Source organism: Schistocerca piceifrons, chromosome 2 (genome assembly GCF_021461385.2).
Source record: "Schistocerca piceifrons isolate TAMUIC-IGC-003096 chromosome 2, iqSchPice1.1, whole genome shotgun sequence".
In the NCBI taxonomy this organism is placed as follows: Eukaryota; Metazoa; Arthropoda; class Insecta; order Orthoptera; family Acrididae; genus Schistocerca; species Schistocerca piceifrons.
In genome coordinates, this window is record NC_060139.1 from 965,404,357 (window position 1) to 965,548,535 (window position 144,179).

The window sequence follows — 144,179 nt, forward strand, 5'->3', positions numbered from 1 at the left end:
ATTACCTATTTGGGTCAACTTATTTTTTTATGTAAATCATGCTAAAATTTTTTCATAATTCATGAGATGTGTAATGGAATAGCAAACCATGATGAAAGTAATGAAAAACCGAGTTTCTGAACAATAATTTAAGATCGTGTGAACTCGATGAAAAGTGGTATCAGGCTATCCATCTACTAAGAACACGGCGTCAAAAGATTTCGTTTATAAGAATAAGACAGCTCTAGGTTTTTTTACCTTGTACCTGCTTCTGAGTGGTTTCGTTGTTGTTGTTTCTCATGTTATGTGTTCTAGCTCTGTAGGTTTTGAGTTCGTCGTTATCAGCCAGATTTTAAAAGCAGTAGCTCCCACCTCCAGATTCCTTAAAAAGTCTAATTACTATGTTACAACAACAAAGTAATGAAATGCAATGTCGTACCTGATGCTGAAGTGAACAGAGGCAGTGTAGTAAGTGATATACTATTTTCCACTCATTATTTTGCAGGGGATGCATGCGAGAAAAAATGTTCAACATGTTTCATATCACATATAAAGTTTGCTGGAAGTCGCTAAGTGTTCTCATTGTGAACTAATGGGTGAGTGTAGTCTCGGTAATTCACACTGCGAGTTGTGCGGCAAGGAGATGTATATCTAACTTGAATAAGTGCCTTATTGACTCAAAATTTTAATGTTGGATTATACATTTTATTGAGTAGATTATGACAGCATTGTATATATTTATTCTCGGTCAATATTAAAAGTGAAACACTATGTAATTTTTGCTTCCCCTGCAAGCTGTTAGACAGGCAACCTGCGTAGGGAACAGGGTGAGCATTTAGCCATTTTGTGATACAGGTCTTCCTCTATCATCTTTTATGATAGTGGAGACGCTAAAGCGCAGTGCATTTTATTATCTACGATAATGATATAGGGTGAAGAAAAGAATTAAAATTCGTTCCAGTGCCAGGATTAGAACCGAGGTAGCACCTTAGCAGTGAGCTATATGGGTTTAATTAACCTCATTTTACTCGTTGGTGAAATAATATTCCAATAATGGAGAGCCTCCACAATACTAATACTAGTTTATTAGGTGAATAGCAATAGGCTGAGGCATGATTTAGAATTTTTACCAGGGAGGTTAGATGTACTACGGTAGTCCGTGCAACTGTGGAGGCAGCAGTGCAAGTATGGTTTCGACAACTCTATATGATTACTACTTTATTAGGCGAAAGGCTACAGACTCCTTCAAGCTACACTTTACTCATGCTGATTATTCACCAAAAATATATCATCATTTTGGAAGACGTACCACATTATGACATGTATCTGCGAAACCAATCACAAGTACATCGATTCGATGGAATACATGTATTTATAGATAGCCTATGACCACAAATGTCCTGTCATACCACTTTACCACGTAAGAAAATTTCACAGATTTACGTGTTTTTATTTTGTGATTTGTGCTACAATGAGATTCCATTGATAATTGGCTATCCATGTATGAATGTATTCCAGTGAATCGCTATAGAAGTGATTGATTTTCTAGACACATCTGATAATGGAGTGTGTATTCCAAAATCGATCATGCATGTTGTATGAGTAATTAATATCAATAAAGTTCAGCCTGAAGAAATATTTCACCTAATAAAGAAAAGCTATCTATTTCTATTTGCCTATGAGACCTGTTTGGTTTCACTTTTTTTACCTCGTTTACACTTAGTCTTGGTATGTTTAATTTCCCATATATCTCGTATTCTCCTTGTTTTTCTTGTAAAGTCACATCGAACTGATTGGCAGGGTCATAACTTTCTCACCGTGGAAAGATTTTCAACCTTTTTCTTTCCCATGCGTCGTACTGCTATCGATAATCAAAAGTTGTACAATGCACTGGTACAGAATAAATCCCAACAAATACCTAATCCAGCATGAGATCCCTGAGGATGCTCCTATTTACCTTAGGTAGCTACGGCGAAGAAAAAGTTTTCAGTATAACGCAACTGCCTACAGCCGTACAGAATCAATTGTGATAAGGTATCTTAGAAGAAAACGCAAAGACATAGTAGACAAAACTGCCCATGGTGATGAATGTTTCGTTAAGGAAGTGTTAAATCGTCTAGATTTTCCACTTGTGAAGTGAGGAGAAGGCGTGAAACAAGAACAAGGCAATTGCTGGAATTACGCTACTCCGGTAGCAGGATTTGGAACACACTACACTAGGCGGTAGCCGTGTGGGAGACAAGTAGCTGCCCGGTTTGCTACAAAGCACTCGGTGTCTCGTAACACACGAAGCACTCTGGCGTTCTCTTTGAAGCGCGAGAGGACAGGACGGCTTTAATTGCACGTAAGTGAAACGTCAGGCACCCAGGCATCACCATCTCAGAACTTTATGGGAACACTGCCACGAAACAGTCCAATGCTTCTTCCGCAAGAAAATATCCTCGTTTCCCGAGTACACGTTTAGAGGCTCATGAACTAATTTGTTTCTTTGTCATTGTTCTGGAACAGTCGCACAGGTCTTCAGAGAAAAAATATTAATTACGGCTTCTAATGAACACTCTACAGCTTCGTTAAGCCACAACCGTGGTTTTGAAGAGCAGAAGTGGAAGTTACGTTTATCCTGTAGGTATCACGGTACGGTTTATTAAATCTGGTTATAAATGTAGGGCACAAGGTTGTATATGTCCTAACGTATTTATAATTATGAAGTTTTTGTACCAAGCAGTGACAAAACAATCAGTTAACGTGTTTAGTACATGATTTGCCGATGGAGCACGCAAGAAATCACACAACCAGCCATTAAAATGGCAATGCCATCAAAACACAGTGTGGTCGGAAATTCCCGTTACAGCCTTCTATGACTGGTAGAGGGGAGAGAGTACATCGTATTTTGAATAGGAACCCACGTCCGGAAACGTTATCCAACGAGACTACAGAGCGTCAGAGTTATAGGCGAGGGTGTCTGTAAATGAACGTATACACGGTGTGATTCCGTGATGATGTTACAGACTTTCTAGGATGATGGAGAACGATAAATGTATTAATTTTAAGTAAGGATCCCTGTACCGGAAACGAACAAGTCGAAAGCTATAAACGAAAACCGTTCTGATACGACTGACAGTGTGTATCTTAACAGCTATGAACACTTGCTCAGTAGAGCCGATGTGTTTCACATTAGCGAAGATGAACGAATGGTCATAGCTCCTCAGGTATGCAATTTAGAGCCCACGTTCATCGGACATTTTTTCTCGTTTTTGTCCACACTAACATCACAGAAAGTTACCAGCCCTGCACTCTTCGCAACACAAGAACCGGTACGTGTATTCAACTGTCAGAGGTATCAGAACGGTTTTCGTTTATAACTTTCAACTCATTCGTTTCCGGTAGAGGGATCCTTACTTCAAATAAATACATTTGTTGTTCTCCATCACCCTAGAAAGTCTGTAACATCATCACGGAATAACCCAGTGTATACGTACAGTTACAGACGCCCACGGCTATAACTCTGACGCTCTGTAGTCTCGTTGGATGACGTTTCCGGACATGGGTTCCTATTCAAAATACGATGTACTCACTCCCCTCTACAAGTCCTGGAAGTCTGTAACGAGATTTTCCGACCCCCCTGTATATCTTACGTCAAACCTCATGCTCTGTCGACTTTCTCTCTCCGCTGTCTGGGTTGGTAAGAGCAACGCAATAAACGAAGGCGTACCGAGAGTATTGACTACGGATTTTTTTAATTCTCTTCTCAATATCGGTTTAGGTACTACATGCATATTAAACGATCGACATTCTTGCTTCGCTGACGCAAGTTGCTAATCTCTGCTCATAAAGGTCCCGAACTGTGGCGTATAAGATGACTCTGTGTAAAGTAACTACGTCGATGCGTGAGAAACAGCACGCTGTAATCGAGTTTGTAACCGCATGAAACGTGCTGCCTTCAGTTGATATCCATAGAAAAAAGAAAGCTGTGTACTGTGATGATTGTATCGACATCAGTACAGTGCGACATTGGGTTATTCGCACTCGTAATGAATGAAACGGTGGTGCTAACCTCAACATGTGTGACAGAGCTCGAAGTGGACGACGACATATGGCAATCTACGAGACTCGACGGAATCGGGCTGATGAACTCATCAGAGAAAATCGTCAGGTAACACAAACACGTGTCTCAGGTAAATGTGGCATATCAGGACGGCGCGTACAGGTCATCATTGCAGAAAAGCGGTACAGAAAACAGTGTGCGCTATGGGTTCCTAGAAACCGGGCCTGAAACGGAAGAGATTGGACTTCAACAACATCTTTGGCTTTTTGGGTGTGAGGGGAAAGCATTCCCAAACAGAATTGTGACAGGTGATGAAAGCTAGGTTCACCGTTGTTTTGACCCAGAGAGCAAGAGAGTATCAATCGAGTTCCACTACCACACAAGTTCAATACCGTGCCATCAGCAGCAAAGTCACGCTCATAACGTTCTGGGATTTTAAAGGTGTGGTGCATTTGGAATTCAGGCATAAACGCACCATCATAAATTCTTAAAGGCACTGCGACATTATTAGAAAACTGAAAGCTCGAATTCTAATTCGTCCACACATGGAGCACCCTCTACTTCAGCATGACGCTGCAGTCCTGGACTGTGCGGCTGATCCCGGCGGAGGTTCGAGTCCTCCCTCGGGCATGGGTGTGTGTGTTTGTCCTTAGGATAATTTAAGTTAAATAGTGTGTAAGCTTAGGGACTGATGACCTTAGCAGTTAAGTCCCATAAGAGTTCACACACATTTGAACATTTACTTCAGCATGGCAATGCCATACGAGCGCTGCGTCATCTACAGGTCTCCGACGCCTTAGGTTTACACTCGTCGATCATCCCGACTTGGCCCCATCGGAGTTTCAGCTGTTTCCAAAAGTAAAGAATACCTTAGAGGGCTTCACTTTGACAGTGATGAAGCAGTACAAACAGAGCTGAGGTTGTGGCTCCGTTAACAAAGTCAAACATTCTACAGTGCTAGTATCGACAAACTAGTCTCTCAGTGGGACAGATGTGTTAGTCGGCAGGGTAACTATATGGGGAAGTAAATACGATGGTTGGAACTTTAATAGTGGCAAATATGTATTTATTTACAGCTCGTACAAAATAGATACGTATTTCAATGTTTTACTGACCTTCAAAGTAGTCACCAACATTGTGTATAACCCGTTCCCAGCGATGTGGAAGTCGTAGGATACTCTTAGCAGTGTCAGTTGTGTTGACAGTTCGAGCGGCGTGGTATATTTCCGGACGAATTTATAGCAGTTCTAAAGCGAATGCGGTGAAGTGTTTCCTTCAGTTTAGAAATCGAGTTGAACTCACGAGGGCTTAATCCAGGGGAGTGCAGTAGGTGGTATCAGTCAAACAAATTAGTAACAGCTTGCCCTGCACCGCGCCGCTCGGACTGTCAATACAACTAGCACTGCTAAGAGTATCCTACGACTTCCACATCGTTGGCAACGGATTATACACAATACTGGTGACTACTTTGAAGATCAGTGAAACATTGAAACACGTATCTATTTTGTACGAGCTGTAAATAAATAGTTGCCACTATTAAAATTCCAACTCTCGTACACAGACATGAAGAATAATAATGTAGATTATTAATAATACTTATTTTATTTACAGAGCTTTGAGAGTATACTGATAAAAATTTGGAGGCCTCACTTCTCAGTGCGCCCTTGCACATTCTGTATACAATGAAATAGTCAGAGGTCATGGTTGACTATTGGTTGTTTGTGAGAAGATAGTGTTATGTCTGGTGTACACGGAGATACATCTACCACAACATGTTGGAATTCCCGACATCTGCCGGCCCATGGTGTACCGAGACTGCTGATTACCATTCCGTGATACTGCAGCCTATCTTGGTCAGTATCTAATGTCAGGTGAATATGGAATCTATGGGTTCAAGAGGTCAAACTATGCAGGACCTCAACTCCCCCCCCCCTCCTCCTCCGCATACAAACAGCACTTGTGAAAACAGGCGTATCTTTCACTCGGCCATGCAGGCTCGTCCAGTGTACTGTAAGTCAGAGAATGAGCTTGTTTGCAAACTAAGATCCAATGACTGTTAGCAGAATATGGAATCGGTGGGCTCCGTGCTGGATCCCAACGGCCTCGTATCACTAGCAGTCGAGATGACAGGCAACTTATCTGCATAGCTGTAACGTCTAGAGCAGGAAGGGCCAGAAACTCGGCATGCGTGCGGTGCTTCGGCACACTTTCCGCTCTCTCTCATCTCACTGCATTCTTCCCTCACCATTCCTCTGTGATGGGGGATATGTAAACGCGCCGCAGAGCACTGACCTGCTTGCATGCGGTTTGTTTGCATATTGTGCAGTATTAAGAAATCCGAAAAACTTAAGCTATGTGCCGTGGAGAGAGGTATTATACTGACTATTGGTATAAGGACATACAGCTACGAAAAAAGAAAGACTGAAATAACGTCGCGTTTGCTACTGCAATAATATTGTGCAAGCCACATTGTTTCACGTAAAATCCTTACAAATAGCTGAGATACAGATAAAGAGACAAAAACAAATAGTCGCTATAGCAAACCGTTAGGAATGGCAACATGTAAAAGGAAAAGGTATTTTTACCGAGCACTTCTCCAGCGACTGTGTCCTGGCTACAGTTCTCAACAAAATATATCAGTAATAAAACAGGCTTTTCATCGTTATTTATTTACTACTAGCTCGTGTGAGGCGTAATAAAGTTATCTGGTACAAAGTGTGGGCACACTGCAATGCGCAGGCAGTTTACCACATTCTCGTCACTCAGTCTGCCATGCAGTCATGACGTATTTAGTTTCATCATCGAAAAAAAGTCTTTCACACACACGTAAGTTGATCTAAGTATCACTTTTGCAGCCTTATTATAAGAACGTGGAAACTCTTCCCGAAGGAAACCTTCGTAGAACTCCTGGACAGTTTTAAGTATCAGGATTAATCTTTTAATAGGGGATTGTACTACAGATCGATCTCTTTTGTCTGCAAATGAATGTGGGGCGCTTTGAACAGATACAGCAAATTGTCTTGATAACATCTCAAAGACAGACGCGAGGTTTGCAGCGCCCTGAAAACAATTTTAAAACTGTTCCTGCATTTCTTCAACAGCGAAATGAATTGTTCAAAATGCGTATTTTCTTAATACCAGAGAGCATTGGTAAATAGATGGTGTTCTCTTTCAAGGGTTGGCCTTCACAGAAAGTGATTTTCAGTTTAAATGCATCCACCTTTGCCATTAAATCAGATATTAACTGCTTCTCACCTAGCATCGTTTTACTGAGGGTGTTCAGCTGTCCACTCAAGTCAACTAAAAATCTGGGGTCTGTAATCCACTCCGGATCTTCTATAGTTGATTCCTGTTTTTCCTTTTCTTTCATATGTTGAGGAATAATAGATCTTCGTTCCAGGCATGCCAATTAACTTAATCAACGTATTCCGCGGTAGTAAACCACATCTCCGTACTGTTGGTGCAGTTCCGAAGTAATAACCTAAGTGACTTTTTTTAGACAGTTTACCATTCGGACCACCAGTTTCATGACGTGCTCCATATCTGCAATTTTAGCACAAAGCGCTTGTTTATGTGCTAAACAATGAATTTCGCACAAAATGTCTGTTGATCGTTGCAAATTTTTGTACAACAATGCTACTAGCTCAGTTTGTGCCCTTCGCATCGCTGGGGGTTCGTCGGTGTTAACTAAGACCAGTACGTTGCGCTTCAGGCCAGCGGCTTTAATTGCCTCACCAACAGTGTTCAGCAAGCAGATACCTCTCTGTGTGTTCCTTCATTGTCACTTCGTCTTCACGTGCAAATTGCTGTCCATTCCAAGAAATTGAATCCCAAGTTGCGCTGTGTTCGAAGTGCCGATCGATTCTTCACAAGAATGCAGTGAACTCGCTGTCATTGTTAATTATGACAGCTACGCGACGAGTTACTGTTTGTCGCGAAAGACTAATTTCAGAAAACTCTTGTACCTCCTATGGCGTCACTGGTTTCGCTGAAGGAACAAAGCACTCTTTAATGAACTCGGCATTGCTCAAAGGTTGATTCTGAAGGATACTTTGTAACTTGTTTTCAGTGGCAGGCAGGTATAGTTGGTTGTCTGCTAAAAAGAAGAAACAAAAGAAAATGGAAAACCAATTATATTTCATCAAGTAAATACTATACGGAGAAGTAAATACGAGGGTTGGAACTTTAATAGTGGCAACTATTTATTTACAGCTCGTACAAAACAGATACGTGTTTCAAGGTTTTACTGACCATCAAAGTAGTCACCAGCATTGTGTATAACCCGTTGCCAACGATGTGGAAGTCGTAGGATACTCTTAGCAGTGTCAGTTGTGTTGACAGTTCGAGCGGCGCGTTCTATTGCTCGACGAATTTGAAGCACTTCTGAAGCGAATGCAGTGAAGTGTTTCCTTCAGTTTAAAAATCGAGTTGAACTCAAGAGGGCTTAAGTCAGGGGAGTGCAGTAGGTGGTATAGCACTTAGCAGCCCCATCAGTCAAACCAATCAGTCACAGTTTGCTCTGTACGCGCTTGAGCATTGTCCTGCAGGAAGTGTCATCACATCCGTCTCTATGCAGTTCATTTTTGGAACACAACCCACGACCAGCTTAGAAGACACTTTCTGCAGGACCTGACGATCATTTTGCAGAGCAATGCTCAAGCACGTAAAGGGAAGCTGTTACTGATTTGTTTGACTGTTGGGGTTGCTAAGTGCTATACCACCTACTGCACTCGCGAGTTCAACTCGATTTCTAAACTGAAGGAAACACTTCACGGCACTTGCTTCAGAAGTTCTACAAATTCGTCGGACAATGGACCGCGCCGCTCGAACTGTCAACACAAATGGCGCTGCTAAGTGTATCCTACGACTTCCACATCGCTGGCAACGGGTTATGCACAATGCTGGTGACTACTTTGAAGATCAGTGAAATATTGGAACACGTATCTATTTTGTACGAGCTCTAAATAAATAGTTGCCACTATTAAAGTTTCAACCCTCGCACATACAACACAAACACCACGATTCTCATGGGTTACTCTCATGGAAATCGGCTCGCGTAATTCCGCCAGCTTGTTTTGTCTTTCATCAACAACGAAATCTTTAAATTTCTTGGGCATTGTGGTGTCATGCCTTTCTATAATAAACATCCGATACCCGGTGATTATGTGGCTGCATAATAGACACTGAGAATTTACGTCCTTCTCTTCGAAAGTGTGCAGTAATTCCCACTCATATTTAAAGGACGGTGACAATACGTCGCTAGCTGTCCATAGAGTGTATGTGCCACTGCAACAACCACTGTTCTTTCACATTTCCTTTAAACCACAAGCAAATTGGGAGTAATACACAGCGCTGGCACTTAGAAAAATACCGTACCATATGCCGGAAGATACAGTGACGCATTGGCTAGCGCACCACTGCATGAAACGTCACGTCCTGTACCAAGTACTTCCGAGAATGACCTAGCAAAGCCGGTACAGTCTCCGCACATCGCACATGCATGCAGTTTATCACGCCGTGGCCGGCCGCGTTCTGGAGCAGGGGTTCCCAGACTTGTTTTGCCACTGTTTATCAGTTGACATTTCCAAAAATATGGGCGTAGCACTATAGATTATTCACTTGTTAACGAACCCTGTGATGTGGTAGGGAGAAGAGGGGTTTCGGAGCGTTAGGTAAAGGGTGATGAGGAGGGGGAAAGGCGTATGGAAGGCAAGCAACGGCTACTGCAGGGATGAGTAATGGTATGAGTGGAATACTCTGCACTCTCGTCTATTTGCAGACCAAAATAAGTGCACTCTTGCAGTTGTAATTAGAATGTGTTTTCGATGTTGCGAGACATGTCCTCACTTCTCCTTTTTACTGTATTGTTGGATAACAGAACTTGTATTTCTTTTGCCGTTTTCTGCCGCAAGACTGCTTGGACCATGGTTCTATCCGCAGGCAGCAAGAGAGGCTCACCAGTTATATGTGGTTTTCCCTCGTGCCGAGGTATGAGGCTTTTCTGAAGTTAGTATCAGTGTTGATAAAATTTACCATACATTTGGGTTCTTTTTTTACAAAATGCAGATTTTCTTTGAGAAAATATGTTTACCTTCTAATTCAGAGTGCTTGTAAATTTGATGATTTTTTAGTAAAGCAGGTGCCCGGCTTTGATTAGGAAGTGTTTCTAAGCATATAACGCATTAGCGTACTGGATTGTCACTGGTTTTTGTTCCGGCGTTTACAGTAAAGCCAATCTGTAAGTAGCTTTCATCATACTGGAGGTTAGACTTTGGTTTACATTTATTTAACTGCATCCTTGGAAGTAGAAGAAGCTCCATGATTAAAAATCGCTTCATAGATAACTTCAAAAACAATCACTCGTAAGACACACAATCACATGAAACTTCAGGTCACAGTTACGACGTCACGAAACAGCTCGTTGTAATGCGCACACTCCGGTTCCAAACGCAGGCTTTCTTCGTATCACGGTGCCATTTCACGTAACGCCCAACAATGGGACAATAACAATAAATCGTTCGGCGTTCACTGGGTAAGTCATGACTATTGCAGTGCCACTATTGGTACACCGCATAAGTTGGCAGCAGTTGCAAAGCGGCTCGAAACTTTCGTGTTACCACCGACAAGACACGATCAAAATACCGCCAACGTCAAAACAAAGTAAATCATTTCCGGTCAAATAATGGGAGAGGTGGGGATGGTGGATGCAGCTCTCCATGCTACTCTATCCTGTGCAAGATTCTTCATCTCCCTGTACCTATGCAAACTACAACCTTCTGAATCTGCTTAGTGTATTCATCTCTTGGTCTCCCTCTCCGATTTTTACCCTCCATGCTGCCCTCCAACAAGAAATTGGTGATCCCTTGATGCGTCAGAACATGTCCTGTCAACCGATCCCTTCTTCTAGTCAAGTTGTCCCACAGATTTCTCTCCAATTCTATTCAATACCTCCTCATTAGTTATGTGGTCTACCCATCTAATCTTCAGCATTCTTCTGTAGCACCACATTTCGAAAGCTTTTATTCTCTTCTTGTCTTAACTAATTATCGTCCATGTTTCACTTCCGTACATGGCTACGCTCCACAAAAATACTTTCAGAAACGACTTCCTGACATTTAAATCTGTACTCGATGGTAACAAATTTCTCTTCTTCAGAAACGCTTTGCTTTACATTGCCGGTCTACGTTTTATATCCTGTCTACTTCGACCATCATGAGTTATTTTGGGCCCCAAATAGCTGAACTCATTTACTAATTTAAGTGTCTCATTTGCTAATCTAATTTCCTCAGCATCACCCGACTTAATTCGACTACATTCCATTATCCTCGTTTTGCTTTTGTTGATGTTCATCCTATATCCTCCTTTCAAGAAACTGTCCATTCCGTTCAACTGCTCTTCCAAGTCATTTGCTGTCTCTGACAGAATTACAATGTCATCGGCGAACCTCAAAGTTTTTATTTCTTCTCCATGGATTTTAAGTTTAGCGTTAGTAAATGATAATTAATTGAAACCCTCAACTGCCGACAGGTGTTGTTGACATACCTTGAAGGGGACAGCTGAAAATTCGTGCCCCGATCGGGACTCGAACCCGGGATCTCTTGCTTACGTGGCAGACGCTCTATTCATCTTAGCCACCGAGACACAGATGAATAGCGCAACTGCAGGGACTTATCCCTTGCACGCTTCTCGTGAGACCCTTATTCCCAACTGTCCACAACCTAGATACGTAATTTTCCTAATCGATACTTTGCCCATCCACTCGTTACTCGCGCCCACTTAAGTTGACGATTCCCGTAATGCGGGTCTCACGGAAAGAGCGCAAGGGATGAGTCCCTGCAGTCGTGCTATTCATCTGTGTCTCGGTGGCTCAGAGCCGGCACGGAAAGTCAGCGTGTTCGGTCAGAGGGGGGTTAGCCGCCCTCTGTAATAAAAAACTGAGTTAATGGATCAACGACGAAGTGAAACGGGTGTCTTACGACTTCCACCCCGAGCAGATACAAGGAACAAAAACGAACAAAATGAGACTTAAAAAAAAAAAAAGTAGAAGATGGATAGAGCGTCTGCCATGTAAGCAGGATATGCCGGGTTCGAGTCCCCGTCGGGGCACACATTTTCAGCTGTCCCCATCAAGGTATGTCAACAACGCCTGACGCCAGCTGAGGGTTTCAATTAATTATCATTTATTCTAGAGAAGCTGCACGATGGTATCTATTCTTTAGAGAACAGTTACTATCCTAACATTTTGCGTTCGTTATAGCTTTATATGCAAGTTCATGATGATGTGCCCATCATTTCGTTAATGGTCATAGTTATTGTGATATTTACGTGGAAGTACGACACTGCGCAAAAGTCTAAAATGTTTCCATTGAAAAAAAGGGGTCGCTATGATTTCGCGTTCGGTGTTCATCACATAACATGTCGTAGCATATGAAATTTAGCTAATATATTCAATTTTTCTTTAGATTTTGGTGGAGGTCTCGATCTGTCACCAGTCTCTAGAAAACTGATCCGACGCAGCGCACTCATATACAATCGCGCCGCGCCAGCGATACAGCCACAGTGAAATGTTCACAACATTCCTCATATTCCACAAAGGGTTTGAGATATCGAAGAAAGGTGATAGCACACAAAGACGAGAGTATATTGTCATATGGTTGTTATGCAAATCTTCATTATCTACAGTGTTACTCCACCAACTTTTTCGCTGAAAAGATGTAAATTTTTAAGAGGCATCGATATCAATGAAATGGCAAATGCTCTGGATCTTGAAACAAATTAGATGAAGACTTACATGTTTAATTTTTACTGAGGATGTACTTTTCCTTAAGCTACTGACTATATTTTGCCTCGTTGCCTCACTTAATAAATTTAATAAACCACTGTTTCAGAATTCTCTCGCAGTTGTGTCTGCGAAGCATGTTAGTGACGTGAGACTGTGTAAACTCTGCTGTGTTTTGGCAAAAGAAGCAAATTTTAATATGACAAGAAGAGAAATGTGTAAGTTTTACTCAAAATCGCCACTCATGAAGCTCCTCTGAAACTTGCAACTGGTTAATAAGCCAGGCGAAAATAAATCGCTGCATTTTCAGTGGAATTCTTTTCAGATGCTAACCAAAGCAGAGATGAGAGGTCTTTTTGAATGCTCACGATGCAAGTGTGTGAGTGGAGGGAATCCACTTAATATTTACAAAAAATGTGAGCGCAGGTTTTAGTTTAAAATGGCATTTCCCCTCCAGTGCTCGGCATTTCCCCTACAGCGCCTGCCTATAACTTGCACTTGTCTCCCCACACGTGCCCTGCCGACTGTACATCTTCCAGCCATGGTATTTTCCGCGGACTTAGCTCTATTAAAATGCACATTTGACCCTTGCCCATACGCTAATCACGTTGTTCTATCTGAAGTACACAATAGTAAAAAGTTCAGTACCCATGAATATTTTATTAGGCTAAAAGGAAAGTATCATGTCCAGTCAATAAGAACAAAACAACAAATGGCTCTGAGCACTATGCGACTCAACTGCTGAGGTCATCAGTCGCCTAGAACTTAGAACTAATTAAGCCTAACTAACCTAAGGACAGCACACAGCACCCAGCCATCACGAGGCAGAGAAAATCCCTGACCCCGCCGGGAATCGAACCCGGGAACCCGGGCGTGGGAAGCGAGAACGCTACCGCACGACCACGAGATGCGGGCCAATAAGAACATTGGTGTATTAAAGTTGCATTAAAAACAATGTGACACAAATTTACATTAGTTCTACACTTAGAGAAAGCTTTTGACAATGTTGACTGGAATACTCTCTTTCAAATTCTGCAGGTGGCAGGGATAAAATACAGGGAGCGAAAGGCTATTTACAATTTGTACAGAAACCAGATGGCAGTTATAAAAGTCGAGGGGCATCAAAGGGAGGCAGTGGTTGCGAACGGAGTGAGACAGGGTTGTAGCCTCTCCCTGATGTTATTCAATCTGTATATTGAGCAAGCAGTAAAGGAAACAAAAGAAAAATTCGGATAAGGAACTAAAATCCATGGAGAAGAAATAAAAACTTTTAGGTTCGCCGATGACATTGTAATTCTGTCAGGGACAGCAAAAGACCTGGAAATAAATAGTTTGGACAAGAAGAGAATAGAAGCTTTCGAAGTGTGGTGCTACAGAAGAATGCTGAAGATTAGATGGGTAGATCACATAACTAATGAGGAGGTATTGAATAGAATTGGGGAGAAGAGGATTTTGCGGCACAACTTGACAAGAAGAAGGACCGGTTGGTAGGACATGTTCTGAGGCACCAAGGGATCACAAATTTAGCATTGGAGGGCAGCGTGGAGGGTAAAAACCGTAGAGGGAGACCAAAAGATGAATACACTAAGCAGATTCAGAAGGATGTAGGTTGCAGTAAGTACTGGGAGATTAAGAAGCTTGCACAGGATAGGGTAGCATGGAGAGCTGCATCAAACCAGTGTCAGGACTGAAGACCACAACAACAACAACGCGAAAATTATTCTTTTTAGCTAATAGTTTCTGTAAAATCGTTTGAGAAAGATTGCAGGTCATAGCCGACCGACCGAAAAACACTGACGGCCTCCCCTTCCGGACAAACGAATGGACTCGCCCAGTGTTTTGGACGAAAACTGGTCACTGCGCATCGCCTACCGTATCCTGCACAAGTTTCTGGGCGTTCCGCAGCACGTTGAGCTCGGCTCGCTCGACGTTGATTTCCGAAGGCACCGTCCGTGTGCCGACGGCTTAACCTCAGCCCGGGCCGGTTTCTCCGCCGGGTGCGAGGCGAGCAGCGGGGGCGTTGGCGGATCTCGGGGATGAGCCGGTGCTGTACAATGGCGGCGGTGCTGCGGGGTGTCGGCGCGCCGCTCACAATGGTGGCCGGGGAGCGGAGAGGGCATTCAATTTTGCAGAACAATGGCCGGCCTCTCGACCTGCAACTGCGGACGCGCCGTCACGGTCCGGGCTGACCTTGCCGCCGGCCGGCGCGCTGCAAGTGGCCCGTGGGCCGCGCGCGGGCACCCTGCGCCAGGTGCCTTCGAGAGGCCTCCGCCCGCGCTGCACCCACGAGTGGCCGCACCGCCGAGCGACGTGGAGGTGGTGCACAAGCTAAAGCCGTCGGCACACGGACCGTGCATCCGAGCGTTGAGCGTGCCGAGTTTCTGACGTCATAGCGTGGAATAGCACGTTCGGGAGTCTTTCCGAACGTGCAGAGCAATATCTGACATGTCAGATATTCTGACAAGGGAACCTCCCCATTGCACCCCTCTCAGATTTAGTTATAAGTTGGCACAGTGGATAGGCCTTAAAAAACTGAACACAGATCAATCGAGAGAACAGGAAGAAGTTGTGTGGAACTATGAAAAAAATAAGCAAAATATACAAACTGAGTAGTCCATGCGCAAGATAGGCAACATCAAGGATACACAGAGCTCAGCAGCGCCGTGGTCCCGTGGTTAGCGTGAGCACCTGCGGAACGAGGGTTCCTTGGTGATAGTGATAAGTGCAACACAAAAGATAAAGTGCTTTCTCCCCTCGCATCAAATAGTGAAGTATAGTAGTATAAAGTGTTTCTTCTTAGTGAAATCAGTGATACAAAGAGCTTCTCACCAAACATCTGTCATGCTCGCAGTCAAAACAGTGTCAAAAGTATGCACAGTAGTACTACCAGTTTTTTTTAATTAACTTTTTTTCCATTATTTGTGCTATACTGACTAGGAAACAAGCATTACTTAGTGGAAAGTGCCAACTACTCATTATTATTATTATTATTATTTCTAATGATTTCCTTTACTTTGTCCCTATAAAATTCTATTGTTTACTCACACTCTCCTTTCTGCTTCTCTTATGTAATATGACAAAATTTTCTCTCTTCTTCAATTTAGGTATATTCTGTAGTATATGTAAAAAAGTTTCTTCCAGTTCTGCTCCATCTATCATGGTGACGTTTCCCTCATACTGTCCCACTTAACAGTGTAAACTAGAGGAAGAGATCAAACCAGAATACACAATGTGCCTGTGGCATCACAAGTGCATCACATACAGAAACATGAACTCAAAATCAATGCATCGATGCCACATATAAACTGTTATGCCTGTCCTGCAATGTCTACCCCCCCCCCCCCCCCCCCCAACAAAGAAAAAGACGACAAATGGCCATTTAAAAGGGTTTAAGGAACAACAATAAGGGAAAACCGAAAAAGGAAAATATAAAAACGAAAACATATAAAATGACAGTAATATTAACCAATACTAGGAATATAACAGGTTAATAGAATAAAATGTCTTTTTTTAAATGTATCGTTGTTAATATATTTAAATAAATATGTATGGTTACAAAAAAAAAAAGCTTCAAGTCTTCCCTCGAGCGAAAAGTTCAATTTTTTATTTTCAGACAATTATCAAAGTTCAGGCACTCACACATAATCAACTTCGCTCTCCAAAATTCCAGTACATGTTCAGATTTGCTTGGACATATGCAAGATTTGACGGTCGACACCCGGAAAAATTTGAAAACGTTAAAAACATATGTTTTGACAGAGCACAGGGAAAACTGTGCGACTGTGAAACTGTTGCATTCATTTGTTGCAGTTTATGTGACAAACTCTTATGTTTTCATCACTTTTTTTGGGTGTGATTATCATATCCACAAGAAAACCTAAATCGGGCAAGGTAGAAGAATCTTTTTACCCATTCGCCAAGTGTACAAGTTATGTGGGTCGACAACGTATTCCGATCATGTGACGCACATGCCGTCACCAGTGTCTTATAGAATATATCAGACGTGTTTTCCTGTGGAGGAATCGGTTGACCTATGACCTTGCGATCAAATGTTTTCGATTCACATTGGAGAGGCACGGCCTTTCGTCTATTAATCGCACACTTTTGCGTTGCGGTCGCAAAACACAGACACTAAACTTATTACAGTGAACAGAGATGTCAATGAACGAACGGATAGTTCATAACTTTGCGAAAATAAAGAAAGTAAACTTTTCACTCGAGGGAAAACTTGAACCAAGGACCTCTCGTTTCGCAGCTGCTCACGGTAACCACGGGACCACGACGCTCTTGAGCTTACACTATCCTTGATGTAGTCTATCTTGTTCATGGAATACTCAGTTGGTATATTTTGCTTATTTTTTTCACAGTTCCACACAACTTCTTCCTGTTTTCTCGATTGATCTGTGTTCAGTTTTTCAAGGCCTATCCATTGTGCCAACTTATAAGTAAATCAGATGGGGTGGGGGAGGGTGGGGGGGGGTGCGATGGGGAGGTTCCCTTGTGAGCGTGCGTCTGAGCGTTGACCAATGAGATGGCACAACGCCACCTACGTTACACGCACACCATCCACCTTCAGTAAAAAGTTGTGAGACGCCATATTGGCATTCATTTCAAACCTATATGTATATACGCCGTTTCTGAGCACCAGTAAATTGAGAATCACTAGAAAACCCGTTGTTAGTTGTGTGATTCGTACCAATAAAATAATGAGAAACATCATGTTCGTGGCAAAAGAATTATAGCAACTTGCGTATTATGAGAGTAGGCTATTTGAAGGCAGCGACACACTGAAGATTCACCCTAAACGCATTGTTCTTGGCACAATTTGCTAGAATTAAATTTCAATTAGTAACATAATTATCTACAATTAACGTTTTTAGCAACTCGTAATGCAATTTTATCACGTATAAGATACGTGCTGGTTTAGCGTAGCCGGCACGGTAGTTCAGCGTGTTCGGTCAGAGGTTGTCGGCAGCTCGTGGTCGTGCGGTAGCGTTCTCGCTTCCCGCGCCCGGGTTCCATTGTTCGATTCCCGGCGGGGTCAGGGATTTTCTCTGTCTCATGATGACTGGGTGTTGTGTGATGTCCTTAGGTTAGTTAGGTTTAAGTAGTTCCAAGTTCTAGGGGACTGATGATCATAGAAGTCCCATAGAGCCATTTGAACCATTTGAACCAACGAGTTTGGTTACGTAGAAAGCTACTTACGAAAGTTTATATTTGCCGGCACGGTAGCTCAGCCTGTTCGGTCAGAGAGCCGGTTGGCCTCTGTAATAAAAAACTGAGTGGAAGGATCAACCACCGAGCTCGAACAGGATGTCTTGCGACGTCCGCAACGACCAAACACAACGATCGAAAAAAAAAAGAGGGTTAGCTACCCTCTGTAATAAAAAAATTGAGTTAATCGATCAACAACGAACTTAAACGGATGTCTTACGACGTCCGCCCTGAGCAGATACAACGAACACGAGCGAACAAAATGAGATTAAAAATAAGAAAAGCGTAATGAGCAGCGTCTCTGTCTACTCATGAGTTTTCGTTGGGGTGATGGTTCGCGTCTAAACACTTCCATTTTTTTCCCTAACATTCGCGTTTTTTTAGGTTCTGATACTTTATTATTAGTTTCATATAAGTATATGCTATAATATTTGATGTTATGGAAATATAAGTTCACTTTTTATTGAGGGTTGACTTTGTTCGATTGGCTTAATCAACAGGATAGCTTCCGCTACTTGTATAAAGATATTTTGCCCCTTTTTCTTTTACGCTTCGTAATTCACATGCTGCAAAGATTCTGCTACTGGGTAGGAACAGTGATCAAATAAGACTAATCTTGGGGTTTTACTAAAATGTGGGAATGATTAATGTTTATCTTATGAGGAGAAATATTCCAAATTTGTACCTCACTGTTTGTAATGGAACTTCTATAAGTCTGTGTCCTTATTGATTGGACATGGTACTTTCTTTTTCGTAGACGATGGAGGAAATGGGCGTTTTAATAGAGCTAACGTGGGAGTTTTACGCACGCCCATTGAGTAAACGGTGTGATTTACGAAGTAGGAACATCCCTCAACTGCCGTTGGAGTGCGTTGCGATCGCGTATACCACGTTGGGGCCCATGTACCGTACGCACAAGTCGCATCGTTCCTGAGCGTTCAGCAGCACGTTGAACTTGGCACGCTCAGCGTTAACGTTCGACAGCTCGGTCCGTGTGCCGATGGCTTAAGTCTGCGCCTCTACGAGGGTCGCTCAATAAGTAATGCAACACCTTCTTTTCTAAAAGCAGGTTCGTTTTATTCGGGATTTTAATACACCATATTATTCCCCACTCTTCTGGTTAAAAAAAAACCCTATTTTCCAACTTAATCTGCGTTCAGTACGACGGCCTTACGTTACCTTGCAGTGGCCTGCTGCCCCCATAGTACCACTCTACCGGCTGACGTCAGAGCCAATATCTTACTGCGTCAATAACCTCCCTATCATTCACGTACTGCTGCCTGTCGTGTGCATACTTCTTGGGCCAAGCAGATAGAAGGAGGAAGGTGCGAGATCCGGACTGTACGGTGGATGAGAACGAATGGTCCAAAGAAGTTTCGTGAGCTGCTCTCGAGGGTGCTGACTTGTGTGAGGCCTTGCGTTCTGATAGAGAAGGGGAAATTGGTTTGCATTTTGTGGCGACGAAAGCGCTGAAGTCACACACTTCAGAATTGGTCGTCGCACGAGGGAGGACAGCAAAGAGAATAACGGCTTCAGAGTTTCAGAACACCGTCGCCATGATTTTACCAGCTGAGGGTGTGGCTTTCAGCTTTTTCTTCGGAGGACTGGTGGTATGGCACTACCATATGGGTGCCCGCCCGGTTGGCCGTGCGGTCTAACGCACGGCCTTCCAGGCGGGAAGGAGCTCCTGGTCCCCGGCACGAATCCACCCCGGCGGATTTGTGTCGAGGTCCGGTGAAATGGCCGCTCTGTCGATGGTTTTTAGGCGATCTGCCTCGGCGAATGCGGACTGGTTCCCCTTATTTCGCCTCAGTTACACTATGTCGGCGGTTGCTGCTCAAACAAGTTCTCCACGTACTCGTACACCACCATTGCTCTCCCACGCAAACATAGAGGTTACACTCGTCTGGTGTGAGACGTTACCTAGGGGGGGGGGGGGGGGTCCACCGGGGGCCGCGAACCGCACAGAAACCCTGGGTTCGGTGTGGGGCGGCGGATGGGTGAAGTGGACTGCGGTAGTCGTCGTGGGGTTGTGGACCACTGCGGCTATGGCGGGAACGGAGCCACTCCATCGTTTCTAGATCCCCGGTTAACATACATTACAATAGAATACAATACTATATGGATTGCCATTTTATTTCCAGTTCGAAGCAAAAAACCCATGTTTCATCACCTGTGGCGATGTTCGACAGCCGGCCGCTGTGGCCGAGCTGTTCTAGGCGCTTCAGTCTGGAACCGCGCGACCGCTACGGTCGCAGGTTCGAATCCTGGCTCGGGCTTGGTATGTGTGTGATGTCCTTAGGTTAGTTAGGTTTAAGTAGTACTAAGTTCTAGGGGACTGATGACCTCAGATGTTTAGTCCCATATTGCTCAGAGCCATTTGAACCATGTTTTGATGTTCGACAGAAAATTTTCGCGATTAGTCTCATAACCCGGAAGCAGTTTCAAATAGACAGTCCGTCGTTGCTCTTTACGGAATTCTGCACACACACCTTTGTGTACCCTAGCTGGTGGACGAGTTTGTCAAAGCTACCAACAGAGACGTCCATTTGTGCAGCGAGGTGGTTGATTGAGATCCGTCGATCACCTCAAATGAGCGTGTCCACACCTTTCAGGAGTCAGCTGTGTGCGGTGGGCAGCACGCAGGCGATCAGTCAGGTTTGAGCGGCCTTGTTGCGATGTTGACAAACGCCTTGCCGAACGACTCACCGTGCTTTTGTTCATTGCCAGGTTTCTGTACCCATTCTGCAAACCCCTACTAATACCTGTGATGCTCTGGTTTTCCGCCGAAAGATAATCGATGACATCTCTCTGCTTGGAACATACATCTGTTACAGAAACCATCTTGAATGCAACGCAGGGATCCACCCCCACCTATCGGACCTTCATGAAATTATAGGGGCTAAAATGGGAATATTCCACGATGTAACACAACAAATAACGATCTTTTCAATCGAAATTGGCCAAGTAAAAAAATTAACCACTTACTGAACGCGCCCCGTACATCTCTCTACTCTGCAAATCTGTGTGAAGCGCATGGCAGAGGGTAGTTTTCATTGTATCATTTATTAGGCCGTCTGCCCACCTATTCACGTATGAGTCGCTGGAAGAATGAGTGCCTAAGTGCCCATGAAAGCGTTGGAATTGGTCTACTCTTGTCTTCTCTGTCCCTGCAGGAACGGTATCTATGGGACTGTAAGTATACGAGATGTGTCCTAACGATCAGGTACAGAGCGAGCACGAGCCGATTTTAGAGGTTGCCATACAAGGAAATCAAGGCCCCGCTGTTACGTTAGTGCTATACTGGCCAGGGCCTGCGAGAAATACGCGCCCCGCAACGAAATTGTGACGTCACACTAGTTACCTTGCCTAACATACGACGGTTGTTCGGAAAGTAAGGAACGATCAGTAGCGAAATGTAAAGCACACCGAAAATCAAAACTGTTTTCTTTCCACATTTAGCTACAACTTCCTCAGGTACTTCTCTACATAGCCGCTGCTCCGACATAGACATTTGTCGGAACGTTATACCAAATTTCCAAAACCATCGTCACAGAAGGCGGCCGCCTGTGCTTTCCGATAATTCTCTACGCTGGTCTACAGCGCGTAGCCTGCGCCCAAGTGTTGTCTTCGTATCCAGCGTTTCATGTGAACAGAGACGATACGCAGGACGAGCCAATTAGGGCTGTGTTGTGGGTGATCGAACACTTTCCATCGAAAAGGCTGCAGGAGCGTCTTCTCTGCCCTGCACAGTGCGGCTGAGAATTGCCATGAAGAAGGAAGTGCGTGGCAGTTGTGTCAGGTGGGCTGCATTCATTAAGGCTAAGCCTCTCAGCGGTCCCTTCTACTTGGCGGGAGACATCGTTGTCCTCGGCATCTTTACTCGCTCACAGTGCGCTCACAACTGAAAAGAGCGTCTTGATGGGATCGACGGGCATACTAGAGACACTACCCAACACATCTGGTTTCCATTTCGCGACCGATCGTTCCTCACTTTCCGAATAGCTCTCGTATATATTGCGACGGCTCGGATACGTCCGAGGCCAGGAGGGAGATCGGTACGTGGATGAAAATGTACCCATTACAGTCCTTGACTTCGTCAAGTGTTATAGAGTGCTAGACTGAATTTAAACGCGCAGCTATGAAGCATTAAATTGGTGTGAGATAGTAACTCGCCCCTCGCCAGAGACAGCCGCTGGCACTCATAGGATCTGTAGTGCCACGGGTTGTGAGACACGCCGCAGGGCCCATTTATGTCGTATACTGGCTGCGATTCCACGTAAATGACGTATGCAGGTATAATAAATGTTTTTGCCATGACGGCACGAACTCGAAGCCTACGTCTGCCGTGTCAGTTGCCCCAAGTATTAGCTTCTGGCGTAAGTGTTTTGATCAAAACCACCAGCATGCATCGTTTACACGTCTATTAACCGTTCTGACTATAGCGTTAAGGGACAATATTTCATTCCTAGGTAGACTTGTTCAAGCGATTTTTATATACACGAATTTTGGTTGCGCCGTTTACTTTTACTGAAGCGATTTTATTAGATCAACAAGTTTCCTTCGCCGTTTTGTAGTAGATGGCAGTACTCGCAAATCGTGATGCAGGTGATAGGTTGTAAGTGTCATACAATGAGCGGAGCTACTTGTACACATAACGCCATCAAAAATTAGTAGATTTGTGATTACATCGTGAAGTTATTCTCGACTGAATATGGTTCAAATGGCTCTAAGCACTGTGGGACTAAACATCTGAGGTCATCAGTCCCCTAGACTTAGAACTACTTAAACTAACTAACCTAAGGACATCACACACATCAATGCCCGAGGCAGGATTCGAACCTTGCGACCGTAGCAGAAGCGCGATTCCGGACTGAAGCGCCTAGAACCGTCGATTGAATATGTCCACTTACGAACCCAGCTACCGTCATATGGTTTAGCATGGAGTAATCTGCGGCTGAGGCTCATAAATTGCTGGATAAAAACTATGGTGAGACATCTATTAGTGGAATAACATGCAGAGGATCGATTCAGTGCTTCAAGGGCGGTAATTTTGACGTCGAAGAGCAGCATGTGGTCGAAGAGAGAAGCTTTCGAAGTCTAAACCGACTGAAAAAATCACAGGAGATCGCTATCGAAAACAACTAGTGCGTTTGAGCCGAACAATGAAAGAGAACCTAAATCGCAAGTTCACTTCCTACTCCTACCTTAGAAGTAGCCTCAACAAGACGATATTTGTACGATCAAATAATGAATACCATTCTCTTGACATATAGTACCACAAAAAATTTAACTAATTTCGTGAGGAAGATAAAGTATCACTTGACAGTAATATAAAGCGAAAATAACAACAATATATCAAGGAGAAAAATTAGAAAACAGCCAGTGAGCAGAGAAAGAGTATTTAGGCAGATCTACATGACCGCCAGTCCTATTAATGAGAAAAATTATCTATTTATTGATGGAAGAGACTGCAGATGCCATTCCCTGCAGCTACAAAACTTTTGTAGGCGCCTAGGAAACCCAGAGTCCATGCACGGTGGGTTATGAAATGTTTGGCGTTTGTATGTGCGAGAGAACGACAGAGAGAGAGAGAGAGAGAGAGAGAGAGAGAGAGAGAGAGAGAGAGACACTGAAAGGAATCGTAATTATTCTCTGCTGTTCATATGTCACATACTAGTGACCATGCTGACAGCCACAAAATGCTGATGGACTGCTAAAAAAATAGTTTGCGTAAGAATAACGGCTACAGGGTATCTAAAGTAATTAATTTCATTAGTAAATATTTTTCTTCCAATCTAACATAACAATTTTCCCTTAGAGGTCACATAAAGGAATATTACGGCGTGTTTTCCGAGTGTACCGTTTGCTTTCATTATTCAGGGAACGGCAATCGGATCATATCGCTACAGCATAGAAGGCACGTGAGATTGCCGCTGATGGCAATGCAGTGCCAGTATACAACAAAGCAATGTAATTAGCACCTCCAGCTACTGTTAACACGCCTGTAAGCGGACTCATGCGACTGATTAATTTCTGCTAGGTAACATGATTATCTTCTCTTTACACTGACGTGGCAGTTTCAACCGCCTTTATTTTTGAGGTGAACACCATCAGTTTGCTTTGCCGGAAACCATTAGTGTGAAGCTGAAAACTAACAGAGTCAATATGTGAGCGGAGACGTATCATTCAGGCGAAATCACGTAGTTACAGAATGTAGAATTCAAATAGTTCTATCGCTTATCAAAATACTCCCCTATAAAATTTATACACTTTTGTGCGCATTCTAATCAACTGAGGAAACATTTTTTCCGCACTGATGGTGATACTAAAAAAAAAAGAAGCTTTTAGCAGCTTCATGAGGTGGCAAAAATCGCAGTCCACATATTTATCGTTAGGTGACATTTCTTATCGTCGTCTGTGGAAAAAATTTGTGGTAAGATCTTATGGGACCAAACTGCTCAAGTCATAGGTCCCTAAGCTTACACACTATTTAATCTAACCTAAACTAACTTACGCTAAGGACGACACACACACCCATGTCCGAGGGAGGACTCGAACCTCCGACGGGGGGAGCCGCGCGGACCGTGACAAGACGCCCTAGACCTCGCGGCTACCCCGCGCGGCTCGTCGTCTGTGGCAGATGGCATTGTCATGATGAAAAATGGTGTGAGTTTTTTGGTTGCGTTTCCTCATTTTATCGAAGACTTACGTCGGTCTGCAAATGGGAAAAACTGAAAGTGTGAAATGTTAAAATGCAAGAAAACAGAAAAAGCCCATGACTCATTAAAATTACAAGTAATATTATTCGAAGGAATGCTACTTATGACAGTTTCACATCATCTGCAACATCTCACAAAAAGAAGTGTTCCACAAGTGTAATGAATTACTTATACATCCAGGGTGAATCACCAAAAACTTCCATTGAAAATACTGTGGAAATGGAAGGTGCTATTGGTGTGCGGTTTTTACAGTAAGGACTGATAGTCAGGGGCTCATATCCTTAACCAATAAAAAATTGTAATAATACTTAGTAAGTATAGTGTTTGTGCAAACGTACACCTTTTAAATGGTACATAACTATTGGCATTAAAAAACTTAAACTAGGGTAAATTAAAATGTAAGTGGCGTCTGTTGCAGGATTCTAGCGCCAGTCCTTTGTGAGATACCGTATTTTGAAAAGTTTTCTCACCGACACGTGTTTGTGCCATTGAACCTGCGTAGTTGCCAGGTACGATATTGTTATGTTTGCTTACTGCGTGCTTGTGTCTTCCTTGAGTGCACTGCTACTTCCTAGTCAGTTAGTGTGTGATAGTCCAAGCAGTAGGTCGTGAGTGAACGATGGGAAAAAAGCCGACATCCTCATGGTGTATGGGGAGTGTAAGAAGACTGCAGTTCATTCTCGTGCGGAGTCTACGGCACGACATCCCAATAGACGTCAACCATTTCTACAAATATTTTCAACCTCTTCAGCCAGTTATGTGAAAGTGGTGGTGTAAGACCTAGACAGAGTAACACAAGGAAACAAGTGACGACGGAAGGGGGGGGGGGGGGAAATAAATGTTCTTGCAGCTGCTACAGTTGATCCACACGTTAGCTCCCACCTAATCGCACGAGGAAGTGGCATGAGTCAGGCAAGTGTCCTATGCATTCTCCATCGACATCGGTTCCATCGCTACCACACTTCTCTCCATCAAGAGCTGCAAGGAAATGATCACAAGATTAGTGTTAACTTCTGCACATGAGCATTAAGACAGGATACTTCAGATGTACTGTGTATCTTTTTCAGTGATGAAGCCACATTTACCAATCATGGCCAGATGATCCAGTGAAACATGCACAATTGGTCTCGTTGCGGCCACATGTAGTAAGCATTGCTTCACGTAGTGGAGAATGGCAAAACAGAGGCACGCCGGCGACCGAGGCGTTGCGAAGTAGGCAGACACAGATAGCCTTGCTGACAGCAACTAGCTACCAGCAGGCTGACGCAAGGACGCACACAGAACGAGGGCCGAGCGAAGCCTGGAGAGTGCTGACTAAGGGGAAGTGAGGCCAGCATGCTAAGTTACACTGCAATATGCTGCGGGAGTAATAACAAAAAGCTACCACCAAGGGTAAAAAACGTCCTCCTGTCGGATATAAATAGTGGAGCGCAGCCAGCAACAGACAGAAGCCATTGCGAAGCAGATCAGATCTGAGGACGGACGTGGTCCGTGTCCGAATGTTCAATCTTCGTAGGTGACGATTCCGAAGTCTGTTCCAGCTCGCAGGAGTCATCCGTTCGCCGCCAGATGTCAACTTCAGCTCTGGGGGTCGGCCCGAGTTCGGTCGGCACCATGGCTGACTAACTACAGCGAGAATTTCCAGCAGGACCGGCCGCAGCGCAGTCTTGGCCACAGGCGCCGCCGGGGACTGACGCCCGGACTTAACGGCAACCCGGCCCCACGGCGCGTGGTCCGTCCATGACGGGACCTCTCGGACATCGCGACTGACGGCTTCCCAGCCGCCGGTGCAGCAGGCGTCGGCAGCTGACCTCTCGGCGACGAGGCTTCGTGGGCGCGCCATACTGGGGCGCCGAGTGGCGACGAGTTCATCTCAACCACAGGGCATCCTGGCTTCAGCAGAGCACTGGTGGCCTGAGGCTCCCGAGTGCGATCAACGGCGCGCGTTGCGCGCATTGTAGGAGAATCTACATAGTAGCAGCCAGGCGGAGGGATCCGCAGGGCTGGGGAGCGACGACGAGGGAGAAATTGTAAAGAAAGTTCAATAAATAATTGTAAAATTCCACGTTTTCTCCGTCTTTGGCACAGCCACTGTGTATACTGCTAACAAGTGGTGCAGAAGTCGTAACAATTCGTTGACAATCCCCGTTGGCGTCGTCACTTGGAGCGTCAGCGTCCATGGAACGTAAACGTGTGGTGTGGGATAGTAAACCCTCAGTTCATAGGCCTGTGTTTCATAGACAGAACACTGAATGCATGCAAGTATCTCAGCCTCCTAACAGACCATCATCCACAGATGCTAGAAGACGTTCCTCTGCGGACTAGTAGGAACCTGTGGTACCAACATGATTGTTTTTCAGTCCATAGGGCACGAAGTACTACAGCATGTCTTCACGAAGTGCTTGGATTGGACACAGAGGACGTGTACCTTGTCTGGCCCGTTCCCCAGATTTAACGCCAGTAGACTTTTTACTGTGAGGAAAGCTGAAAGACGCCGTCTGCACTCGATGATATGCAAAAGCGTTTTAATGCAGTCTGCTCAGACAACTGAAATGTTAGCAGGTGTGGAGCATTCGTTCCATACCAGATTAGGATATATGGCCGCTGCCCGTGGTCATTTTGAACAGAACCTGTGATAGTCAATTGTCTCGTTAATGGTCAGAATCCAAGTAACTAGTGTATGCTGCCACAGTTATTGTGCAAGAGTCGGTGTAGAAACTTTTCAGAATACGATATCTCGTCTACGACTCGCACCACTGACTTTATAATTTACCCTGTACCCTACTTTTTGTTTGTAAATGTCAATAGGCGTTGTTCCACTTAAAGAATCTATGTTTGCCCAAAGAATACACCTTCGAAGTATTATTACAATCGGTTTACAGGGTAACAATACGATCCCCTGACTACCAACTGTGTACCAATTCATTACGTGAAAACCGCACATGTCCGCGATATTTGCGATGCAAGTTTCAGGTGATTCAACCTATATATTGGGTGAGGATGTAAATGCTGTGCTTTATTTCCAAGGGATCAATGAATCTGCGCAGCGTCACTCAACTTATTTCTGAGCAGGAACGCAGTTTATAGTATTCACTGACATAAGAATAAATAAACTTCCCTGTATCTGCCTTCCAGAAAACCAACCATGTCTAATGAGCTCTTCCTTTTTTTTTTTTTTTTTTTTTTTTTTTTTTTTTTTTTTTTTTTTTTTTTTTGAGAACTCAAATTTTTAGCCAATGGAAGCCGACGATTATTTCATAGGATGGGAAGGTCACGATATTTCGTTTTATTTCATTATGCCTCACAATTTACAATTGTTTGCTCCACACAGCTTTCTTGAATTAGTTCAAATGGTTCAGTTGGCTCTGAGCACTATGGGACTTAACTTCCGAGGTCATCAGTCACCTAGAACTTAGAACTACTTGAGCCTAACTAACCTGAGGACATCACACACATCCATGCACGAGGCAGGATTCGAATCTGCGACCGTAGCGGTCGCCCGGTTCCAGACTGAAGCGCCTAGAACAGCTCGGCCACCCCGGCCGGCTCTTTAATTGTTAACTCAGTATTTTTCATTATGTTTCTAATCCCACCTTTCCTCTCCATCAGAAAGCAATACACACAAAAAATTCGCATCGAAAATAACTAAAGTGAGTGCAGTGAAATGAAATGTACTACAGTTTGTTGCTAATAGGGAAGCAAACTAAAAACAGTTTATTACATGTCTGCCACTCTAGGCACATTCAGCGTTCCTCAGGTCTTGAAAAAAGGAAGTTACACACTGTTAAATTCTGTGGAGGTGTTTTTAAGTACAAGAAAGCTTTTATGGTACTTCTCTGGTACTACCTGTCTCAATTTATCAGCCATGGCACACTCAGCGGGTTACAGGAAAAAATTCGAAAATATTGAATCTCGCCGCTTTCAGCATTTCCAAATTCCACTCTTCAACTGTTACATACCGTATGTATTCCTAAATGGCAGAAACGGTCACATGGGCTGCCAGGGCAGTTGCAGATTGCCTATCTAACGGATTCTAGGGGCAACAACAAGATCATTCCTTTTTAGTATTTCGTATAAGTATTAACCGAATTTTAAAAAATAAAATAAAAATAGGACTTCATAAAACATTGCGATGTGTGAAAAATTATATTTTCTTACAACGGAGCTTTTTTATACAAGGTTCCCCATAAATGTGGCGACAAACTTATAAGGATTGTAGAGAGTGTCTAGAGGAACAAATCCAATGTTATCCAACGACAGCAACTTTATACAGTAACGGACCGTAGGCGGAACGTCTCTCTATACTGTTTGTTATTCAGTGGTTGCGAGTGACTGCCACGATCGCGAGTGGAGAAGATGGAGCTAAATTCTACGTAGACGGGCCTTGTTTCCTATGAATGCGGTGTTCTGTTGCCTTAGTGGATGACGGCGTCTGCCACTAGCTTCCATCTACAAATTTTTTCCGCTGTATACCGAAAAACGTTAGGGATCTTAGAGGGTTCCAGGAGAAGAATAAATTGTAGATGGAAATCCGTTTCAGAAACCGTCATCCAACGAGGCAATAGAGCTGCGCATTTATAGGAGAGACAGTTTTATCCTATAGTTCACTTACGATTGTAACAGAACATTTTAAAATCGACAAAGATGCCACTTTTACATTATGAATGGGTAAGTGCATCGGAGTGAAAAAGATAGATATGCAATTTTAAGTAGCAATATACCTTAGGCATTTTTACTTTTATTGGTTTTTAGTCACATTCATCCCAGACTTCTTAAAATGGCCGCTAAAACTAAGCTGTTGAGTGCTCTGTATCACGAACATACGCACACACACACACACACACACACACACACACACACACAGAATCATGCACGTGCGTGGTACCAACGTCAAGGACAGCTGTTTTAGAGTTCGCCTGTTACCATTGGTAAATTTCTCGGTTAATTCACCGCACAGATAGTATTTAGCACCTCTCTAGCATTTGCACGTCACAGCAATATCGCTGAAAATGGATCTGTCCACCATAGCTCCTCCGGACAGACTCAGCATAAGTATCTATGTTGAAAACATATTGTGTTTTTCGCCTTCCATGATTGTTATTATTTTCGTTCTATGAACATTTTGATATACTTTTAAATACTTGGTCTCTGTTACATATGGTACCTAACGGTCATTTACGGTTGATACGAGTCTCACAAGAGATGAATACACTAAGCAGATTCAGAAGGATGTAGGTTATAGTAGGTACTGGGAGATGAAGTAGCTTGCACGGGATAGAGCAACATGGAGAGCTGCATTGAATCAGTCTCTGGACTAAATACCACAATGAAACGAGTATCACATGTGGTGTAATTTTTTCGTCTTCGTTTACAAATAATTGTTTATTATTTTATACAAAACTGGCTATGTCTTTAGAGCAATAAGTTTTAATAATCAAGGTGCTGAAAGCAAAAATAAACAAGAAGTAAACAAATATCGTGATGTGTGTACGTAAAATTTTTAGCACCTTGTCCGGCGACGTTTGGCAGCAAAATCTTCCTACTTTTATCTTTGTCGTAGGTACATTTAAATGGTTAACAAATTACACTTAGGTCTGAAATTACGAAACACCGAGCAGAGAAATAACGGATTCAGAGAGCACGCAAAACAGCTGTCGTAATCAACATTTCGCGAACATTTCTCCGCTACTCCTAAGTACGGGGACGACACTACGTTGCAAGGCTTATGTTTCAAGCGGCCACGACTGAAATGGTTAAGAATAAGTTAACAATCGTCAATATGAAATGGGTTTTACATCTGTTGAGTAGGATCTTTCTTCCTGCTGAGACAATGACTGGAAAACTTTTTTTTAAATCTCATTTGTACTCATCGCAGAGGTAGGAAATTTGCTATTGATTGAAAACATTGGCAGCGACATTGTTTCGTTACAGTTCAAATCATGGAGTCTGGATTGACTAGCAAGAGTTTTATTCCAGACGTCTGCCGGTGGCAGAACAGCGCGCGAAATGGAGTATCTACGCTGTGCTGATACGGCACTGTGGTTTCGCGCCTTTCCTGAATCCCTCCCATTAAAATGCGAGTGAACGCAGCCCTTCGCTTCGGTTGCAGTCGGCATTGTTAAGGAACGCGCCTTGGCTACAAATGCAGGACATCGAACGCTCACTTCCACGTTTCTGTTACTGTTGCGATGCCATTCCGCCGAGTGCCGCTAGAAAGAAGTTCGAATTGTCAATGATGCCACACAACAAACCATAACGAACATAACAAATCTCGTCGTTAGATACTGTGAAATTGATAGTTTACTTCATCACATCTCACGACGTTTTATTCATTTCCAGAATAAATGAAGAGTAAATACTAAATTAAAAACTGGATAATGGTTCGGTGAATTTCTTCAGATGCTTAGATATAATCCTTACATAAGCAAATAAGTAACTCTGTAACTAATATATAAGTAGATAATGGTTCATATTTCACGCTAGAACCGTCCTCTGTAGTGGAGAGTAGTACATACAGGGCTATTCAAAAATAAGGAATAGATTTCAAACATTTATTGCTTCCAAACTACAAAAGATAGAAACACAGTTCCAACGTTCCTGGGAAAAGTTCAAATTTTTACGCATTCGATGTGAGCACTCTGTATTACACGACGTATATCAAAACGGTGGCTCATTTCCTGCCACACTCGAAGCAGCTGGTCTCTCGTTATTGAATTTACAGCTTCAACAATGCGATGTCGCAGACTTTCAAGAGTGTCAGGCATAGCGGGGATAAAAGCGCGGTCTTTTACGTAACCCCACAGATAAGTCACAGGGTGTGAGGTCTGGATACCTGGGAGAAAGTGGACGAGCAGAAGATGAACTGCATTGCCTGTGGCCTCCCAGATCTTCAGACCTCACACTGTCTATCTTTGACCCCCGAAAAGTAAACACTTTGCTTGGGAGCTTATACCTACGAGGGTTGGCTGATAAGTAATGCCTCCGCCTTCGTAACTCTTCAACAGTTGGCAGCATTGGCAAGCGATAGGTACTGGCTTGTTCCGTAGCCTCTTCTCTACTGGTCCAGTTGGCGGGAAGCCTTAGTATTGAACGGTTGTGTTGTTGCAGTGTAAGTATGGAACCCTGCGTAGACGGTCGGTCAATGCGATTTAAGCAACGTGGAATCATTGAATTCTTGACAGCAGAAGGTGTCACCCCAAAGGAGATTCATCAGAGAACGAAAGGTGTTTATGGTGATTTTGTTGATGTGAGTACTATGCGTCGTTGTCCGAGTATGTTTAAAGATGTTGAGGCGAGAACATCTGATCTGCGTGACAAACAAAGAGTTGGACGTCCTGTGACAGCAACCACAGATGTTTGGACAACATGGTTATGGAGTAACAGCGATTAGTATAAATTAACTTAGTATTAAGAAAACAGTCTTAATCGCGTTTTGTATTTAATTGGTGCTGACCGGTTTCAGCCCATCGCAGGGGCCATCTGCAGGGCGAACATATGGCCGACTGCTGGTGGCGTCACGTCTACCAAGGTGTGGCAGGAGACACAAAGACCCGCACCAGAAAAAGAAACTCAAGACGCAGCTCTCAGCTGGAAAAATCATGGCCACAGTATTCTGAGATGCAGATAGTGTAATCCATATTGATTTTCTTGATCGTGGAACAACAATAAATTCATAGCGTTACATCACAACGCTGTGAACCCTGAAACGACGGCTAACAAGGGTCCGAAAGAAAAAGGGAAATGTTTTCCTGCAACATGACAATGCCAAACCACACACTTCACGTGCCACCACAGAAGAACTTCAGAGACTGAATCTCACCACCATACGACATCCTCCATACAGTCCAGATTTAGAACCGTCTGACTTCCACCTGTTACCGATAATGAAAGACGATCTGCGGGGACATCTTTACACTTCTGATGAAGACGTTGAGAGAACTGTGAGACTGTGGTTGCTGAAACAGAGTGTTGATTTCTTCCGTGACGGCTTCAGAAAACTTGTTCATCGTTGGCAGAAATGTATCCGATTGGCTGGTCATTATGTGGAAAAGTATTGGTAATTAAATATCGCGTTATAAGGATTATTTATGCTTTTGATTTATTAAAATATTCCCATCCAAACCCTATTAACGAAGGTGGAGGCATTACTTTTCATTCAACCCTCATATAATATCTATAATATATACCTATAATATACACCTATAATATCGTATGAATGGGTCAAATGGCTCTGAGCACTATGGGACTTAACTTCTGAGGTCATCAGTCCCCTAGAACTTAGAACTACTTAAACCTAACTAATCTAAGGACATCACACACATCCGTGCCCGAGGCAGGATTCGAACCTGCGACCGTAGCGGTCGCGCGGTTCCGACTGAAGTGCCACCCTAGCCGGCATAATATCGTATGAAATATGTTAATATTAGATATATTTTTAAAGCCATAAGTAGAGAAACAAACCCTCTTTTCATTGCCTCAAAAAAATTTCTAAGCTTTGCCTATTTCTTGCTCATTTGAAAAAGTATCTGGCCTTAAAAAAATCAGCTGTAGTATTAAATTTAAGATACTCATAAAATTGTTCTAATTCGATATTTCCTTAATTCGTCCACTTGGACACAAAAGTGAGAAAAGTATACTTATTATTGACGGTTAATAATTTAGTAGTCTGTGATAAGATTCTGAATGTTTAGCTTTAATTAATATGTGAAAGTGTCAGTCTGCCTTTTAAACACCCATACCTTGCTCCACCTACCTATCTGGAACACAATATAATAAATTTCCTTGGCAAAGAAAATTTTCAACCCACAAATCAACATGCATTTACGAGGATAGGTCAATTAAAAAAAAACTAAACTCCCCCCGCACAAGCCATGAAGGCCCAAAGGCGCCGACTGGCCGCCGTGTCATCCTCAGCCCACAGGCATCAATGGATGCGGATATGGAGCGGCATGTGGTCCGCACACCGCGCTCACGGCCGTATGTCAGTTTCCGAGACCGGAGCCGCTACTTCTCAGTCAAGTAGCTCCTCAGTTTGCCTCACAAGGGCTGAGTGCACCCCTCTTTCCAACAGTGCTCGGCAGACCGAATGGTCACCCATTCAAGTGCTAGCCCAGTCCGACAGCGGTTAACTTCGATGATCTGACGGGAACCAGTGTTGCCACTGCGGCAAGGCCGTTGTGGTAAGTTAATTATTATCAGAAGTTTAGTTATATTTTTGTTTATTTTGGTAGTACTGTCGTTTCGGGTTGATGACGCATGCTTTGTTTAGTTGTTGTTATAACTTTGCAATTTTCAATCTGCTAGGTTAGTTTCGTTACCGCTGCCGTTCTGTTAATCATGGCTGCTCCACTGTCTATTTGCACCAAAGTAGGGTAACGTTCAGTGATCCGTTTTTGTGGTCGGAAGGCGCATCAGGGGTCAAAAGTCATCGAAGACAGTAACGGAGTGTCTACGAATGGACCGAAAAATTTCGAAATGGTCGCACAAGTGTTACGCACGATGAAGGAGCCGGGACCGTTTACCGCCACAAATGAAGAAACCATTGAGCGTTCACGTGAAATGATACTCTTAGACAGACGATTGACTACTGAAGAAGTCGCACATTGTCTGCAAATTAGTCGCGGTTCTGCCTACGAAATCATCCACAACAGACTTGGGTTTCATGAAGTTTGTGCAAGACGTGTCCCAAAACATCCCACACAGTTGCATAAACAAACGCGCCTGGACGTCTGCAAAAAACATTTGGATCGCTACGGTAACGTAGGGGAAAACTTCTTAGACAGGATCATTACTGGTGACGAAACATAGCTTCCTTATTAAGAGCAGAGGTGAAACACAGCAGAATATGGAATGGAAACATTCAAACGCGCCGTGCAAGAAAAAGTTCAAGGCGCAACCGTCCGCAGGAAAACTGATGCATACGGTTTTTTGGGACGCACAAGGTCCAGTATTGGAACATTATGGGGAAAGGGGCGCAACATTAAACAGTGTACGTTACAGTGAGATGCTTACTGCCAGGCTAAAGCCTGCTATTCGAAGCAAACGCCGAGGATTGCTGTCAAAAGGTGTTGTGTCGTTGCACGACAGTGCCCGTCCGCATACTGCTGCCCACACTGCTGAAAGGCTCCAGGAACTGGATCATCACATTGTCCCGATCTTGCCCCTTCTGACTATCACTTGTGTGGTCCACTTAAACAGGCATTAAGGGGCCGTCGATTTGCCTAGGACGAAGCAGTGAAAGAAGCGGTGCAATCTTGCCTCGTAGCTGAACCGAGAACATTCTTTTACGAGGCCATCAGGACGCTTGTACAACGATGGACCAAGTGCGTTGAAACGCAAGGAGCCTACGTGGAAAACTGATGTACTTGTAAGTTTCCTATTTGATTACAATAAAATTTTATAACTATTTTGCGCATAGTAATTGACCTACCCTCGTGGAAACGATCGCTTGTGTGAAACTCAGCTTGCCCTTTTCTCGCATTATATCCTTCGAACTATGGTTGAAGAGCAACGGGCAGATTCCACAGGTCTAGGTTTCCGGAAAGCTTTGACACAATGCCACGCTGCAGATTGTTAACAAAGGTCCGAGAATATGTTCTCAGATATGTGACGGATTTGAAGACCTTTTTAGTAATAGAACCCAGTAACTTGTCATAGACGACCAGTGCTCATCGGAGACAGCTCGAGTGTTATAGATCCCCAACAGCTCATCTTAAAGGACGATATCGAAGCAATTCAGAGGCGAGCTGCTAGATTTGCTATCGGAAGAGTGGTAGGAGTGCTCTTGTTCTCTACAAACGACATGGCGAATAGGGTGACCAGCAATCTGTTACTGTTACCTAATAACGTTGTGATGTGTAGGATAGTGTCATATTTGAGCGACTGTCGGAAGAAAAACGATGATTTGGATGTAATTTTTTCTTGGTACGATGAGTGGCTGCTTGCTCTAAAAACGGAAAAATATATAAGTTAATGAAGATGAATAGTAAAAGCAATTCCATGCAAAAAAGCCACTGGCTCTTCTGAAAAACTAGCAGGAGTGGGAGTTTTGCTGGAAATTTCCACTCAACTACTACATGTACTAGCACGGGACGTGGAAGGCCGTATGACTCGAAATACACTACCGGCCATTATATTGCTACACCACAAAGATGACATGCTATAGACGCGAAATTTAACCGACAGGAAGAAGATGCTGTGATATGCAAATGATTAGCTTTTCAGAGCATTCACACAAGATTGGTGCCGGTGGGGACACCTACAACGTGCTGACATAAGGAACGTTTCCAGCCGATTTCTCATACACAAATAGCAGTTGACCGACGATGCCTGGTGAAACGTTGTTGTGATGCCTCGTGTAAGGAGGAGAAATGCGTACCATCACGTTTCCGAGTTTGATAAAGGTCGATTTGTAGCGTATCGCGATTGCGGTTTATCATATCGCGACACTGCTGCTCGCGTTGGTCGAGATCCAATGACTCTTAGCAGAATATGGAATCGGTGGGTTCAGGAGGGTAATACGGAACGCCGTGCTGGATCCCAACGGCCTCGTATCACTAGCAGTCGAGATGACAGGCATCTAATCCGCATGGCTGTAACGGATCGTGCAGCCACTTCTCGATCCCTGAGTCAACAGATGGGGACCTTTGCAGGACAACAACCATCTGCACGAACAGTTCGACGACTTTGCCGCAGCATGGACTATCAGCTCGGAGACCGTGGCTGCGGTTACCCTTGACTCTCCATCAGAGACAGGAGCGCCTGCGATGGTGTACTCAACGACGAACCTGGGTGCACGAATGGCAAAACGTCATTTTTTCGGATGAATCCAGGATCTGTTTACAGCATCATGATGGTCGCATTCCTGTTTGGCGACATCGCAGTGAACGGACATTGGAAGCCTGTATTCGTCATCGCCATATTGGCGTTTTCACCGGGCGTGATGGTATGGGGTGCCATTAGTTACACGTCTCGGTCACCTCTTGTTCGCATTAACGGCACTTTGAACAGTGGACGTTACATTTCAGATGTGTTACGACCCATGACTTTACCCTTCATTCAGTTCCTGCGAAAACCTACATTCCAGCAGGATAATGCACGATCGCATGTTGCAGGTCCTGTACGGCCCTTTCTGGATGTAGAAAATGTTCGACTGCTGCCCTGGCCAGCTCATTCTCCAGATCTCTCATCAATTGAAAACGTCTGGTCAATGGTGGCCGAGCAACTGACTCGTCACAATACGCCAGTGACTACTCTTGATGAACTATGGTATCGTGCTGAAGTTGCATGGGCAGCTGTACCTGTACACGCTATCCAAGCTCTGTTTGACTGAATGCCCAGGCGTATCAAGGCCGTTATTACGACCAGTGTTGGGTTTTCTGGGTACTGATATCTCAGGATCTATGCACCCAAACTGCGAGAAAATGTAATCACATGTCAGTTCTAGTATAATATATTTGTCCAATGATTACCCGTTTATCATCTGCATTTCTTCTTCGTGTAGCAATTTTAATGGCCAGTAATGTAGGAAGGGGGGACTCGTTTAGAGACGAGTCATACGACTGGACAGGAAGTGCGGTCCTTCCGCTGTTGTTTTGCTGTGGCGGAGTTGTGAGTTTTGTGTAAAGGGCAGTCGGGTCTGAGTCTTCCTCGCCAGCAGAGAGGACGTGTCTCTGTGAGCGTCATCACATGCACAGTAGAGACGGACCTAGACTCCGATTGATTGTCGAGTAGATGTACCAGCGCGTCTCAGTGAGCTGTATATTCGTCACTCTCTAAGCAGAGAGGGGAAATTAAGAAGTTTTAAGAGCAGTTGAACATTAGAAGTGCTCTTTATTGTCACGTGCATGTAGTGAGACTCTGTCTTTATGTGGCCAGTGGACAAGCAGCTGCTCTCACACGCATACGGTGCTATGCCGGAGCAGTTAAAAGGGAGGAGTATTGCAAACAGTATTAGTCCAAGTGAGTAGGCAGGTTTCTAAGCTGCAGCGAGCGTCAACCAACAGTGTGGGAGCCGCAATCAGACAGTCAGCAGTAGTCGCTCTCATTCTCGTTTCCGATATGCTCATCCCACAGCTCGGAAAACTAATTCAATAATTGCGTTGAGTTCAATTCCATTGTGCTGTATTCAAAAGCTGTCAGATTTATTTGGGAGTTGGTTACTGTTCTTGCTATAACTCGACGACATCCTTTTTTGTCAGTATTTGATCAGATCCCGCTGCGCAATTTATTTAAGCGGGCGACAAGTTCAATACGAATTAATACCAGCTCAGACTCAGACAGTTAAGGATAGGGAATATTCTTGTCAATCGAAACTTTTAATTTAATAAAAAATGTTTTAATAATAAATTTTGTGTTAATTCATATACGAACTCTTTTTTTTTCTTTTTTATAATTTCCCACTCCCTTCCAAAGTACCTACGCGTAAGGTTGCAAAGTAACGTGAAATGGAACGAGCATGTAAGGTCGGTTGTAGGGAACATGAGTGCTATACTTCGGTTTATTAGGCCAGCTCTAGGAAAGTGTAGCTCATTTATAAAGGAAACCGCGTATAGAACATGCGCTCTTGAGAACTGCTCGAGTATTTGGGATTCCCACCGGTTTTCTTAAAGAAAGACGTCGAAGTAATTAATAGGTTAGCTGCTAGATTTTTTATCGTCGGATCGATCAATACACAAGTGTTTCGGAAGTGAACTCGGACGGAAATTACTGCAGAGAAGGAGACGTTCTTTTCGAAAAATGCTGTTGAGAAAGTTTAGAGAATCGCCGTTTGTGACAAGACTGAAGAACGATTCTACTGCTACCGACATACATCTCCAGCAAGGACCACGAAAACGAGAAAAGAGCTGTCGGGGCTCATACGGAAGCATATTGGCAACCGTTTGTCCTTCGTTCCTTCTGTGACTGGAACAGGTGAGAGGGGTGATACAAGGTACCATCCCCTCCCCCGCCCCCTTGCGTTGTATGTATATAGATGTAGATATATTTGTTCACGATATATAAAATAGTTTTGTCAGTGATTGTTATTGCATGTTCCTGTTTCAACGTTTAATGTGCAGTGTGAATTGTGTAAATGATGATCAATGTGTGTGAGTTTCTTCATAAGATGAATACAATAAACCATCAACAAGTCTTCTTTCAAAATTCACCTCCTGTATAGAAAGATCGATCATTAATTACAATCCAGCGTATGTTTATATATTGCAGTAAAGGCAGCATAATAACCTCATAATTTACAAAAACCCCACTTGAGAGAGGAAATCGTTTCTCGAAACGCATCATTCAAGAAATGAATCAGAGAAAATAGTGAGTGGCAGTAGCAAAAGTTGTTTTAAATCAAACAGAACAATAACAGTCAACAAAATTTTTCTGGGTTTGTGACAACATTGTGAATGTGTAAAACTACCGACGTTTCGGTCACTGTTGCAAGAGACCTTCTTCAGAGCGTTTTTGTTTATTGATTATGACAATGGCCGCGAAAACCTACGTTTATATAGAACAAGAAATACTTTTCCCTTTTATTTTCATATCGTCCCTCTCATTCCGCAACTAGCGAGGGATAAGTTATACGCACCTCAGCCTCAGAGTTTTAATATGTTAGAACTGTTTTAATCTACATACGCGTCCGCCCCCGGTAGCTGAGTGGTCATCGCGACAGAATGTCACTCCTAAAGGCCCGGGTTAGATTCCCGACAGGGTTGCAAATTTTCTCCGCTCAGGGACTGCGTGCTGTATTGTCCTTATCATCATTTCACCCCCATCGACGTGAAAGTCGCCGAAGTGGCGTCAAATCGAAAGACTTGCACCCGGCAAACGGTCTACCCGACGGGAGGCCCTAGTCACACAACATCTACATACTTACTATTAATTGAAGTAGAAATAAAATTCTAGAAGAATTCTGAAAGATAGAAAAATAGATTTTATTTAAGTTTAATGAAATTTTTCTGGATAAAAACCAGTGTGTTGCACTGATTGGGTCGTCCTTGCGTAGGTTTGCGTACCATCAGGGCAGAGGAATTGTTGAGAAGAGGGATTTCTTCATGCGGTACGCAACAGATATGGGTATGCTGAAATGGGATTTATCTGCAACAAGAATGTGTTAGAATGATCGTATAAAGGTTTCAGAAACAAGCTGCTGGAAGCGGAAGGATGGAAGTAAGGAGGAGCCTTGACATATAGAAGAAGATGGTATATTAGATCTGTTGTAATGGAAGATCTCTGTTCGGATTTCATTGTTAAAATGGAGGAATAGATTAAGGTTTTTCTCGGAGGTGATATGATGTGTATGTGTGTGTGTGTGTGTGTGTGTGTGTGTGTGTGTTTGTAAGAGAGAGAGGGGGGAGGGGGGATTTGAGACATGTGCTGCTATAAGCACAACAGAGTATGAGAACTGAAAATCATGGATGAATAGATTTAGTTGTTGATGATAGGCTTGTAAGATTGTAGGAAATGTAGGACAGCCGAATTCGTGTAATGTTGGAGACAAGAGAGAAAATTCCTCACGGCGATGCAGGACTCGCTTAGCGAGGGTCATGTGGAAGAGCAGGTGAAGTGCATAGCGTTCAAGGATTTTTGGAGGGAGTAATAGGAATTGAGCAGGAAATCGACGCGACGTTGGCGTGAGAAGGGAATTTTGATCAGAGCTCTGCAGGTGAGGAAAAAAGTGAGGGGTGCAATCCCATTTTGTTTATATGAACGTCTCCAGAAATCCGGCTGTGTAGGTAGTATTGTTGAACGTGGTTGCCATTTAAGTATCCAAACTTTTGAACCAACTGTAACAATGGACCAAGCTATTGTTTTAAACATGTTTGTTTTGGTACCAATGCTTATGCGCTGAGGCCAGGAAATTTCATTTCATACAGGAAGAGTTTGTCGAATTTATTTTTGGTCTAATTTCCTTGTCTTGTCTTTCCAAATTTTTAATTTTGATCCCTAAGTAGTTATATCAGTGAATTACAGCTTGTAGAATGGGATTTTCACTCTGCAGCGGAGTGTGCGCTGATATCCGGCACACAGTTTTAATCTGCCAGGAAGTTTCAATTGCAGCTTTTGTTTCCATCTGCTCGAACACTAAATCTTCGTTTATTCCAGCAATGCCCATATACTTCATATTACTGGTGTTTACATTTAGACCACACTTTAAAAAAATTATTGTATTAGTTTTCCGCTCATATGGCCTGTATTCTCATGACCTTGTGCTAAAATCAGTTGGTTGTTGCTAATTGTAATGATTACAGTGTATTAAGTGTTGTAATCCCAATAGTTTTACATTTTTTTCTTCTTTTGCTGTAAAATTTCTTCTGCATGTATATTATAGAATATGAGCAAAATGCAACAATGGTAAAGTAATCTCTGAGTAGCTTGAAACCCAGGTGATAAATATTAGCTGATTTTAAATTTTCGTGTAAAATTTTAATGTGGTTTTGAGTAATCATACCTACGAGAAACAAATGAAGAGATTGCGTTCAAAACCACTTGCTTTTCAACTGATTACAACAGGCAACAGTTTCAGTTGTCAGTTTACCAATTCTAAAGTTTCTTTGTCCATTAGCCACTATTTCTGGTATTGTTGATCTAGAGAACGTTTAATAATTCTACCATAAAATCTACTTAAGGTACTGGTAACGGCTACAACCAAATAATTTTTGCAATAATTTTCTTAAGTTTTTTTTAATTAACTTCCTTATTGCAGTTGTATGAATGGTTTGCATGTGTTGCACAAGTGGTATGTATCCCAGTTGTTCAGACTAGAATCAAACGACTGCTGTTGCGTCTATTTAAAAGCTGTGAATTTTCTGTTTTTCTGTCCCATTACCAAATCCCCTTAAGAGCTATCAGCACTTATTCGCCTTCGGTTCTAAGAAAGACATATCCTTTCATGCAAGTTCTTTGCTTTCCGCATTTTGAGAGCTGGTAGTATGAACCAAAACGAGATAAATAGTCCAGTAAACGCGGGCTGTAAAGTGCATTCTGTATGAGGTATGAACACTGTTTCATCTTTACTAGTGTGAGACACATATCTCCTACTGAACAAATATCCATAGTGTTTAAGCTATGTATTCTAGAGCCCATATGTACTAAACATTTTTTTCTTGTTGTGGTCCATACCGTTTCCTCTCAAAACATGGAAAGCAAGGAGCTAGAAGTAGAAGAGATTTGTTTCACAGTATCGAAGATGAAAAATTGCTCATACCTCTTAAGTTATGCATTTTAAGGGCCATGTTTACTAGAACTTTCTGCTTCGAATGATCATTCCTGTCATATCAATGAATATTGGCCATACAATCATACACCCTAGTATTTGTTACAAAATGTCTTAAACATGAGTCAGCGTAGCTGTGACAGGGTCGACTCACAAGGACGGAAGTTTTGGCACTCTGTACGGACAATGGGAAGTGTGGCTACACAGTGTCGATTGTTCACCATGTGAGATCAAACAGAGCTCACATGTGATGAAGACGATACAATGGGAAATTCAGTGCCCTGGACGGCAGAGTGACAAAAAGGAAACACAACTGCTGAGCAGAGGGAGCAGTGGGAGGAGACGATGGAGCGAGGAGAGCGGCTAGTCACTGAGAGATCAGACAGGTAGTAAGTGATTGACCAGCGGGAGGAGGACCCAGAGAGCTACTTCGCACAAAGTGTCATAGCTTCGCGTTCTTGAGCATGTCAGGCTACTGTTGACTCAGTTTTGGGGCTTTGAGTCGAATCCGTGCTTCATTCCTATAAATGTCGTTACTCTGTGACACTCATTTTCCACTCCATGTTGGGTGAACAGTCTTATGCACTGATGCATCAGTCTTTAAACATCTTTATTTTTGTCTGACCTCTGCTTGCAGGTACAGAGGTGGCACTGAGGGATAATCACTACAGATAATTGACACTGCAAAAGGACAATAAGACCACTTTGACCAACAGACAGCACTCTACCTGGAAAGGGATTAGGCATGAAGCTCAAACTGTGGGAGGAGTTAAGCTGTCTGGAGTGCTGTCTCATAACTGGGCAAAAGAGGTTATGGTTGCCAGCTGGTAACCCACAGCCACACATGAGCGGTGGTGATCAATGCGTCGTGCTGACATCACATCAACCACACACACCATCATATCGAGTTGTGAGGTTGTAAGGTCGTAGAATAAATGGTCAGATTCGCACCTTGCCGGCCGCGGTGGTCTCGCGGTTCTAGGCGCGCAGTCCGGAACCGCGCGACTGCTACGGTCGCAGGTTCGAATCCTGCCTCGGGCATGGATGTGTGTGATGTCCTTAGGTTAGTTCGGTTTAAGTAGTTCTAAGTTCTAGGGGACTGATGACCACAGCTGTTAAGTCCCATAGTGCTCAGAGCCATTTGAACCATTCGCACCTTACATGAGAGCTTTACACAGCCCAACAAGAAGGTGAATATTACACCTAACGTAATTCGGCGGTTATGAGAACATGTGCCTATCAGTATGTAATGCAAAAAGGAATGACAGTCAATTGATGGTAATTAACACACCGTTCCTATACAATGCACGTCTTTGAGCGGAAGGTGAAATAGGCAACTCGACTCGTTTTAGTTTGAAAAGCCAAACGGACAACGGCGTAGCGAAGGGGCACTGCAGGGGTTAAGATGGAAACCACTTAAAGGGGTCGCAGGAGGAAGGTCAGTGACCCCGACTAGGCAATTCAGGACGGAGGACCGCGTGTAGCAGCACATATGCACGTGGGACAGAGAAAAAGCTTTAGAAAGCTGCGTTTTGGAATTCCAACGGAATGCAAACAAAAACTAGTAATGCATTTTGATCACGTGTCCAGCGAGTGTGACACACAGAAAGGTCAATGTACTTTAGACGTCTAGAATGGGCACAAAACGTCCGATTCGGGGAAATGCACTAGGAAGGAGAAACATACTGAAGTTTCGACGCAGTTTGATAGAAGGGACATTGCGATTGGTAGAGAGAGTTTCCACAAAATAAGATGCACGCTCTTATTAGTCGAAAAGGCCATAATGTGAAGAACGAATGAACTGGGGGAGGAAGTTCTGCCATGAGTAGGACAAGAAAGAAATTTTCGGAGGACTCTTCTCTGAACTGGCGTCAAGTGCAGAATGGAGCACTTAACGCTCTGTACGATGCAGAGAAGAAATTTGTGTGGACATTGCATTCACAGCGGCAGCAATCCAGCTAGAGATTAGCTGTAGCAATGTTTAGCTCCAACTGTGGAGAAACGAACCAGCCAAATTAGTTAATTGATCTTGCGAGAACTGAGAGGGCACTATAATATGCACACTTTTCCAGCCATGCGCATGTATATCGCCACATACTAAGACTAGGGTTGAGTACATGCTTTCTCACATAACCAGAAACATAGGGAAAGTTTCTGCTGGTAAGTTTAGCAAAGGCCAGATTAGTTTTGTAGGAATTTTAGTGGGAGAGAGCGGCCTTGCAGACAGCAGCACGTCGCAGCTTAAGGTAAATACCGTGTGCAGAGGCGTAAACTTTGCTTATTCACCAGCTTGCTTCCACTGTGAACTCGAGCAGCCTTGGGTAATCTTGAGCTCAAATTTGTCATGTAACTAACCATCCACTGTAAATTTGATTGTCATCCTAAACAGTACCGAACTTTGAATCGGTATCCGACGATTTTCATAGTACTGACCAACATCATAACGTATGTGTAGGACCAATTTTGTAAAGAAACTTCAAATTATACTTTCATATTATTGTGCTTAGGATTAATGTTCTTTCAGAAAGTTAATATTTAATAGTGTTGTGTACAGGAATATTTCACTGTTTGATGTTGGCGATATGCGTTATCTGTTGCACTTCAAATGGTTCAAATGGCTCTGAGCACTATGGGACTTAACTGCTGTGGTCATCAGTCCCCTAGAACTTAGAACTACTTAAACCTAACTAACCTAAGGACATCACACACATCCATGCCTGAGGCAGGATTCGAACCTGCGACCGTAGCAGTCGCGCGGTTCCGGACTGAGCGCCTAGACCCGCGAGACCACCGCGGCCGGCATCTGTTGCACTGTTTTTATGTCGTCGAGTTGAAAACTGTGTAGAAGCTGTAATTTTTGTGCTAAAATTTGCGACAGTAAATTTGTCATTTCAACTTACACAGTTGTTCCCAATTCTAGAATAAGTAACCACGTTACAAGGTGAAGTGGTTTACTCCTCCCCACACTCACACTTGCACTTCACATTTACTGTGAGTCGTTTCTGTGCCTAGTAAAAGCGGCCATGAGATATACTTGTATAGTTTATCTGTGAATAATAACAACAGACGCAAATGTTCCTACGTATTTATTATTTTGTTAATTGAATCCGATTACTAGTATGTGCAATTCGAATCACGGTGCGAACTGCTATTGGAACGATATGCCATCGAATCCTTATCTTACCACTTTTTTTGTTATCAAGGCTTCAGTAGTTGTGGTATCACCTTTACGTGTGCCATTTCCTCTTTTGTAACAGATTCTTCTACTGACAACGAATCTCATGTGTGTTCGTGTGCTATCTACACTGATGGAAAAAAAATCCCAAATGTAGAGTAGTGAAATTTCTGGAATTCAATTGTCTGGGTAACATATTTAAATAATTAACGTTGCAAGATCACAGATTAAAATAAGCACAAGAAAAGCCACTGCAAATGTGAAATTTTAGCATATTAATAACAGGTGTCAATGCTAGAACGTTGAATGGATGCATGCAAATGTGCATGCATTGTGCCGTACAGGTGCAGGAAGTCAGTTTGTGGGACGTGGTTCCATGTATGTTGCACTTGGCCTGTCAATACAGGGAGGGATGACGCTGAAATTGCTGTCCTATGGTGCCCCATACGTGCTCGACTGTTGACATACCCGGTGATCAATCAGGCCAAAGCAACATGTTGAGACTCTGAAGAGCATGTTGGGATACAACCGCGCGATATGTGGGCGAACTTTGTTCTGTTGGGAAACACCGACGAAATGCTCTTCATGAATGGCAGCCCAACATGTCGAATCACCAGGCTGACGTACAAATTTCCAGTAAGTGTGCGTGGGATAATCACGAGAGTGCTCTTGCTGTCTTACGATGTCGCACTCTAGTCCATAACTCCACGTGTAGATCCACTGTCATTAAGCCAGTGACAAGCAAGTTGCTTGCAGGCGTATACTTGGCCTCTACCTAACCAACATATGGCTATCAATGGCACCGAGGCAGAACCAGCTTTCTTCAGAAAACATAACTGATCTCCACTATGCCCTGCAGTGAACTCTAACTTGACACGACTGAACTCGCAAACGGTGGTAGTTTGTGTAAAACCGAATGCACTGTACAGGGCATCTGGTTCGGGGCTAACCTTGACGTAACAGATTTGTAAAAGTTCGTTGGGTCACTCTGGTGCCAACTTCTGCTCGAATTGCTGCTGCAGACGCAGTACAATGCGCCACATGCATACGCCGCCCATGGCAGTGTTGCGTCTCAGTACTGCTGCGTAGTCGTCGAGAGGCCGGTCTTCGTCTGACCGCACTTTACCGTGAAAACCACTGCCAGCAGTGATGTACAGTGGCTACCAGCCCCGGATCTACGATATTTCCGAACCGGGACAAAAACGTGATAGTGATCCCCCCCTCCACTTCGAACGTTTGAGATAGGACGTCAAAAATTAAAAAAAATCTTCATTTTGTAGCGCACATATTTCTGAAGAGTTAGCTACATATAAAACATATACGTCCCAGGAAACGTAAGACATGTTATTTGCCGAAGTTCAGTGCCACGCCTCTTCACACACCATTCTTCTATCGCACGTCACTTTATATTCTGTAATGGAACCATCAAACCTATATTCAGGTCACTGGAAATTAAAATGTTCTGTGGTACTTCTCCTGCATCTCCAGTATCAATGCACAATTGATACTGGGTGGGATTTTTTGTAACTGGGAGAATAGGAACTCTTCAGAAAATTTGCGTTCTTTATTGCTTATTAGCAAATAATTTTCTATTTTGTGCGACATAAAATTAATTAATTATTTATTATTATTATTTTGAGCTTTTCCTCATTACAGAGGCTTATCTCTAACATAATAATTTACTCGGAAATTACTATACAAAGAATAAACGTTCTTAAACTAAATTTTCAAAATATGCCTCCAGGTGTTTCGATCTTGTGTGTCCTCTTCCTCTGCGCCCATTCTTATCATTGTGTGCTGTACTTTTTGGAGCCAGGTGGTCATAGGTCGTCGTCTTCTTCTTCTCCCCTCCGGTTCCCACTCGAGTATCAATTTTGGTATTCTGGCTTCCTCCATTTGTCGTACATGCCCGTGCCAATGTAATTTCTTCCTATCCATTACGTCATATATTCTTTCTTTTATTTCCATTCTCCTTATTTTTTCGGTGTTCCTTGTCTTCTCTTTCCTGGAGAGTCTTGAATATCTTCTCCAGAAGTCCATCTCTACAGCTTTTAATTTTTTAATGTGCTTCAGGTTAATTGTCCACGTCTCCGTTCCATACAGAACCACACTCTCGAATATAGATTTCTATATTAATTTTTTAGTTCTGCTCATTACATTCCTGCTCCGTAAGACTGAGTTAAGAAACATAATGACCTTCTGGCCGCTACTAATTCTTTTATTGATTTCTGACTCTGATTTTCCCTCGATTTCTATAATAGATCCTAAATAACAGAAAGCGTTTATCTTTGATTTCCTTTCCTTCAATGTATAGCTCATCTGAATCATCAGTCAAGTATTCTGTTTTTTTTTGTTTTTTTTTTTGGTAATTAATCTTCAAACCGCAGTTTTGTATGCTACTGCTAGTTGATTGCACATATAGTTAATTATATGGAACATAAAACCAGTAAAGAGAAGAGACAAAGCAAGGCAGTACACATTTCTTCAATCCTTAGGTCGCAGCATTTTTTTCTCTCTAATATTGCTACAGCTTTACACAGCGTGCTTTCCTTTCTACGAAAGAATCTATTACCTCATCAGAGTGCGTCAAACGTTTTGCTACATGCGATTTCAAAATGTCGTTGTCTAATACTGAAAAAGCTGTTAATAAGAGAATAGTACCCAAGACTGGCGTGGTTTCTCGATTTGATTACGTCTATTTTGTTACTGTCTGCTAGATAAAATGAAATAGGCCTTTCTGATACTGCAGCTGTTGTAACACATGCGAAATAAGCGAGACTGTTTTGGCACAAACACGACGTTATATAATTCACGAAGTACCAATATCAAAAGCCTATTAGGCCTATCACATTTTTCTTTTATGTTAGGAAATAGTTTCACGCACTCAAAAATCAGCTTATGATTCGTTCAGAAATCAACTTAGAATATGTTCGAAAACCAACAGGGATGCTGTTCAAAATCATATGAATACTTGATAGACCAGCGTGCGGTGAATTTACCGCCCTCGGAAATTGCCACTCGGGGCAGACACCCCGGTTTTCCCGACCTAGATCCGGGCCTTGTGGCTACGTTCTTGCCAAGTCCTTCTGCAGTACCACGGAAGGAACATCCAGCTACTTCTAGTGCTATTACACGACCTCGTTCAAATTCAGTGAGGTGTTGATAATGGCGTCTTTGTCGCCTTAAAGGCGTTCTTGAAGCTACAGCGTGCATTGAAGCAAATCTGATTTGCGTCCTCTCAGTGATAAAACTGAAGCCACTTTTATGTGACTCAAGCGAATGTTGAATAGACGTTTTTCGTATATAGAAACATGCCTACTAACTTTCGTTTATCTCGTACAACTCCCTTTTGGTGTTGAGATTTCTTTTCATGTCGTGTATGTCACGTTTTTACGCAGCTAAGCTGTTACATAAAGGGCTACGAAACCCAGTCCATATTATTTATCTTCTTGTCATGGCTTGAAATACAATACGTACTATACCTACGGCTGAGAGATCTCGTAGACGAGTAAGAGTTTTGGATTGCAATAAAAGGGGCAGAAGACTCTTCTACCGACGTGAAAAATGTGTGCAAAACCTGAATCAGTACCGAAATACTGGTAAATCAGATGCAGAACCAATCAAATATAGCATCTTTCTCTTTCTTCGTGTTTATCCTGCCGTACTGGCTCCACTGTTTTCATGTGAAGACAAATTTATTTTTATTTTAACTGTTGTGCCAACATGTCCACCCTATCGACATTGTCGTCAATTAACATAAGGGATGGGTCGTCTCCGCCATCTGTCTCTGAATGGTGTAAACTTTGTTATATATGTTATCGTATGGCAACTGATTGTATATTGTATTCCCCGAGGTGGGAACTGGAAGCCAGCGCACATTTGCCTAAACGAGCGTGTAAAACGCTTTAAAACACCCATCAGTCTAGGCGGTGCACCAGATCAATCGAAAAATTCATCACTTCCAGTTAATTCATTACTGTGCATCCTTTTAATGTTAGTGTCTTGAAATTCACAGGCAGTTAATGAATGATACTAGCTCACGTTACTCAATATTTCCTCTGCTTTATCAGAGGTCACACTATTACGGATAGTTCTCACCAAACGGTTAACTAGGCTGATGTATCACAGTGCTAGAGCATCAGGAGCGTATTCAGAGACTTTCGGCATTGCGGGCAGCTATTAATGCCTGAAACCTGTTGGCAAGTGCTTACCAGCCTTCTGTAGGCGGATTTATATTCCAGACACGTTCGGTCAGCGTGGACGTGCCAAATCAGTTCACTTCTACTTACTGGAAGAGATTTAAGGGCTGTTATTCGGATATATTCTAGCGTTGTTCACAACGGGGTGTATTAACGGCTTCACTCGCGAAACTGTCTGCCGGGGCAGCTTGCTGTGACGTCACTAGGGGGTGAAAACAGTAGATTGGACACTGTGGACATAGTCGCAGGCAGCAGTCTCCAAGTAGTAATGGTGTCGTGTGCGGGTAGTGTTGTGTTTTAGGACGTCGCTGCTACTTTTCTAGTGAATATTGGATAGCTGTTGAAATAGATAAGGGCAGGCATAGTTTTGCTGTCACTCATTGAAACAACGATGCCCATAAAACTGGGGATGGTACGTAAATCACTTGTCGAAAATAGTGAATCTTTTCTAAGTCCGACCACATAATAGTAGACAAATAAAATAACCTCCATCAGATAAATAGAATGAAATTTAAGGCAATTTATTAATAATGATGAAGAGCCTATCTTGCCATAGCAGATTCGATGCTTAGTAAGAAAGGAAAGGGCAGAGAGTACTCCACTTGCGAATCTTTGGGACGGGACTCCCAGTAAGCATTTGAGTAATTTTTTTTCTGTGGTAAAAGGTAAGTGGGTAGGTTTCCTCTCTTTATTTATTACTGTCGCAGGAGCTTTGAGCACACTATGGTATTTTTTCGTCCTCTCGGTGGTGAGGGTTCTTTACACTTTCTAGTTGTTCGTGCACTCCTTTGTACAGGTCTTGTAGCTTCCCTAATCTAACGCATGCAATTACTGCTCATGGCTCTTCGTATTTGTACCTTCTCGGTAGCATGGCTATTACCAGTTGACGTACGACACCTCTGCTTGCGTATATTTTGTTGAAATAACTTTTCGCGTGTTCTCTAATCATTTTGGCGGGATATTTTTTTCTCAGTTTTTCTTGAATGTCTCTTGTTCGCGTCCATCTGTGGACGCCTATGCACTACTTCAGGCGATTATTCTGTAGGGATTACAAGTTTTTAATGCTGGAGCCACAGGTTGTTCCACATTATATCAGTCCAGATCTTATTTCTGGCTGTATTTTAGGTCTGTAAAGTATAAGCTTTGTGACAGTTTTCAAGTCCTTACTGGGGAGGAAATGTATATAGTATAATCATCACAGATTGATTTCGTTCCCTAAAATGTCTCTATATGTAAGTCGTATGCCTAGTACAACACCTCGGTATTTGACATTATAAGATCATGCAACCATTTGATTTAGGATTGCTAAATTCTCCCCAAGTACTGGTCTCTATCTTGTGGAGGGAAGGCTGCAGTTTTAGTTGGGCTGACAGTGATCTTGTCTATTTCCGGCTATCTTCTGTCCTGACAAGTTGACATATGTACTAAAAAGTAGAGGCGTTATTACAGACTAATGCAATATGTCTGCTGTCGTTGTTTTGTGTTCTGAATTATTCTCTTGAAACTGTACAAAAAGTTTCATGTTGTCTGTTTCAGTCGTCTGCTTCCAAGCATAATTTTTGTGCATCTGCTACGAGCAACCTAAGAATACACCTCTATCACCAATGTTCAACATGTCTTTGCGATATACACTCCTGGAAATTGAAATAAGAACACCGTGAATTCATTGTCCCAGGAAGGGGAAACTTTATTGACACATTCCTGGGGTCAGATACATCACATGATCACACTGACAGAACCACAGGCACATAGACACAGGAAACAGAGCATGCACAATGTCGGCACTAGTACAGTGTATATCCACCTTTCGCAGCAATGCAGGCTGCTATTCTCCCATGGAGACGATCGTACAGATGCTGGATGTAGTCCTGTGGAACGGCTTGCCATGCCATTTCCACCTGGCGCCTCAGTTGGACCAGCGTTCGTGCTGGACGTGCAGACCGCGTGAGACGACGCTTCATCCAGTCCCAAACATGCTCAATGGGGGACAGATCCGGAGATCTTGCTGGCCAGGGTAGTTGACTTACACCTTCTAGAGCACGTTGGGTGGCACGGGATCCATGCGGACGTGCATTGTCCTGTTGGAACAGCAAGTTCCCTTGCTGGTCTAGGAATGGTAGAACGATGGGTTCGATGACGGTTTGGATGTACCGTGCACTATTCAGTGTCCCCTCGACGATCACCAGTGGTGTACGGCCAGTGTAGGAGATCGCTCCCCACACCATGATGCCGGGTGTTGGCCCTGTGTGCCTCGGTCGTATGCAGTCCTGATTGTGGCGCTCACCTGCACGGCGCCAAACACGCATACGACCATCATTGGCACCAAGCCAGAAGCGACTCTCATCGCTGAAGACGACACGTCTCCATTCGTCCCTCCATTCACGCCTGTCGCGACACCACTGGAGGCGGGCTGCACGATGTTGGGGCGTGAGCGGAAGACGGCCTAACGGTGTGCGGGACCGTAGCCCAGCTTCATGGAGACGGTTGCGAATGGTCCTCGCCGATACTCCAGGAGCAACAGTGTCCCTAATTTGCTGGGAAGTGGCGGTGCGGTCCCCTACGGCACTGCGTAGGATCCTACGGTCTTGGCGTGCATCCGTGCGTCGCTGCGGTCCGGTCCCAGGTCGACGGGCACGTGCACCTTCCGCCGACCGCTGGCGACAACATCGATGTACTGTGGAGACCTCACGCCCCACGTGTTGAGCAATTCGGCGGTACGTCCACCCTGCCTCCCGCATGCCCACTATACGCCCTCGCTCAAAGTACGTCAACTGCACATACGGTTCACGTCCACGCTGTCGCGGCATGCTACCAGTGTTAAAGACTGCGATGGAGCTCCGTATGCCACGGCAAACTGGCTGACACTGACGGCGGTGGTGCACAAATGCTGCGCAGCTAGCGCCATTCGACGGCCAACACCGCGGTTCCTGGTGTGTCCGCTGTGCCGTGCGTGTGATCATTGCTTGTACAGCCCTCTCGCAGTGTCCGGAGCAAGTATGGTGGGTCTGACACACCGGTGTCAATGTGTTCTTTTTTCCATTTCCAGGAGTGTATATTCCAATCGGATTTGCTTGCATGGCCATCCTCCACAGCAAGCACAGAAATACTTGTTTTGTAATTAAAAAATGCCTTCTATTGCTGCACGGTATTTTATTTCTCCCACACGCGTTTCGCCTTTTTTCGCTTTAAGGCATCATCAGCGGGACAGTTCTTCGCGTTTTTAATTGGCAGTCGGTGTTTAGAATTTCATTGCTATTGACAACTGATGTCATCCAGCTTTCTGTCCTTAGTGCTCTGTCGGTATTGTTGCTGTTAATTCCAGCACCTCCCCACAAGCGCTTCTGCACTTGATACAACCGTAAATAACATTTGATTTTTCTGATATGCTACGACGAGTTCAACACTGTCTGAACTCGAAACACCTGTTTTCAGGCCAGTGAATGGAATTCTCTGTCCTAAAAAACCCAGATATGTACGATACATGTTCCCTGGTAGCCGCTTCCTGAGTATAGTATACACCCACCCCACAGCGGAGGTCGAGAAATCTGCGTCCATGATCGTCAGTCTGAGCTTCTGATGTAAGCCTTCTAATCTTTCCAAACTAGAGAACCAAGACTGGTTCTGGGAACGATGCTGCAAAACGATTTCTGTGTTTCCATCCAGTGAGCGAGCCTAGCTGTCTTCGCCTGTAGGAACTGAGGGTGGTCTCTGAACCCAGGCGGCAAGCGTTATTCGTGCCGACATGAACTACAGTTTCCAGCTGGGAAACCCAGTATGCTCAATCGCTGCAAGCAGAACCTCCTCAACGTCTTGGACGAGATACCTCTCAAACAGAGTCTTTCTTTCCCCACGTGCCCGCTATTTCCCTTGTGCTCCATCACCCACCTACCAATGCCAAGCAGTCCCACCTTCTGCACTTGTGCGAAGCTCTCAGGAAGGTCGGCCATGTTTCCAAACGTCGAGGCACCCCGTGCTGTGCTTAGATGTACTCTCAGTCTTGCGAAATACCTCAATCCTTTTATTGAGGCATAAGGGGCAGCTGTGTGGCCAGTAGACACATTCGCCTACCGCCGATAGTTTCGCGACCCCGCCACTGATAGCTAATCACAGGCAACGGTTGATCGACAGGGACGTGCGAATCGGGAGGCACAGCAGCTACAGCGATACCTGGCGACGCGATAGGCTCCAGAGATGTCAAAATATTCGTCTCGGGTGCCCAACGCTCCTGCAGCCGAGGGCAGCCTGCCGACTGCAGCCAACACAGCTTCCAGCTATTTACTATCATAAGTCTTGATCACAATTTATTTATTACGGTGACCGGTTTCGTCCACTACTGCGGTCATCTTCAGACCAATGAGTAAGAACCTCCTTCTGGTGGTAAATCACTACTGATTCTTACTCACTGGTCTGAAGATAACAACAGTAGTGTTCGAAACCGCCCACCGTAATAAATTGTGATCAAGACTGTTCTTGATAGTAAATATTTGTAACACATTGATCAGTGTTCACTCCCATAATGTATTCAACAGCTTCCAGCTGTTTACGGACACTGGCCAGTTCCTCCTGCATGTGTACACAATAGGCACAGCTTCCAGCTGTTTGCGGACAGTAGCCCATTTTCCCTGCTTCTGTACACACCAGTCACAGGTGCCTACCCATCTTTAACCAATTTTTGTCTCTATCAGAAGTAACGTAACACTACCCTAAGAATTTTTATTTCACAAAGAAATTTGCCAAACAGTCTTGCAGATTGAAAAGTTCTTTTATTTTCGCTGCCAGTTTCGGCAGTTCATCATGCCATCATCAGGTTCCATATGCAGCACTCAGAAATAATCTACAGTGGCATACTGGTGCCATATGTTTCTGGGTGTCGTGCTTTATTAAGTGCTTCCCTCAGCGACTTGACTGCAATTATGATAAACCGAGAACGAGGTATTGAAGGGCAGGGACCTCACGAAATTCAACGCCAGAATACGTGATCGGGAAAATAGAGATCACTGCATCTCAGATCTGGAGGTGGCGAAATAAATGGGCGTTGAAAAGGACACGTTATTTTAAAAATCCTTTGCGTGTCGAAATTCGGCAAAGAAGCCACAAATGTTGATGATGGAGGTTATAAGAAATAAAAATAAAGTGAGTAATAATTTTAAGCGATGCAACCATAAAGAGGACATAAGGAATATTCTGTGTAAAAAGGTTGATATTGATATGGGTCTGAAAAATTTATTCTGTGAAAGGTAGTGAATGTTGGAATGAGTATATGTTTGGTGGATGTGGATCTGAATTTAGTGACGATGGAATGTATGGCAAATTGTGATGAGGCACTAGTTTGTAGCTACAATTCTGGTAATGTAGATGAAAGCAATGTAGATGATTTTGTATCTGAGTAAGCAGGTGAAGCTGTCTTTCAAGGCAGCAAAGCTGTAGCCTCGTCAGCTGGAGATGACCGTTGTGGTGTGTCGACAGAAGTATGTGAAGGTATTTGTGAAGGCAGTGTAGCAACAGTCTCCTCAGCTGGTGGCGAATCTTATTATATACCGGCGAATGAGGTTGATTTATTGTTAAAGGGAGGTAAAGGTGATGTTTTAGGTGCTGAAGTTGGGAAGGTTGATGATACAGATCTAGATATCTCGGAGGATGGAATTTGTGCGTTTATTTCTATTGACAGAAGTGAACCGATGGCTCTTGATGAAAGCATGAATTGTAAGTGAATGTGAAAGGAAGAGTGTGAAAATGTGTTTGATGCTATGTTAAAGGATTAAGTGTCGGAGGCTTCTGAGAGTAGAGAAAATATAACGGAGACAGAGGCAGAATCAAGTTTGGTGCAATTTGAGTGTACTGTGGGTTCTAATGTGGAACGATGCAGTTGTCGTGATTTATATGGTGTATTGGCAGAGGTTGACTCAGTTGATGGCGATTTCCATAGCATATCGACGAATATAATGGATGTTTTAAGTGCAGAAGATTATGTGTTACAATGGATGTTGATGGAGCTACTTGTGACAAAGTTTGTAGTAGTTTGGCAGAAATAATTCAGGATTTTTTTAAAAGGGAGTCAAGGTTTTAAATTGTGTGGTTAATTGTGAGAACGCCACAGCTACAGATTTTGTTAATTCAGAAGAACTTGATGCTTACTGTATACTTGATGCTTATGATGATGATAAAACGAAGGATTTTGAAGGCGATTTAAAAGCTATAGATCATTTAGAAGTGGATTGAGAGGATGTAGCAGATGATAATGGGGAATGTATCTGTTTAGGAGATGATGTTACTACTGAATGCTACGGAAAGGAAGAAAGTGAATATTCTGTTAATGATTGGAAATGTTACAGAAAAATATTGATTACTGCCGCATTTGTGGGCGCGGAAGAAGTATAAAGCGGCAAAAAGTTTTGAGGGGTGGGAAGAGGAAACAGGGGCGAAGGAAGTGTTTAATTAATTGTTCGATGGTGATGATGCATTTAGGGGTGAGTTGATGCTGTAATGTGCACCATAAATATGCAACAAAAAGGAAGGGAAGTTGAAAATGATACTTTGAGGGAACAATGTTTAGAGAGGGTGAAATTTAAAATGTACAGCTTGTTAGTGAAATGAACGATGCTGATAAAGAAAGTGTGCGTCTCTCGAAACTAAAAATGGCACTCCAGAGGTAGTCAAAAATGTCGTCTGTAAATGTAAGAGTCCGTTGGTGAACAAGGAAAGAGGCCTCGAATTTGAGTAATCGAGAAAACGTAAGAAAGTGAGAGTCAAAAGAAACTCACACTGGCGATAAAATGTTATAAGACGCAACAGTAGCAGAACTGCACTAGTAAAAGAACGCGGAGTGTATAAATGTGTGTGATTGTGTGTGTACTTTTCGTGCGTAGTTTATAAGAATTTTGGGAGCTATTTCTGTTTGGTGTAAAGAGTAAACTTTGTGAATTTAAGATATATGTAAGATGTATAGAGGCACAACTTAGTGCAAGGAGTGTGGACATTGGCCGCACGTCTCTTCGTACGAGGACGTCAGCTGAACACAATTCATGTCGTTACTTGCGAAAAAGAGGAATAAATTTTGCGGTAGATAAGATGTGGGAGGAAATTTCAAGGGTTTATTTAGGTGTATAGCTCGTAGATGTCTTATGCGTTTCTCGTGAAATATATGTAGTTTAATCGTAATTATCGTTCTCATAAAAAGCGGTGTGTGGAGGTCATAAGCTTTCATTAAAATTTTAATTGCTTGTGGTACAAAACACGCAGTTGCGTGCAAACTATAAGCTAAGTTTTTTAAGAATATATTATGTAGGTTAATTCTGCAATATATGTTACTTTGGAAGGGTTTTTAGTCAATTTGTATAAGTAAATTTTGGGGACAACTTCCTAATGTGTATTGGGAACAACTCTATGGATAAGTGTTTTATTATGAAAATAGGATACTGATAAGTTTAGAATGCAGTTATCTGTTGAACTGAAATTAAAGTTAATGGCCGGCCGCTGTGACCAAGCTGTTCTAGGCGCATCAGTCTGGAACCGCGCGACCGCAACGGTCGCAGGTTCGAATCATGCCTCGCGCACGGGTGTGTGTGATGTCCTTAGGCTAGTTAGGTTTAAGTAGTTCTAAGTTCTAGAGGACTGATGACGTCAGCTGTTAAGTACCAAAGTGTTCAGAGCCATTGAACCATTTTTTTGAAAGTTAGTGGGCACTTGCTGCACAGGGTATTATAAATTTTAAAGTTTCTAATTAGATTCAGCAATATGGTAGAGAAATGATAAAATATTAGTTGATTTACTACGTCGAACAAATTTCTTAGAGCGGAAGACATGTTTTTTAGTTGTAACAAGGACAGTGTGTTTGAAACGTCGAGATGTCTAAGCTATAAATCAGTATTTGCTCGCTATCCTGTTTGTGAATGTGTCGATTCCACTGAGGAGGGCGCTCAGTGGCTGATCTGTGGGGATTCGAGAATGCCTATGATTACACAGTCGTATTTCAAACGCTATCGTCCTTGAGAACTGAAGGTGACTGCTGATTGACGCACGTTTCAGCGCAGCAGGTGGACTAAGGGGTCATGAATTTCCGCAGAGGTGGCTAGACGGCGAACTGTCTCAGTCTCAACGCCAGAATCCCGATCGTGTGCGACTTTTGTAATCATGAAGTGTTGCAATACGATCAAAGCAAAAAAGTACTATCAAATGAGCGCAACAGAGCTGAAGGATTTGTACAACTTCAATTGACTCGAAAGTTTCTTTAAACTAATGTTTTCTGATTATTTGACAATTTAATTAATGTACTGTAATTTCTATAATCCGTGTCTGATTTAGAAAATTAATGCTGATAAGATATTATGACATTTCCGAGAAGTTACATGCTATTATATAGACTACCAAAAAGATACTTACACTGTTGTTCTGACACTCTAGTAGGGTATTCTGTTTATTATATAATGTATGCAAAATCTGGTGCAATTTTATGTGCCAAGTTAGTGAACTAATGTGCCACATTGAGTGGAGGTGTGTAAGGTAACCAGTATTTAGCCGAGCTAATCGTGTGAGCAGTATTGGTACCAGAGGATGAATTTGTTGTATGGTTCAGCGCTAGCAGACAGCTGCAAGGCCGTCAAAGTACCGTAGGCGGTCCAGAGGCAGAGACCATTGCTGGCGATACCAGATGCGGGCGCAAAGGCTTAGGCGCTTAAGAGGACATACAATGCTCCAAGAAATTGCGCAGTGTCAAACAAGCTCAAAGATAGCTTCTTATAGCTCTTTCATAATCTATAATATTAATGGAAATCTGAATACATAGGCGATCACAGAAAACTGAGGTGCATCGGTTTACAAATAAGATTTCTGTATCTTTAAAACTACAGTAGTCAATATTTCACAGTGAATGAACATTTTCACTATGCAATTTCAGCGTAAGATATCTCATACAGTACCACTGCTCTATAGCTACCTTCTCTGAAAGCTAAATATCTGTATCTATTTTGTTTCTTGATTTACTATATTTTTACATCGTCTCATTATGCAAAAATTTTGTCAGAATGTAATATTCTCCACAGTTATACAGCAAGTGAATACAGCATGAATACTTCACATATTATCATACTCGTGTAGCTGTTCAATGAACAGTTTACTGTTCACTGCAAGTGATACTAAAAATCTGTGCTAATTTCCAAATGGTCAGTCGCATGTGTTAGCAGATACCGCAACTGAAAAGAGAACCAGAAGTCGCTTCTGTCAAGAAGGCATAAATGATTGCTTAAACAATATTTAATAATAGTCCGTTGTCATTTACCATGAGCACTTGTTCAAGATTGCTGGCTTGCTTATTTATGAACCAGCTGTTACATATATTCAGCGTAAGTGAGCTAAGTTTAACTGAATGTATATGATATTTACTTAATATTGTTATAATATATTAGTATAGTTTGGGAAATGGTCAAGTTGGATCAGATCATGTGTGTAGAATGTATTTTTGGTGGAGACAGCCTTCAGGCAATGGAAAAGCAGGTAGTAGTAGAACACTATGGGAGTCATGCAAAGATTGGGTCTTTTCAAGAGAAGAGCTCAAGGGAGCGATTCGGGTCACTTTATGTCGAATGCTGGAAGGAGGCAGACCTGCCTATGGTAACGTGCAGGATTCAGCCAACCAGGTGGTGAGCGGCTGCTACAATACTTTTGATGGGACTTTATATTTCGAGTATATGAATGTGCTCAAGTAGAGTCTAACATTTTTCTGCTTGTATTATAGCACTGAGGATATACAGAGTATTAATTTCTACTCTTTATCTCATATGTGTTAATATGTAAATCATCATGTCGGACTCTGAACTGTTTTGAGGTGGTGATTATTTCGTGTATTGTGATTAGGAAATGGATCTAGTTTTCGCGTATCTTTGCTGACTATTTAGTTTCGTAATTTTGCTACCATTCTCGTCACGCACTCAACGAAACTTTACTGCATTTAATAAGTGTATTTTCTGTCTGTATTTAGGTGAATATCGTAGGAGCAATTCCCGTTTATTTGACATGTCCTTTCTTGAATAAACGTTATTTAGCGTAGTTCTCTGTCGTTTACATCAATTACAGATGTTAGAAAAGCACCCTTGTAATTAAATTATTATTTAACTTTTATTTTTGGTGTGCTTTATAAACTCGAAATTCTAGCCAATGCATAGACTATTTGACTGCAGGATCGCAGCCACAGGTCATTATTTACAACAAATTAGAAGCAGGGCAGGAAAGCAGATGTGCGCGTTTCGACCCTACGACGACATCGTGCTATTCGTTTTAAACACAACCGTGCATAGCCCAAGTACCTAAAGTAGGGGTAACGAGAGGCAAAAACGCAACTGATTGCTCTATTGGAGACTGCTTCGAAGAGCAGCTTGCCAGCAGTAAACGCTAGATACCGTCGCAGTAGGCAGCCTGCAACTACATCTGAGTTTCATGCCCTGTGATAATCACTTGTTAATACAGACTAGAAGAGCTTTTGAATGGTGATAGAATTCACATACAGCAAACGAGGTGCATCAAATGTTTTTTAATCTATTTCATTTCCGACATTTAGACAAATAATTTTGCAAAACATCTGATCGAATTTTTTCAATTTTTTATTTTCAGGCTTTGTTCACAAAGCTTGAAATATACTACACTCCTGGAAATTGAAATAAGAACTCCGTGAATTCATTGTCCCAGGAAGGGGAAACTTTATTGACACATTCCTGGGGTCAGATACATCACATGATCACACTGACAGAACCACAGGCACATAGACACAGGCAACAGAGCATGCACAATGTCGGCACTAGTACAGTGTATATCCACCTTTCGCAGCAATGCAGGCTGCTATTCTCCCATGGAGACGATCATAGAGATGCTGGATGTAGTCCTGTGGAACGGCTTGCCATGCCATTTCCACCTGGCGCCTCAGTTGGACCAGCGTTCGTGCTGGACGTGCAGACCGCGTAAGACGACGCTTCATCCAGTCCCAAACATGCTCAATGGGGGACAGATCCGGAGATCTTGCTGGCCAGGGTAGTTGACTTACACCTTCTAGAGCACGTTGGGTGGCACGGGATCCATGCGGACGTGCATTGTCCTGTTGGAACAGCAAGTTCCCTTGCCGGTCTAGGAATGGTAGAACGATGGGTTCGATGACGGTTTGGATGTACCGTGCACTATTCAGTGTCCCCTCGACGATCACCAGTGGTGTACGGCCAGTGTAGGAGATCGCTCCCCACACCATGATGCCGGGTGTTGGCCCTGTGTGCCTCGGTCGTATGCAGTCCTGATTGTGGCGCTCACCTGCACGGCGCCAAACACGCATACGACCATCATTGGCACCAAGCCAGAAGCGACTCTCATCGCTGAAGACGACACGTCTCCATTCGTCCCTCCATTCACGCCTGTCGCGACACCACTGGAGGCGGGCTGCACGATGTTGGGGCGTGAGCGGAAAACGGCCTAACGGTGTGCGGGACCGTAGCCCAGCTTCATGGAGACGGTTGCGAATGGTCCTCGCCGATACCCCAGGAGCAACAGTGTCCCTAATTTGCTGGGAAGTGGCGGTTCGGTCCCCTACGGCACTGCGTAGGATCCTACGGTCTTGGCGTGCATCCGTGCGTCGCTGCGGTCCGGTCCCAGGTCGACGGTACGTGCACCTTCCGCCGACCACTGGCGACAACATCGATGTACTGTGGAGACCTCACACCCCACGTGTTGAGCAATTCGGCAGCACGTCCACTCGGCCTCCCGCATGCCCACTATACGCCCTCGCTCAAAGTCCGTCAACTGCACATACGGTTCACGTCCACGCTGTCGCGGCATGCTACCAGTGTTAAAGACTGCGAGGAGCTCCGTATGCCACGGCAAACTGGCTGACACTGACGGCGGCGGTGCACAAATGCTGCGCAGCTAGCGCCATTCGACGGCCAACACCGCGGTTCCTGGTGTGTCCGCTGTTCCGTGCGTGTGATCATTGCTTGTACAGCCCTCTCGCAGTGTCCGGAGCAAGTATGGTGGATCTGACACACCGGTGTCAATGTGTTCTTTTTTCCATTTCCAGGAGTGTATATTTAAATATCGATCGATATTCTCTTATTATTAAGGGTATACATCAACAGGAAGCATAGAAGTTTCAATTTCTGTTGTTGTTTGAAATTTAATTTATTTTTTCAAGATGAAAGAAAACATTTCGCAACTTCTACATCAGTGTAACTTTTTACGTGCAAAATAGCTGGACCTTTAAAAGATGAACTTCTCAATATTCCAGTCACAAAGGTAATAAGAGCTGTTCGTCAAATATCTCTATTTTATCCCGAATCACTAATTAAGATTTTATTAGTAACCCTCATTACTTTCAAGGTTTTTATTTTGAAATGTAGACATCAAGCTAGTCAGTTTGGCACCCCATTTGATCATTTCCCACTCTTCGTTGGCTATTAAACATTCAGACAAAAATCAGTTGTGTAATTTCGTTTAAAATGACTAAGATTTTTTATAATCTTGATTACTTTCATTCAGCTGAACCTCTTTTTTCCAAAACTAGATCCCACGCTAGGATTTCCCATACTTTATTTGGCTCTGAACGGACAAAAATCCTTTGTGTAATTTCCCCTTAAATTATTCATTAAGTTTTCTTTACTACTTTGATTACTTTCCAGCAATTAAACTTTTTCAAAATTATATCTACTTATTTATTTCCCCCTTTCGTTTGGCTATTACAACTCGTACATAACTCCAGTCTCTGATTTCTAGGAGTCTTGTTTTTCACCCCGCTCAAACATGTGACCAAACGTACCCCGAGTATCAATATCGCGGTCGCGATTAGTGTAACGGAGAACTAAAGTCCACGACTCTGTTGTCTTCACGGTGACGTCGGGATACGCTGGCCAATGGCGGGTGTACAGATATTACCTCTTGACTTCCCGCATAGGATAGCTTTACTTTGAGTTCTTGTATGGTGTGTAAGAAGAAGAAAGCTCGATGTGGTACGAAGGATACTGTACTTCATTATCTGTCAGTAATCATCTTGATGAAGCTGGAAGCTCTTGTTGGCCGTTCTTCGGTGTTACTTTTAATCCTCGCCTATCTTGAATTAAATATTTGTTGGTCTTTTAATTAAAACTATTTCATTCATTATATACAATATGGCATCACGTAACGTGTACTATAAGACTGCGTTTACAACTCGAGTTCTACGTGATAAAATAAAAGATAACAGAAGTAAAAGTTTAATACCTATAACAAGAAATGAGAAAATTCGCTTAAATATTGTAGTTTCTTGTGGAAAATAAAGATACTGTTGTTAGACGTAACCGAAAACAGGTTGAGAGCAGTAACGGTGAGGTGCTCTGTTAGGTTCCTTATTTCAGAGTCATTCACTGGCGCAAGCTGCGCAATTTTTGTTCACATAATCCTTTTCACGGAAGAGATTACCTGTTGTAAATGTTTAGCGGACGATGCAACAACGATTCTTGAGAGGGCTGCAACACGAGGAGGGTTACAACACCAACCACTGGAGCTGCCTTGTTAAGCTGCTAGCTGTTCGAACCGTCGCCCCACACGAATTGTGGTCGCAACAGTTTCTGTCAGCGGTCCCAGTAAAGCCACGCTTATTGCGCAACTGCGACAGCTACTTGTTCCTTGGTGGGATGAAACTGGCACTTACTGGTTATCACACTAACACGTGGGCCTGTGCAACAACAAAACACATCCTTTCTCCGACACAAGAGAGCAGTGACTTGTTCATCAGGATATCCTCACCAAGCAATCCATAATGTAGACGAAAGAGGAGTGGCTCAAATATCTGCTAACCCTTACAGTGTTGCTGTTGTTGTGTTCTTCAGTCCGAAGACTGATTTAATGTATCTCTCCACGATAATATATTCTATGCAAGCCTCTTCTCCTCTGAATAACTTCTGCAACTTACATCCATTTTAACCTAATTGCTCTATTCATGCCTTTGTCTCCCTCTACAGTTTTCACACATTCCTCCATTGCAAATCGAAGATTCCTTGATGTCTCGGAATGTCTCCTATCAACGGATCCCTTCTTCAAGTCAAGTTGTTCCATAAATTACCCTTCTCCCTAATAAGATTCATTCCCTATTCATTAGTTACTCGATCTACCCATCCAATGTTTACGATTCCTCAGTGGCACCACATATCTACAGCTTATACTCTATCTGAACTGTTCATCTTTCACGTTTCATTTCCGTACAAGACTACAATCCAGGCATACAATTTCACAAAATACTTAAATTTAGATTAGATGTCAGTAAATTACTTTTTTCAGAAATATTTGTCTTGTTATGTCAGTCAGTAATTTGAATTCCCTATACATAGGGAATTTGCTGCCCAAATAACTATAGTTTCTACTCATTCCTAATCTAATTCCCTCAGTTTTTTAATGGAAATAAGCAGCCGTTATCCCAAATGCGCTTTTGCTTCGTTACAGCTGACTGGTTATTTTCCGACCAGAGTGTGTTGATCATTTGCGATCACGACTGATTGTTTTCATTAAAATAAGATATAGATCGCTGTTTTCTACCATGCCTTCAATAATTCCCGAGCACAGAATGATTCAATTTGAGCACATTGCATTTCCTCTGTCTTACTGTTGTTGATGTTCATCTTATAACCACTTTTCAAGCGCTCTTACAAGTACTGTGCTGGCACTTAACAGAGTTAAAATGTCACTGACAAACCATAAGTTTCCATATCTTCTCCGTGAACTTTAACACTCTTTCATATTTATTGTTGGTTTCCTCTAGTGCTTGTTCAATGTACAGGTTGAATTACATAGGGGATGCCTTACAGCACATCCTTACTCCCTTAATCATTTATTCACTTCCATTTCCTTACAACTGTTCTCGGTTTCTATACAAGTTTTAAGCAACCTTCCGCTCACTGTATTTCATCCACTGCCTTGATAATTTCAGTGAGTATTCCTGTCAATAATATCAAAGGTTTTCTCTAAAACTACAATTGCTGTAAACATGGGTTTGACTTTCTACAGTCTATCTGTTAAGGTAATTCGTAAGGTCAGCACTGAGCAGTGTGTTCCTATAACAAGCATGCAAATATAAACGAGACAGTTGAAAAAAAATCAAGTAAACTGTTTATTATTTCAAAAGTAATTACGATATCTGTTAATACAGTTAACCTACTGTGAGAGAGCCCGGTCACTGCTTTCAGGTAAAAACGTAAAAATGCTAGCGATACCCTATGGATCCACGACTGTACTCAGGAGTGGTCCGTTGTGAAGCAAATCGACGGCCGCGAACGTCTTTCTTCAGAGCTCCAAAAATATGGAAATCGCATGAGGAGAAATCTGGACTGTGTGAAGGATGTGCAAGGGCTTTCCAGAGGGCCCACATGTTGCCAAGACTGTTTCGCCTACGCTGCAGAAGTTTCACTGGGAAGCCCTTAAACATATTTCATACAGGCCCAGTCTCTACCCTCGCCATTTCTGTATTTTACGTGCTCTGAAGGAAGACCTTTCTGGCCGTCGATTCGCTTCGGACGAAGGGGTGAACGCCTGGGTACTTACTTTGTTCCATAGGCATCTGCAAACATTTTTCCATAAAGATGTCTCACAACGTGATAAATGTGTTAATAGATACAGCGATTATTTTTGCAGTTATTGGCAGTTTCCTTGTTTTTTTCCACCTGTCTTGTTTTCATTCGACTCTCTCTTATACAAAACCCTTCTACCTGTTTTCCACACCTCTAAATAAATAGTATGAGTATTTTGCTTCATCAATTATTAAGGTCATAGTTCGATAGTATTCATACCCTTGAGTACCTGCCTGCTTTGTAACTGCAATTGTCAAATTCTTCTTGAAGGCCGAGGCTATTTAATCTGTATCATAATATCCAGCTATCTCAAGGATTTCAATAATTGTGAAGGAATGTGGTCTACTCCATAGCCCTTGCTTCCACATATGTCTTTCAGTGCTCTATCCTTAGAGATGCCTTTCTCTCTCTTGTGCCAACTTTTTCAACACTGAGTACCACTTACACTTTACGTCATCAATTACTTGTTGGAGGTATTCCAATCTCTGTATTTCCCCTGCCGTTTTACCCTCTATAACTACCTCTAGCACCACAGAAGTTATTGTCTGATACCTTAACGCATTTCTGATATCCTCACTCTTCCTTTCGTCGATGTTTTCCATATTTTACCTTATTCGTTAATACTGCAGACACCTCCTCATACCTTATCTTCACTAATTTTCAACATCATTCAATAACGTTACATCTCAAACGCTTCAGTTCCCTTCTGTTCCGGCTTTCCCACACTCCTTGATTCACTACTATAGAGGGTGACTCAGAATAGCGGGAATGTTTGAAACGAGTAGTGGCAGCCATGGCCAGGTGGCAGCACTGCGGGTTCGTGACAGTTAGCGAGTAAACAGTCCGCCATTTCAGTAATCATGGATCACTGGAACGGATAACAGAGTGCGTTAGCCACAAAAATGTGTTACAAAAATAATGATAAGTGTGGTAGCGGTGAAGAGGGAGTTTCGACGCTTTTATAATTTAGGACGTCATGATGGCGTTCCGTCGAAACACGGGATGAAATGCTGTATTAATAAGTTCGAAGAGACTGGATCTGCATCGCATCCGTCTCCCCTCCCCCACGTGGATCCTGTATGATCTCATCCCCTTCCCCCACCTCCTCCTTTTCCTTGAAAGGATACGGATCCTGTACATCTCCCGTAAACTTGATCCTCCTCACCCGCTCGTATACCCGGTCCTCTCCCATCCCCGCCCGCTGCCGCGCCTGTATTCCCACGTCCCGCCCGGTCTCCATCTCTCCACCCTCCTTACCCTCTCCCAAGGTGGCTTCCGCCAGCTTCCTCTCCCTGATGATGTCCTCGTCCCCTCTATCTACCCCTCCTATCAACTTTGACCCTGCCCCACCCCTCACTTCCAGTGTCCCTTCCTTTCGGCACCCTCCCTCCCTTCTCTTCTCTTCCCTTCTTTTTCCTTTTCCCCGTCCCCTCCCTCCCCCCTCTTCCCCCGGGCTTCCTCTCCCCCTTCCTCCCTCCCCCCTCTCTCCCCTGCCCGAGGCATCTCTGCTCTCCCCTCTCGCTCTCCCACTTCCCTTCCTCCTCCTCCTCTCTTGGCAGGTCCCGGGACTCGCACACGCATAGTGAACATTCGCGCACCGGAGATCATCGCCTTCTGTGTCTCGTGTGTGTGACGTCGTTTAGTGTTTTTTGGTGTCCGCCGTCCCACTACTACGTTCACTTGTGCCGTCGGATTCATCAGTGTTCTGTGCGCCGTGCCAACGTGTTTTCAGTGTTGTGATCGTCACGTGTGGACGACTCCGTGTTTTTGTATCTCTGTGACCTCTCTCTTTTGCCCGTCACTTTGTTCACTATCATTCTTCGTTTTTATACTCTTGTAAACGCTATGGCTGAAGACAGGCGTAGTGTGCCACTGCCAGCCTACCTGATTTGTACAGGTTTTAAAATAATAATAAAGTAAAAAAAAACAAAAAACTGGATCTGCCCTCCCTCCCTCTTCCTGTGTATGTACCTATGGGCACCCTCTCCCCCTTCTCTCTTCTTCCCTCCATTCTCCCTTCCTCCACCCCCTCCTCTTCCGGGCCTCCCCAACCCCCTCCTACCTTCATTCCTCCCCCCCCCCCCCAACTCCCCTGCCAATGGCGTCTCTGCTCTCCTCTTTCCCTCCTCCACCATCTTCCTCCCCTCTTGGCAGGTCCCCGGACTTGCACACGCTCAGTGGACATTCGCGCACTGGAGATAATCGCCATCAGTTTAGTGTCTGTGCCGTCGTGGTTGTGATTTAGTGTCTTTCGCCGCCACGCTCCTCGTTCACTTGTACCGGCTCATTCGTCAGTGTTTGTGTGCAGTGCTGACAGTGTTTTCGTGTGTTTTCGTCGAGTGTGAACGGCTTCATGTTTTTTATTTATTGTATCCCTTGTTTTTAAACCTCCGATTTGTTACTTTTCTGTCTTCTTTTTCTCAGTTATTTTAATTCTTGTGGCTGAAGAACGGAGTAGATGTAATCCGCTGCCAGCCCGCCTTTGTATAAGGTGAATAAATAACAATAAAGAGAAAAACCCGGATCTGCCCTCAAGAAGAAACCAACAGGATGACTAACATGAGTGCGTTCTCCAGCGAACATTTATGTTGTAAGCGAGTCTCTCTTACAGAGCCCAGAGCGTTAAATTCGTAAGCAAGCAGCAGTGGTTGGAATGTCCCAGGAGTTTGTTCGCAGAATTCTTCATCTTTCTTTAAAATTTCATCCGTACAGTCTACAGATGGTGTAACAATTGAAGGACAACGATTACCGGATACGATTAGGATTCTGTCAACAAATGAGAACAAAAATAAAAAATTACAGGTTATGTGAATAAACAGAAACACCGTTACTGGGTAAACACAAATCTTAATGAGGTTCATGAGCGCCCTTTACAAGCTAGTAAAGTTACAGTATGGTGTGGTGTTTCATCACATGGGGTTATCGGACCGTATTTTTTGCCAAATGAACATGGAAACACAATAACTGTCAGTGTCGATCGTTACGTGGAGACGTTACGAACTTTCGTTACACCTGCATTGAACAACTTTCTAAACGTTCAAGAAGCCTGGTTTTAACAGGACGGAGCGACATCATACACTGCAACGCAATCAATGGCATATGTGCGAGAATTATTTGGCAACTGTGCGATCTCACGATTCGGTAACATTCCCTGGCCCCCTAGATCGCCAGATTTATTCGTTTTTGACTTTTTGTTGTGGGGCTACCTCAAGAGCAAAGTGTAGCCGACTCGACCAAGAACCCTGGATGAGTTAAAACGGAGAATTCGGGGTGCAATTCTCAGTATCCCAGCTGAAATGTTGCAGTGGTCAATGAGGAATCTCAACAACAGATTTTACAAATATATTCATAAAGGATGACACCATCTAAAGGACGTAATTTTTAAAAAACGATAAATGCCGTCAATATTTCGTAAATGGCAAAGTTGTAAGGTTTTAATTACTATTAATACAATTTCTTTCCTTCATCACTTCTATTTTTAATGGATTGTGAAATGTTCCCTTTTTTTGTCACCCTGTACCATGCTGTGATAGAAATGTACATTTTTGGAAATTTCTTCCTCAAATTAAGGCCAGGAATGCTCTCTTTGCCATTGCTTTTTATGTCCTCCTTGTTCCGTCCGTGCAATCTTTCTGAACTTCGTCTACTTCGTGATTCCGAATTCTGAGCCCGCCGATGTGGCCGAGCGGTTCTAGGCGCTTCAGTCTGGAACCGCGCGACCGCTACGGTCGCAGGTTCGAATCCTGTCTCGGGCATGGATGTGTGTGATGTCCTTAGGTTAGTTAGGTTTAAGTAGTTCTAAGTTCTAGGGGACTGATGACCTCAGATGCTAAGTCCCATAGTGCTCAGGGCCATTTTTGAACCGAATTCTGATGTTACGTTTCTCACTGTTCTCTTTCCTGCTACTTCTCATTACTATCGTCTCCCTCATATTTACTGTCAGTCCTGTGCTCATTAGACTGTTGATTCCATTAAACAAATCCTGTAATTTTCCTTCACTTTTACTGATGATAGCTATCTCATCAGTGAATCTAACCATTGACGTCTTTTCACGATGAATTTTAAACTAAATGTTGAACCTTTCATTTATTTTCGTCAATGATTCTTCGAATTATAGATTGACCAGTAGGGAAGAAGCCTTTCGGAGCGTATTTCATTAAAGCAGGATGCACAAATCACATATATAACTCAAACTACAAATTCCCTATGCGTGTTTACGTACATGTTCTGCAAGTGGCAATACAATACGTGGCGTTGGACATTCCAGTCCAAAATTAGCCCGTGTAGGGCGACAAACAGTGACTGGCACCATACCCGCCTTCCTCCCTCTAATCCACCTGTCTTATTCTCATGGTACCCACCGATATGTCGGTTGTAGAAAAGGCGAATGGTTGACTCGATTTACTGGAAGAATTCTTACTTACTACTCGAGCCTCATGGGGAACCCACTAGGTCGGTTTAAAGAAAGACTATGCAACACATCCGCAGCTCATAGTCTAGTGGCTAGCGTTGCTGCCTGTGGCTCACGGGGTCCTGGGTTCAATTCCCAGATGGTTGGGGGATTTTCTCTGCCCAGGGACTGGGTGTTTGTGTTGCCCTCACCATTTCATCATCATCAATCGTGACAGTGGCTAGATTTGACTGCGTAAAACATTTGGACTGTGTAAAAATTAGGACTTTGTACAGGCGCTTATGACCATGCAGTTGAGCGCGTCACAAGCCAAATATCATCTTCATCACGATGCAATGCAGAAGAGTGCTGCTGTAAATGTTACTGGTAGGTTCTATCAACATCCCACTTTTAGCGATATGCTCAGTGAGCTCAAACGGGAATCCATGGAGGGGAGAAAATATTCTTATCGCGAAAAACTATTGAGAAAGTTTGAAGAACCGGCATTTTCGACAGACTACAGAACGATCCTACTGCCACCAACATACATCTCATGCAAGGATAGTGAAGACTTGAGAAATCAAAGTATTTTTTTTTCTTTATTGCGATTTCATTCCCCTGCCCCATATGGGCAGGGGAGGGCTGTCAGCGGCACAATCCGCCGCTCTTCAGCCGAGTGACATGGCAACTAAAATAAGAATAAAATGTTACATACATAAGGCGATAAAAAAGGGGAACGTAAAACAGAGTAAAGGGAGACAATGGGGTAAAAACAGACTGACATGGAGACGTTCATGGGGGACAGTTAAAAAAGAGTCAGCAGAAAGTTAAAAAACACAGTTGGTGATTCTTAAAACACAGAGAAGACACTGAATGCACACGCACAGGTTAAAATTCGGCCACAGTATTAAAAACACTCCAGAACAACACACTTAAAACCCACTTGTAGCACACATGATGAACAAAAAAACTGCCAGGTGGGACCTGCCGAGGGAAAGGTCAGAGAGGATGGAAAAGGAGGGGAGAGCAAGGAGCAGAAGGAGAAGCGGTGGGATGAAGAGAGGAGGGGCATCAGCAGGTACATGGAGAGGCAGGATACATGTGGTGTTGGAGATGAAGAGGGAAGACAGGGCAGGTGGGAGTGCAGTGACACTGAAAGGGGGCACAAGAGAGGGAGGGGGAGTAGGAGGGGGAAGCCACTCACGAGGGGAGAGGGGGAGGAGAGGGAGCCCTGAGGAGGAGGCAGGAAGATGGGGTTAGTTGGTAGGAAGGGTAGATGTCAGGGCGAAGCTCATCATCCGGGAGGGGTAGATGGTGGATGTTGCGTTGGGAAAGGAGATGGAGGGTGTGGAAATGGAGAGAGGGTGGGACACAACAGTAAATGCGCGGCAACTGTTTGGGGGTGGAGAGGAAGGGAGACACCAGAGGGTGAGGGGGATCAAGGCAGAGGATAATGTATAGTGTGCGGATGTGGTCAAGGAAAAGGAGAAGGTGGGGGAAGGGCATGAGGTCGTACAGGAGGCGCGTGGGGGACGGAAGGCGGATGCAGAATGCGAGGCAGAGCGCATGGCGTTCGAGGATTTGGAGGGCTTTATAGAACCGGGAAGGGGCGGAAATCCAAGGTACGCTGGCATAAGAGGATGGGGCGGATCAAGGATTTGTAGATGTGAAGAATGGTGGAAGGATGCAGACCCCACGTCCGGCCGGACAGGAGTTTGAGGAGGCGGAGGTGGTTGTGAGCTTTGTGTTGGATGGTAAGGAGATGGGGAGTCCAGGTGAGGTGGCGGTCGAGTGTGAGGCCAAGGTATTTGAGGGTAGGAGGAGAGATCAAAGCTCGTAAGGAAGCATATATATGGTCGTTCTTCTGTTTCATTTGCAAGTGGAACAGGGAAAGGAATGACACGTAGTAGTCCAGAGAACCCTTTGCAATGCACCATATGGTGGCTTGTAGAATATGTATAAGGTTATTCATAAGTACTTCTGGAATTAGCACCTGTGACCACCAGGCGAAAACTGCAAGACATACAGAAAAATAACACTTTTAGTGGAGAAAGAGATCACCTCCAAAGTTTCGGTTAGTAATACGCGCCATAGCGTTCCGTAGTTGCAGGTCGCACCGCCAGATGACAGGCGTGTCAGAACATGAAGACAAATGATCTGCTCCATTTTGTGCTACAGAATTAGTTCGCGCCTGCAGACATGAAAGTTAATGTGCAGATTTCCGAAGCGGGCTGCGATTTGCCTTTCCGCAGCGTCGACTTCAGTGAATTGAACGCTTCTATTGACGTTCGTCTCGTCACAACCGGTACACATCTGAATTAAAAGTTTGGAGAGATGCTCTGTCCACAGAAATGCGTCCATTTTCTGTACATCCTACAGTTTTCCTGCAGTTGGCTTTTGAAACTCTGGAGGTGCTTGTGAATAACTATGTATGTAGGTGCAGATGTAGACACATATCGGGACGATATGCGTTTGAAAACTTCGTGACAAACAGAACGGGTTATGGTGCTCGTAATAGAGAGGCAACGTCTGAGGCAATGACAGCGTACGGCGTACCTCAAGGCAGCAAGGTGGGGCCGCTGCTGTTCACAGTATAATTTATAAGTGAGCTGACAGATAGTACTGTAGCGCAATGCATCAGTTCGCTGAAGGCGTAGTTGTTTACGTGAAATGTAGTGGGGATGGCAGAGGTTTAACGTCTGTTGACAAGGCTGGCAACTCGACATAATGCAGTACAAAGTGATTTTAAAATAAAAACGACGGACTGAAGATTATAAAATCCGACCACAAAAGAATTGAACCCTATATTGTCGGTCTGAAAAGCGATGGGTGACCCTTTTTGTGGCTGATAGCGCCAACCAAGCTTCAGAATGAGAAATAAGAGGAGATGATATGGTAGGATCCAGAGGACTATGACATCTTTTCTATAGTTGTTTATAGGATTTATGTTGCATTTACAGACAGACAACCGTTTAAAAATCTATTAAGGATACTGGCTATTCCATTCTGTACATTTTTACAAACGTCCATCAACAATTCTTCTCTGTAGGAAACAATATAATCAACTAGTGTGACACCGTCTGTTAAATTCAGATAAATCCTTTACTTTTACTTACACTACTCCAACTGTTTTTCATTGGAGTCCCCCTCATGTTACATTCACATTCTGTTCTAACGTACTCGCTTAGATGACTCCGAAATTCTTAGAGCGAATCACCTATTTGGGAAGATAGGCAGTGTAATGTGTTCTGATTGTCAGACAACATTGCGGTACAATGTCGAACGCTTTTTGGAAATAAAGCTAGAAGGAATTAACTTTTTCACCTGCGTGCTAACCGTAAAGCACACAGAGGTGTTAAAATGAGTAAGCAAAGAAAGAATTTTCACCAAAAGGACACCCCTGTGTTACTTAGGTATATACAGGGTGATCAAAAAGTCAGTATAAATTTGAAAACTGAATAAATCACGGAATAATGTAGATAGAGAGGTACAAATTGACACACATGCTAGGAATGACATGGGGTTTTATTAGAACCAAAAAAATACAAACGTTCCAAAAATTTCCGACAGATGGCGCTTCATATGATCAGCATAGCAATAATTAGCATAACAAAGTAAGGCAAAGCAAAGATTATGTTCTTTACAGCACGGTAAAGCATGTCCTGGGAGGCCAAGCATGACGAATGGCTGCTGAGCACACGATCTCACCAAACGACTCGCGCAAGAGATCTTTCACGCGTCTAGCAATATGGGGTGTTTTTTTTTCTAATAAAACCCCATGTCATTCCAAGCATGTGTGTCAATTTTCACCTCTCTATCTACATTATTCCGTGGTTTATTAAGTTTTCAAATTTATAGTGTCTTTTTGATCACCCGTTATTTAACACGCAAATGTTACTTCAGTATTTTTGTGCCAGCCGTTTCACTTTTATTAACAATTTTGTTCCTCTCGACATACTTTCTATTAGAAATGGAAAAACATTTTAAATTTCGTTGTCAGAGTACGATATTTCTGTAAGCTTCTCTATGAGTTTTATCTTCGTTAAATTGTGGCTATCGTCTTTGCCTTATTAAAAATTTACAAATTCTTTTTTGAGTTCATATCCTGGCACAAATGTTACAACAGTATTACCTCATTTTCAGTCGAAAAGAAAGAATATGTATATTGTCAACGAGGAGGTTTCAGAACTAAAATATAAGAAAAGCCCATTAAGGACCTAACTGGAATGAATGAAGAAGAAGAAGCAGTAAATCAGAATGAGAAACTGTTAAGAGACTCTGTGAACTTTAATTTATTGCAAACAGAAAATAGTTTTTTTAACTACAAAGATAGATTGGTTAACTTTCGTGTATGCCCTGTTTCAATAATAAATTACTTAATAGCAAATGATAAGATGGGAAAACTGACTGATTAAAGGAATGGATCATTTCCTACAAAGAGGGAAATTAACATTTCAAAATGCGCAGGAACAGTGCATGACAATAAAATTACAAAAGAAATAATGTGGGAAACTAACCTTTTCGAAGACCCTTCATGAGAAATTTAATCATGTATAAGACTTAATGCGGTAAAGGAGCCTAAGAATGTAAACTTCGAATTATAATAGCGGAAACTAACTCTGCTGGTTGACAGGGTGGTTTGCGAAAACCTGGAGAATATAAATAACTACAAAGCAAAACAGGACTTAATATTTGGAGTGAAGAATTAAAGTTTGCTGTTCACCGGCCAAAGGAGCAATGTTCACAGTCTCTCATGACAAAAGTCTTCGGATACTGGAATAAATTTTATTAAAACTCTTATGCTTTCTGATGACTAGATTCTAGTTGCGAAGACGCGTAAAATTTATTACGACGCAATATCAACTACATGAAATAGCAAAATAACATAAGTATATCGACAAATAAAACCATGCCCATGGCGTTCAAGGCTCACAACTTTCAAGATGTAAATTTATATCACAAAACCAAACTACTGATAAAGTTAACGTCTTCAAATTCTTGGGCTGTGATGTATCATATTATGGCGAAGTTGATACTGGAAAAAAGATTGAGAGATTCTGTATATGTGCCACCGTAAAAGAACGTTCATAGGAGAAATTCTAAAGGACACAATGATAAAATTTTACAAAGCTATGACAGTTCCCTGTGAACTAGATGGAAGTGAAAATGGGACTCTGAACTCTGGAACACGTAGTAGACTCCAAGCAGCTGAGATGAGATTTATGAGAACAGTACAGGGAGTAACAAGAATAGAGAGATTATAAAATGACACCATGCGGAAGGACGTAGAAAGTTATAACTTAAACGAAAGGGTTATCCAATACAGAAAAAAATGGAAATGACTTTCAGGAAGAGCGAGTGATGCACGCATTCGAATATTGCTACAGTATATCTCGAAGGGAAGAAGAAACATTGGTAGACCCAAGAGAAGATATATGGATCAACAAGTCGCAACGGACCAACTGGTGTAACACCCGCAGAAGAGAAAAAAATTGTATTATTGACTAGCTTAATGACATGGTGGTGCGTCGTACATGGAAAAAAGTACGCCATCAGGAAACCACTCTCTCAGCTGAAGCAAAAGATTTTTATTCACAATCGTCTTAATTACTATTGATTCATGGAACCCTCAGCAACGTAGACACTACCTGCACAAGTTACGGAAATGATACCCAGACCGTAACAGATTTCAGGTTTCAGAGGGTTATCTGACAGGACGCTATAATTCACTTCTGTTTTGGCAAAAAATTTTATTCAGTACGAGAGTGGAAAAATACATTGAAGGAATATAAATAATAACGTTACGTAAGGTTTTACAGAACTTCAACTGAGTATTTGCTGAAATGGACAGACAAATGTGTGGAAAATAATTGCCAAATAGTCTGCAATTATGTGTGTATTATTATGTGATAGCTTTCAACCGCGTAAAGCTTTTGTAAGTTTTAAATATCTATTCTGGAAATTTTTTTAAGGTTTTGGTTTCAGTTTTATTGAATTATTGTACTTAATGACGTAAGACTGAACATATTTGTGGGTACGTTGTAAAAGATATATATATGGTAATAGTGTTAAACTAAAAGATAATAGATATATAGTAGTTAAGCACCACGTCCCTGGCACATATCGATAGGGGCGATCAGCTGGGAAGAAGTGAATGTTGGTCGGTGAACCAGGATGGTGCAGAATTAACCCTTGGAGAGCAACATTCTGTGCGATATATCACGAGTTTTATGTTTACATATGTGTACCACTCCGACAGAAATGTTAGTTCGAATCAGTAGCATGTATGGAACTTTGTACTCGCTCCAGTCTGTTACGACAGATGCAAATGATAGACCAACACAGCGTGACGGTGTAAACTTACGACAAGGACAAGCACTTGAGAACTGCGCGATGTTAAAATGATCTGACTATGTGATGTAATGACACTGAGTGTAGAACAGCCAAGACGGAAAATGGAATTGTCTTAATCTTTTTTCAGATAATCTTAAGAAGCTGTAAAATAGGTTCATTTACATTCCTCTTATATCCGTTAAAACGATTTCTAACGTAATGAGTCCAGTAAACTCTTTTCTTAGCTATTGCAGGTGTTAACTTGGATCTACTTCTTGGCCGCCCTGCTGGAAGAGCTGCAGTAATAAATATTCGTGAAGGTGCAGATGCAAATATGTACTCTACGAGTATACTCTTCCAGGCGAGTCTTTAAATCTTAACTGATGGGCCTCCTCTTACATTGGCTATCTGGAGAGTATAGTCCACATCTTTCTTGCCAAGTTTAGTAGTAACTATGTTCATTATTTAATGTCTGCGGTACACTGTTTTAGCTATTTATCTCTGTGAATACCGTGTTTCTTATAGTAAGAACATTGCAACATTAAGTTTTCAAGATGAAAGTGCACTGTTTCTGTTTTCAACCTCAAAAATAGGAAATTAAGCAAGAGTTGGTCTAAAAATATTGCTATACATACATAATACCAAGATCACCATTTTTAAAACTGACTTATATCATGTTTCTGATGAGAAGAGTATTCTTAAGAAATATATAGTCTGCCCCAGGTAGCTGAATGGTCAGCGTGGCGGATTGTCAATCCTCTGGGCCCGGGTTCGATTCCCGACTTGGTCGAGGAATTTTCTCCGCCCAGGGACTGGGTGTTATGCTGTCATCATCATCCTATCATCCTCATCGACTGCAGGTCACCGAAGTGGTGTCATATTGATAGACCAGAACCCGGCGAACGGTCTGCCCGGCGGGGGGCCCTAGCCATACGATTAAATAAAGAATTTATTGACAATGTATCAAAGCTAATATGATATAGTACATTAATCGAGGTAATGGAGTTAAAGTGTGTTGAAAACCTATCAGAAGACAGAAAAATGTATTGTTTTCGAGTGAAGGAAAGTAGTAACCTACAAAATTTTCGTTATATGTATAATAACTTTCATATTTCAAGAGTTTTTGAAAAGAAGCAAGTTGTGTCTTACACGACTGGTGTACCTGTATAGTTTCCCGAAAGAGTCTTCTTTCCGTCTACAATATCATAGCGATGTATGATCCTGCAAGAAGTGAAGATAGGGGCACCGGCCTGTAGGTCTGTGAGCGTGTTGTCTTGCCATTTTTGTACGCAGGAGTGACTCAATTTCATGGGGGATTATTCGTCGTTCGAAATATTCTCGAAAAGGGGCTATTTGTGAAGCATATTCGACGTAAAAATAACAGAAATATTCACGCGATCTGGTGCCTTGTTATCTCTGAGTTTTTTCATCTGTTTTCCGAATGGGTGCTTATTCCAGTATCAATAAATTAGTCGAGAGGTTAAACGATTGTGCTGTAGAAGTATCCTTGCCCTAAATGATTTCGAAGCAAACAGTGTAAAGAGTCGACTTCCTGGATTCTGGCACCGACTGCGACACCACACTAATCTACGACAGACTGGATACAATATTTGTGTCCAGTCATGAACTTTTCATAGAGTTTTCTAAGAGGTCTCTTACCTATATACGGCAGTCAAAACTTTTTTAGGTTTTCAGCACAAAGCTTCTTAGGAATGCACTGTCTGTCGTTAAATATTCTCTGACAATCAGTAATTCGACCCCGACTCTTTAAAGAAACGAAATCCTATTTATAAAACAGTTTAGAACGTCTGATTGCTTTAAAAATTATCAAATAATGGATTACCATAATCTAGAATATTTGCGCTACGTTTAAAGAAAAAGCTACTTTTTAATGCATCTCAATGTTTTCGTAAACTATGTGCCGTATAGTGGTATGATTTTGCCGGTACATTTAGTGATATATGAGGATACTGTCTGCAAAATGTGTAGCGAATAGAATTAGTAATAAAGAAGTAATAAATTAAAACCTCATACCCGATGCTGAAATTTTACTGAATGGACAGTGAAAACGTAGTAAGGGATAAGCCTTTTTCATTTCATTACTTTGTGGGGATGTCGAGGAGAAAAAGTTTTGAAACAGTTTAAAGATAAGCGTAAATTTTGTTGGAACCCGGTAATGGTCTCAGTCGCAAACAGCGGATGAGTATAGTCTGAGTGATTTATGCACCATGAGTTAAGCTGCCTCAAGGCCACTGGTACACAGTTTGTAACTTTAATATTTGACGTATAGTGCTAAATCTTTAACGTAGGATTACACCTCTTAGTGAGTTCATTATGGCAGCATTTAATTTTTTTTAACTCGGTCAATAATTATACGAAATATTGAAAATCAAATTTCTTTTCTGCCCCTGATACCAGCCAGATAGGCATCCTGCAAGTGGGATTGCGTTACAAATACTTGCATTGTATTTCTCTTCGCCAGAGCGAGTGTAAGATAACACTTTTTTGCAACGTTGTTCGAATGATACCATTACTTATGACTATTTACGTCTTTATCTAGAGCGCAATTTATAATGTGTTTCAGATTTGACTGAAAGTATTTTGCGTTCATCTGATTTGACATAAATGTTGTCAACTTGTCTTTTTTTGTAAGATATTAGTGACTGTTAAGTAGGATGTTGGCGATTGTCTGTTGGTCCCACAAATTACAAATACAGTGCTACTTTCATTGTTACTTATTATTAGTGGACAAACTCTGCTAATTAAATTAATTCTGAAATTTTCAGTGTCGTTTGACACAGAGCGATGTAGACAGTTGGTCAAAGGATTCTAGTAAGCAGATGCAATCATTGCAGGAAATGTAACATTTTACTACTGTTATTGACAATTGGAGAGGAAATTCACATTTTCTATCGTGGATTTTGTTAACGTGCCCACAGGACATCACAATATTTAATGAACAGCGGGTATGTGCATTCCTCCAGTTTGGTGCACAGAGGGCAACAAAAATAGGAAGTTTCCCTTGAGAACTATAGCGCTGTGATCTGGGCTGTTACTTCCAATGCATGTCAGAAGATCGGTTATGTAGCAGCACTATAACAACCATTTTGTATCGTCTGTACTTGATATTATCGAGACACATAATCATTACACAACATTCATTCCTCGTTATTTTCACTGCTTTACGTCATTAGTGGTTTTTTGATAACCTAGCAAACTGTAGCTCTAGAACGAGGTCTTGAACGAGCAATTTGAGTGGGTTCTCTTTCCAATTCAGATTTCTTTTTTCTTTTTTGTATGTAATGATGATGAGTCACCATGATTGAGCTGGCATTGTAACAGCTGAAGTTGCAAGAGTTGAACTCGTTGTCATATGAAAATAATTCCAAATTGAATTGCGATGTTACTGCCTCACTTATGCAACTACAGGGAGACACGACTTTTACGCTGCACGTTGGCCGACCTTTGCAATGCCGCATTATAAGGTTACAGGACGGCAGTAGGTGTGTTTCGGTCACTTGTCATAGCCCTGTTGAAACACCCCTTACAATGCTGTGGGCTATGCAAAAACCAACGATTCGTCATACGGCAGAAACTTAGTGCATGAAAACAATGAATTGGAGTCGACGTGGAAGACGTGGTGGATCCAGCATTAGAATCAGAATTTAACAGAGCTCCCGATGACATGGTATCAAATAAAGCAGAATGAATAGAGAAAATCCATCTGAACTTCTAAAATCGATGGGGAAAGTTGGGACCAAACGACTGTTCAGATACCGTGTAGAATTTATGAGACTGGCAACATACCATCAAACTTTCGGAAATATATCAAGCACACAATTCCGAAAGCAGCAACGGCAGTTAAATGCGAGAACTATCGCACAATCAGATTAAATGCTCATTCACCCAGGCTGCTGAAAAGAATAATATACATAAGAATGGAAAGGAAAACTGAGGATCTGTTAACTGACTATCACTTTGGCATTAGGGGAGGTAAAGGCGCCAGAGATGCAGTGCTGACGTTACTCTTGTTAAGAGAAGCAAACTGAGGAAAAATCAACATGTTCATAGGATTTGTCCACCTAGAAAAAGCATTCAACAATGTAAAATGGTGCAAGGTGTTCGAATTTCTGAGCAAGATAGGGGTAAGCTATAGGGGAAGAGGGTAATATAGAATACATACAAGAACCAAGGGGGAACAATGAGACAGGAAGACCAATAACGAAGTGCTCCGACTGAAAAGGGTATAAGGCACAGAAGCAGTCTTTCGCCCCTGCTGTTCAATCTACACATCGAAGAAGCAATGAGGGAAATAAAAGAAAGAATGAAGAGTGGGGTTAAAGTTCAGGGTGAAAGGATATCATTGATAAAATTCGCTAATGACATTGCTACCCTCAGTGATAGTGAAGGAGAAGTACAGGGTGTGCGGAATGGAACGAATGGTATAATGAGTACAGAGTATGGATTGAGAGTAAACCACAGCAAGACAAAAGTAATGAGAAGTTGCAGAAATGAGAATAGCAAGAAACTTTACATCAAAATTGGTGTTCAGTAAGTAGTCGAAGTTAAGGTATTCTGCTATCTTGGAAACAAAAGGGCCATGGCGGATGGAGCAGGGAGGACAGAAAGCAGAGTAGCACAAGCAAAGAGAACATTCCTAGCCAAAACGAGCCTAGTAGTATGAAACATAAGCTTTAATTTGAGGAAGAAATTTCTGATAAAGTACACAGCGTTGTGTGGTAGTGAATCATGCACTGTGGGAAAGGAGAGAATCGAATCTTTTGAAATGTGATTAAGCGGTTTATCAAGGTAAGGAGTGGAGGTTCTCCACAGAATCAGAGAAGAGAGGAACAGATGAAAAACGCTGACAAGAAGAAAGGATATGGTGGTAGGACATTTGTTAAGACATCAGGGAATAACTTTCGTAAGATTGGAATATGTCCGACAGATAACTGAGGACATACAAGTGCTAAGATGGCGTAGGAGAGGAATTAGCGGCGAGACGCATCAAAACAGTCAGAATATCGATAAAAAAGTGTGAAAGGAGACACGCGAACAACGAAACGTTTGTTATTTTTGAGTCCACTGAGGGTAACGGGTTGGAAGAACACGAAACTACAGAGTCGAGCAGAAACAGCTTGTGGAGAAGAAGCCATGCGAGCAACTAAATATTTCAGGTAGTAACGGAATGATACTTGTAGTCTCGCGGAACACTCGTTACTCAGTAACGAGCACGTACGATATGTAACTGCCCCAGAGTGGAGTGTTGTGACCTGCGCCACAAACCCTGCCGTCTAGACCGCCCTTCCGCCACGAGTGTAACAACGGAGCGGCATAAACATCAGGCGAATCTACCACGTTGAATTTCTGGCAGCTCTCCATAGAGGTCGCCAGCAGCAAAGGACTATGATCCACGTCACTGTCATGTGCAGCCAATGGGCGGTGGCGTGGTATCACTTCGCGTAGCTGCCAATGAAACGGGTACGCGGTTTCACTCCACCCACAAGCCAATAGGACGGAGACGCTGTAGACCTCTGCGGCTGAACTGGCAGTTCGATGTTTCATCGATATCGTCGCCGACAGCTCCAGCCATATTGTGCATCTGACGGAAGTGAATACTCTTCTATGGTGACAACAGAAGAGAGACTACGTCGTACAGCTGAACTTTAGCGTCTGATTGGACTGTTCTGGATTTGCGTGGTTCAGTAATTTACGACTTGAGATGTTGCATTCTTGAATAAAGTGTGTCGTTGGAGAGCGCACTGCTGTCATTTTCCAATTCCGATTCTAGATGGCTTGTATGACATCAAACGCCCCACTAACATGACCTCAGTTGCACCTTGGACGAAACAGAGATAATTCGTGTAGTGTGTCAACTATATATTACTTGTATCTCTATGGTACGCACTTTTAAGGTCTTCCGAGTGTGTGAAACTCAGTTTTTCCCGGCGGGTCTTCTGAACATTCGACTCTCGGGTTTGTTGTCAGATCACATAGAACAAATTCCACCATATTTCGTTACAGGTAACTGCTCGACATATTCAGCTGGTTATGTCCCGTTACTGTTGAGAATAGACAGTATATTTACCTGTCACTATTTATAACACAGATAGAACCTGCAGGGCAGTGCGGAAAAAGTGCAAGAAAAGAACTTTCTTTTCCCTTCATAACGAATCATGGAGAGGATATTAGCCATTTAGTAGCAACAGTGCACCATCTTTTTTTCGTTTTATTTACTTTACTTACTGATTTTATTGTTTAAACGTTTTTCTTGATTTTAAGTTATATTAATGGCGTATCAAGTGTCAGAAATACCCGACACATTTTTTTGTCCTTGTCGCTGGAAAAAATAACTAACGAACTATTTCGTTCGATTAAGTGATTTCTTTTTTTATTCAAGTTGATTGCATCTAAACTGTAAATTAAATTAATCATATATAGTTGGTAGTCCTGAGCTGTATTGAGTCTCGCCTTTACCTATGGTAGAAGTTTGTATGAGTATCAGAATTCGAACAGAGATCTCCTTGCTTACTAGGCAAATGTTCTAGCTGTTACGACACACTGGTATTACAGGTAGGTAATGAACTACTGTAGTATGCCTCCATCACCGACACAAGGTAGAGGGGGAGTAGCAATGGGCAGAGGCGTGAGTTGGAATTTGCGTCAGTGAGGGAGACATACTAGGGTAGTGCACATAGGTGTGTCGTCTGTACTGCCAGTATGCCGTAACAAATTGCGCATCTGTCTACTAAACAAGGAGCCCTCGTTTCTAATCCAGGTGCTGTTACAAATTTTAATTCGTTGCTATGGTCTACATCTTCTTCACGTTAATTAAATGATAAGGAAAATTCCCCCCCCCCCCCCCCTGAACCATGGACCTTGCCGTTGGTGGGGAGGCTTGCGTGCCTCAGCGATACAGATAGCCGTACCGTAGGTGCAACCACAACAGAGGGGTATCTGTTGAGAGGCCAGACAAACGTGTGGTTCCTGAAGATGGGCAGCAGCCTTTTCAGTAGTTGCAGGGGCAACAGTCTGGATGATTGACTGATCTGGCCTTGTAACAATAACCAAAACGGCCTTGCTGTGCTGGTACTGCGAACAGCTGAAAGCAAGGGGAAACTACGGACGTAGTTTTTCCCGAGGGCATGCAGCTTTACTGTATGATTAAATGATGATGGCGTCCTCTTGGGTAAAATATTCCGGAGGTAAAATAGTGCCCCATTCGGATCTCCGGGCGGGGACTACTCAAGAGGATGACGTTATCAGGAGAAAGAAAACTGGCGTTCTACGGATCGGAGCGTGGAATGTCAGATCCCTTAATCGGGCAGGTAGGTTAGAAAATTTAAAAAGGGAAATGGATAGGTTAAAGTTAGATATAGTGGGAATTAGTGAAGTTCGGTGGCAGGAGGAACAAGACTTCTGGTCAGGTGACTACAGGGTTACAAACACAAAATCAAATAGGGGTAATGCAGGAGTAGGTTTAATAATGAATAGGAAAATAGGAATGCGGGTAAGCTACTACAAACAGCATAGTGAACGCATTATTGTGGCCAAGATAGATACGAAGCCCACACCTACTACAGTAGTACAAGTTTATATGCCAACTAGCTCTGCAGATGACGAAGAAATTGAAGAAATATATGATGAAATTATTCAGATAGTGAAAGGTGACGAAAATTTAGTAGTCATGGGCGACTGGAATTCGGTAGTAGGAAAAGGGAGAGAAGGAAACGTAGTAGGTGAATATGGATTGGGGCTAAGAAATGAAAGAGGAAGCCGCCTGGTAGAATTTTGCACAGAGCACAACTTAATGATAGCTAACACTTGGTTTAAGAATCATGAAAGAAGGTTGTATACATGGAAGAACCCTGGAGGTACTAAAAGGTATCAGGTAGATTATATAACGGTAAGACAGAGATTTAGGAACCAGGTTTTAAATTGTAAGACATTTCCAGGGGCAGATGTGGACTCTGACCACAATCTATTGGTTATGACCTGTAGATTAAAACTGAAGAAACTGCAAAAAGGTGGGAACTCAAGGAGATGGGACCTGGATAAACTGAAAGAACCAGAGGTTGTACAGAGTTTCAGGGAGAGCATGAGGGAACAATTGACAGGAATGGTGGAAAGAAATACAGTAGAAGAAGAATGGGTAGCTTTGAGGGATGAAGTAGTGAAGGCAGCAGAGGATCAAGTAGGTAAAAAGACGAGGGCTGGTAGAAATCCTTGGGTAACGGAAGAAATATTGAATTTAATTGATGAAAGGAGAAAATATAAAAATGCAGTAAATGAAGCAGGCAAAAGGAATACAAACGTCTCAAAAATGAGATCGACAGGAAGTGCAAAATGGCTAAGCAGGGATGGATAGAGGACGACTTGTATAAATATCAAGAGCTCAGATGGAGACCCAGTTCTAAGCAAAGAAGGGAAAGCAGAAAGGTGGAAGGAGTATATAGAGGGTCTATACAAGGGCGATGTACTTGAGGACAATATTATGGAAATGGAAAAGGATGTAGATGAAGATGAAATGGGAGATACGATACTGCGTGAAGAGTTTGACAGAGCACTGAAAGACCTGAGTCGAAACAAGGCCCCCGGAGTAGACAACATTCCATTAGAACTACTGACGGCCTTGGGAGAGCCAGTGCTGTCAAAACTCTACCATCTGGTGAGCAAGATGTATGAAACAGGCGAAATACCCTCAGACTTCAAGAAGAATATAATAATTCCAATCCCAAAGAAAGCAGGTGTTGGCAGATGTGAAAATTACCGAACAATCAGTTTAATAAGCCACAGCTGCAAAACACTAACACGAATTCTTTACAGACGAATGGAAAAACTAGTAGAAGCCGACCTCGGGGAAGATCAATTTGGATTCCGTAGAAATACTGGAACACGTGAGGCAGTACTGACCTTACGACTTATCTTACAAGAATGATTGAGGAAAGGCAAACCTACGTTTCTAGCATTTGTAGACTTAGAGAAAGCTTTTGACAATGTTGACTGGAATACTCTCTTTCAAACTCTAAAGGTGGCAGGGTAAAATACAGGGAGCGAAAGACTATTTACAATTTGTACAGAAACCAGATGGCAATTATAAGAGTCGAGGAACATGAAAGGGAAGCAGTTGTTGGGAAGGGAGTAAGACAGGGTTGTAGCCTCTCCCCGATGTTATTCAATCGGTATATTGAGCAAGCAGTAAAGGAAACAAAAGAACAATTCGGAGTAGGTATTAAAATCCATGAAGAAGAAATAAAAACTTTGAGGTTCGCCGATGACATTGTAATTCTGTCAGGGACAGCAAAGAACTTGGAAGAGCAGTCGAATGGAATGGATAGCGTTGAAAGGAGGATATAAGACGAACATCAACAAAAGCAAAACGAGGATAATGGTATGTAGTCGAATTAAGTCGGGTTATGCTGAGGGAATTAGATTAGGAAATGAGACACTTAAAGTAGTAAAGGAGTTTTGCTATTTGGGGAGCAAAATAACTGATGATGGTCGAAGTAGAGAGGATATAAAATGTAGACTGGCAATGGCAAGGAAAGCGTTTCTGAAGAAGAAAAAATTGTTAACATCGAGTATAGAGTTAAGTGTCAGGAAGTCGTTTCTGAAAGTATTTGTATGGAGTGTAGCCATGTATGGAAGTGAAATGTGGACGATAAACAGTTTGGACAAGAAGAAAATAAAAGCTTTCGAAATGTGGTGCTACAGAAGAATGCTGAAGATTAGATGGGTAGATCACATAACTAATGAGGAAGTATTGAATAGGATTGGGGAGGAGAGTAGTTTGTGGCACAACTTGACCAGAAGAAGGGATCGGTTGGTAGGACATGTTCTGAGGCATCAAGGGATCACAAATTTAGCATTGCAGGGCAGCGTGGAGGGTAAAAATCGTAGAGGGAGACCAAGAGATGAATACACTAAGCAGATTCAGAAGGATGTAGATTGCAGTAGGTACTGGGAGATGAAGAAGCTTGCACAGGATAGAGTAGCATGGAGAGCTGCATCAAACCAGTCTCTGGACTGAAGACCACAACAACAACAACAAGGAAAATTAGTCATTCTACAGAACTGAAAGAAGTGCCAATATAACATAGTGAAAATTTTGCTTCTTCTGAAAACATTTATGTCTCTCTCTTTGTTCTACAAAAGACATTTATGCATCTTTATGAATGCATGATTTCCGATATTTTGTCTACATCCCGTCACTTCGATTTGTAAGAAATCTGGAGTTCTTGTTTTTTGTTATGAAAAAATTAATTGATAAAATAAATTCTTCTCCATCATTGTAGCATTTTTCTTTTCGATCACCTTTATCCTGCCTCGAATGCTTAACGTGCACTTAATATACAAGCAATATACTGAAGCGTCAAAGAAACTGGTATAGGCGTGCGTATTCAAATACAAAAGTATGTAAACAGGTAGAATACGGTGCTGCTGTCGGCAACGCCTATATAAGACAAGTGTCAGGCGCAGTTGTTAGATCGGTTACTGTTGCTACAGTGGCAGGTTATAAAGATTTAAGTGAATTTGAAGGTGGTGTTATAGTCGGCACGAGCGATGGGAAACAGCATTTCCGAGGGAGCGATGAAGTGGGGATTTTCCCTTATGACCCTTTCACGAGTACGCCCGGGTTCCCGGGTTCGATTCCCGGCGGGGTCAGGGATTTTCTCTGCCTCGTGATGGCTGGGTGTTGTGTGCTGTCCTTAGGTTAGTTAGGTTTAAGTAGTTCTAAGTTCTAGGGGACTGATGACCGTAGCTGTTAAGTCCCATAGTGCTCAGATCCATTTTGAACCCTTTCACGAGTGTACCGTGAATATCAGGAAAACAAGTCAAACATCAAATCTCCGACATCGCTGCTGTTGGAAAAAGATCCTGCAAGAAAGAGACCAACGACGGCTGAAGGGAATCGTTCAACGTGACAGAAGTGCAACCCCTCCGCAAATTGCGGCAGATCTCAATGCTGGGTCATCAACAAGAGTTAGCGTGCGAACCATTCAGCGAAACATCATCGATATCGGCTTTCGGACTCGAAGGCCCACTCATGTACCCTTTTGATGACTGCACGACACAAAGCTTTACGCCTCGCCTGGACCCGTTAACACCATTGTTGGACTACTGATGACTGGAGACTTGTTTCCTGGTCGAATGGGTCTCGTTTCAAATTGTGTCGGGCAGATGGACGTGTAACAGTATGGAGACAACCTCATGAATCCATGGACCCTGCATGTCAGCAAGTGACTGTTCAAGCTGGTGGAGGCTCTGTGATGATGTGGTGCGTGTGCAGTTGGAGTGATATGGGACACTTGATAAGCCTAGATACGACTCTGGCAAATGCCACATGCGTAAGCATACTGTTTGATCACCTGCATCCATTCATGTCCTTTCTGCATTCCTGCTTATTTGGGCAATTTCGACAGGACAACGAGACACCCCACACGTCCAGAATTGCTACAGAGTGGCTCCACGAACACTCTTCTGAGTTCATTATTGGGATGCCATGCAACATGCTGTTCAGAAGAGATCTCCACCCCGTCATACTGTTGATTTGTATTTTCATTCCAAAGATGCATTTCGTAAATGAAGCACACTAATAGCAAAACAATGGACTAAGTGCATTGAGCTAAATAAGAATGAAGTGTACATTTCACCTAAAAGAGGGTGTTTTTTCTGAAAGGTCGAAAAATTTATTCTTTACCGTAATATAATAGCAGAGAGTCAGCTTGAAGCTGAAGTACATTTTGGTGAAGACGTGAACCTTAGGAGCAGTGCTCTTTATTCTCGAAAGCATCACGTCCTGACACTGTGATCAAGTCAAGCAACTATATCTTCACTCATAAAGAATAATGGAGAACGTTTATAACGGATTTATAACGAGAAACTTGTGTTCGCCTTCAAAGACAATTTGTCTATAAAGCTCTTAGTTTAATCATAACATGCAGCAAGCCTCTCAAGTCAATCACAGCATTCAATACTCATTCGTGACATCAAAAATTGAGGATTGCTTAGACCTATTGGACCAACTGACTTAAATTTAGGAACATTGTAATTGTACGTCGCAGAAGAGTAGGTTTATATTATGTTAAGCAGGCATGAGAACACACCATTTGAAAATCTCAGTTTCGTTTTAACGCCTCCAGATTTGCATTTTTACTCTCCGGAGTTTCGATTATGCGCCTCTCTGCAGAAACGCATACAATATCAGAGATTAGTTCTGGCCCATTACGCAAATATGTTCGAAGCTTTTTCGGAAAGCTCCGATGAAAGCATTTAGCCACAATTTTACTAAATTTTTGAATGAAATATTGCTGCGGCATTAGAAGCATTAACCATATCATATTAGAATGGACTGATTGCATGTTGGAAATTAACATCTTCAGTGCACAAAAAATAATGTAATGACAAGGTATGAAATTCTCTTTTCCATCAATTAACAACAAGCACTAATCCTTTAGAAATTTAAATTGAAGGAAAGAAATCGGATGTGATGTAATGAAATTTATGGAATGCATTTGTCTGGATAATATATTTAAGTGACTATCGTTGCAAGATCACAGGTTAATGCAGGCACGAGAAAAGCCATTGCCGATGTTAAATATTGGTACAAAATTAACCGGCGTAACCGCCAGAATGTTGTGTTCTACAGGCGCCGGATGTTGTGTTGTGGATGATGCTGGGGTTGTCCGATGATGCCACATTCGTGCTGGATTGGAGACACATCTGGCGACCGAGCATGCGAAGATAATATGTCGATCCTCTGTAGAGCATCGGTTTCCAAACATTTGTTTGTCGCGCCTCTCTTTTGTCAGAAATGGGATCTTCGTGCCCCCCTTCACAATAACAATGCTCTGTTACCTACAATAAGCAACTGAAAATTCGGCAGTTTAGCTCATTGTCTTGGGGGGGGGGGGGGGAGGGGGGGGTATTTGAAAGGGAAAGGAGTAAGGACGTGGTGAGAAGAGGAGGGAGTGAAAAGGGAAATGAGTATGTATTAATTTCAGCATAAAGATGGTGTGGGCGCCTTCTGCCGATCAGCCACTACGGTGTAAATAACGCACAGAAGTAACATGGATTCGTGAAGACTCATTATTAGAGCCCCAATTAGCATGCACTATCATATCTTAAATGTGCGTGCGATCATGAACTACACTACTGGCCATTAAAATTGCTACACCAAGAAGAAATGCACATGATAAACCGGTATTCATTGGACAAATGTATTATACTAGAACTGACATGTGATTACATTTTCACGCAATATGTGTGAATAGATCCTGAGAAATCAGTACCCAGAACAACTACCTCTGGCCGCAATAACGGCCTTGATAAGCCTGGGTATTGAGTGAAACAGAGATTGGATGGCGTGTACAGCTACAGCGCCCCATGCAGCTTCAACACGATACCACAGTTCATCAAGATTAGTGAATTGGCGTATTGTGACCAAGCAGATTCTCGGCCACCATTGACCAGACGCTTTCAATTGGTGAGAGATCTGAAGAATGTGCTGGCCAGAGCAGTAGTCGAGCATTTTCTATACCCAGAAAGGCCCATACAGGACCTGCAACATGCGGTAGTGCAATATCCTGCTGAAATGTAGAGATTCGCAGGGATCGAATGAAGGGTAGAGCCACGGGTCGTAACACATCTGAAATGTAACGTCCACTGTTCAAAGTGCCGTCAATGCGAACAAGAGGTGACCGAGAAGTGTAACCAATGGCACCCCATAGCATCACGCCGGCTGATACGCCAGTATGGCGATGACGAATACACGAATCCAATGTGCGTTGACCGCGATGTCGCCAGACACGGGTGCGACCATCATGATGCTGTAAACAGAATCTGGCTTCATCCGAAAAAATGACGTTTTACCATTCGTGCACCCAGGTTCGTCGTTGAGTACACCATCGCAGGCGCTCCTGTCTGCGATGCAGCGTCAAGGGTAACCGCAGCCATAGTCCCCGAGCTGATAGTCCATGCTGCTGCAAACCTCGTCGAACTGTTCGTGCAGATGGTTGTTGTCTTGCAAACGTCCCCATCTGTTGACTCAGGGATCGAGACGTGGCTGCACGATCCGTTACAGCCATGCGGATAGGATCTGTCATCTCGACTGCTAGTGATACGAGGCCATTGGGATCCAGCACGGCGTTCCGTATTACCTTCCTGAACCCACCGATTCCATATTCTGCTAACAGTCATTGGATCTGGACCAACGCGAACAGCAATGTCGCTATGCGATAAACCGCAATCGCGATAGACTACAATCCGTCCTTTAACAAAGTCTTAAACGTGATGGTATGCATTTCTCCTCCTTACACGAGGCATCACACCAACACTTCACCAGGCAACGCCGGTCAACTGCTGTTTGTGTATGAGAAATAGGTTGGAAACTTTCCTCATGTCAGCACATTGTAGGTGTCTCACCGGCGTCAACCTTCTGTGAATGCTCTGAAAAGCTAATCATTTGCATACCACAGCATCTTCTTCCTGTCGGTTAAATTTCGCGTGTGTAGCACGTCATCTTCGTGGTGTAGTAATTTTAATGGCCAATAGTGTATTAATTTCTCTCTCGCCACAGCCAGCATAGAGATGGTGCGGCCGCCTTGTGCCGATAAGCCACTACGGTGTAAATACCTCACAGAAGTAACGTGCATTCGTGAAGACTCATTATTAGAACCCCAATTACCATGCACGTAGTACGTGCGTGCGATCATGAACTACCACAAGACCAAAACTGCACAGTGAAGCAAAAAAGAATAGAAATACGCAGTATAAAATTCAGTTTCAGTTTTATATTTATATTTACTTCACTTTGGCACATGCCTTTTGCAGAAAGTTGTCCGACGGGTCGCAGTTCCGTTCCGTAGGCAGTGCACGCACCTGTGGGATGGCAGTACCGATGTGGAGTCAAGCCAACGTTCCCCCTCTCACCAACACGGCAGTTAAACAACACTCCCTCTGCATCACGCACGCCTTTGAAGTAAGACGCTAACTTAATCTGCGCGTACAGCAAACACTACAACAATGTCCGTTCTGAAAAATTATTTCCTCATTTGATTTTGGGAAAAGGTTTCATCTTAAAATACTGTTTAGTGCGATGAGTACATGTCACAATTCTATATAAATTTATACTGAATTTCACACGTTCATTGTATTATGAGCGATAAAATATTTGTTACAGTTCGAACATTTGAAGTTGGTGTTTTATCCCTATGGCGTGCTGGTGAAGGAGTGCGAGACACTACCATTGTCGCTGAGGTGTGACGTGAGAGGGGCAACGTTTTTCTGTCTCCTATGAAATTTAATATTTTCCCGGCGAATTAAATGTTTGAAGAACGACTGTCTTCGATGGCTCTCCTGAAGACGACTGGCACCTGTTCAGTTGAAATGTCGTAGAATGAAGTTTACGACGACCGGCTGCAATCCCGAAATCTCTTCGAATATCTGTCTCCTGTTCGGAGCTGCCAACCGAAAAGTTAGAGCTCATGGTACCAAAAATCTGCAATGGTACAAATTTGACACGGAAGAAACATAGATTGGAGATGTGCATTATACAAATAGTCGCTCATCAAGGAAAATGAAATTGTTTCAAAGGAGCTGTAGCACTAAGCAATCAGAGAGAAAAATGACATTTCAAAAACGTATTGAGCATTTTCGGTCATGTCAGATATTTTTATATAAATACAATTATTATCACTAGTAATTAACCGCTCGTTCTGTTATTATATAAATTGTCAACGCCAGACAACACATCGCGACACAGAACCACTTCCCTCGATTTTGACGATGGTGAAAATAGGAAAAAGAGGTTTTCCGATACGCCAGAAGAAGAACAGCTAAAAATGTGCGTACTGTGCTTCTATCGGCCATTTTCCTTTGTGGGTGACAAAAATCTTGTCATAGACAGGGGAAGAAAATGGTTTAGTCTTCTTGTGTAGTATTTTACACACAATTATATGAACAAAGTCCTTAAAAAATAACGAAAATTTTTTAGGTTCAAAATATCTTCTACTTCAACAAAATTACCTTAAATTTTACAAAATCTTCAATTTATTCATAACAGAGGCCAACGAAATTTTTTTAAAAAACTTTTTTACTTTGATAGCTGATCTTCATAGATTTTTATGAGCTAAATACAAATGTAGCCTTAGCTTTTTTGTGTCACCCATAGTTTTCGAGCAATATGCTTTTTACTATACAGTATAAAAATCCTATGCTATACGGTGAACGGGAAAATTAATGAAACGCTTTTTTATAACATAGGCACGTTTGTATTTACAGTAAGCTACTTAATCAATGATATGTGTTAATAGAGGTTTCACTTGTCAGCTGGAATTGGTTTGTATTTTCTTTCTCTTTTTTTCTTTGAAGCTTCTTGTGTAGCTTTTTCTACGATGAGTCGCTTGCTGAACTTCGCAATGAAGTGACCAACAGTAGTCCCCCATCATGTTGGTGTCCCAGTGGCCTTGGTAGCGTTTTTCCATCACTTTAATGTCCTGGTGAAAACGCTCTCCTTGCTCCTCACTGAAATCGCCCATATTGTCCGGGAAGTAATCAAAGTGACTGGAAAAAAGTGAACTTTCAGGCTCATTAAACGTCCTAAAGTTTTAAACTTCTTTAACATTGTACCTATAATAGAAACATATTCTGGGTCTTTTTCATGTCTTAAGAACTTTGTAACGACTTGCTTGAACGAAATCCATGGTTCTTTCACATTTAAGGTCATTTTGGATTCAAAGTTAACATCAAATATCAATTTTCTAATTTCGGGTCCGACAAAGACGCCTTCTTTTAGTTTAGCTTCTAAAAGGTGTGGAAACTTTTGTCAGAGATACTTAAAACATCGTCCATCTTTAGGCAAAGCCTTTACGAACTGTTTCATTAGGTCTAACTTTATATGCAGAGGTGCTAGGAGTACGTGTTTTTGATCTACAAGGTTTTTTGCGTAGAATGTTCTTCCCACCAGGTTTTAAAGACTCCTTCACAGGCCAGTTCTTTCTGCACGAGTGTTGATCCCTAGCCCAACTGTCCCATTCACACAAAAAACATGGAAATTTGGCAAAGCCACCTTGCTGACCATGGAGCATGCACGTTACTTTTAGATCGCCACATATCAGCCAACCATGAGCAGAATAGCCTATTTTATTTGGCACTATTTCTAGATTTTCATAGCTTTCTTTCATATATACAGAATGTCCAACAGGTATAGATGCATACATGTTACCATTGTGTAATAAAACAGCCTTTAAACTAGTTTTGGATGAATCAATAAACAGCCTCCAGTCTTCCTTTTTGTATTAAATACCAAACTCATTCATCAGACCAGGAATGTCTCAGCAGTACACTAAATCACCTTCTTGTTGAAAAAAACTTGGAAAATTGCTGCTCTCTCTTTCTATGTATGTGCTGGTTCCAACTCCCAATAAGTTCTTTTCTTTTAATCTAGAGCCAAGCAATCCAGCTTGTTCTTTCGTTAAGCCCAGATCCCTAACCAAATCGTTAAGCTCGGTCTGAGTAAACAATTTGGGCTCTAGACTTTCTGTATTACAATGGAATTCATCATCATCTGGTTCATCTAAATCACATCGTACATCAGAAAATACTTCTGTTGGAATAGAATTTAAATCATCTGGTGGTTCAGGAACCGGTAAATCTACACCATGCCCTAATGGTCGGACAGCGGACGGAAGGTTAGGGTAGCTTATTACCTTCTTGTTTTTCGAATTCTTACCAGTAAGATCAAAAAAGCAAAAGTAGCAATTAATGGAATGATTTCTTGGCTCCCTCCATATCATAGAAACAGCAAATCTAAAGGCTTTTTTATCCTTTTTGGACCATTTTCTCAGATCTTCAACACACACAGAACATACCTTATGCGGCGCTCAAGATTTATGTTGATCACCAAGTTTAGATCCAAAGTATGATAGATAAACCTTTTTCACCAAGTCCATAATGTTTATTTGGTGTTTTTTAATCACAAATTCACCAAAATATAACAAAAACTGTCAGCAGAGTTTTTACAACCATGATTAGACATTGTACTGAGCACATGTACAGAAAATGGGAAGGTGAGGTTAGGTTGACGGTAAACAAAACATCTGTTAACACAAAAATAGAATCGACCTTTTTTGCCAGCATATGTTTTTCAGCAATGTTACCAACGTCATGTACATTCATTACACCTCCTTTTTAAATTATTTTAACTATATAATAGCTGTTAAGTTCTTTAAAAAATCGCTTAATTTAATAAATTTAACTGTAAAATGTGAAGAAATAGTGGGTGATACAGTTTTTTAAGTATTATATTTGGATTTCCCACCCTAAATAACATAAGAATAAGGTATTTTCAGCAACAAAGTTTTTCCATTGTTCGCCTGTGTAATTCACGCGAAACAAGAGGCTACCTCTTATGCCTACGCCAGTTATTGCAACATTTCCATAGAAGCCAGAAAAATTATGTGTATCCCTCATAAATTTCTAAATACAAGACAAAAATAATAAATTCTTTGACATATCCATTTATTCCCTAAAATGGTCAATACACGAATTTGCATGGCAATTCGGGTGCTACTCATTACAGAGATGGCCAGTTTAAATGCTGCGTTTATTTGTAGGAAACATTCTGAAAATAATTGAGTCTGTCGGAACAGATCCCAATAATTTGAAGAAAAATGGTGAGTGCTGATAGACTGGTGAGCCTGCGAGCAGTCTGCAACAGAAGGCAGCTCACACAATGTGCTTCGATTGGGGGCCATATTGGACGACAGAACTACCGTCTGTCGCAAAAAATCCACAGACTTTAAAATATAAATGTTTTACTGTTGACATATACGACTTGCACACACATTTGCTAATAAAAAACAAAAAAATCGATGTGATGGATGAGTTTGTACATTTTGCATAGATTTTCAGTTCTTGGTTGAATAGAAGAAAGTCCACAACATTAATCATTAGCAACATTGAGGTTGCTTCTGTATTTTGTTTTCAATAGTATAAGTTCTGAATACGCTCTTCCTCACAATTAGTGCTTGAAAATGGTAAGTACTGTTGCACTGCTTGCTTTGCTTTGCTAGGATAATCTTTCAAATATTCTACCCAAAATATTGACTTATCCATCTTCTCTAAGTCATATTTGGCTGCAGAATCGTTTTAATTTCCAAAGCTTGTTCTTGCAGTGTTTCCGACAGCACGTCTATGTCAACGTGAAAAAGATCGTATTTACGTATGAAACAGCAATTTTTTATGTTCTGTTCCCAAGTCTTCACAAAAGGGCCTAAAGAGGTGAGTATTTAACGCACTCTTTTTAAAATGATTCAAAATTTTGATGTGTAATCTTAAGGTATCGTCTAGTTGGTTTGGAAGTGTCTTAGTGCCACGGTGTATAACACAATGAATTAAAATAAGACTGGGATTTTTTCCTCTAACCAACTACACGAATCCTGAGCGAGTTCAAGCATTCACTGGGCGCCATCTGTGCATACACCGATTGGTTTTTGCCACGTAAGTTCATATTTGAAAAAGAATTCACATCTTGTTATCATTATATGAATTGCTTTTGAAATAGTCGTTAGCTCTGTAGAAATTGGCATCGCGTATTTAATTGTTTAGTTTTGTGAGTATCGAACGAAAACTAACAGAGAACAACAATTTGCCATATCTGTACTCTCGTCTAACTGTATTGCGAAAAATTCTGATACTTTCACGGCCTGGACTATCTGATTTCTTACATCTTCAACTATATCATTAATCCGACGTTTCGCCATGTTGTCAGAAAGCGGTACATGTGGAACTTTTAGTTTACCCTCTGGTGCAAAAACAATATCAGCTGCTGTCAATAAACAGGGTTTGGCAGGTATTTCTTCGATCATATGATTTTTCTTAGCCTTTGCGACAAGCAGAGGTAACTCATAGGAAGCTGGGATCGCTTTTTTAGAAGACTGAGCAACTTCATAGTTTCAAACTCGCACATTTTGCAGAAAAAAACTCCAGCGGCCTACCTTTTAAGGCGATATGTTTTGCCCAAAAATGCCGTTCGGGACGTCAAGATGTCATGGCATCATTGTTCAATACTGCATAACAATTAACACATTGCGGCTGGTCGACACCATTGTTTTGTACAGCAATAAAAGCGTACTTACTGTAATCATCACTGTATTTGTGTTGCTTCGGAAAACTCATGACGAAGTAAAGAAAAAAACAACTTTACAAGTCGACAGTTCACTTTCACATCAAAAGTACGCACGACTAAATTGCTCGATTGGTCGACATGGTGGGCTACAACAGTGTGTATGGGCGTGCGTTATCGTGTTGGAAAACACTCCCTGGAATGTTGTTCATGAATGGCAGCATAACAGGACGAACCACCAGACTGACGTGCAATTCAGCCGTTCGTGTGCGTGGAAAAACCACGAGAGTGTTCCTGCTGTCATACGCTATCCCACCACAGGCCAAGTGTGTGTAGCACGCAAGAAAGTTGGTTGCAAGCCCTGAGCTGGCTTCCTTCCGACCAACAAACTGCCATCACTGCTACCGAGGCAGAACCAGATTTCATAAGAAAATACAGTAGATCTCCACCGTATACTCCAATTAGTTCTCACTTGACATCACTGAAGTCGCAAATACCGTTGGTTTGGGATCAGTGTGTAACACTCATATCGATTACTGGCTGGTTTATATTATGTAACTCTGTATCTGTAATTACGAAGTGTGTATTCTTTGTTGATTAAGGTCATTGATTTGTGACAGAAAATTCGAGTTTTGTAAAGAAAAACAATTCGTTAAAATAATGAAATTTTATAATACTGGGTGTTACAAAAAGGTACGGCCAAACTTTCAGGAAACATTACTCACACACAAAGAAAGAAAATATGTTATGTGGACATGTGTCCGGAAACGCTTACTTTCCATGTTAGAGCTCATTTTATTACTTCTCTTCAAATCACATTAATCATGGAATGGAAACACACAACAACAGAACGTACCAGCGTGACTTCAAACGCTTTGTAAGCGTAGGCTTCCGCGGCCGTTGTCTTCTTCAATAAAATTCTTCAGGGTATCAGACCGCATCGTCATAATTTAAAATGCGCCAACGTTTCGGCCAGCGTTGCAGCTAGCCATCATCAGGGCCTTACGTTAACTGCTAAATGAACACACTTGGTTCCTTAAATAGCTGCACGAGAAAACAGTGTCGTTACTTGATTGGCTGTAAAAGGAGGAGGAGGAGGGGTGAAATGTATGCTTTATTGGTGTTTCCTTTATTATCTGTCATTGGCTGAAATAGCTGTTTTCTACTGGTCTTTATATTAATCCACCCCATTGCAGGAGACGGACGAATAGCGAACAGGTGATGGCTGTGACGTCACACTGTTTCCATGCTGTCCAGAAGCCGGCTGCGGCGTGCCATTGCTTTGTGTGCTCGCGACTACTGCGGCTCTCCGCGTGTCTGCATGGGCCGCCACGGCTCTGCCGCCGCTCCGTAGCCCTGCTATTGCAGGCAGCCAATACCTCGGAAGCTTGTACCCGTCCTCTCTATTCGTGTTGGCGGGTCTTTTGGCTATTTCTATCGCCTCTCTAATCTTTCTTTTGAAAGTGAGAGGCTGTTTCGCCAGGACGCGGGCTTCTTGAAAAAATATTGGTTTCCCGCACTCGTCTCGATGTTCCGCCACTGCTGACTTAGTGTGTTGTTTCAGGCGGATATACCTTTCATGTTCCGAGAGCCTTGTGCTAATCGGACGTCCCGTCTCACCTATGTAGACTAATCCACACGCACAACCAATTTCATACACGCCAGCTGTGTGTAGTTTGTCAACTGCATCCTTGGTAGAACCGAGCATGTCTGATATTTTGTTTCTGCTTCGGAAAATTGGTTTGATGTCGGATTTTCGTAGAATTTTGCCAATACGTTCTGTGACCCCTTGTACATACGGTAACACAGCAATGCTCTGTGCCTCCTTCTCATCTTCCCTATTAGTCTTCTCCCTTGTCGACATGGTGCTGTCTATCATCTGCTTCCCATAGCCATTAGTTCCGAAGATGGACCTGAGGCGTTCAAGTTCTGTCTTCAGATGTTCTTCGTCGCTTATCCTGTACGCTCTCTTCGTTAGCGTGTGCAGGGCGGACTTCTTCTGCGTGGGGTGATGGTGGGAGGAGGAGTGAAGGTACCTGTCCGTATTGGTTGGTTTCCTGTACATTTTGTGGCCAAGTTTACCATCAGGTTTTCGATAAACTTCCACGTCGAGAAAAGGCAGCACCCCATTCTTCTCTGTTTCCATTGTAAACTGAATTTTCCTATGCTGTTGGTTAAGGTGCTTGTGGAAGTTCTGTAACGGCCGCGGAAGCCTACGCTTACATTTAACCAACCTGTATGGGCAGGAAATCCACGGAAACATCAAGAAGTTAGAAGCACTGCGTTTAAAAAGATGTAAACTGCTGAATGACCTTGCTTTTTTGAAGAGATGCAGAGACACGAGTGTTGTGCCGTATTCTTTGCGGTTGACGTCTCACATAAAAACGAACAAGGCGAGGAACATCTGTGTTATAGCCAGTAAAGCATTGCTACGGGAAAGGATCCGCCACATCCTCATAAGTCTCGATGCTCACAACAGGAATTTGTGTGATTGCACCTATTTCTGGCCGGAAAACTTCAGATGGAAGACTGGGATAAAGTCGACAGGTTAACCTTTCAGCAAGCATCAAGGACCAGCGATAGTATTACTAACCGCCAGATGAGAAAGTACGACAAACTACAACAGAAAGCCACGGACGAAACATTGATGCTGGACAGGCGACGGACAGTGGTCAACCTCTCCAGCCAGACCTTGAGCGAAGCAACCACAGCAATTCTGGCCAAGGGGATGAATTTCGCAGTCGCACCTAAGCGAGTTCCAAAAGAAGATATCATAGAATCCGTAGAGGCTTCGGTACGTCATCTGCCACAGGCCGAGGCGGAGAAGATTCGGCAGGAAACGGTCAGAGTTCTGAATAAAGCAAAGCCACCGAAGCAAAACATCAACGCTGAGGAATACCATGCCATCAAGGAACTCAGGGAGGGACAACCCCCACTTAGTAGTGGTACAGGCAGATAAGGGCAACGCCACTGTAGTCTTGGACACAACAAACGAATGGAAGATATTCTCGCAGATCCTATCTACAAGAAACTTCAGGGAGATCCGACGGCCAAGGTAATCAAAACGACGCAGGCACTGCTCAAGCACTCTAGAATCAACTTCGACAAGGCCAGAAGATTCATCCCGCAAGTGACACAGGCACCAAAGATATATGATGTACCGAAGGTGCACAAAACCGACTTCCGCTTAAGGCCCGTAGTAAACAGTATAAATTCGCCGACCTACTACCTAGCGAAAGAACTGGCACCTAGGCTCCGACACCTAGTGCATCAAACCGAGTCCTATGTTAAGGATTCCACTCACTTCGTGTCTCTCCTAAAGGAAATGCGTGTTACGGACCAAGATCTGATGGTTAGTTTCGACGTCAAATCCCTATTCACGAATGTCCCAGTGTCAGATACTGTGAACATCCTAGAAGAACGCGTGGCACCTGATATATGTGAGCTTGTGCGCCACCGTCTGACGACCACCTATTTCAAGTGGAGAGGTCAATTTTATGAACAAACTGATGGTGTAGCTATGGGCTCACCCCTATCGCCTATCGCAGCAGAAATTTTCATGGAGGCATTTGAGGAAACAGCCCTCCAGTCCGCACCATTACGTCAAAAATGGTTGGCTTCGCTATGTCGATGATACTTTCGTCATCTGGCCCCACGGAGAAGAGGAGTTACGGAACTTCCACAAGCACCTTAACCAACAGCATAGGAAAATTCAATTTACAATGGAAACAGAGAAGAATGGGGTGCTGCCTTTTCTCGACGTGGAAGTTTATCGAAAACCTGATGGTAAACTTGGCCACAAAATGTACAGGAAACCAACCAATACGGACAGGTACCTTCACTCCTCCTCCCACCATCACCCCACGCAGAAGAAGTCCGCCCTGCACACGCTAACGAAGAGAGCGTACAGGATAAGCGACGAAGAACATCTGAAGACAGAACTTGAACGCCTCAGGTCCATCTTCGGAACTAATGGCTATGGGAAGCAGATGATAGACAGCACCATGTCGACAAGGGAGAAGACTAATAGGGAAGATGAGAAGGAGGCACAGAGCATTGCTGTGTTACCGTATGTACAAGGGGTCACAGAACGTATTGGCAAAATTCTACGAAAATCCGACATCAAACCAATTTTCCGAAGCAGAAACAAAATATCAGACACGCTCGGTTCTACCAAGGATGCAGTTGACAAACTACGCACAGCTGGCGTGTATGAAATTGGTTGTGCGTGTGGATTAGTCTACATAGGTGAGACGGGACGTCCGATTAGCACAAGGCTCTCGGAACATGAAAGATATATCCGCCTGAAACAACACACTAAGTCAGCAGTGGCGGAACATCGAGACGAGTGCGGGAAACCAATATTTTTTCAAGAAGCCCGCGTCCTGGCGAAACAGCCTCTCACTTTCAAAAGAAAGATTAGAGAGGCGATAGAAATAGCCAAAAGACCCGCCAACACGAATAGAGAGGACGGGTACAAGCTTCCGAGGTATTGGCTGCCTGCAATAGCAGGGCTACGGAGCGGCGGCAGAGCCGTGGCGGCCCATGCAGACACGCGGAGAGCCGCAGTAGTCGCGAGCACACAAAGCAATGGCACGCCGCAGCCGGCTTCTGGACAGCATGGAAACAGTGTGACGTCACAGCCATCACCTGTTCGCTATTCGTCCGTCTCCTGCAATGGGGTGGATTAATATAAAGACCAATAGAAAACAGCTATTTCAGCCAATGACAGATAATAAAGGAAACACCAATAAAGCATACATTTCACCCCTCCTCCTCCTCCTTTTACAGCCAATCCCAGTAACGACACTGTTTTCTCGTGCAGCTATTTAAGGAACCAAGTGTGTTCATTTAGCAGTTAACGTAAGGCCCTGATGAAGGCTAGCTGCAACGCTGGCCGAAACGTTGGCGCATTTTAAATTATGACGATGCGGTCTGATACCCTGAAGAATTTTATTCAAACGCTTTGTTACAGGAAATGTTCAAAATGTCCTCCGTTAGAGAGGATACATGCATCCACCCTCCGTCGCATGGAATCCCTGATGCGCTGATGCAGCCCTGGAGAATGGCGTATTGTATCACAGCCGTCCACAATACGAGCACGAAGAGTCTCTACATTTGGTATCGGGGTTGCGTAGACAAGAGCTTTCAAATGCCCCCATGAATGAAAGTCAAGAGGGTTGAGGTCAGGAGAGCGTGGAGGCCATGGAATTGGTCCGCCTCTACCAATCCATCGGTCACCGAATCTGTTGTTGAGAAGCGTACGAACACTTCGACTGAAATGTGCAGGAGCTCCATCGTGCATTAACCACATGTTGTGTTGTGCTTGTAAAGGGACATGTTCTAGCAGCCCAGGTAGAGTATCCCGTATGAAATCATGATAACGTGCTACATTGAGCGTAGGTGGAAGAACATGGGGCCCAATCAAGACATCACCAACAATGCCTGCCCAAACGTTCACAGAAAATCTGTGTTGATGACGTGATTGCACAATTGTGTGCGGATTCTCGTCAGCCCACACATGTTGATTGTGAAAATTTTCAATTTGATCACGTTGGAATGAAGCCTCATCCGTAAAGAGAAAATTTGCACTGAAATGAGGATTGACACATTGTTGGATGAACCATTCGCAGAAGTGTACCCGTTGAGGCCAATCAGCTGCTGATAGTGCCTGCACACGCTGTACATGGTACGGAAACAACTGGTTCTCCCGTAGCACTCTCCAACAGTGACGTGGTCAACGTTACCTTGTACAGCAGCAACTTCTCTGACGCTGACATTAGGGTTATCGTCAACTTCACGAAGAATTGCCTCGTCCATTGCAGGTGTCCTCGTCGTTCTAGGCCTTCCCCAGTCGCGAGTCATAGGCTGGAATGTTCCGTGCTCCCTAAGACGCCGATCAATTGCTTCGAACGTCTTCCTGTCGGCCGGCCGCGGTGGTCTCGCGGTTCTAGGCGCGCAGTTCGGAACCGTGCGACTGCTACGGTCGCAGGTTCGAATCCTGCCTCGGGCATGGATGTGTGTGATGTCCTTAGGTTAGTTAAATTTAAGTAGTTCTAAGTTCTAGGGGACTGATAACCACAGCAGTTGAGTCCCATAGTCCTCAGAGCCATTTGAACCATTTTTTTTCTTCCTGTCGAATCACCTTCGTTCTGGAAATCTGTCTCGATACAAACGTACCGCGCCACGGCTATTGCCCCGTGCTAATCCATACATCAAATGGGCATCTGCCAACTCCGCATTTGTAAACACTGCACTGACTGCAAAACCACGTTCGTGGTGAACACCAAACTCTTGATGCTACGTACTGATGTGCTTTATGCTAGTACTGCAGAGCAATGAGTCGTATGTCAACACAAGCACCGAATTCAACATTACCTTCCTTCAATTGGGCCAACTGGCGGTGAATCGAGGAAGTACAGTACATACTGACGAAACTATAATGAGCTCTAACATGGAAATTAAGCGTTTCCGGACACATGTCCACATAACATCTTTTCTTTATTTGTGTGTGGGGAATGTTTCCTGGAAGTTTGGCCGTACCTTTTTGTAACACCCTGTATATGTATCTTTATAAAGAAAAACATTGTATATTCGGAACTGAAAAGATGTAGGGAAGTCCCTCCGCAACGGAAGTGGCTCGGCGCGATGTAAAAGGTGGTTTTGGCGGCCGAATTGGGCGCTACTTGGTGGGAACAATACGGAGTCAGTGGCTAGTCGTTGCACGGTACACATCGACGTTGCCAAGGGAGGCAATTGGAAGCCGCTTTGCAAGGAGGTTTGCCTCGGATGTGGATTTGGCTGTTGCGTGGTACTCTCGGTAATACGGAGTGGCTCTAACACATTAAAAGTACGTCGCCAAGAAGAAATTGTATAGAGCATTCAAACATCAAGAGCCTTGAGTACAGTTAGCCGCCCCGTCGCTTGCCACCATTACTTCGCCACTGCTCCACCAACTTCACGCATACATATATGTACCAGAGCATGAAGCAGTTAATTTGCGTGAGTGATTTAATAATAATCCAAGTGCTGTTAACCTATGTTCAGAACCATATCCTTAATCCTAATCATGAATCTATGCATGATCTCCAGTATTTTATTTATGTTTGTCAAACGAGCAAGGATTAGCAAGAGTTGATGTTAGTTAGAATGTTGGTAAAGTGATCTCAGTTTATTGTAAAGTATCGCTTTGCAAAAATTCAGTGCAAGACTGTGTAAATGTTACTGTCTAAAATACTTGCTTCACAGGAGATGAAAAAGGCACGTAAGTTAAACTTATTTGAAACGTAATTTAGTTTTGATTATTATCATAAACGATTTTTTTAAGTTAATTGAGGTCAGTGTTGAATAATTTGCGTTAAAAAGTAAAACCAAAAACTGTTCCAAGTGAAGATACGAATTCAATTTAGTTGAATTGAATTTTGCTACTGAAATAATAATAGAGTTTGACTAGTGATACAGTATCAGTTTATGGGTCCCCACCATATTCGTCTCATATCAGAAAGGTAACTGGAACATTATTGCTATTAAGAAAGTACGAAACATTTCTATTAATGGGAGCATAAAGAGTGTAATTGTGGTATTATTTAATTTTATTTGTGGTTGTTACATGTCAGTTAAGTAAGAAGCCCCTCCATGTTCGACTTTAGTTGGGTGCTTCCTGCAGTAACATCTCAGTACTGAGTCACGCAATGATCGTGCTTGTAGCTGTTATTATTATGAGTTGGGTAGAATTTTGCTTCCTATGATTACTGGTTTGTGCATTATTGGTAACTACTGCTACCAACAGCTTAGATTGCCCCGTGTCCGTTTTTATCCTGTATGCTAGTTAAAGGGAATCTTAATGAAAGTCACTTCAACAACTAATATTCAATTTTATTATTTTATTTTCAAATTCATGTGTCTAATTGGGCTGTCGACTGTTCGAATTTTCATTCATATCATATCCTCTAAGAGTGCAACATTACCTCGTGTCGCGGCAGGTTAGTGTTATAAGTGGAATGCATGCTACAGGACATCTGGCTTCGAGCTGTCCTTGAAGCAACCAATTTGTAACAGTTCGTTGTGGCACTACAGTGCCAACTGCTGTTCAGATTGGTGCTGCGAATGTCTTACGATGCGCCAAAGCCATACGCAGAACACGATGGTCTACCGTCTCGCCAGTGTCACATGGTCATCCGGAGCCCTTGCGCCCGTACATTCTCGGTCAGCAGTCATGTACAGTGCCTGAATTACTGCAAGTCTTCCTGCAAATATCGCAGAAGGAACATCCAGCTTCTGCTAGCCCTATTACACGACCACGTTCAAAGTCAGTGAGCTATTGATAATGGCGTCTTCGTCGACTTAAGGCCGTTCTTGACTAACGCCAGCTCACTACGTCTAATCTCAAAGGTAACTAACATTCACCACTGTTACAGCATGTATTTAAAGCAAACCTCATTTGCACCGTCATAATGGCGCTACAAGCGTCTCTCTTTTGCTACTGGCGCAAAATCTGAGTAGACGTCGTCTTTCCGATGTAGAAACACGCCTACCAAGTTTCGTTTATCATGCACAACTCCTCCTTGGTGTTGGGACTTCTTTTCCGTCAGTGTATGTTGGCAGAGCTAACTGCCGAATAGTGACAGACTATCAGAGAGCAATACTTGTCCTCATACATGGTTGTCCTCGTACGTGGTGTTAGACAAAAGACTTTTGGACTATACAAAGATCTTTTTATCGAGATATGAGGGCATCCAAGCAGGAATGCTCTGCCGGCACTAATGTGTTAGTTACCGAGCGAGGTCGCGTAGTGGTTAGGACATTGGACTCACATTCGGGAGGACGACGGTTCAAACCTGTTTGTGGCCATCCAGATTTAGGTTTTCCGTGATTTCCCTAAATGGATTCAGGCGAATGTCGTTACGCTTCCTTTGAAAGGATACGGCCAATATCCTTCCCCATCTTTGACACAATCCGAGCTTGTGCTCCGTCTCTAATGATCTCCATGTCAACAGGACCTTAAACGTAATATTCCTTTAATGTTTTATTTCCACACTCAACAGAGCAAAATAATTCTTCCCAAGACAAATGCCACTATCCGCATCACTTACAACGCGAGCGGGCCTCATTACCTGCGGACTTACTTATACGACGAGACTGTAGCATAGGCAGTATGCATGGACTCTTGAATGTTCAGCTACAGCACTGATACGAAAGAACGTTCTCATTTTTCTGATGTCTTGTCTTGCGCGTTTTCAGTCATTGCAACCTATACTGCCAAAAATCTTTTATTTCCACGTTCAAGTGGTTCAAATGGCTCTGAGCACTATGGGACTTAACGTCTGAGGTCATCAGTCACCTACAACTTAGAACTACTTAAACGTAACTAACCTAAGCCATTCCCGAGGCAGGATTCGAACCTGCGACCGTAGCGGTCGCGCGGTTCCAGATTGAAGCGCCTAGAACCACTCGGCCACCCCAGCCGGCACGTTCAAGTGGATGTACTTCTCATTGAAGAGCATTTCCGTCCATGTTTCCATACAAATTTTTTACTCCCAATCATATCAGACATCGTAAGTTTGTCCCCATTTAGTAAAATTATACTGTACGTAATGGCTTTCAGGGTATCATTGGAAAAGAATTTCGTATAGTGCTCTGCTGTCAACAAGAAAACAGATTCTGGATGACATTACATGTACTCATTCCGACCTGTTTTAGTCTCGTGTTCGACGTGAAAGATTAAAACACTTCACCTCAATTTCGGGGCGAGAGCCGCGCGGAAATGAAAGAGCGAGCCAAACAATTCGTTTCCTCGCACAGATTAAATGATTACCGGATACGATTAGCGCTGCAAAGAAATCAAGGAAGTTCGTAGAGGAGGAAGAAGTACGCGTCGAAAACGATTGAGGTTGAATATCGGATTAAATAAGGAAAATCTCTCTCTAGCGTTCTAAAAAGTAATTTCGGTGCCGGCAGTGGATATTTTTATCACAGCAATAAAGGAAATTCTTTCATGTCGGACATCAGAGGTTTATTTCAATTGAAAGCTTCGGCGCTTTCTGGGCAATTCATCCTGCAGCACTGCGGCTTCACTTAATTAAAGTGAGCTTGCGGACTGTGGCGCCGTTGTGAAGTTGACAAATATTTCGCCTCGGCGTACGTGTAACATTTTCCTGAACATAAAAATACTATTCGAAAATGTTTTGAAGCTATAACTTCGAAGAAAGGCTGAAACATTGCTTGACCAGTACAGTGTATCGTTAACGAAACTGTTGCGTCACCAGTTCCTCATAATCACTAGACATTTAGGAAACACAGTCAATTGCGGCTTTAAGGCTGCCAGGCACAATACACAGTGCTGAAATCATGTTTATAATACACCAATACGCCAGGTTAATGCTAACCTTGTTCCATTGCGGATATACACTGAAAAGCCAAAGGAACTGGTACACCTGCTTAATGTCGTGTAGGCAACCCGCGAGCTCACGAAGTGCTGCAACACGACGTGGCATAGACTCGATTAACGTCTGAAGTAGTTTGGAGGGTACTGACAACATGAATTCTGCAGGGCTGTCCATCAATACGTAAGAGTACGAGAGGGTTGAGATCTCTTCTGAACAGCACGTTGCAAGGGATCTCAGATATGCCCAATAATGTTCATGTCTGTGGAGTTTGATGGCTAGCAGAAAAGTGTCCCTGGACCCACTCTGTAGCAATTCTGGACGTGCGGTGTGTCTCATTGTCCTGATGGAATTGCCCAAGTCCGTAGAATTACACAATGGACATGAATGGATGAAGGTGATCAAACAGGATACTTACGTACGTGTCACCTGTCCGAGTCGTATCTAGACGTTTCAAGGGTCCCAGCCGCGCGGTGTAGCCGTACGGTCTTGGACGTCTTGTCACGGTTCGCGCGGCTCCCCCTGTCGGAGGTTCGAGTCCTCCCTCGGGCATGGGTGTGTTAGTTGTTAGATTACGTTGTGCGTAAGCCTAGTGACCGATGACCTCAGTAGTTTGGCCCCAAAAGTCGTTACCACAAATTTCGAGGGGTCCCATATCACTCCAACCGTACACGCCCCACACCATTACACAGCCTCCACCATCTTGAATAGTCCCCTGCTGACATGCGGGATCCATGGATTCATGAGGTTGACTCCATACCCTCACATGCCCATCCGCTTGATACAAATTGAAACGTCCGACCATGCAACATATCTCCACTCATCAACAGCCCATTGACGGTGTTGACGGGCCCAGGCGATGCATAAGGCTGTGTATCGTGCAGTCATGAAGAGTACACGAGCGGACCTTCGGCTCCGAAAGCCCATATCGATGATGTTTCGATCAATGGTTCGCACGCTGACACTTGTCAATGGCCCAGCATTGAAATCTGCAGCAATGTGCGGAAGGGTTGCACTTCCGTCACGTTGGACGATTCTCTTCAGCCGCCGTCGGTCCTGTTATTGCAGGATCTGCAGGATCTGTTTCCGGCGGCAGCGATGCTGGAGATTTGATGTTTTACCAGATGCCTGATATTCGCGGTATACTCGTGAAATGGTGGTATCTGAAGATCCCCACTTCATCGCTACCTCGGAGATATTGTGCCCCATTGCTCGAGCGCCGACTATAGCACCACGTTAAAACTCACTTAAATCTTGATAATCTGCCAATGTAGCAGCTGTAACCTATCTAACAGCTTTGCCAGACACTTGCCGTCTTATATAGAAGTTACCGACGGCAGCGTCGTATTCTGCCGGTTAGCACATCTCTGTATTTCAATACTCATGCCTCTACCAGTCTTTTGGCTCTTCAGTGTATAAATCGAATTCTTCGATTTTACAAGAACGCACTGGTCTTTCCATATAATACTACTTTTACTTATAACAATATACATTATTTTAATTCTATGTCTCCCGTCCTATGTCTCGGCTATATAAATCAAAGAACAACGTAGAAGTCTCTGTACATAAGGTCTTTAGAATTTATTCACTGTCATCCCAACTACTGATCAGGATATATTGCGGAATCTCATTTCATTTGAATTTGAGAAAATACACTGCTCAAAGAATGATTACCAGGTTTCAAAAACACTTAATTGTCTCCTATTGCGACGTGTAATCTTCTCTGTAATGGTGTAAACACGTGGGGCCCTGCGACGTCAACCTCGCATTCGGCGGTGCAAGGTGTCGACACACCCGAAGAAAAGGCCGCAGTTCAGAAGTTCATGTGAGTGATAAGATGTGTTAATGATATCGCATTGACACCAAATTTCGTCACAACTCTGCCCATCACCTTCTTGGACGTGTCACACGATGCGTAGGTCGTCACATTCCCTCTTACCTACATTTCACCAATTCTTTTGACGCCTTTGCGATGGAGATCAGACCGGTGACACCCAACGTTGAAATCAAGCCGTTTTGTTGTTGGTGGCCAACAGAAACATTTCAGAGACAGCACCGCTCGGAATCGACACGAAAAACTCTTAGAAGGTGACATAAAGGGGGTCAATGAAACCACCCCTTCTCTTGAGACGTTGATTCCCACACATTTAACGCTCGGAAACGATAGTTCTCAGTTTAATGAGCAAAAGTACAATGTACTTGACAACGTCCCACACTGCTGACACCCTCCGGACGGCTCAACCCCACTCTAAGGAAATCATGGGTCTGAAACCGCGTTGAATGTAATCTGACTCCTGTGGATGTAGTGCGACCGCAATTTTTACCGTGGTATACAGGTTGTAACCAGTACGGACCGTTCAAAATCATACGACAAAATCTGAACCTGATCCGAAGCAGCAAAGAGTGTTTACGCTTTTCCAGCACTCCCGTTTCGCGCCTCCCTGTAGCGTGGTCACTGAAGCATACGACATTGACGGTAAATGGTCCTTATAAGACCCCCTCTCCCCCCAATACCCACAACTTCTGCAACACCCTCGGTACCAACCACACACCTTTGTTGAACACATTATAAATGTACGTGTGAGAGACATCGACGATCACTCAGCTGAGTGGTAACTCGCAGCTGCTATGGTGCCTGAGAACGGCCAACCCCTAAAACAGCCGTTTGCCGTTTTATTCTCCATCGCACAGGAGTCAAAAGAAGGGGTTATATGTGGGTAAGAGGGGATGTGACGACCTATGCATCGTGTGACACGCCCACGAGGGCGCTGGTGAAATCTGATGGCAGCTGACATCATTAGCTCACTTTATAGGACTTCTGATAGTTTTATAAAATATCGGGAATCCGATTCACTTGAAAAAAACATTATCAGCTCTCGATATATCGCAAAAAGTACCGATACATCGGTGTACAGACGGGAAAGGTGTCAACGTTCCGGCTTATAAAAATATCGGCTGCACGTCGCAAATATGCTGCTGGTTTTAGAGCTGAGTATTTTAGTATTAATTTATTATTAGATATTCTGTATATCAAAAAGCTAGCAGCATTTCTATCCGCTCTTGGAGCAGGAATTGAAAGGAAAACAATACACTTTCACACTTGGCGATAATTACGTTGCTAGCAATGGTAGTTGCATGTGAGTGGCACAATAATGTGTGTCCGATGGATCCGTCGTTCGGTTTCGTTAGTTATAGCATCTGTCGGCTTTCCCATTTTTTCATTTCTACCAACGCCAGCGACCTAGCTGTTGTAGTTGCAGTTTCTGTTGTTAGCGCCGAGCCCCGATTACGTCAGCATTTCCCCTCACACGTCTCCAAAAATGGTTCAAATGGCTCTAAGCACTATGGGACTTAACATCTGAAGTCATCAGTCCCCTAGAACTTAGAACTACTTAAACCTAACCAAGCTAAGGACATCACACACATCCATGCCCAAGGCAGGATTCGAACCTGCGACCGTAGCAGGCGCGTGATTCCGGACTGAAACGCCGATAACCACTCGGCCACCGCAGCCTGGTGCGCTACTTCTTCACCTAAAACGTCTTGTTATTCCATTCACTCTCCCCCCGCCCTTTCAGTACAACTCGACATCTTCGTTTGTGACACCTATACTTGCTTCACACATTCAAAGTGAAAGATTAGACGTGATCAAAACTCAAGAAGTAGTAATACTGTAAATTGTGTTCTACTATAATTTCAAATGGACAACTTCAAATACGAACAGAAAATTGAAAAAAAATATATATAAAATAAAAATATCGGCACTCGGCATTGGCACATCAATATGCATATATCGATATGTGAATGGGACACTTTTCGCTTATATGTACCGATGGATAATGGTCGATATATCGATATGTGTATATTTTGTCAACGGCTGTGTCACCTTACAGCCCGCATGAACTTCTGAGCTGTGGCCATGTGCCAGCACCTCGCTGTTTAGTGTGATATAGCGGGCGCCATGCATTTACGTCATTACACAGGAACATTGTAGCCACATTTGAGCCAAATTTCAAACTTATGCTTCACAATGGTGTTGCAGAGAAGTGGTACTTTTTCTTCTCGCAATAGGTTTGCATAGTTTTTCACTGTTGCCGTCAGACACACACATCTCACGAAAAAGGAACAGTATGGTGCTGTTATCAAATCACGGTGCCCCGTATCATACAAGATTTACAATGAACAGCAAAAAACATTATGACCAGCTGCTTAGTAACTGTTGGCCCACCTGTGGAACGCAGTACAACAGATATTCTGTGTGGCATGGATGCGACAAGTACTTTATGTAGGTTTCCGCAGGTATGTGGCTCCATATGTCTACGTAGAGGTCATGCACTCCCCTTAAAACACATGCCAGTGGTTTGTCGGCTCATAGCTCAAGCCCGAAAGCGCGTCAAATGTGTTCCTCGGGGTTCAGATCAGGCGTATCTTGAGTCCAGGGCAGCAATGTGACATCTTCGTTACGCCGTTCAAACGTCTGTAGCACGGTTTCGCCCACCTGACACGGATAATTTGTAACACTACAGCATAGGAATTTTAACTTTAATAATTAACAGCCTCAGTTGCACCGTTTACCTAGAATTTACCTAGGTTTCAGTCGGGATAACTCAACCTCCTTCAGGATAACAGTAACTACCGTTTGTCCATAGTGGACATCGTCAAGCTTAAACTACAAATCCATAAATTACCGTCTGACTATAAAACTTATCTGGAACTGCCTCAGCCCCACTTCGCGACCGCGATGCGGCTGCGTGCGGCTGGTCCCGGCGGAGGTTCGAGTCCTCCCTCGGGCATGGGTGTGTGTGTTTGTCCTTAGGATAATTTAGGTTAAGTAGTGTGTAAGCTTAGGGACTGATGACCTTAGCAGCTAAGTCCCATAAAATTTCGCACACATTTGAACATATTTTTGATGCGGCTGCCACGAGGGCTGTACTAGAACGGTAGTTACTGTTATTCTGAAGAAGGTTGTGTTAGCCCGACTGAAACGTAGGTAAATTCTAGGTAAACGGTGCAACTGAGGCTGTTAATTATTAAAATTAATATTTACACAGTTGGTGACAGGGCCGCGAAATGTTGAACATATTTGACAACACCATAGTGCCTCACGTAATCTACAATCACTTGAGTCTATGAATTTAAAACTATTTTTTGTAATTACTTCTACATACGAGTTTCGTCAGTAATTAGCGTTTGTGAAACTCTAATATGGTGCTAGAAGAACAAGAAAGGAAAAAAAAAGTCAAAGCCTTGTAGTGAACACGCTGGCAATGTTAAGGGTATTTAACTGCAGTTAGCCACAAGATTACCTATTACTGTAACAATAAGATCACTGGCACGATCACGCGCAGTCGTAGTAGTGGAGGCAAAGAAGGGATCTAGAAATCATCTGTGGTGAGATTCAAAATGGTTCAAATGGTTCTGAGCACTATGCGACTTAACTTCTGAGGTCATCAGTCGCCTAGAACTTACAACTAATTAAACCTAACTAACCTAAGGACATCACACACATCCATGCCCGAGGCAGGATTCGAACCTGCGACCGTAGCGGTCACGCGGTTCCAGACTGAAGCGTCTAAACCGCACGGCCACACCGGCCGGCTGTGGTGAGATTCGGACGTTATGTGTTGACGGGCTAATGGCAAATGCAGATTATTCTGGAATTGGTTTCTGAAGCACTGAAGTAACAAAAATTATGGGATAGCGGTATGTACATATACACATGACATGAGTATTGCGCACACAAGATATAAAGGGGCAGTGCATTGGTGGAGCTGTCATTTTACTCAGGTGGTTCATGTGAAAATGTTTCCCACGTGATTATGGCTGCACGACGGCAATTAACAGACTCTGAAGGCGGAGTAGCAGTTGAAGCTAGATGCCTGGGTCCTTCCATTTCGGAAATCAGTATGGAAATCAATATTCTGCGATCCACAGTGTCAAGAGTGTAGCGATAAACCAGATTTCAAGTATCATGACTCACCACGGACAACTCAGTGACCGACGGCCTTCACTTAACGACCGAGAGCAGCGGCATATGCGTAGATTTGCCAGTGCTAATAGACAAGCAACACTGCTTGAAATAATAGCAGAAATCAATGTGAGACGTTCGACGAACGTAACCGTCGGGGTAGTGCGGCGAAATCTGGCGTCAATGGTCTAAGGCAGAACGACACGACTGCTTTTACTAATACCACAATATCGCCTGAACCACCTCTCCTGGGCTCATGAGTATGTCGGATGGACCCTAGATGATTCGAAAATGGTGTCCTGGTCAGATGCGTCCCGATTTCCGTTCGTAATAGCTGATAATAGGGCTCGAGTGTGGTACAGAAGTGGCCGAGCGGTTCTAGGCGCTACAGTCTGGAACCGCGTGACCGCTACGGTCGCAGGTTCGAATCCTGCCTCGGGCATGGCTGTGTGTGATGTCCTTAGGTTAGTTAGGTTTAAGTAGTTCTAAGTTCTAGGGGACTGATGACCATAGATGTTAAGTCCCATAGTGCTCAGAGCCATTTTGAACCGATCATTGACTGGATACGGCTATGTGCAGGTACTTGGTGACATTTGCAGCAAAACAAGGATAGAATTACTATTCACTTAGTCACAAGGCCACAATTATTCGCGATTGGTTGAAAGGACTTTTTGGACAAATCGAGAAAATGATTTGGCCACCCTGATCGGCCGACATGAATCCGATCGAACATTTTTGGCACAGAGTCGAGAGGTCGGTTCATGCACAACACTTTCGTGACTATGGGTGGTTGTAGAGACAGCATGGCTCATTATTTCTGCAAGTGACTTCCAGCGACTTGTTGAGTCCTTACCACCTCGAGTTACTGCACTGCGCCGGGCAAAAGGAGGTCCGACACGATGTTAGGAGTATCCCATGACTTTTCACTATTGTAAGAAGATTTGGTAATTAAGAAAAACTACTGATTGGCCCTACGCTATTCAACCTGCTCGTTAACCAAGCAGAGCCTGTTGCCAATAACGGATACGTCGCACAACGAGCAACTCGGTGTAATCAGTGACTGCTGGCTCATTTCTAAAAGGGAGATGCGTGGGAGCGAGAATAAATATCAGTAATTCAATGCCAGCATTAGTTTTGCATTGCAGTACTTCTTTGCAAAGTATCGGACTTCGTTACAGGAATTTAGAGTAAATAAAGATTCTTTTACTGACCATGCGATTTGTATTCAATGCTGCATGAACGACGGCCGGTCAACAGCATTACCGTAGTTGTAACGTGTAACTAACCTACATGATCACCGTTAAAAGAGTCTGAAAAACTATTTCAGGTTCAAAGTTATTACAAGGAATAACGATGACACTAGTGCGAAGTATCTATCTTTCAAACAGACATTATATTCTAATTAGCACAAAGAACATACGAGAGCACCTGATGCTAGTAGTGTAAACAGAGAAGGACAGCGAGAAAAATGTAAAGTGGAAGCTCATCAAGCTGATAAGGTGAGGAATGAGGAGGTTCTCCGCAGAATCGGAGAGGGAAGAAATATTTGGAAAACACTGACAAGGAGGAAGATAGGATATCTATTGAGACATCGTGGAATAACTTCCAACGAATCAGAACATACCCATTAGGGTAGTGCGGTGAAATCTGGAGTTAATGATCCAAGGCAGAACGACGCGAGTGCCTTTACTAATACCGGAATATCGGCTAAACTGCCTCTCTTCGGCTCATAACTATGTCGGATGAGCCCTAGACGATTGGGAAATGGTGGCCTGGTCAGATGCGTCCTATATATTCGACAGGTATCTTTAACGTTATCAGAGGACTTATGTATTGTTCTATTACAGACTTCACTGTGGCAGTGATAAGGGGGTGCAAGCAGAGGTGAGGTTGTGGTACTATTAACAAAGTCAGACGTTCTTCAGTGACGGTATCAACAAACTGGTCTTCCTTTGGGAGAAATGTGTTCTGCGCTAAGGTAACTATTTTGAGAAACAAATATATAGACATGAAGAATAAAGGTCTATAATTTTAATAGAGCTTGTTTTATTTCAAAAGCTTTAACAGCTTTAACATAAAAAATTCGGAGGCATTACTTCTCAGCATGCTCTCGTAACGAAGGTAATGGCATAATATCGTGTGACAACCGAAGAAATCCTATATACTATACTGATTGGTTAAGCACTGGCATTTCCCGTTGCTCCCGGCAAACCTAAGTTATAGCTAGAAACGAGTGAATGCTCTGTAATGAATAACAAGACTGCACGTACATTCGGGAGTGCGTGTGTCCTCTTACCCTCCCCTCTCCTCACTCCCGTTCCCCCTACCTCTTGCGGACGCCTATGTTACAGGGTGTAATACAATCACTAAAGTGGCTACCTGAAGTCTCTATTCAGAGGGAAAAGGGACACGTCAGCTGACGCTCTTCGAAAGTATTTCAATGTGGAGTTGGTTCTTTTTTGTGTGAGGATTCTGAAGAATTTTCTTCAACTTCTGACACAATGTGAAAGAGCAATAATAAGACAGATGTTATATATCTAGATGTATCCGTCCGACAGATCTAAAGAGTAGCAATCACTTAAAAATAGATGTAAGAGAAGTAGATGCCCGGCTGAGATTCACTGCAAGACTCCTTAGAAAACGTGACTCAGCCTACCTTACCAGCTAGAGTCAAAGCGTTTGACCAGATATTCCTTTCGTAAGCCTCGAGAGCTTTACGACTGTTGCCCGGCTCAGATTCATTCCAAGAACCCGTAGGAGACATAACTCAGCCACACGTACCAGGAAGGATTAATAGAGAAGATGGGAGAAGTTCCCAGGAAGAGCGGCACGTGTCATGACATGTTGTTTCGTAAACGCGAGACCATTACGGTGGTTGTGGCGAAGGCAACCAAGTACTGCGTTTTATTGGCAGAGCACTTAGAAGATGCCACAGGTCTACTATAGAAACAACCGACAGTACTTTTGTCCGTCCTCTTCTGGAGTATTCCTGCGCTATGTGGGATCCGCTTCAGATACAATTGACTGAGGACATCTAAAAAGTTCAAAGAAGGGCAGTTCGTTTTGAATTATCGCGAAACAGGGGACAGACTTCCGCGGATATGATACGCGAACTGGAGTGGCAATCATCAAGCAAAGGCGTTTTTCGTTGTGGGGGGACCTTCTCATGAAATTTCATTCACCAACTTTCTCGTGTGAATGCGAGAATACTTTGTTGTCGCCTACCTACATAGGGAGAAATGATCATTGTAATAAAATAAGAGAAATCAGAGCTCGCAATAAAAGATGTAAGTGTTCGTTTTTCCTGCACGCTATTCGAAAGTCTAACGGTAGAGAAATAACTTGAAGGTGGTTCCATGAACCCTCTTCCAGGCACTTACGCGTAAATTGTAGAGTAATCATGTAGATATAGATACAGGTCCTCATGAAGCACTACAGAAGCTGAAACTTATAAAAGGAGACCCTGCTTTTGCTTAAAGGCGACCGTAGTTACAAACATGAAGTAGGGCTTCTACACCATATCCACAAAGGAAAGAAGATAAAACTACATTCAAATAATGGAAATTAATAAGCACATGACTCTTTGCCAATGCTTAGTACCGAATGACCGGACACAATTCCCGTACTAGTCACTACTAACAGTAGATACTACTCATACTCCCATTACCATCACGTTTCAAATTACCCCTCTGACTCACATGTCCCATTTGTCTTTTATTTCATTTACTATAATTTCTCTTGTCATGTTACTAAAATTTTACTTTGCACACTCGCAGCTGCTTCATTCAGGTGCTTCATCTTACTAGTGTCTCTTACCTGTTTGTAATTTATGATCTGTTAAAGGGACAAGATCAATATGTTCCGCCACTCTCTTGGAACAAGTCACCAAAGTTTATTGTTCAATTTATTTTCTTGGAACAATCGTTGTAACTTGTTATGTACACTAAAGAACCAAAACATTATGACCACCTGCTTAATAGCTTGTTTGTCCGTCTTTGGAACGAAATACGTCACTGATTCTGCGTACGAGGGATCCGACAGTTTGTTGGTAGGTTTGTGGAGGTATGTACCGTTAGATGTCTATGCACATGTCATGTAATATAAGTAAATAACGGACCGCTGGTTTGCGTGCGCGGTGGTAGCGCCCGGTAGCGACCCAAACGGGTTCCATAGGATTTGGTCGCCGAGACATCAACGTGAGTTCACTATAATGCTCCTCAAAACACTGTAGCACGGTTCTGGCTCCGAGACATGAACAGTTATACTGCTGAAAGATGACATCGTTGTCGGAGAAGACATCAAGCATGAAGGTATTCAGGTAGTTCGCAGCTGTCAGCGTGCCTTCAGTTACTACCACAGGCACCATGCAAGCGCAGTAGAATGTCTCCCTAAGCATAAAACTGCTTGCTCCGGCCTGCGACTGTGGCGAGCTGTACGTTCCGAGCCACCGTTCACTACGATGACGGCGTCTGTGGAGACTCGACCGAGTGTAGCAAAAATTTGAGTCACCCGAAGAGCCGACACCTTTCCATTGGTCGATGGTCGAATCCCTATAGCTTGTACCCACTGCAGTCGTAACTGACGATGTCGTTGGGTCAATATGTGAACACGTAGGGGTGGTCTGCTGCGGAGCTCTATGTTCAACCATGTACGGTGAACGGTGTGCTCCGAAACACTTCTGCGTGCATCAGCATTGTGCTCTTCCGACAGAGATGCCACAAATCACCATCTATCCTACTTTACAATGAAGAGAAGCCTTCGAATCCCACTGTCTGTGTATATATATATTTACAGCTGAAAGCAAGAGAATATGAACGCATATTTGATGCATGAGAAGAATCTATATCTGTTGTTATTATCATAAGCATTTATCATAAGGCTTAAAAGTTTTTATGGAGTCTAATGATTCGGCCATTCTCACACTTCACTCGACTTTCTAATACATGAATATTTCTGTAAATGTAATTACTTTTGCTTCCAAAGCGGATTTGTTGAAGATTCTTGCCTTTTGTAGCTCAGATTTAGCAATAATTGTGAATTGGTTTCCTCTGTATTGGGAAAGAGTTTTATTGCTTTTGACGATTTATCATCACGTCTCTTGTGGTTTTTCTTTAAGCTACAGGTCATTGTCTATTTGGTAAGTTCAATAATGTAGGTATTACATTCCATACAGGTTTCCTACGTTGGACATTCACTGGTTGGCTCAAAGTGTAGTGAACACAACTCCGCTTTGTTGAGTAGATATATGACGTATTTCTACAAAAGTCAGGTCTTCTGGTGTTTATTAGCTATATTTTTGTTATTAAAGGAAAAAGACATTATTCAGAAAACATCTGTAATTTGCAAGAGAATCGTAAATAAACTGTCAAGTAATGTACCGTTACGTATCTTCCAGGATCCGAAGGAAACTACGGAATGACAAATGTGGTGCCATTTATTATTGTTTATTTTTATTGCACTAAATACACTCTCTATTATAAAACTGGGTTACAAATCAGTACAAGCGTTAGTATCAGACTATCATACTGAGTATTATTACCAGCTGGCCGCTTGGAACGCCGCTATCTCTACAGCTAAAAAAACGAGACGGAGTGTCGCGACTGTTATGTTAAACAGTGGTTTAATATATTGAACAAGTTTTCTGTATTGTGAAAATAGTAATTACGAACAATGTAGAATATTTATTACTTGGAAATTCTAGAAACTTTAGAGAATTGACACTTTTAGATTTCGCGTGCGGAAGATAGCTAACATGAACACAGTCAGATGAATATTTTAAAGAGGGTGCTCTCTCTAATTAATCATGCCGTATTCGATTTATTTTAGGCTTCTTTGCGGCTAATCTGTCCTAGACTGGAATTAATATTCTTTGCGGGTTCAGGATCGGAAGTGTGGAAAGATAGAAATACGATGTAAGAACATTGTGTGTGAATTCCCAAGGGACCAAACTGCCAATGTCATCGGTTCCTAGACTTACACGCTACTTAAACTAACTTATACTAAGAACAACAGACATACTCATGTCCGAGGGAGGAGTCGAACCTCCGGCGGAAGGTGCCGCGCAATCCGTGACATGACGCCTCAAACGGCGTGGCCACTCTGTGCGGCTAAGAACGTCCTATATTCACCTCCCTATAGGCAAAACACCACAGTGTCTACCGTTGCTCCAACGCACTGGTAGCGAATGCAACAAGAAAGGCAGGAAATGGTGATAAAGGTTGCACAAATAACTTCCGAAACACTCCATTAGGTGGACTGTGGATTGCACAAATTAAGACGTAGGTTTGGCACAGCTTTTAATGTACTGGAATCGCATGGGGGGAGGAAGCGAAAGTCATAGTCCAGTCTAACCACCCTAAATTTATATTCTTCTTGGTGTATCTGAAACAATTAAGGCGAATGCTGAAGTGTGCAGTGTGGCGGAACAATCCTTTTGTATCTGCTTAGTAACTATAGACACTTCATTGTGCTGATTTGTATCAAGTGCGTTTCTAACGACGCTTGGTGTTTCTTGGTCGGTCTTACGTAAAAGGAGACAAGGTACCAATATGCTTAACACTGTAGTCAGTTACGCACGTTACTGCTTACAGTGCGATACCAACCACCAGTACTTACTACACACGACGAAATTATAAATGTGTGCTACAGACCTCAGTATTCGTCGAAGGTTACTCCGTTCCATGTCCAGACTATCTAAATAACATGTTATTAACGTCCTTCAAACAATTAGTTACGTCAACGCATCTGAACTGATAGTGATCACGAATTCCAGTATTCTAGAACACTTTGCTTGTACACATGAAGTCGTGAGTTTAGGATAAATACTAATATAACAAGTAAATCCAGCAGATCTCTTTACTAGCGTACAGTCAGCTTTCCAAGTGTATTTAACTGAACTGACTGTTTTGTGGATAAAGAAGTTGTATAGTCTATACATTTAGTATTAACACAACACAAATCTCGCCATAAGTAATTACTGTTATCTAATAATTAATTCGAAATCGCAGTGGAGCTTTTTCACATGAAGTATGTGAATAATAAATAAACCTCTTCAGGGAAATGGTAATCAGAAGGAACTTCTCCATAGGCAGTGGATTCACCTGTATTCTTGCTCTTAACATATCTTTCAGATGAAATCGATCCAAATATTACGGTTAATTACACATTTAGCAATTGTCTTCTGCCTCAAACGCAACGTCATTACCTGATATATCTAGCAAATAACTAATAACTTACGATAAAATTATATTTATAGACGTGAATATTTATCATTTATATACGCCAAGAAATTTAAATCCATAGAAGTGCCAGATCACTTGGTCAGCAATAAAAAAATTTTCACTGCAAATTTTCTCTATTCTGTTTCTTGAAATCAATATCTTTGTTACGTGCTGAATTCGTTTACTTCTCTTTCACGTAGCCATTCAGTATTATTTCCCTCTTATTTATCTCCTATCTTTAAGCTAGGAGGACTGATTGGAGTATTTTGTATTTTTTTGACGTAAGAACTGTTTGTCAATGTTATTTTAGGCTTGCCGATTAACTACAACTTCTCTGACATATAGTGACCGCGGTGTTAACGTCAGAGACTGTCTCTGATTGATCATTCGCTAATATTTCCTTTAATTTTACTTTTTATAATTTTCATTCAAATGAAGCTTGTGCTTTCTTCAAGGAGAAAATATCTTTCCTTACCTTTCTTTCCCATTATAGGGTGAACTAAGAGATGGAGTTTTATTCACTTTAACGCACAGCAGCTTTATTTTGTTTTCATATTCAGAAGCAGTCGACAATAGTGAACGAGTGTCCACAAAACTCTAAAACCCATATATAAAACAAATATTCTACATGCCATGATTAGTTCTTGCCATAACATTCAAACATAAATAATTCTAAACATCTTGTCACTGAATGGGCTAAATTTTACACAGTAAAACCACCCAATTATCACCTTTCTAAATTCGTTAGTGTCAACAAAATACTACTCGTTTTCTTCCGAAAGCTTCTGAAAACAAAAATAAATAAAGTTTTAAAATCATAATGCACCACAATGGTGCCTCAACCATAAAGGAGACTGCAAAACTGAAGGACACAAAACGAATTTAGATAACTATTCTGATCAGAACATGATCACTCTTTGAAATTACAACTCGGTCACCAGAGTCTGTTCTCTGTACATGTATGCTATTGAATTCTCGCATCGAGAGAAATACCCTCACTCCGCACTGTCAAAAGTCAGATCTCCCTCGTTATCTCGGCTATATACCACGTTATCCATTTATTATGAATTCACAAAACGAACTCTCAGTATCTGTCTTTTGGCTATGCGGTGTAAGTAAGTACTCGTACCAAATAAACTAATTCACTCCACACAGCGAGTGCTGCTGTTCCGCTGCAGTTAATGCCAATACAGCGAGCAATAACAACCGACGCGTCCTCCATACTGAAAACACCAAGTTCAGCCAGGCTCTTCCACGTTGACTCTCCCCAAGAATAGCTCAACCACGACTGATTTAATCCCATTCAAAACCATTTAGGAACCATTTACCAAACAAATGCAAAGCGATACCATCACTTTTAACAATTAATTCAATTTTTGCACATCAGTGGTGATGAGCTGATGTTAGTCAAGAATGCCTTTAAAACGACAAAGACGTCATCATAAACATCTTAGTGAGTTTGAACGAGGTCGTGTAACAGTGTTACGTAAAACCGGATGCTCCTTCTCCGGTACTGCAGAAATACTTGATAGGAATGTAGCCACTGTACGTGATTGCTGGCAGCAGTGGTCACGGGAAATTACGGTAGCAAGAAGACCGGACTCAGATAGCTACGAGTCACTACCGAGAGGGAAGACCATCGTATTAGGTGTATGACTCTGGCGCTTCGTACTGCATTTCCAGCTGCCATTCGAGCCTCAGATGGCACCACAGTGACACAACGAACTGTTGCGAGCCAGTTACTTCAAGGAGAGCTCCGAGCCAGATGCCATGTAGCGCGTGTTTCACTGACCCCAAACCACCGCCAGTTGCGACCTAAGTTGCGTCGAGCGAGAGCTCATTGGAGGGCAGGGTGGAGGCCTGTTGTGTTTTCTGATGAAAGCTCGGTCTGCTTCGATGACAGTAATGGCCGTGTGTTGGCCAGCAGGAGGCCAGCTGCAACTAACCTGTCTGCATAATGAGATTTTCACTCTGCAGCCGAGTGTGCGTTGATATGAAACGCCCTGGCAGGTTAAAACTGTGTGCCGGACCGAGACTCGAACTCGGGACCTTTGCCTTTCGCGGGCAAGTGCTCTACCGTCTGAGCTACCAAAGCACGACCCACGACCCGTCCTCACAGCTTCAATTCTGCCAGTACTTCGTCTCCTACCATCCAAACTTCACAGAAGCTCTTCTGCGAAACCGAGCGAGTCTCGGCCCGGCTCACAGTTTTAATCTGCCAGGAACTTTCAACCTGTCTGCATGCTAGACACACTCAACCTACATCTGGAGTTATGGTCTAGAATGCGATTTCATATGACAGCAGCTGCACTCTAGCAGTTATCCCATGCACCATAACTGCACTTTCGTACATCAGTGTGGTGTCGCTACCTGTTGTGCAGCCATTCGTGAACAGCATTCCAGGGGGTGTTTACCAAGAGGAAAACTCTCGCCCACATACCGCTGGTGTAACTCAAAATGGCCCACAGAGTGTCGAGATGTTGCCTTGGCCTGCTCTATCACTAAATCTATCTTCAATCGAGCGCATGTAGGACTTCATCGGACGAAAACTCCGACGTCATCCACAAATGGCATTAACCATCCCTGTATTGACAGATCAAGTGCAACGGGCCTTCAACCCCATCCCACAAACTGACATCCGGCACCTGTGCTACACAATGCATGCACGTTTGCATGCATGCATTTAACGTTCTGGCGGTACACCGATTATTAATGTACCGACATTCCACATTTGCAGTGGCTTATCTCGCGCTTACATTAACCTCTGATCCTGGAATGTTTATCACTCAGATGTGTTATCTACATCTACACGATTACTCTGCAATTCACACTTAAGTCATTGGCGGAGGGTTCATCGAACCACAACCATACTATCTCTCTACCACTCCACTCCCGAACAGCGCGCGGGAAAAACGAACACCTAAATCTTTCTGTTCGCGCTCTGATTTCTCTTATTTTATTTTAATGATCATTCCTACCTATGTAGGTTGGGCTCAACAAAATATTTTCGCATTCGGAAGAGAAAGTTGGTGGCTGAAATTTCGTAAATAGATCTCGCTGCGACGAAAAACGTATTTGCTTTAATGAAAATGGTTCAAATGGCTCTGAGCACTATGGGACTCAACATCTGAGGTCATCAGTCCCATAGAACTTAGAACTACTTAAACCTAACTAACCTAAGGACGTCAAACACATCCATGCCCGAGGCAGGATTTGAACCTGCGACCGTAGCAGTCACGCGGTTCCGGACTGAAGTGCCTAGAACCACACGGCCACCGCGGCCGGCTGCTTTAATGACATCCATCCCAACTCGCGTATCATATCTGCCACACTCTCTCCCCTATTACGTGATAATACAAAACGAGCTGCCCTTTTTTGCAACCTTTCGATGTCCTCCGTCAATCCCACCTGGTAAGGATCCCACACCGCGCAGCAATATTCTAACAGAGGACGAACGAGTGTAGTGTAAGCTGTCTCTGTAGTGAACTTGTTGCATCTTGTAAGTGTCCTGCCAATGAAACGCAACCTTTGGCTCGCCTTCACCACAATATTATCTATGTGGTCTTTCCAACTGAAGTTGTTCGTAATTTTAACACCCAGGTACTTAGTTGAATTGACAGCCTTGAGAATTGTACTATTTATCGAGTAATCGAATTCCAACGGACTTTTTTTGGAACTCATGTGGATCACCTCACACTTTTCCTTATTTAGCGTCAACTCCCACCTGCCACACCATACAGCAATCTTTTCTAAATCCCTTTGCAACTAATACTGGTCTTCGGATGACCTTACTAGATGGTAAATTACAGCATCATCTGCGAACAACCTAAGAGAACTGCTCAGATTGTCACCCAGGTCATTTATATGAATCAGGAACAGATAAATGTATTCCAGAAATGTCATTGCTCTACATTAAATATTTTTTCATGTTGCGATTTTAGTTTCCGTCAGTTTCAGTCTGGAACCGCGCGACCGCTATGGTCGCAGGTTCGAATCCTGCCTCGGGCATGGATCTGTGTGATATCCTTAGGTTAGTTAGGTTTAAGTAGTTCTAAGTTCTAGGGGACTGATGGCCTCAGAAGTTACCTCCCATAGCGCTCAGAGCCATTTGAACCATCTGAACTACCGTGACGACTCTTCTCTTGCAGTACACCACCAGCCATGCGCCACCGCCTCCGGCAGACATTTATGGTCTGAAGATGATCTTATAATAAGATCGAAAACAGTCACCACATTAAAAATTCATGCGATCAAGACTGCTTCCAGTTTATTTGTAAATGAAAAATGGCTATTTCCTTTTGACACCGCACAAGGGCCGCCTTCGAAGTTATGTGACCGATTACGATCTCAGTTATTTACTACTCGAAGGTTGTGCTCCGTACCTACGCATCTGACCGTTGGCAACAGCTAAGTTTTAATCTAACTTACTTCCCTGTCAGAGCAGTAAATACTGGTGCTTCCTGCTTTATTCCTGTCTGCTGAATATTAGCTTCTTTCTGAAAATAAAGACTTCCAAGTCTTCTGTTGCAGTCCCCTGCCCGGAAACTTATTTGATGCACACCTGCTAGTCTATCCTGTGCAAGCTTCTTCATCTCCTTATAGCTACTGTACCCTGCATTCATTCGCACCTGCTAGCTGTTCTCATACCTTGCTCTCCCTTTCCAATTACCCTTAACCCGCCCGCCACCCCCTCGCCCACACACACTTCCCTCCGTTACCAATTTAGCGACTCGTTGCTGCTTCAAGTTGTGCCCTATCAGGCTATCCCTTCTTTTAGTCAAGTTGGGCCGTAAATTTCTTTTTTCCCCAATTTGATTCAGTACCTCCCCATCAACAATTTAATTCATTCATCCAATTTTCACCATTATTCTACAGCACAATGTATCAAATGCTTCTCTTTTCCTCTCGTCTTGTCCGAACTGTACGAGGTAACACTGTGGTGTACTCAGATACCTTACAAGAAGCATTCGCGACAGTTGGTACCAGAATTACAGTAGACGTCCGTTCGCGGCAGCAACATAGCTGCACGCAAACCAGCCTCGCTGCCCGCGAGAATCAGTCCTCCTAGAGAGACAGCGCCACCAGTAAGGGAGACGCCCGCTGAAGTAACCGTGCACGAGCAGAAGATGCCAGTTGTAAGTCAGTCTGAGTCATGCTAGAGGTTCCTGCAGAATGTTCGTCGTGTTTTCATGTTGTTGAGTGAGACAGAAACAGTGGCCAATGGGTAGACAGTGGTTAGTCTTCAGCAGAAACAGAACAGTAAATAGAATTATCTTTTACGGACAGAGACAGCCTGACTAAAGATTTAACTGAGTACTGTCCGTTCGGAACTATTCTTAGGATAGTACATCAAGGAAGAAGATTAGTTTTCTTCCGACTTTAATACAGAGAACTTTTCTTCATTTTTGGTAAGATCTTACGGGACCAAACGGCTTAGGTCATCGGTCCCTAAGCTTACACACTACTTAATCTAACTTAAACTAACTTACGCTATGGACAACGCACACACCCATGCCACCCATGCCCGAGGGAGGACTCGAACCTCCTATGGGGGGAGCCACGCGGACCGTGACAAGGCGCCTCAAACCGCGCGGCTACCCCGTGCAGCAAACATTACTTAGATTGTGTTCGTGGATCTGTAGTCTATGCAGGACAGATAAGCTAAACCTACATTCTACAATTTCTGTAACCAACGTTACCAAAGCTGAGTAATGTCTTTTTCTATTCAATGTATTGTGTTACTTTCATTGTGTGTGTGTGTGTGTGTGTGTGTGTGTGTGTGTGTGTGTGTGTGTGTGTGTGTGTGTGTGTTGCCCTAGAACCCACGCACCCATCCTACTAGGACACCTTTATTTGTCTTTTTCAGCAGCAGCGAGATACTCATCATAGTGGATGCACCTCAGTCCACAACATACACGCCAGAAAAACACTTTTACAAAGGGCTTCCTAATACTTAAATTTATATTTGCTATTAACAAATCGAGGCAACGGCCTTGCCGCAGTGGATACATCGTTTCCCGTCAGATCACCGAAGTTAAGCGCTGTCGGGCGTGACCGGCACTTGGATGGGTGACCATGCGCCATACGCCGCATACGCTGTTGCCATTTTTCGGGGTGCACTCAGCCACTAGATTCCAAGTGAGGAGCTTTCGACCGAACAGTGACGGCTCCGGTCAAAGAAAACCATCGTAACGACCGGTAGAGCGGTGTGCTGACCACACGCCCCACCTATCCGCAGCCTTAGCTGAGGATGACACGGCGGTCGGATGTTCCCGATGGGCCACTTGTGGCCTGAGGACGGAGTGCTTAACAAATCGCTGTTTTTCTAGAAACGATTTTCTTCCCATTTTCAATATACATATAACATCACCAGGGACCCTAGCGAAACATTCGCACTTTCATAGTCTTAAATAACGACAGTATTTGGAACAAGACTTAGTCGTTGGGATAAGGATAGTTTAGAAATAAAGAGAAAAATCTTCAAAAATGAGCTGAACGACGCGAAATAATAATCACCTCGTTGTAAACAATATTTGACATAAGAATTTAATCTTCGTGTACGTCGTTTTTCATTTTCTTTAATGGATAGGGGCAGAGATAACGGGCAACCGATGTGGTCACAGCTATTGCTTACGACAATGCTGTGTACAAATTATCCAATTAATATCTACTTCAAAACAAAATGGTATCTGTAATGACATAATATGAAAGGGAGTCTCTTATTCGTGAATAATAAGGTAGCTTCATACAATATAGGTATGAAGCAGAGCATCTATGATGCCCTTCGCCTATTGATAGCTGAAAGTCTCTTTTATGATAAAATTTTCCACAGTTTTAGCGTAAAATCGGTATGGAATGTTGAAATCCGATTAAAAAGCCTTTCTAATGATATATCTTTCTCACCTGTGCTACTAGTGTGTGTTGAGTAATAGCGATATTCGTCCATTGTCAGTTATTTTGCTGCCCAAATGGCAAATTCATTGACCGCTTTTAGTGTCTCTCTTAAAACATCCACACTAGCAAAAGATTACTTTTTTCAGAATGCGTCATTTACATTTAATTTTCTTCCGTGTCGAAGACAAAAATACGCTGTCATATATACAACAGGAAAACAAGAAACTGCTCGTATAAGTAACGAACTTGTTACGTCACTGTGAGTCTCCTCGGTCCGAAAAGGCCTCGGAAGGGCCAACGATACCGACCAGCCGCCGTGTCATCCTCAGCCCACACTGGATGCGGATGTGGAGGGGCATGTGGTCAGCTCACCGCTCTCCCGGCCGTATGTCAGTTTACGAGACCGGAGCCACTTCTTCTCAGTTAAGTAGCTCCTCAGTTTGCCTCACAAGGGCTGAGTGCACACCGCTTGCCATCAGCGCTGGACAGACCGGATGGTCACCCATCCAAGTGCTAGCCCAGCCCGACAGCGCTTAACTGCGGTGATCTGACGGGAAACGGTGTTACCACTGCGACAAGGCCGTTGTCTACTGAGAGTACGGTTATCGACTTACCGACCACAAACTGTGTCCTCACCCCGTGACATTTTCCATCAAATTCGATCAACTCGGCGGCAGTGGAGGAGCAGTTTACTACTAATGTGCTCTGCTGGAAGCTTGGCATTTGACGTCTGAAGAAAAAGTAACATGAGCTGTGGCAAAAATCTGTGTACTTACAAAAACTATTTGATTTGTGGTAGCTTCCATCAAAATATGACTTATCTGATTCACATGCTTCTGAAACCCACTGCCAAAAACATATTCGTGTGTGATTTCTTGAACGGGTGCGCGGAAGAAGAGTCGATTTTGCGAAGCGTGTGAAGAGGTCTGTGGGAAGCTGCTCGTATAGCACTGCTGAGCTCATCAGTTCTGACGAATCTTTTCGCAGGCTAAGGGTACAGCTCAACTCAAGGAGCAGTTGCTCTCTAATGCTACGCGGCAAACGGTTTCTTAGTATTTAGAGCTTTTTTTCGATATATTCAGTGCGGAAAATTCGGTGGAAACCGACCACGTGGAAGAGTAGTTTGGTTTATAAATAAATGTTGGAACACAAGAGAGAATACTGACTCTACTGCTAGTCTCAGAAGATACACCGACTAAAGGCAGATCTACATTTATAGCATTTATAGAGTTAGAGAAAGTTATTGACAATGTTGACTGTAATACTCTCTTTGACCGAAGACTATCGATTTCGGTCAGTTGTGAACACCTTCAAAAAGCCTGAGGACAGAAAGTTTTCCGTGATCATACACTGGAATAAAATAATAAATGATACACTTCCTGGGTCGCTGTTTTTATTCGTGAATACGTCGCAGTTTGTGATACTCTCTTTGAAATTCTGAAGTTAGGAGGGACAAAATATTGGGAGCGAAATGTTAGGTGCAACTGATTGGTGCAGAAACCAGACTGCAGTAATAAGAGTCATAGGACATGGAAGGGATGCTGCAGTTGAGAAGGTAGTGAGACATGGCTGTAGCCTATCCCCTATCGTGTTGATTCTACATATTCAGCAAGCAGTAAAGAAAAAAGTAGAATAAATTTGGGAAGTTCAGGTAGCAGAAACAAACAGTACGATATTTGCCGAAGACAGTTACATTCTTTCAGACTTGAAAACGCAATTTAACGTAATGGACAGCGTCTTGAAAATAAGTAGTAATATGAACATCAACAAATGTAAAAAAAGATAAACGAAATATCATCGAATTAAACCACGCGATGCTGAGGGAATTAGATGAGGGAATTAGAAAGTGAAAGTAGTAAATGAGTTCTATTATTTGGTAGCAAAATACCTGATGATGCCCGAAGTACACAGTACACAGTAGTAAGAAAAGTATTTCTGAAAAGAGTAATTTGTTAACATCTAATATATATATTAGCGTTGGGAAGTCTTTTCTGAAGGTATTAGTCTGGAGTGCAGCCTTGTACGGAAGTGAAACGTGGGTCATAAGCAGTTCATAAAAGAAGAGGATGGAAGCTTTTAAACCATGATGGTATAGAGGAACATCAGAAATTGTATGGGTACATCAATAAACTAATGAGGAGGTATTGAACAGAATTCGCTAAAAAGAAATTTGTAGCACAACTGAAACTAAATATTGACCCGATCAGTTGATAGACCAGAGGCACCAAGGAGTTGCCGATTTAGCAATGGAGAAAACTGAGAGAACTAAAAATTGCTCTCAATGCATGAATACAGTGAGAAAGCTCATATGGATGTAGATTGTAGTAGTTTTTATGAGAAGAGGTTGTGCAGGATAGACTTAAGTGAGACCAAACCAGTTTTTGGACTGAAGACTAACAACAACAATATGTTCTCGTTATTTTTAATTATAAGACTGCTTAGATGCAACTCTCCATGCTAGTTTACATTGCCAAAGTTTCTTCACCCCGTTATAACTATTGCAGCCTGTATGCATTCGAACCTGCGTATTGTATTCAAGCCTTGGCATCACTCTGCAGTTTGTACCCTCCCCCCCACCTTTCCCTCCTCTTTAAGCTGTACCATCCCACCCACCCTCCCCCACAGGCCTTCCTCCATTATCAAATTAACTTTTCCCTGACGCCTCAGGGTGCAAGGGTGCATGTCGTCAACCGATCGCAGTATATGCATTACGTAACTAATTCACGAAATATTTTACGATTTACTCTGAGAAGTGCATTCTAAAAATTTCGGTATAGATGGAGATTATTAAGACTAATTTAAAATGACCTTTCTAGTTATTCAAGAGCTGGTGATATGCAGGTAGTAGCATGTCTTAATTTTGTCACTTTCTTCCCATAGGTGACTCGTCATACATGTCACTTAATAGTAAGAAAAGCGTGGGTTTGATTGACTCTGTATGGGGGCAATTTCTGTTGACGGACTATTGCCGCTACAGCCGTTTTAGAAAATAACAACGTATCTGTGAGCCGGAATAAGTTTTGTATTTCTGACAGTTTTATGTGCGAGTAGCTGATAAATCTGCCATTGTCCAAGTATTCATTTTCTAATTTTCAGTTAGCAACAGAATCTTTTATGTATCCTTGCAGTAGACCCGATGATCCCAGATATCTTCTATACCCTGAGCGCAACTGCTTCGCGTGTCTACAATGCTTTTGTAAGCGTCTCTAAGGCAACGCCTCTTCATAGCTCTATAGAGAGCTACTACACTACTGGCCATTAAAATTGCTGCACCACGAAGATGACGTGCTACAGACGCGAAGTTTAACCGACAGGAAGAAGATACTGTGATATGCAAATGATTAGATTTTCAGAGCATTCACACGCGGTTGGAGCCGGTGGCGACACCTACAACGTGCTCATATGAGGAACGTTTCCAACCGATTTCTAAAATACAAACAGCAGTTGACCGGCGTTGCCTGGTGAAACGTTGTCGTGATGCCTCGTGTAAGGAGGAGAAATGCGTACCATCACGTTTACGACTTTGATAAAGGTCGGATTGTAGCCTATCGCGATTGCGGTTTATCGTATCACGACATTGCTGCTCGCGTTGGTCGACATCCAGTGACTGTTTGCAGAATATGAAATCGGTGGGTTCAGGAGGGTAATACGGAACGCCGTGCTCGATCCCAACGGCCTCGTAATACTAGCAGTCGAGATGACAGACATCTTATCCACATGGCTGTAAGGGACAGTGCAGCCACGTCTCGATCCCTGAGTCGACAGATGGGGACGTTCGGAAGACAAAAACCATCTGCACGAACAGTTCGACGACGTTTGCAGCAGCATGGACGATCAGCTCGAAGACCCCGGCTGCGGTTACCGTTGACGCTGCATCACAGACAGGAGCGCCTGCGATGGTGTACTCAACGGCGAACCTGGGTGCACGAATGGCAAAACGTCATTTTTTCGGATGAATCCAGGTTCTGTTTACAGCATCATGATGGTCGCATCCGTGTTTGGCGACATCGCGGTGAACGCACATTGGGAGCGTGTATTCGTCATCGCCATAATGGCGTATCACCCGGCGTGATGGTATGGGGTGCCATTGGTTACACGTCTCGGTCACCTCTTGTTCGCATTGACGGCACTTTGATCAGTGGACGTTACATTTCAGATGTGTTACGACCCGTGGCTCTACCCTTCATTCGATCCCTGCGAAACCCAACATTTCAGCAGGATAATGCACAACCGCATGTTGCAGGTCCTGTACGGGCCTTTCTGGATACAGAGAATGTTCGACTGCTGCTCTGGCCAGCACATTCTCCAGGTCTCTCACCAATTGAAAACGTCTGGTCAATGGTGGCCGAGCAACTGGCTCATCACAATACCCCAGTCACTACTCTTGATGAACTGTGGTATCGTGTTGAAGCTGCATAGGCAGCTGTACCTGTAAACGCCATCCAAGCTCTGTTTGACTCAATGCCCATTTGTATCATTGCCGTTATTACGGGTACTGATTTCTCAGGATCTATGCACCCCAATTGCGTGAAAACGTAATCACATGTCAGTTCTAGTATAACATATTTTTCCAATGAATACCCATTTATCATCTGCATTTCTTCTTGGTGTAGCAATTTTAATGGCCAGTAGTGTATTTTCACCCACAGCCGTTTGCACTTCGCAATTAAAAGCTGTCAAAATCGCAACCATATGTCATGGACTTCCTTAAGTTGACTAGACTGTAGGAGTATCTTAGTGGTAAAGAATAAAGCTAGTAAGACTTTATTTATGATGCGGCATTTTTTCACAGATCTCAGTGTTTACGACGTCATAGGCTCTATCTCTTCATCTATGTGTCGTAGAGTGATATATTTGTGGACGTACATTCAGCGGAATATGTGGATACTGTCGGCAAAATGCGTTGCGAATATACACTGAAGCACCAAGGAAACTGGTGCAGGCATGCGTGTTGAAATACAAAGATAGTTAAACAGGCAGAATACGGCACTGCGGTCGGCAACGCCTATATAAGACAACAAGCATTTGGCGCAGTTATTAGATCGGTGACTGCTGCTACAATGGCCGGTTATCAAGATTCAAGTGAGTTTGTACGTGTAGTTATGGTCGGTGCACGAGCGATAGGGCACAGCATTTCCGAGGTAGCGATGAAGTGGGGATTTTCCCTTATGATCATTTCACGATTGTACCGTGAATATCAGGAACCCGGTCAAACATCAAATTTCCGACATCGATGCGGTTGGAAAAAGATCCTGCAAAAACAGGACCAACGACTGAAAAGAATCGTAGAACGTGACGGAAGTGCAACCCTTCCGCAAACTGCTGCAGATTTCAACGCTGGGCCGTCAACAAGCGTCAGCGTGCGAACCATTCAACGAAACGTCATTGATATGGGTTTCCGGAGCCGAAGGCAAGCTCGTGTATCCTTGATGACTGCACGACACAAAGCTTTACGCCTCGCCTGGGCCCGTCAACACCGTTATTGGACTGTTGCTGACTGGAAACGTGTCGCCTGGTCAGATGAGACTCGTTTCAAATTGTATCGAGCGGATGGACGTGTACGGGTACGGAGACAACCTCATGAATCCACGGACCCTGTATGTCAGCAGGTAACTGTTGAAGCTGTTGGAGGCTCTATAATGGTGTGGGGCGTGTGCAGTTGGAGTTATATGGGACCCCTTGTACGTCTGGATACGACTCTGACAGATCCATTCATATCCATTGTGCATTCCGACGGACTGGGGCAATTCCAGCAGGACAGTGTGACATCCCACACGTCCAGAATTACCTACAGAGTGGCTCCAGGAGCACTCTGCTGAGTTTAAACACTTCCGCTGGCCACCAAACTCCCCAGACATAAACATTACTGACAACGGAACCTCCCCATCGCACCCCCCTCAGATTTAGTTATAAGTTGCCACAGTGGATAGACCTTGAAAACCTGAACACAGATCAATCGAGAAAACAGGAAGAAGTTGTGTGGAACTATTAAAAAAATAAGCAAAATGTGCAAACTGAGTAGTCCATGCGCAAGATAGGCAACATCAAGGATAGTCAAAGCTCGGGAGCGCCGTGGTCCCGTGGTTAGCGTGAGCAGCTGCGGGGCGAGAGGTCCTTAGTTCAAGTCTTTTTTTTTTTATTTTCAGACAATTATCAAAGTTCAGGCACTCACACGTAATCAACTTCGCTCTCCAAAATTCCAGGACATGTTCAGATTTGCTTTGACATATGCAGGATTTGACGGTCTACACACGGAAAAATTTGAAAACGTTCAAAACATATGTTTGACAGAGCACAGGGAAAAGTGTGCGACTGTGAGACTTTTGGATTCATGTGTTGCAGTTTATGTGACAAACTCTTATGTTTTCATCATTTTTTGGGAGTAATTATCACATCCACAAGAAAACCTAAATCGGGCAACGTAGAAGAATCTTTTTACCCATTCGCCAAGTGTACAAGTAAGATGGGTCGACAACATATTCATGTCATGTGACGCACATGCCGTCACCAGTGTCGTATAGAATATATCAGACGCGTTTTCCTGTGGAGGAATCGGTTGACCTATGACCTTGCTGCCAAATGTTTTCGGTTCCCATTGGAAAGGCACGTCGTTTCGTCTACTAATCGCACGGTTTTGCGGTGCGGTCGCAAAATACAGACACTAAACTTATTACAGTGAACAGAGACGTCAATGAACGAATGGACAGATCATAACTTTGCGAAAATAAGGAAAAATTTTTCCCTCGAGGGGAGATTTGAACCAAGGACATCTCGTTCCACAGCTGTCCACGCTAACCGCGGGACCACGGCGCTCATGAGCTTACACTCTCCTTGATGTTGCATATCTTCGCGCGGACTACTCAGTTTGTATATTTTGCTTATTTTTTTATAGTTCCACACAACTTCTTCCTGTTTTCTCGATTGATCTGTGTTCGGTTTTAAGGCATATCCACTGTGCCGACTTATAACTAAATCTGAGGGGGGTGCGATGGGGAGGTTCCCTTGTGAGCATATCTGAGGTGCCTTGCAACGTGCTGTTCAGAAGAGTTCTCCATCCCCTCGTGCTCTTACAGATTTATGGACAGCCGTTCAGGGTTCATGGCGTCAATTCCCTCCAACTCTACTTCACACATTAGTCGAGTCCATGCCACGTCGTGTTGCGGCGCTTCTGCGTGCTCGCTGTCTTTGGCTCTTCACTGTAGTTAGTAGCAAAGAAGTAATAAATGTAAACGGCAGGTGCAATGCTGTAGTTTTTCGTGCATCTCAGTCTTTATGACGCCATATCTCCTGAACTCTGTGTGGCTCTATGATATAATTTTGTAGGTGCATTTATCGCCATATGTGGTTACCGTATGCGAAATGTATTGCAAATAGGGTTAACAGAACAGAAGTAATAATTTTAAACGTCACGTATGATGCGGTAGTTTATCACGTATCTTATTGTTTATGACGCCGTATCTCTTAAACTATGATAGATAGGTAGGTCTTACCGACACAGCGATTAATGACAGATACTAAGGGATATGCGTACCAAATTTGGTTGACATCGGTCCTGTGGTTTACGAGGGGGTGTGGAATATGCGTATCCACATACATAGATACATTTTTATAGCATTTATGGATATACGGCAGAAACGAAACGAGTATCAGTTCATACGCTACTAAATGGCTACAACATCAGTCAAACGCCGGGCAACGCTCGTGGGTCGTGTTAAACAGTTCACAGCACAGATCAAATACGATTTTTTTCATATTTCATTAAAGACAGGGTCCTGAGGCACATTCGCTCCCGGTATTAAGGCCGGATACCTGTGTTTCCAACATTTCATGCTAGCCTAGCACACCTTACGAAGAAACTCGAAAACTTCATCCGCCTTGTGCCCCTCCAATGTCTGCCAGCCTCTCAGAGGAGCACGTCAAAAGCACTTTTCTCAGGAACAATAGCTGCATGCAAGTCTGCTTGTGATGGCTTCGCTGTCAGCAGACCTCTAATGAGCGGGAAAAAAGGGAAAGGAGAAAGAAAGAAACCTTTGAAGTTCTACGAGAGCATACAGGCTGGAATTCATCCCAAACAAAGAAGTGTCTTTACTTATAGAAAATAAATAAGAATGATACCGTAAAAAGTATTATATCACAGACAGATAAAAAAAGAAGAAAATACCAACACTCAAACTTCTTACTATAGTATTCATGCTGCTACAAACTTCATCATATTGCTGGATGTAAATACGCATGGAGTATTTCGGTATCAGTGAAGCAATAATTCAAGAACGGATATTTGCTTTAGAGGTAATTTTGGCATGTTCTACAAACTAAATTCAAAAGTCGATACAAAATACTATTTTCTCTGAAGTTTAAAAAAATTAAAATTAAAAAATTAAACAGATTGTGCTGAATCCAACACTGAAGTTTAAAGGCTTCGCGAATGTGTATATTTTTTCTGTCGCATGCATTACAATACACAAGCATAATAAACAAATCCTCCGATTAACAACCCAGCACCACGCCCTTGTTCTTCAAGCGTTCAAGCTGGTTTACTGAAAGAAAGTACAATATGGTGACTAATAATCGTAACACAGCGGTACAAAATGCTGATATACAACGAAATTTGGAACAAACTAACGTTTCAATTGAAAGAAAAAAATGTTGCTCCGAAGCCATAATTTGTAGTCTCACATTTCCAAAAGTAAATATACTCTACACATTATTTTGGGAGACAGATACCGCTTCGTGGCGGATAAATCTGCAAAAGTTGTTCTCCTTGTTTTACAATACAATTACAATTTCGATGTATATTTCATCTTCGCAAATTAGCCTTGTCTCAGCAAAACTGAGACCATGAAACGGTGACGTATGGTGAACTGGTGGTATTAGGCCTACTTTTCACTTGTATTAAGGCAGCAGTCACACACAGATGCTTGTCTCGGAAAAGATCCGTCGAGGTCAGGTGTCTAGCAGTACTCAAATAAATTGACTTTTAATTTTTACAGGCCTAATAACGAGCTACAGTGTAGCAGTTCTTCACGGTTCCATGGAAAAAAATTATTTAGGTCGTAAAAAAGAGAAAACTTGCTTTGCGACTGATGTTTCGCAGTGTAAAGCCGTTTTTCGTTGTAGTATGTTAACTGTTTTGCTCAAACAACAGATGAAATAAATGGTAAATGATTAATGCCTTAATTTCACTAATCCATTTTCTGTATTCATGGCCTTAGTAACTGACACTTCTCTGTACTTAAGATAAGGCACTGACTAATATATGTATTATTCGAATATTTATATTTACCATTTATATTCCATTTTCACCGACATGAACAAAGTAAAGTTCTCGGAACTCACAAAAAGGTTAAGGTTTCGTAATATTTCGTTCGCAAACAATCGTATTTTTAAGGCCTTAGGTACAGACGTGAAAGTACCGTCACGGAATTTTGTTGCACAAACAGTAATTCAAATAATAATGTCTGTTATGGTTCAAATGGCTCTGAGCACTATAGGATTTAACTTCTAAAGTCATCAGTCCCCTAGAACTTAGAACTAATTGAACCTAACTAACCTAAGGACATCACACACATCCATGCCAGAAGCAGGATTCGAACCTGCGACCGTAGCGGTCGCTCGGTTCCAGACTGTAGCGCCTAGAACCGCTCGGCTACCACGGCCGCCAATGTCTGTTATGAACAATCACGAATGCCTAGCGCTGGTGCCAATGTTCCGACCTCTTCAGATATAAATCACAGTTTTTGTTAAAAACAATGTCATTTCTCCACCATTGAAAGACAAGCGCTCTCATGGAAATATGTATCAGCTTTTCTCCGAATTTAAATCCTACACGGTATTTTTGTAGATGACGTTCTTTAGTCTTAAGTAATCTGCTTGCGCTTAATTCCAAATTTACGTACGTGAGAAATTTCGATTTCATTTTATTTCCATCTCCACATCCGATGAAAACAGAATAGGTCGAAAAGTTATACACCGTTTTGTCGATTCGTTTAACATTGTTACGCGTCATAGCATAATAAATTATTTGCAAAATTTCAATGAACACTTGTGTTTACTGGCACGATGCTTTCTCAGTGATGAAGGACTCGCAGTAACTAGTCAAAATCACGATTACCAACGTTGTCCGGCTTCGGTTGTTCTGATTTGTTGAGAAGCTCCTCTTTGAGTCATTGTCAACGTGAGCGTGGTTACAGGCTTCATACAACAATGAAGTCATCTTGACTACCTCTCTGCTCACATATTACCCGTATCTAAATATAACCATCTGTGGACGCTGGATAGACAACTCCGTTTTTCAGATAAACACGTTTTCCAGTAGTCCAGTATGTAAGAAACAAAAGGAAACATACGAGTAAACAAATTAAAAAAAATGTAATCTTCTGGTGTTTCAGCGTAGCAAATGTCTTCAGTCGACATAATGCATTTTTGTAATCAGTTATGATGCTAATGAATATTATTTTTATTTGAACTATACAACCTTCATTAGGATACGTGTAATAACACACCGTATAAACTTTGATACATTCGTTCTGTTGCATGTAAATTACTTAGGAATAATTTGATTCCACATACGTCTTCCATTCCTGACATAAATGCAGTATCGCTGTTTCAATTACTGTCTATTTATTACTGATTATATTTTACGTCGTTGTAGCAGTAATAATCTGTTTTCTAGTATGTTCTTACTATTCCTTTATTAATGGTCAGAAATAAAACTTAGTCTTTAGCTACCGAGCGAGGTGGCGCAGTGGTTAGAACACTGGACTCATATTCGGGAGGGCGACGGTTGAAACCCGCGTCCAGCCATCTGTTCCGAGAATTCCCCAAATCGCTTCAGGCAAATGCCGGGATGGTTCCTCTGACAGGATACGGCCGATTTCCTTCCCCATCCTTCCCTAATCGGAGCTTGTGCTCCGTTTCTGATGAGATCGTTGTCAACGGGACGTTAAAAGACTAATCACCTCATCCATTTCCTCCTACTCCGTAGCTGACATTTATTGTCAGCAGTTGTGACTGGAATAACAACGAAAGGATATGATCAGTAAACAAATATACAGCAACAGAAAAAAACGAAAACGCTGATCATTTGTCACAACTGCTGTCCTATGTATGAATTAAAGACTAAGGCTTATTTCTGACCACTGTTAAAAGAAAAATCAGAACATGTTACAAAACTGATGATAACTGCTACAACGACACAAAACATAAAAAGTAATAAATAGACAGGAACAGAAGGAACGATACTGCATGGAAATCAGGACTGGAAAACGTATGTAAAATCTTCATATGTAATTACATGTAATACAACGAATGTACCAAAGTTTATATTTTATCTACTGCAGATAACAGTACGACTGCTGTATAGCCGAAATTGGCCTATAGTTCAAGTAAAAATAATATAATAGCAGGTTAAATGATTATAAAATTTATTATGTCCTTAAAATTAAAACAATGAGAAATAATTTCAACTAATGTTCACTGTAGTTCTTGAGAAAACAGCATATCGACTGACAGTGCTGCTGCACGGTGAAACGTTCTTGGGTGAAATCAGACAAGTCAGTGTTTTGCTTAAAATGGACCCAGTCACAATAATTACAAGAAAGAAAACACGCAGAAAACATAGCATTGACATGAGTGTTGGGATAAGACGTGAATATGCATCGGCCAATGATCGATTTGAAAATAGCCCAAACTGTTCGAGATATGGGGTAGTTCTACAAAGCTAAACAGTGATTGGTCGTTATCAGTTCTTAATTAGTATCATATTAATAGCCAATTGTAGAGAAAATCTTGGCATTTGTTTCTACATTTGAAAAGCTAGTTCCGAGCGCGTTTCTTGTGAAATGAATTTGAAAGATAAGTTAGCGGGTGGAAAACGTGATGACTGCATTTTTGGACGGACGTGTTGACGCTGGACGAGGACCACGGCCTACTCACCGTGCGGCAGCCTGAGGGCGGCGAGCGCGGCGGCGGCGGCCAGCAGCGTCGCGGCGCCGGCTACCGGAGACGCAGACGTGGACGGCGCGGCGGCCGGCATGGCTGCCCTGGTGCGCTGCGCTGCGGGCCGGCGGCCGGCAGTGTGAGCCGCTGACGCGGACGCCGGAGGCCGGAGGCGCCGACGCCGCGACGCCAGCGCAGCCACGCGGCCACCGCCTCACTCACGCGACGTCGCCGCTCGAGCGCCGCCTCAAGCGGGTGGCGGTTCCTCCAGCGGTTCCCAGGTGCTGAACAGTCGCGAAAAAAGGGTTCCTAAGTAATGATTTTCAATTGTTTAGGTAACACTGCCCCGCCCAGTAACCGCGGACCTTGTGGAGATGTGGTGGCTTGCGTGTCTCAACGATACTGCAAGCCGTACGACAGGTCCATTCACAATGGAGAAATTTCTGTAGGGGCACCAGACTAACCCAAGGAGCATAAAGAGGGACAGCAGCCTTAAATTACACTACTGGCCATTAAAATTGCTACACCAAGAAGAAATGCAGATGATAAACAGGTATTCACTGGGCAAATATATTATACTAGAAAATACATATGATTACATTTTCACGCAGTTTGGGTGCATAGATCCTGAGAAATCAGTACCCAGAACAACCAACTCTGGCCTTGATACGCCTGGGCATTGAGTCAAACAGATCTTGGATGGCGTGTACAGGTACAGCTGCCCATGCAGCTTCAACACGATACCACAGTTCATCAGGAGTAGTGACTGGCGTATTGTGACGAGCCAGTTGCTCGGCCACCATTGACAAGACGTTTTCATTTGGTGAGAGATCTGCAGAATGTGTTGGCCAGGGCAGCAGTCGAACATTTTCTGTATCCAGAAAGGCCCGTGCAGGACCTGCAACATGCGGTCGTGCATTATCCTGCTGAAATGTAAGGTTTCGCAGGGATCGAATGAAGGGTAGAGCCACGGGTCGTGAAACATCTGAAATGCAACGTCCACTGTTCAAAGTGCATTCAATGTGAACAAGAGGTGGCGGAGACGTTTAACCAATGGCACCCCATACCCATCACGCCGGGTGAAACGCCAGTATGGCGATGACGAACACACGCTTCCAACGTGCGTTCACCGCGATGTGGCCAAACACGGATGCGACCATCATGATGCTACAAATTCATCAGAAAAAATGACGTTTTGCCATTCGTGCACCCCGGTTCGTCGTTGAGTGCACCTTCGCAGGCGCTCCTGTCTGTGATGCAGTGTCAAGCCATGGTCTCCGAGCTGATAGTCCATGCTGCTGCAAACGGCGTCGAACTGATCGTGCAGATGGTTGTTGTCCTGCAAACGTCCCCATCTGTTGACTGAGGGATCGAGACGTGGCTGCACGATCCGTTACAGACAAGCGGATAAGACGCCTGTCATCTCGACTGCTAGTGATACGAGGCCGTTGGGATCCAGCACTGCGTTCCGTATTACCGTCCTGAACCCATACTCTGCTAACAGTTATTGAATCTCGACCAACTGAGCAGCAATGTCGCGATACAATAAACCACAATCGCGATAGGCTGCAATCCGACCTTTATCAAAGTCGGAAACGTGATGGTACGCATTTCTACTCCTTACACGAGGCATCACAACAACGTTTCTCCAGGCAACGCCGCTCAACTGCTGTTTGTGCACGAGAAATCGGTTGGAAACTTTCCTCATGTCAGCACGTTGTAGGTGTCGCCACCGGCGCCAACCCAGTGTGAATGCTCTGAAAAGCTAATCATTTGCATATCACGGCATCTTCTTCTTGTCGGTTAAATTTCGCGTTTGTAGCGCGTCATCTTCGTGGTGTAGCAGTTTTAATGGCCAGTAGTGTAGTTGCATGGGCAACGGTCTGGACAACCGGCTGATCTGGCCTTGTAAAATCAGTCAGCGTGGCTTTGCTGTACTGGTACCGCCAAGGGTTGAAAATAATGGTAGGTTACAGCTCAGTTTTTTCAGAGCGCACTTAGCTCTATCGTATTGTTAAATGATGATGCATCCTCTTGGGTAAAATATTCTGGAGATAAGATAATCTCCAATTCACAGGAAATAATCGGGGCGATATCGTCATCGGCAAAGACAAAAACTAGCATCCAATGGATCGGAGTGTGGAAATTGGACACATCACAAAGGAATTATCTGAATGGGGCGGAAATCGGCAGGTGTGATGTACATGTACAGAAAAACAAACGATTAGACTTTGCGAAAAATTGGATCGGTTATTCAAAAGGAAGAGAGTCACAAATTGAGCAAGTCAGTAATGCTTTGCTCCACCTCTGGCCCTTATGAAAGCATTATTCTGCTTGCCGTTGATTCATGTAGTTGTTGGATGTCCTCCTAAGGGATGTTGTGCCTCAGTCAAACCAGCCCGAGGTGGTTGGAGGGCACTGCACTTAATGCTACAGACGTTCTCAATTCAGGACGAATCTGATGACCTTGCTGACCAAGGAATGGGTTGGCAAGCACGAAGGCAAGCAGTAGAAACTCTTGTCGTGTGCGAGCGGACATTCACTCGCTTAAATGTAAGTCCAGTATGTTTTTGCCATGAAGAGCAACTAAGCACTGCGCAGAACATCGTCGACGTACCGCTGTGCTCTAAGGTGCTGCGGATGACAACCAAAGGGGCCGAGCAATGAAATGAAATCTCACCCCAGACCATCAATCCTGGATGTCGGGCTCCATATCGGATGAGAGTCAGTCTGCTGTCCCACCGCTGTCTGGGACGTCTCCAGACACATCGTCGTTGGTTATCAGGTCTGTTCGAAGTGGAACTGAGCACTAAAATGTAAATGTCGTGTGACTAGGGCCTACCGTCGGCTATACTGTTCGCTGGGATCACGTCTTTCGATTTGACGCCACTTCGGCGACTTGCGCGTATATAGGGATGAAATGATGATAATTATGAAAACACAACACCTAGTCCCTGAGCGGAGCAAATCTCCGACCCAGTCGGGAATCGAACCCTGGCCCTTGGGATAGATATTCTATCGCGCTAACCACTGTTTTTTTTTTAATTTTTAATTTGTTCGCTTTAGTTCGTCGCATCTGCTCGCGGCGGACGTCGTAAGACATCCATTTAAGTTCGTTGTTGATCTGTTAACTCAGTTTTTTTATTACAGAGGGTACATTACCATCTGACCGAACACGCTGAGCTACCGTGCCGGCTCACTCGGCTGTCGGGGGCGTACAACTGAGCATCGAACCCAATTCTATCCCAGTCAACGAGATTCCAGGCCGAATGTGCCATACACTGCTGAAAACAGGATGTACAGAGGTCAATGGTAGGAACTGAAAGGGGCGACGGGAGCTCAGCCCCCTTTCTGCGAGCCTCCTGTTAATGGTCCTTCTTGTCAGTGAAGCACCAGCTGCACGTCGGATTGATGATAACGACGAATCTGGGGCTCTGATTGCTTCTTTAACGACTGCTCGGTCCTCACATACTGTCGTCTCTCTAGTTCGACCGCATCCTTCCTCATGCTGTATTCGGTCATGGTTCACCCATTCATGGCAACATGGTCACATAGTGACATGGTTTCTACTCAGACGAGTGATTCGCCGATTACTGCAACCGACTTCTTCGAGCCCAACTACACTTAACATCTCCATATGTTATTCAGACACCTATCTGCGAGGCGAAGATACTTCCAGCTGGATACATGGAATGAAATTCGCAAAGATTTTATGCCCTGGTATCCACAAGTTTGCTATCCTGGCCAGCTGACCGGTGAAGTTGGTCTGCAGCGTCACACATTCATTCATCAGCCGACAAAGTTTACAATTTAGCATTTTCCGTCGATACCTGTATGAGTATCAGTCTGTGACTAAATTGCTTAGCTCCTTCACAGCGCATAGTTCTGCGTTTCAGATCTTATATTTAAGTTACATATAAGGAATTAGTGAAGTGCAGTGGCAGGAAGACAGAGTTTCTGTCAGATCAGTACTCGGTTATCAACCCCCAGATAAAGTAATACAGCCTTTGGTAGGCTTAATAATGAATAAGAAAATGGGAGTGCAGGCAAGCTACTATGAACAGCTAGTGAACACATTATCGTAGCAGACATAGAGCCAATACTCACTGCAAAAGTATAAGTTATCTGCAGAACTTATACCTTTCCAGTGGGTATTGGCTCTGTGTTGAAAGAGTGCAACATCAGATAAAGGAAATTCTTCAGGTAGTTGAGGGATGCGAAACTTTAATGTTGATACGGGATGGAATTCGATAGTAGAAAAAGAAAGGAATGGGACATAGAGTTTGGGAAAGGAACGAAAGCGGGAAGCGCCTGGTATAATTCTGCAAGAAAGATAATTAAGTCACCGCTAATCCTGGGTTTAAAAATCATGTTTCGGAGATCTGGAGGCGAAAGACGGTTTCAAACAGGTTACTTAATAGTTAGACAGAGATTCTGAAAGCAGATTTGAGACTGAAAAACTTTTGTATGGGCATTTAGACAAACATAACTTATTGGTTATGAACTGCATATTAAAACGGTAGAAATTACAAAGAAGTAAATTAGAGTTTCAGAGGGAGCATTAGGCAACGGTGGACTGGAACAGGAAATACAATAGAAGATAAATGGTTAGATATGGGAGATCAACCACCACGTAATTTAAAAACACGAGGCCTAAGGGAAATCCTTGGATAACACGAGAAATAATGAAGTTAACTCACAAGAGGAGAAAATATAAAAATGCAGCAAATGAAACAGGCGGAAGGGAATATAGCCGTTTATAAAATAGGAGTGACAGAAAATCCAAAATGGCTGGAATGGCTAGGAGACAAACACAAGGCTGTAGAAAAATGCATTACTATGGGAATAACATACGCCGTCTATAGAAAAATTAATAGAAACTTTTGGAGAAACGAGAAAAAAATAAATATAAGTGGCTCAGATAGCAAGCCAGTACTAAGCAAAGAGGGGACTACTGAAAGGTGGAGGGGTTATATACAAGGAGAGAAATTTGATGTCAATATTATGGAAGAAGAAGAGGAAGTAGGTAAAGATGAGATGAGGAACAAAATACTGCTAGTAAAATTTGACAAAGCACTGAAAGACCTAAGTAGAAACAAGACCCTGGAATAGATAATATTCTCACAGAATTACTGAGAGCCCTTAGAGAGTCATCAGTGACAGATCTATTCCACTTGGTGTGTAACATATACGTGACAGGCAAAATACCCTCAGACGTCAACAGAAAGTAATAATTTCAGTTCCAAAGAAGGCATGTGCTGACAGGTGTTAATGTTACAGAACCCTCATTGGCACGAATTGTGTACAAGAGAATGGGAAAGTGGTAGAACTCAACTTCGGGGAAGAGCAGTTTGGGTTCTGGAGAGATGTAGGACCACGCGAGGCAATAATGACCCTACGATGTGACAGATTAGAAATAGGAAAACCTACATTTATAAAATTTACACACTGAGAGAGAGCTTTTGACAGTGTCGATTGCAGTGCACTCTCTGGAGTTTTGAGGGTAACAGCGCTAAAATACGGAGACGAAAAGTAATTTACAACTTACTTAGAAGCCAGACTGCAGTTGTAAGACTGATAGGACAAGGAAGGCATGCAGTAACTGAGAAGGGAGTGAGACAGGTTTTTAGCCCATTCCCGATATTATTCAATCTGCGTCCACCTTGAGCAAGTGATAGAGGAAACCAAGGAGAAATCTGAAAAGGGAATCGACTTTAAATCAGAAGAAATAAAAACTTTGAGAATATTTACTATCAAAAACAGTCATGATCACGATTTATTTATTACGGTGACCGGTTTCGACCACTATTGTGGTCATCTTCAGACCAGTGAGTAGTGATTCTCCAGCAGAAAGAGGTTCCTACTCATTGGTCTGAAGATAACCACAGTAGTAGTCGAAACCGGTCACCGTAATAAATAAATCGTGATCAAGTCTGTTATTAATAGTAAATATCTGTAGGACATTGATCACTATCACTCCCATAATGTATTCAAAAACTTTGAGGTTTGCCGTTGAGATTGTAATTCTGTCAGAGACAGCTGAACTTTGAAGATCAG